Raw genomic sequence first — 114,489 nt, 5'->3', positions numbered from 1 at the left:
TTTGATTTTTTCTATAGAAAAAATTCTGAGACCCTTTGGTTTTTGATTTTTTTTTATAGAAAAAATTCTGAGACCCTTGGGTCTTTGATTTTTTCTATAGAAATCACCCAGACCCAGGAGTTTTGTTTATTAATTATATGCGCCTGTCATCCATATTGTTATTGGTTGTCACTTTTGTTTTTGTTGTTGTTTTTTTTTTTCAATGACTGATTTATGTAAAAAACCCCTTCCATTGTGGCATAGATGTGCGTACCCTATATGGCTTTTGTTATTGGGTTATGAGTTTGTTGGTCTATTTTTTTCGATTTTTTTATAATTGTTATTTTTGTTGTTGTTGTTGTTGTATTCAAACTCATTAAAGGTTGATGGCCTTTAGTTTGTGGGTGTCATTACTGTCATTCACATATTCTGTAACAATTAGCCATGGTTAACCAACAAACCATGTCACCCAACCGAACCATTGAACTAACACCCAACCTCTATATTTGTAAACAAACTTTTAATGGACCCCATTACCAAGTTTGGTGGAGGTATGGGGGAATCTAACTGTTGTTGTCGATTTGAATGGGCCATAGAGAATTTATAATTTTTGCAATGTTTATTTTGAGTGTGTATGTACGTGTGTGTGACATACAAAATAATAATAATTATAATTATTTTATTGTGTCATTGGAATTTATAATGGCTAATTATTTTGTATGGGGGTTGACTATTTTTAAAAAATTCGGTAATTTATGATATGATATTTTTCTGTTAGTCACAGCGAGCAAAGATATAAATTTAAATAATTTTTTTTTTTTGGCCCGTTAGAGGTCTATCGAAAATTTATTTTTAAAATATTAAATAATTCCTTTTGGAGCCAATGAAAAAATCACACCACCCCACTCCTGCTAATTAATTCTCCCACAGTATCCCCCTCGCCCCTCGCATAAATCACCATGGCTACAGGTTCTCGGTTCCATTAACTTGACCCTCACTTCATAGTTTAGATATGCCGGGGTGATTGGCTTATGATTGGAATTTTTAAGCTACAGCCGGTGAAGGTAATATCAGCTTATCAAGCAAATAAAGCCACTACAACAACTACTACTATTTTTTATCACTTTAAATATAAATAAATATTTTTTTTTAATATGCTTAGATAATACTATTAAAAAAATTAAAAGAAAAAAATATTAAGCTGACTTATGTCTGTGTGAGTAATAGAAAAATTGTGAGATTTCCACATTTTAAATATCAAAGGTCAGAATGAAAGTTGTATAGCGTTTTTTCCCTATAGAAAAAATTCTGAGGCCCTTGGTTCTCCGATTTTTTTCTATAGAAAAAATTCTGAGACCCTTGGTTCTCCGATTTTTTTCTATAGAAAAAATTCTGAGACCCTTGGTTCTCCGATTTTTTTCTATAGAAAAAATTCTGAGACCCTTGGTTCTCCGATTTTTTCTATAGAAAAAATTCTGAGACCATTAGTTCTCCGATTTTTTCTATAGAAAAAAATCTGAGATCCTTGGTTCTCGACTTTTTTCTATAGAAAAAATTCTGAGACCCTTGGTTCTCCGATTTTTTCTATAAAAAAAAATCTGAGACCCTTGGTTCTCCGATTTTTTCTATAGAAAAAAAATCTGAGACCCTTGGTTCTCCGATTTTTTTATAGAAAAAAATCTGAGACCCTTGGTTCTCTGAGAACCTTGGTTCTCGACTTTTTTCTATAGAAAAAATTCTGAGACCCTTGGTTCTCGTTTTTTTTCTATAGAAAAAAATTCTGAGACCCTTGGTTTCCGTTTTTTTTCTATAGAAAAAAATCTGAGACACTTGGTTCTCGACTTTTTTCTATAGAAAAATTCTGAGACCCTTGTTTCTCCGATTTTTTCTATAGAAAAAATTCTGAGACCCTTGGTTCTCGGTTTTTTTTTCTATAGAAAAAAATCTGAGACCCTTGGTTCTCGGTTTTTTCTATTGAAAAAATTCTGAGAACCTTGGTTCTCGGCTTTTTTTTTAAAAAAAAAATTTTTCGGCTTTTTTTTTTGAAAAAAATGGTCTCGGCCTTTTTTTTTTTTTTTTTGGAAAAAATTCTGAGACCCCTGGTTCTCGGTTTTTATACCCTTCACCACACTGTGGTACAGGGTATTATGTCTTTTTGCATATGTTTGTAACACGCAAAAGGAAACGAGATAGACACATGGTTCCTTTTGAGAATATGCGTAGAATCACTTTTTAAGTCGATTTATGCATGTCCGTCCGTCCGTCTGTCCGGACGGAAAAAATGGTTCTCGGTTTTTTGTGAGACTCTTGGTCCTCGGTTTTTATACCCTTCACCACACTGTGGTACAGGGCAAAAGAAAACGAGATAGACACATGGTTCCTTTTGAGAATATGCATAGAATCACTTTTTAAGTCGATTTATGCATGTCCGTCTGTCCGTCCGTCCATGTATATTTGATAACAAAGTACAGGTCGCATTTGTGATCAGATTTGGATGAAATTTGGCACAGTTCACTTATTTGGCCCAAAGACGAACTCTATTGAAATTGAGAAAAATCGATTCAGATTTAGATATAGCTCCCATATATATTTTCATCCGATATTAGGTAAATAGTACACCAGAGTCCCTATATATCCTTCGATTTGCACGAAATTTGGCACAGCGTACTGTATTAAGCCTAGAACGATGTCTGTGAAATTTCGTGAAAATCGGTTCAGATTTAGATATGGCTCCCATATATATTTTCGTCCGATATTAGGTAAATAGTGCACCAAAATCCCTATATATGTTTCGATTTGCACGAAATTTAGCTCAGCGTAGTGAATTAAGTCTAAAACGATTAAAATCAGTTCAGATTTAGATATAGCTCCCATATATATTTTCATCCGATATTAGGTAAATAGTACACCAAAGTCCCTATATATGCTTCGATTTGCACGAAATTTGGCACAGCGTACTGTATTAAGCCTAGAACGATGTCTGTGAAATTTCGTGAAAATCGGTTGAGATTTAGATATGGCTCCCATATATATTTTCGTCCGATTTAAGGTAAATAGTGCACCAAAATCCCTATATATGTTTCGATTTGCACGAAATTTAGCACAGCGTAGTGAATTAAGCCTAGAACGATGTGTGTTAAATTTCTTGAAAATCGGTTTTGATTTAGATATAGCTCCCATATATATTTTCGTCCGATTTAATGTAAACAGTGCACCAAAATCCCTATATATGTTTCGATTTGCACGAAATTTAGCACAGCGTAGTGAATTAAGCCTAGAACGATGTGTGTTAAATTTCTTGAAAATCGGTTTTGATTTAGATATAGCTCCCATATATATTTTCGTCCGATTTTATGTAAATAGTGCACCTAAGTCCCTATATGTCCTTTGATTTGCACGAAATTTGTCATAACGTACTGAATTAAGCCTAGAATGATGTGTGTTAAATTTCGTGAAAATCGGTTCAGATTTAGATATGGCTCCCATATATATTTTCGTCCGATTTCATGTAAATAGAGCAACTAAGTCCCTATATGTCCTTTGATTTGCACGAAATTTCGCACAGCGTACTGAATGAAGCCTACAATTATGTGTGCTAAGTTTCGTGAAAATCGGTTCAGATTTAGATATAGCTCCCATATATATTTTCGTCCGATTTAATGTAAATGGTGCAACAAAGTTCGAATATATTTTTCGATTTGCACGAAATCTGGCATAGCGTACCTTCGAGGGAACATTGATATACAATTGTAATGATACATATGTACAATATACCCAAAGTGGTGAAGGATATCATATAGTCGGTCCAGTCCGACTTTACTACTTTCCTTACTGGTTTATATTAGTTTCATAATATTTTTATATTTTTATTATTTTTTTTTTTTTTTTTTGTTTAATTTTATTTCTCTTTCTTATATTTTCAGATTTTGCAAATTTCTAATTTTTAAAGAAACAAAAATAAAAATCTCCCTGTAATGAATATAAGGTAACTAGGAAAAAAATTAACTTTAATTGAATTATTTTTTTTTTTAGTTTTTATTAATTTCTTTATTATTGTTATTTATTTTTTGTATATTATTTTGTTATATATATTATTTTTTACTATTATTTTTTACTGATTTTTTAATTGAGTGTACTAACCTTAACCTTCAAAATATTCAAATGCATTATTAAATTTATTTATTATCGTATTCATGTGGCATTTTCAATGTCGAACATAAAAAATGAACAAAATTATAATTCCGTTCACAGTTTTTTTTTTATTTTTAAATATTATTTTATAGAAAATATTTATAAAATTCGTGTATTGTTTATTAATAGAATTTTTTTCACTTTGATTCATATCTAGAGACAGGATGGATTTATTATTTATAGCTTGGCACAGTGTTTGGAGATTAAAACAAATTTTATATGGGACCTATAATAGGCGTAGATTTTTTAAAAACATATTTTTTCAAGGCACCTATTATAGACGTGTTTTTTCATTAATTTAATTTTCATTATAATTTTTTTTTTTTTTTTGTTGCAAAAAAATCATCGAAAAATTGGGTTTTCTTCATTATTTTATTGTTGCCTAAAAGTAGGCAACACTTTTTAAAATTTATGATTTAATTAGCTTTCTTCTAATAATTTAAATTTGTAACCTACCCCAAACACTGTGCTATTTAAAAAAAACTGCATTGCATTCTCTGTGCCCCTCCTTTCCTCCCTTCTCATACTCCCCCTACCCTCTCCCTCCCTATACCTCTCAATCTCTCCGTTCCTTGAATATAAATGAATGCACCAAGTTTATGACCTGATATTTCTTTTTTATCGATTAACTCATTTGATAAAATTTTTTATTGCCAATATTTGTTGTTGTTGGAATTTTTTGTTGTATTTTTATTTTTGTTGTTTTTTTAACTTTTAATTACTCACATCTATTTGTGATGTTATTTATATTGTCGCCTTGTTGGTATTCCGCCGCTTCAAGTGTACTTTTGTGAGCTGATAATACCGAACATCTTCATGCAGTGTTATGGGCAGGGTAGGGTAGTTGAAGTAGAGGGTGGTGATAGGACTACACCTCGCACTTCATTGACAAAAGCTTTTTTTGACGTATTAACAACTAAAGCTTTATTTTTCTCGATGAGTTTGAATTTTTGATTCTATTAGCCAGCCAGCTATCTCCTTTAGCCGAAGAAAGCTAGGCAGAGTAGCTGACTGTAATTGTTGTTGTCTTTTTTCGTATTTTGGCTAGTAAAAGTTCTAACTGAGTTCGGCTAAAAACGTTTACTCTCTCTCTCTCTCTTTCGCCGGCAGGTGTTGTTGTTTTGTCTAGTTATGGCCAGTTTCATTTGTGTTGTGCTTAGGACTAAAACGCGCATTACGACGTTAAGAACATTGGAAGAAAAAAAAACGTGATTACGAATTAATTATTGGAATTTTTTTAAGTAAAGAAAATAGAAAAAATTATATTTGTAATTATATATAAAAAATAATTAAAAAATTGAGAAAATATATGAAAAAAATATTAAAAATAAAAAAATGTTTTTTATAAATTAAATAAAAATTATAAATAAAATAAAATATAAATTATTAAAAAAAATTTAAGTAAATAAAATAGAAAAATACTATTAAAAAAATGAAAATTTAGAAAAAATATTTTTTTATTAAATAAACAATAAGTAAACAAATTAAAAAAATATATCAAAAGTAAAAATATTTTTTTGTAAATTAAAAAAAAATTAAAAAAAATAAGAAAAAATTATAAAAAATTAAAAACTAAACAACAATTAAACTTAACCAAATATTTCAAATAAAACCAGTAAGGAAAGTAGTAAAGTCGGACTAGGCCGACTATATGATACCCTTCACCACTTTTGGTATATTCTACATTGGTATCCTAATAATTTCATGTCAATGTCGGAAGGAGCATTGAGATGAAATTGAAGGAATTTAAATAGATGATATGAACCTATTTTCAAAATACTTAACGCACATCGTTCCAGACTTAATTCAGTACGCTATGCCGAATTTTGTGCAAATCGAAGGATGTATAGGGACTTTGATGCACCTCTTACATAATATCGGACGAAACTATATACGGGAGCTATATCTAAATCTGGACCGATGTTCACGAAACTTGGCAGACATCGCTCTAGGCTCAATTCAGTACGTTACGTCAAATTTCGTTCAAATCAAAAGATAAATAGGGACTTTGGTGCACCATTTACCTTAAATCGGACGAAAATATATATGGGAGCTATATCTAAATCTTAATCGATTTTCATTCCAGACTCAATTCAGTATGCTGTACCAAATTTCGTGCAAATCGAACAATATATAGGTTCAATGGTGCACCATTTACGTAAAATCGGACGAAAATATGTATGGGAGCTATATATAAATCTGAACCGATTTTCAAGAAATTTAACACACATCGTAATAGACTTAATTCAGTACGCTATGCCAATTTTCGTGCAAATCGAAAGATATATAGGGACTTTGGTGCACCATTTACATAAAATCAAACGAATATATATATATATATATATATCGAAATCTGAACCGATTTTTCCAAAACTCACTACTCATCATCGGTACCCTATACCAAAGTTCGTGCAAATCGAATTTGGTGCACCATTTACATAAAATCGGACGAAAGTATATATGGGAGGTATATCAAAATCTGAACCGATTTTTCCCAATTTTAATAGGGTTCGTCCTTGGGCCAAATAAGTGACTTGTGCCAAATTGCATCCACATCGGATTATAAATGCGACCTGTATTTTGTTTACAATTTAACATCTACAGACGGATGGACGGACGGACGGACATGCATAGATCGACTCAGAAAGTGATTCTATGCATATTCTCAAAAGGAACCATGTGTCTATCTAGTTTCCTTTTGCCTGTTACAAACATATGCACAAAGACATAATACCCTGTACCACAGTGTGGTGAAGGGTATAAAAAGGGGGTTATATGGGGAATACCCTAAAAACGGGACGAATATTAATAATTTTGGTGGGGAGATTTGTTACCATATACGACTAAAAAATACCGAATTGCAGCAAATTCGGTTGAAAAACGCACTCAAGAACCCCAAAATACCGAAATTTGGTGGTACCCTTATATGGGGGCTACACGAAAAAAAGGGACTTATATCTATAATTTTTTGTGGAGAGATTTGAAACCTATTAAGAACTCAAAATACTAAATCACAGCAAAGTCGGTGGAAAAATACGATTAAATCCTCCAAAATACTGAAAATTAGGAGGTACCGTAATATGGGGGCTACCAGAAAAAGTGGGCCTATATTTATAATTTTTTGTGGAGACATTGAGTACCCAATAAGAACCCAATGTACCAAATTTCAGCGAATCCGGTTGAAAAGCGCACTCAAAAACCCCAAAACACCGGGAGCTATGCCTAAACGTGGACCGATATATCCCATCTTCGAACTTGACCTGCCTGCAGACAAAAGACAACCCTATCCAAAATTTCAGCACCCTATCTCTATTCCTTCAGAAGATTGCGTCATTACAACAGACGTACGGATGGACAGAGGGAAGGACATGGATAGATCGTCTTAGAATTTTACCCTGATCAAGAATATATATACATTATACGGTCGGAAATGAATATTTCGATGAGTTACAAACGGAAGGACAAAATTAATATACCCTCCATACTATTGTGGAGGGTATAATAAAAATCAGTAAGCGTAGTAGTACAGTCGTACCGGGGGCCCAACATTTGATACCACCTGCACATCTACGTAAAATAAAAATATATATATTTTTTTGAAATAACCCTTTATGAGGATTTATTTGACATATATGCAAAGGAATCGACAATTAAAACCCACTGGGTTAACGACATCCGGTTAAATGTAAACGTACCCTATTATAGGTCCCTAAAAATATTTTTTAATAAATCCACGCCTATTATAGGTCCCTAAAAATATTTTTTAATAAATCCACGCCTATTATAGGTCCCTAAAAATATTTTTTAATAAATCCACGCCTATTACGGGTACCTAAAAATAATTTTTAAAAAAATCCCTAAAAATATTTTTTTAACAAATCCACACCAATTTTGGGTCCTTAAAAATATTTTTACGGGTGCCTAAAAAGAATTTTTAAAAAATCCGTGTCTAGTATGGGTGCCAAAAAATATTTTCTTTCAATTTATTGCCTACTTTTGGGTACACCACGATAATCAACAGCTGATTGAATTTCATTGTTTACATTTCGATTTTTTTTTTCTTTTTTGAAACTACCACCCTTATTTCGTCTCTCAATCGACCGTAAGATTATCGAATTAAAACCCTAATCGTCTTAGAACAAAGAACTTGAAATGATTCCTTATAAAATAAACTAAATAAAAACATAATATTGAGAATAAAAAATAGGTCAGAATGTATCATGTGTCCGCGTGTAAGAAATTGAATTTGAAAATAAAAATACCTTAAGGGCAACACATTTTTAAAGCAACGATTTAAGAATTTGTAGCAGAAATAAAAAATCTGGGAAAGTAGTCTTTTTAATATTTTCTTGATTTTATATTAAAATAAAATATAATTTTTCTTTAAAATTAAAAATAGCTTGTGTGTTTAAAATTCTAAAAGTTTCCTTTTTCTATACATTTTTTGCTTCAATATTTAAATTAAAAATAATTTGTATTAGAAATTCTAAAAACGTACCTTACTTACCCTCCTTTCCATAATTTTTTAACATCATCCTAAAACTATGCACCACATTTTTTTAAAAATTATTAGCATCACATGTTTTGCCAATATAAAAATAATCAAAAAAATCCCATTCATGTTAACATTCAAATCACAGCAATCCTCAGCCATTGTCGTAGAGAATTTAATTGGAATTTCATTGAAATTTGTCATAATTTGTTGTTGTGATTCAATTTTTGTTTTTGTTGTTGTTTTTTTTTTGCGTGTCAAATACTCCGGGGATTTGTCATTCTCATGTGTGGTGGGGATATTTAATCGATAGACAAGTACTTGACAGCAGTATTATACTAAAAACAGCAGCAACAACAACAACAACAACAAAAATTGGTGTCTTTTTTTTTTTTTGCTGCTGCTTTTGCTGTGGCAATTATTGTACAAATATACAATACTTGAATGCGAGTTTGATAGCAAAAAAAAAAGAAGAAAAAAACAATTACAACAAAAATAAAAAAACAGCAAAAGTAACAACAAATTTTCTAATGTAAACACACTTCATTCAAATACGGGGCTATTAATTGTACTTTTCCAGTCATTGATGCAGCTGTTACGACCTATATTTGTGTTTTATTTTTTTTTAATTTTTTTTTGTGGGGCGGAATAAGGGCTTAAAGTGGTTACGTTTAAATTTCTTGGAATAGAATTTTCTTTTATGAAATTATTTAATATTTTTAGAAGGGTATTAGAAGTAAATCTGGCGCCGAGATTTTGTATCGGGTAGTACATTTTTCAAAAATATTTTTTTTTAAAAATCCACCCCTAGTGGTATAACTTAAAAATATTTTTTTAAATCTACCCCTTGTGGTATACCTTAAAAATATTTTTTAAAAAATCCACCTCTTGTGGTATACCTTAAAAATATTTTTTAAATTTAATATTTTTTTTAAAAAAAAAATATTTTTTAAATTTGATTTTTTTTTTTTTTGAAAAAAAATTATTTTTAATTTTTTTATATTTTTTTCAAATAACTCCATTTAATTTCAATTTCAAATATCTATCAAATTTTCCAATAATAGCCTAAGGAATTCCTCTTTGTAATAATTATCACATACATTTATTAATATTATATGTATGACTAAAATAGACGCCACAAATATTTTTTGCAGTGATTGACAGTTGTCTAAAAGAAAAAAAAATAGATAATTTCAACACAGACCATACCGATCTGGACGTGACTAAATTTGTACATGTCGTTTAATTTTTTTCGTTTCTTCTTCTACTGTGTTTATATTTCATATCAAAAACTCAAGATAGCAAATGTGAAAACATAAATACAGTCATTAAATAGCAATAAATAACAAGTACACACAATTATCATTATAAGAGAGGTGTCAGGGCGGGAGGGGGAGGTGAAGAAGTTTACTTAAAAAAATAAATTGAAGAAGACTATGTATAAGATATTTTTTGAAAATTATTTAAAAACTCCACGCCAATTTTAGGTGCCTTAAAAAAATATTTTTAAAAAATCCACGCCTATTATAGGTGCGTAAAAATATTGTTTTAAACCAGCAAGGAAAGCAGTAAAGTCGGACTGGGCCGACTATATGATATCCTTCACCACTTTGGGTATATTACACATATGTATCCTTACAATTGCATGTCAATGTTCCCACGAAGGAACATACTCATGTCTTTCTGCAATCTATGATAAATTTAATTTCATTCGGGCAGATTTAGAGTCGTCTCCGTACCATGAGACACTTTTATCGAAAACGATTTATAGCAAAATGGATACATGCTACTCGGTACGCCACACTGTTAAAAATTTAATTTCAATCAAACACCCCTTCGAAATACATATGCAGGCTATTGATACGTTGTGCAAAATTTCGTGTTAATCGGACAAACATTAAGAGTTTGGTGCACCATTTATATAAAAGCGGACAAAATATATATAGGAGCTATATCTAAATCTGAACCGATTTTCAAGAAACTTTATACACATCATTCTAGACCTAATTCATTGCGCTGTGCCAAATTTCGTGCAAATCGAAAGATATATAGGCACTTTGGTGCCCCTTTTACATTAAGTCGGACGAAAATATATATGGGAGCTATATCTAAATCCGAACCGATTTTCACAAAACTTTGCACACATCATTCTAGACCTAAATCATTAGGCTTTGCCAAATTTTGTGAAAATCGAAAGATATATAGGGACTTTGGTACACCATATACCTTAAATCGGGCGAAACTATATATGGGAGCTATATCTAAATCTGAACCGATTTTCACGAAACTTAACACACATCATTCTAGACCTAATTCATCGCGCTGTGCCAAATTTCGTGCAAATCGAAAGATATGTAGGGACTTTGGTTCATCACTTACATAAAATCGGACGAAACTATATATGGGAACTATATCTAAATCTGAACCGATTTTAATAAAAATTAGCACACATCATTCCAGACTCAATTCAGTACGCTATGGCGAATTTCGTGCAAATCGACAAATATATAAGGTCTCTGGTGCACCAATTATCTAAAATCGGTCGAAACTATATATGGGAGCTATATCTAAATCTGAACCGATTTTCACCAATTTCAATAGGGTTCGCCCTTGCACCAAATAATTGACCTTTACCAAATTTTGTTCCATTCGGATCATAAATGCGACCTGTACTTTGTATACAACTTAACATCTACAGACGGACGGACATGCATAAATCGACTTACAAAGTGATTCTATGCATATTATCAAAAGGAACTATGTGTCCATATCGTTTCCTTTTGCCTGTTACAAACATATGCACAAAGACATAATACCCTATACCACAGAGTGGTGAGGGGCATAAAAATCCGCGAATTTTGGTATGGATGTTTTTTTAATCTACAAAAAAACTGTGAGCGGAGCAGTATAGTCGGACGGGGCCGACCATACGATACCCTACACAACTACCACGAACTCTAACTATCTGAGGATGTTTATTCCGAGTCTGAGTAATATTTCGTGATACTTGCCCCCTCTTGCCCGATTAGAGGTCAACAACACCTCTTCCTTACTTTTTCGAATATTCAGTACAGTCCTTCTAATTACTTGTCCAGATTACCTTCACGGTGGGTTGTGTAGTGATTTTCGGATTATATATATTAAAAATTATATATATTATATTAAAAAAAATTATGTTTTCGGTCCATTTCATCCCAAATCGTAGGCGTTGTTCTTGACCATAATCGGAACTTCATGAAAAATTTTAAAGCCATCAGCGCGATATGTCCCACTCTAATATGGTAATGGAATACAAATTTTGTAATTTTTCACACAAAAGTCGGGGTCCATTTGCACCGCTAAATATTGACCGATCTTTATGAAAACAGGCATGCTTATTCTTTAGCCCGATCCCGTTTTCCATGTGCGTTGCGTTGTTTGGGCCATAATTGCGGCCTCTGGAGCGAGCAGAAAAACGGACAAAAATTAAGTATTTGGTCCATTTTATCCCCTAAATATTTACCGATCTTTTCCAAAAACAATAGGGGTTTTCATTGACCAGAACCCATTCCACATGTAAAATTTCGTGAAGATTGGTCCATAACTGTGGCCTGTGTCGTGTTTACAAATGGACGGACGGACGGACACATATGTCTAGATCGATTCAGCTATCGAGATATGACGATCGGTATAATTAAAGATGGGTCTAGGACCAATATTTCGCGGCGTTACAAACTCTTGGGGCTGCACAAAGCTATAATACCCTGACAACATAGTTGTGTAGGGTATAAATATTGTTTTTCAAATATGTTGTAGAAATGTGTACCCAATCCTGGCCCGATGTACCTTCAAATATTGTTGTCATTTTGTCTAAAAATCTGTCCCATCAACCTGTCACCTCTTTATACCCTTCACCGCACTGTGGTACAGGGTATTATGTCTTTGTGCATATGTTTGTAACAGGCAAAAATAATTGAGATAGACCCATGGTTCCTTTTGAGAATATGCATAGAATCACTTTCTAAGTCGATTTATGCATGTCCGTCCGTCCGTCTGTCTGTCTGTCCATGTTAAATTGTAAACAAAGTACAGGTCGCATTTATGATCCGAATTGGATGAAATTTGGCATAGGTCACTTATTCGGCCCAAGGACGAACCCTATTGAAATTGGGAAAAATCGGTTCAGATTTAGATATAGCTCCCATATATATATTTAACCGATTTAATGTAAACGGTCCCTATATATCTTTCGATTTGCACGAAATTTGGTACAGGCTAATCATTTAGGTCTATATTGATGTCTGCCAATTTTCGTGAAAATCGGTCCAGATTTAGATATAGCTCCCTTATATAGTTTCGTCCGATTTCATGTTAATGGTGCCCCAAAGTCCCTATATATCCTTCGATTTGCACGAAATTTGGCATAACGTACTTAATTGAGCCCAGAATGATGTCTGCCAAGTTTCGAGAAAATCGGTCCAGATTTAGATATAGCTCCCATATATAGTTTCGTCCGCTTTCATATAAATGGTGCCCCAAAGTCCCTATATATCTTTTGATTTGCACGAAATTTGGCATAACGTACTGAATTAAGCCTAGAGTGATGTCTGCCACGTTTCGTGAAAATCGGTCCAGATTTAGATATAGCTCCCATATATATTTCGTCCGATTTCATGTAAATGGTGCCCCAAAATCTTTATATATCTTTCGATTTGCACGAAGTTTGGCATAACGTATTGAATTAATGTCTGCCAAGTTTCGTGAAAATCGGTGCACCAATGTCGCTATATATCCTTCGATTTGCACGAAATTTGGCATAACGTATTGAATTGAGCCTAGAGTGATGTCTGCCAAGTTTCGAGAAAATCGGTCCAGACTTCTATATAGCTCCCACATATAGTTTCGTCCGATTTCATGTAAATGGTGCACCAAAGTCGCTATATATCTTTCGATTTGCACGAAATTTGGCATAACGTACTGAATTGAGCCTAGAGTGATGTCTGCGTTGTTTCGTGAAAATCGGTCCAGATTTAGATATAGCTCCCTTTTATTATAGATTGATTTTAAGTAATTGACGCACCAAGAACCAATAGGAACAAAACGTTCTGAAATTAGTATAACCTATCCTGTCACTAGTTTGTTTGAAATCGCTTAATATTTGGATAGAGCTTCCATATATATTTTCGCCCGATTTCAAGTAAATTGGGCATCAAACTCCTCATGTTAGTCAGATTGACATCAAATTTTGCACAACGTACAAAATTGAGCATAGAATTACATAGTTGCGTTTTCTAGAAGTACAGACATAGCCCAACGGATGACATATTTATATTTGTTTGAAGTCGATTTACATACTTTATGGATAGATCTAGGTAGATTCACATTTAGATAAATATCTCATATATTATTTCATCCAATTTCATCTTAATAGTCCTATTTAAATACCCATAGTGGTTAAGGTTATCATATAGTCGGCGCCGTCCGACTTCACTACTTTCCTTACTGGTTTTAATCTGCGCCATTGGTATGCGTCGAATTAAAAAAATTCAAATATCCATGCCTTGTGGATATTTTGAAAAATCAACGTCTTCTTTTTGTTGAAATGTGTACCCTAACCTGACCCCATGTAGCTTCAAATATTGTTTTCATTTTGTCTAAAAATCTCCCATCAACCTGTCACCTCTTTTTTGTTTGTAAATGAAAGAAATTAAATTTGAAAAAAAAAAACGCAAAATATTATTTTTTCCCCCGAAGATAATATTGGACGATGACGACGATGTTCTACTATAGTACTTATCATCTTGGGCCATTTATTTACCTCAATTCTCCAGATAAGATTATTAATCAACAACGTTTTTTATAATTTTTTTAACTTATCTTCTTCTTTCGTTATCTTTACAGAAATCTGCAAAATTTATTTAGTTGAGCTGAAAGTGTGAAACGGAAAACGCCGTTTGGTCTGAGTAATACAGCCAAGGACACCAGATTATACGAAATTGAAATTCAAAGTCCGCACAAAAATGTTACAACCAATCTAGAACTAAAAACGAGAACTATTTTAGGAAGAATATTTTTTGGAAAAGAAAAAGCAACAACGAACTGCACAAAATCGTAACTTTAGAATTTTTTCTCCTCCCTCTCGGTCTAAAACAATTAAAAAAAAAACAAAATGAGTAAATCCGGCTTTTCCACCCTCAATCGTTGGTTGGGCCGCAAAAACAAGGGTAAGTATTGGATGACATAGCATCTCAGATTTTTTTCCTAATTTTTCTTCTTCCGCCTCTTCCAGAAAAATCCATGCCAAATGGCAAACTCTCCAAATCTAGCACAAATCTATCCATCTCCACAACAAATATCAATGAAACTAGTCAACTGGAATATAATCGGATAACACCGTTGCCAGCTGCCACCACAAATGCTCCTTTCGAGCAAACGTTTCGCATAACCGTCTTGCTGCCCAAAGATCAGTTGTATGTGGCACGGTTGGGTGCCCGGGTACCTCTAAGTAAACTATTGGATTTGGTGTGCGATAATAAATTGCTGGATCCACAAAAATATGAATTTCGTAATCCAGGTAAGAAATTCCGAACTTTAAGAAATACTTAAAAATTGTATACATAAAAATCCGACGAAAATATATATAGGAGCTATATCTAGATCTGAACCGATTTTCACGAAATTTAACACACATATTTCTAGACTAAATTCAGTACACTATGCCAAATTTCGTGTAAATCGAAATATATATAGGTATTTTGGGGCCCCGTTTACCTTAAATCGGACGAAAATATATATGGGAGCTATTTATAAATCTGACCCGATTTTCACGAAACTTGGCACACGTCGTTTTGGACTCAATTTAGTATCCTATACCAAATTTCGTGCAAATTGAGTGATATATACGGACTATGGTCCACCATTTACAAAAAATCGGGCAAAACTATATACGGGAGCTATATCTAAATCTGAACCGATTTTCTCGAAACTTGGCACACGTCATTCTGAACCTAATTCAATAACCTACCCCAAATTTCGTGCAAATCGAAAGATACATATGGACTTTGGTGCCCGTTTACCTTAAATCGAACGAAAATATATATGTGAGATATATCCAAATCTGACCCGATTTTCTCGAAACTTGACACACGCCATTGTAAAGTTAATTCAGTACCCTATTCTAAATTTCGTGAAAATCGAAAGATATATAGGGACCTTGGTGCCCCGATTACCTAAAATCGGACGAAAATATATTTGGAAGCTATATCTAAATCTGAGCCGATTTTCAGGAAACTTAACACACACCATTCTAGACCTAATTCATTACGCTGTGCCAAATTTCGTGCAAATCGATAGAAATATTGGGACTTTGGTGCACTATTTGCATTAAATCGGACGAAAATATATATGGGAGCTATATCTAAATCTGAACCGATTTTCTGGAAACTTACCACACATCATTCTAGACCTAATTGGGTACGCTGTGCCAAATTTCGTGCACATCGAGAGATATATAGGGACTTTGGTGCCCCATATACCTTAAATCGGGCAAAACTATATATGGGATCTATATCTAAATCTGAACCGATTTTCACGAAACTTAACACACATCATTTTGGACCTAATTCAGTACCCTATCCCAAATTTCGTGCAAATCGAAAGATAAATAGGGACTTTGGTGCCGAGTTTACCTTAAATCGGACGAAAATATATATGGGAGATATTTCTAAATCTGAACCGATTTTCAGGAAACTTAGCACACATCATTCTGGTCCTAATTTAGTACCCTATCCCTAATTTCGTGCAAATCGAAATATATATAGGTACTTTTGTACACCATTAGCATTAAATCGGACGAAAATATATATGGGAGCTATATCTCAATCTCAACCGATTTTCACGAAACTTAACACCCATCATTCTAGACCTAATTCATTACCCTATGCCAAATTTCGTGCTAATCAAAAGATATATAGGGACTTTGGTGCACCATTTGCCTTAAATCGGACGAAAATATATATGGGAGCTACATCTAAATCTCAACCGATTTTCTTCAATTTCAATAGGGTTCGCCCTTGGACCAAATAAGTGACTTGTGCCAAATTTCATCCAAATCGGTTCATAAATGCGACCAGTACTTTGTTTACAATTTAACATCTACAGACAGATAGACGGACGGACGGACATGCGTATATCGAATTCGAAAGTGATTCTATGCATATTCTCCAAAGGAACCATGTGTCTATCTCGTTTCATTTTGCCTGTTACAAACATATATACAAAGACCCCTTACCACAGTGTAGTGAAGGGTATAAAAATCCACGCCTGATGATAGTCTTTGAAAAGTTAGTTTTAAAAAATTTAAGCCTAGAGGTAGGTCTTGATTTTTTAATTCACACCCTATGTTATGCCTTAATTTTTTAATTTATTATTCCTATTATCTAATCTCTCTTTTCTATCTCTTTCCCCTATTTTCAGTTGATGCTAGTCAAGTCTACAGCTGCGATCTGACCATTGGCGCTGTTGGCCTTTCCGAAATCCGCCTGTGTCACAAATCCGAGTCATACGATAATAATAACTTCAACAGCGAGGAGATTATGAAGCTGCAGCGCACCAATATCATACGTGAATCGTTGTCCTCCTCCGAATTTAGTGGTCGCAACTCGAAGCATACAACAAAAACAACTAGTCCATATAGTTCGACAAATTCACTGAACTCAATGGATTCATCGGGTGTGCATAGCACAAGGGGACCGACGGCACCAACAATGTCCCGTAGCGCACAACAAACAAAAGTCGCCGCACCGCCACGTAAAAAACGTGCCGCACCCAAACCACCCAGTCAGGCGGCCATACCGGAAAAGAGTCCATTGATTATGGAGCAGAATCAGCCACTAAATGGAGAACGGAAATCTTTGTCTGGCAAAGATTTTTCCGTTTCGACACCAAATTTAAGTCCCAACGGAAATGCCGCTATGTCCCTGGGTCACAGTGATATAAATGGTAATAAATTTAATGGACATGTGAGTGAGGAAAAGGTCCTGGAGGAGGAGGAGGAGCACACCTCCAATGGTTATGCCGAAGACACGGTCCTTTATGCCCAGGTCCAAAAGAAAAATGCCTTGAATTTGAATTTAAATGTTGAAAGTGCACCTGCTTCCAGCACACCCTCTCCCTTAACGGCTACCCCTAATGGAAACCATAATCAATTCCCCGAGCCCTCACCCCGTAAAAAGGTGGTCCCCCTGCCTCAGAAAAAGAAACCGGCAGCACCTGCGGCCCCTCCTTCCAGAGATTCTATGGATGAGGATAATGAATCGTTGGCTTCCAGTAATGTTACCTCGGAACCACCCACTACCCCAGTGCCTAAACCAGCTGAGCGGGCAATAAGCAGGGAGGATCTAACCCTTGATTTGCCAAAGCCACAACCACGTATTACCACCTCCACCACGATGTTGAATACCCCCGATGAAGAAGTGATCGGCAGCAGCAAACCTCCCCGGCTGGGTAATAATGTATCGAAGGTTATGCTGAATCGTACCCCCACCCCTGAGCCCCGTTCGCTGTCCTGTGAACCACCCGATATGGATGTTTGCTATGAAACCCATTTGGAAAATTTAAAACGGCCCATTGAAGATGATAATGTCTCGAAGCAGGCCGATTCGGGTATTGGCGAACCAATACCCTCACCCATACCCGATAGCCTACCCTCAGAGGTGTCACATTTAGATGTCAAATCGAATTTTGAATCCTCTTCCGATGATGATGATATGGTGAAGGTCTACAATTTTAAATTGGGTAAGACTTTGGTGAAGCCACTCAATGAGACCAAGACCCTGGAGGAATTGACGCTGATAAATGCTGCCGGAAGTCAAGATGAGACAGATAGTGAGTTACTGACACCCCTCACGCAGGTGCCATGTTCGGCCACACCCTCGGAGACATCGTCATGGAATTTTGCCATACCCATATCACCGCCACCAAATTTTGCCGATGGCAAACTGGCTGAGGAGGTAACTCCGGAGCAGGAAAATCCCATAACACCAAAGATTGTGGAGCGCCCGGTATTGAATTTTGAAATATTGAAGAGAAAGGATGAGGAGGAAGAAGAAGAAGAGGAGGGAATGAAAATGAAATCGGAAGATTTACCCAGTCCCATCTCAACCCCCTTGGATAATATTTTGGGTGAACTAACAGCTATTATACAGGATAAGGCCTTGGATACGCTGATCAAGAAACCCGAAGAGGTTAAGGAAATTGAATCGGCCAAACCGAATACCCTGAGTAATTTTAGTATCTCAGCTGGTGGGAACATGAGCAGGACAGCCAAAGAAGTGCAACAACCACCCGACAGCCCTGATTCCCCCACAAATGCTCCCGATGAGGAGAAACTCTACCGCAAGCGTAACAGTGTCACCAGCCTTAAGCAGAGACGTTCTGTAAATCGTTCAGATTCATTTCACAGCACCGCCATGGCCTCTTCCAGCTCCTCGGGGTTGGAGAATAACGGTGCGGGTCATAATCTGAACAAGCGAACCTCTTCCCAAATATCCTTGGATCAAATTTCCGGTAATCTAAATCGTCGACGTTCCTCCAGTGAGCTAAGCATTGGCGAATCACCCTCCCTGCAGAGTCTGGAGGTCATGAAGACCATTTTGAATTCACGTAAAAATAGTTTGGCCCAAGAGCAAGAGCCGGAGGAAACCATGGAGGTTTCTACGCGCCGGCCATCAGAGGAATTGAAATTTGCCAGCCTGGAATTGAAAACAAAAATTGCCGCGGAAGAAAAATCCGCGGAGCAGGAAAAAGAAAAGCAGAAACAACTGTGGCAGACCTCGAAGTCGGTGGAGGAAAATTCCCAGGCCCCAGTGGAGGAGGTCAAATTAGAACCAACCCCCTCCTCGGGGGAGACCAAAGCACCCAAAGAACTACCCAAAGTCTATCGCTACTCCGGCCCGCCCAGCATTAATTTTGCCACATGGAGTGAACGGCCCAAGGCCCAGGTGGCCATTAAAAATGAGGGTGACTATATATTCGGTGGCAAAACGAATGAAAATAAAACCATGCCACGTAGCCAAAAACAACAACAACAGGAGGTGGAGAAAGAGGAGGAGGAGGTCTCCAACAAATTCGATACCATACAACGTATGGGTATCCCCGAACAGGAGTTTAAGGTACCCATTTTAGTGAAACCCTTACCCGATGTTATTGTTGATCGGAATGAGGTTATGGCGAAATTGAAGGCCACAAATGAAATGGCAGCCTCGGCTAACCCTGCTACCAAGCCACCCACACCCACCAAGCCACCGACACCAACCAAAAACTTCAGCATCATCGCAAACGGCACCCCGACCCCCACACCCACCACCAGCAGCAGTTCGGTTGGTTTAAAAGTAAATCTACAAAGGCCCACAGTGGAATCGGTGCTGCGGCCACAAACCCAAACCATTGTTAATACAGCCAGCCTGCCAAGGCAGAATAATAAACGTTTTACCACACCCAATCCCTCCACCACTCCCTCTCCCATTATCCCCGGGCCCCAATTGCTGCGATCCACCTCAACCAAACGGGAGGACAGGGAAACTAAATCCATGATTGTGGTAAATGGTGGCAGTCCCATTACCCCAGGGCCCCAATTGCTGCGATCCACCTCCATCAAGCGTGAAGAAAAGGAATCACAAGAAACCACCACCAACCCTGCACCCTTTGGTCAAAACACCCTACGGCGCACTGGGTTCAAAGAGAAAATCCTGGCCCAAGAGGAACAGAAGAAGCAACAGGAAGAAGAGGAGAAAGTCATAAAAATTAGCAGCTCTGCCACCAAACCTCCTCTAAGTGCCAAATTACATTTAAATTTACAAAAGTCAACATCCATCACGGTTACCAATGGAGGAGGAGAAGGCAGCGGAAGCAGCAGTGTGGCCACTACACCCACTCTAAAACCCAAACCTCAGACACCAAAAACCGCACCCGTGTTATCAACAACAACACCACCACCTCCCATTGTGGCCTCCAAGCCACCCATACCCCCACCCATGTTAATGAGTGTCAATTTGAAGCCGGTGACCGCGGTGAGGTCCCCCCTACCAGCTGATCATCCCCGAGATCAATTAATGGCAGCCATAAGGAATTTCAAAAGAGATGATTTGAAAAAATCGTAAAGAGATTTTTTTTCCAAAAGAGCACAAAAAGGAAGTAAATGGAACAAAAAGCTTTCAAGAGAGAATGAAACAAAGAAATGGAATTAGGTAGAACATGGAGGGAGAGCAGAGAGAGGAAAGATAGAGAGAGAAGAAAAAAAGTGAGCTCCTTACCAAGGGAGCTGCCTCCAAAAAATAGATACAGTGTACCTTATAGTTGTCTATATACTACAATAGCAAAAAAATAATTGTCAAAAATCGACCAAATTTGGGGTAAAAAACGCCAAAATTTCAAAATTGCCTAAAATTCGACCAAATTTTTGTGTAAAAAATACAAAAAAATTTTCGACCAAATATTAGATAAGAAAATATAAATCCCCAAAAAATCGACCAAATTTTTGGTAAACTTTTTTTACCCAAAAAAATCTACAAAATTTTGGATACAAAAAATCGCCAAAATTTAAAAATGGCCTTAAAATTCGACCAAATCGATTAAATGTAGGGTACAAAAATCCCCAAAAATAAAAAAATCAACCAAATTGTTGGTAACATTTTTTTATATATTTTTTTACCCAAAAAAATCGACAAAATTGTAGAAAAAAATTGCCAAAATTTACAAATGGCCAAATTGTTGGTAAAAAATTTTATATTTTTTATCCAAAAAATCTGCCACATTTGGGGTAAAAAATTTTAAATTGCGAAAAATAAAAAAGGCCAAAAATCGAGCAAATTTTTGGCAAAAAAAATTATATTTTCTTTTTTACCAAAAATTCGTAATTTTTTTTTTAATTTTTGGTAAAAAAATTGATATTTTTTTATCCAAAAAATCTTCCGCATTTGGGGTAAAACATTTTTTATTGCAAAAACAAGGCCAAAAAATCGACCAAATTTTTGGTCAAAAAAATTGCCCAAAAAATCGACCAATTTTTTGGGCAATTTTTTTTTTTTTATTTTCATTTTTAACTGAATTAGCAATAAATTATTCTTAAAAATAGAACAAGAAAAAATTTCCAAAAAAAAAATAAAATCGACCAAATTTGGGTAAAAAAATCACCAAAATTAAACAAATTACCCAAAAATCGACCAAATTTTGGGCAAACATTTTTTTATTTCCATTTTTAACTGCAATAGCAATAAATCGTTCTTAAAAATAGAACAAACCAAAATCTCCAAAAATAAAAAAATACCAAATTTTGGCTAAAAACATTTAAAATACCCACAAATAAAAAAAAAATGGTCAAAAACATCGACTAAATTTTGGGCAAAAAATTTTTTATTTTCATTTTTAACTGCAATAGTAATAAAATATTTTTCAAAATAGAAGAAACAAAAATTTCCAAAAATATAAAGTGACCAAATTTTGGGTAAAAAATAAAAATTCACAAAAAAAAATCGGCCAAAATTAGGTTTTGATTTTTATTTTCTTTTTTATTGCATCATCAATAAATTATTCTGAAAAATAGAAAAAAAATACAAAAATAAAAAAATTACCAAAAAATAAAACCGACCAAATTTTTGGGTAAAAAAATAAAAACCCCCAAAAATAAAAAAATGGCAAAAATACATTTTCATTATTCTTACAAATAATACAAACTAAACTCTCCAAGACTTAAAAAAATTTACCAAATTTTGGGTACAAAAATTAAAAATCCCCAAAAATGAAAATAATGGTCAAAAACATCAACACCAAATTTTTGGCAACCATTTTTTATTTTCGTTTTTACTGCAATAGCAATAAAGTAGTCTTAAAAAATAGAACAAACAGAAATCTCCAGAGAAAAAATATTGCAACATCAATAAATTATTCTGAAAAATAGAAAAAAAAAACAAAAATTTCCAAAAATAAAAAACCGACCAAATTTTTGGGTAAAAAATAAAAACCCCTACAAATAAAAAAAATGGCAAAAAATCGACCAACTTTTGGCAACACATTTTCATTATTCTTACAAATAATATAATCTAAACTCTCCAAAAATAAAAAAAAATGTACCAAATTTTGGGTACAAAAATTAAAAATCCCCAAAAATATTCAAAAAATGGTCAAAAACATCAAGCAAATTTTTGGCAGCCATTTTTTTATTTTCGTTTATACTGCAATAGCAATAAATTAGTCTTAAAAATAGAACAAACAAAAATCTCCAAAAATAAAAAAATCGACCAAATTTGGTGTAAAAAATAAAAATCCTCCAAAAATAAAAAAATTACCAAAAAATCTATCAAAATTTGGGTTCGTTTTTTTTTATTTTTTCTGAAAAATAGAAAAACCAAATATTTCCAAAAATAAAAAAATTACCAAAAAAATCGACCAAATTTTGGGTAAAAAATACCCAAAAATCGAGCAAATGTTGGCAAAAGGTCCTTAAAAATATTTAAAAAAAAATCCATCCATATTATAGGACCCTTAAAAAATATTTTTAATAATATTTTTTAACGGTCCTATATAAGGGTGAATTTTTTTAATATTTTTAAGGACCTTTTGCCAACATTTGCTCGATTTTTGGGTATTTTTTACTCAAAATTTTGCTCGATGTTTTGGTAATTTTTTTATTTTTTGAAATTTTTATTTTGTTTTTATTTTTCAGAAGAAATAAGAAGTTTGGTCGATTTTTAAATTTTTGGAGATTTTATTTGTTCTATTTTTTTAAGACTAATTTATTGCTATTGCAGTAAAAAAATTGACAAATATTGCTCGATTTTTGGGTAATTTTTAATTTAAAGGTTTCTTACAAAATATTAAAAAAAAAAACCTTTTTTTAAATCCCCAACTATGAAAAGGCTCTTAAAAACATTTTTAAAAAATCCACACCTATTAAAGGCCTCTTGAAAAATATTTTTAAAAAATCCACGCTTTATAAATGACCCCAAATTTTGGTCGATTTTGTTAAACAATTTTGAATTTTCCCTTACTCTCCGTATCTCTCGCTCTCTTTCTCTCCATGAAGTTTGGTTCCATTCTGAAGGTTTTAAATTTTTTTCAGAAAAAATATGCACATACAAACCTAATATAAAAGCGTATTAAAATCACAATACTTCTTTGAAGAGCTTGAAGCGTTAACTGGCTGGCTTGGCTTGCTTAGCTTATTGTTAGCTTTGTTTTAAAATGTCTATATATCAATTTTTGTTTTTTTTTTTAATTATTATTTTTATTATATTTTTATTATATTGTTTAGTTTTTTTAGTTATAATTATTTTCTTTATAGGTCTATTAATTTTTTTTGTCATTTAGTTAAAAAACAAAAACTTTCTAGTGAAACTTGGTTCTAAACCAATGCTTAACGCACGCGTCTATTTGTTATATAAAGAAATATAAATAAAACATAAAAAAAACTCCCCAAATTTACTTAAGTCACAAAAAATACTTATAAAATTATTTAATTTATAAAAAAAAATGTTTTAGAAAAAATAAATAAAAATACTAAAAATATATATTCTTATGTAAAAAAATAAAACTTCAAATCCCTCCTTCCCCTTTTTCCACTACACAAAAAAGGTACTGGTCTTCTTCTTTATATAGTTTTTAATACTACTATTATTTAACTACAAACAAAAACGATTTTAATTATTTTTTTCCAATGAAGGGGGGACCTTCCCCTTCATTGGCCCTCTAACTTAAATGAAAAAAAAGATTTGTTTTAAATATTTTCTTTTTTTGTTAATAAGTGTAAATTATATAAATATGTTAAAAATTAATTAATTATTTTTTGAAGTTATATATTTTATTTTTATTTTCTTTGTTTTTATTATTATTTTTTAATATTAAACAAATATAATTATTATTGTTTATATGTTTATTTTATTATTATATACATACACGTACGTACATAAATTTTATATATATATTAAATAATGATATTGTTTAAAAAATAATTAATTTAATTATTATATCGTTAATGAATTGTATGATTTTTTATTATTTTTAAATAAAAATGTATTATAAATAAAGTTTTTAAAGAAATTAAAAAATAAAAAAAAAATATTTTTTTATTTAAGGGTTTATAAAAAAAAATACTAAATCCACTGCTATTTTGTGGTCTCGAAAAATTTATTTTGGATCCAAAAAAAAAATTTAAAACCAATGAGCGGAGCAGTATAGTCGGATGGGGCCGACCACGGAACTCTAACTTTCTGTGGATTTTTATTCCGAGCCTTGGCAATATTTCGAGATATTTGCTCCCTCGTGCCCGATTAGAGATCAACAGGACCCCCTTCTTTACACTGACATATATTCCGAATATTACTAATATTCTAATTACTTCTCCATATTCCCTTCACCGTGGGCTGTGTTTTGATGTTCGGCTTATAATTGTGGCCTATAGATTGAATCGAAAAAAAAACACAAAAAATTAAGATTTCATCCCAAAATTATTATCTGATCATCACCGAAAATTATAGTCGTTGTTCTTGACCTTAACTAAAACCTCATGGACGATTTCAAAGAGATCAGCGCTATATTTTCGCCCTCTAGTCTGATAATGGGTTACTAAATAATATATGAATACGTAAGCACCTGTAAATATTGAAATGTAACTCCCGCATCTGAGTACATACGACAATATAATTAGTATCAATTTAAAGGTCAACCACTCCTCTTGGATATATTATCAATTTCTCGGCTCTATGTCATTCAGGAGTAAATATATACCCTATAGAATACAAATTTTGTAATTTTTCACAGAAAAGTCAGGGTCCATTTGACACGCTAAATATTGACCGATCTTTATCAGAACAGACATGCTTATTCTTTGACCCAATTCTCTTCTCCATGTAAAATTTCGCGATAATTGAGCCCTAATTGCGACCTCTGAAGCGACCAGAAAAAACTGCCAAAAATTAAGTATTTGGTCCATTTCATCCCCTAAATATTAACCGATCTTTACAAAAAACAAAAGGCGTCTTCATTGGGCAGAACCCATCCTACATGCAAAATTTCGTGAAAATTGGCAAATAACTGTGGCCTGTATCGTGTTTCAAAATTATAATGGACAGACGGGCGGATCGTCTCAGCTAGTCGAGATATGACGATCGGCATGCTTAAAGGTAGGACCAATATTTCGCGACGTTTCAAACTATTCACGAATCTTACCTCACATCATTCTAGACTCAATTCATTACGCTGTGGAAAATTTCGGGCAAATCTAAAGATATATAGGGACTTTGGTGCACCATTTACATAAAATCTGACAAAACTATATATGGGAGCTATATCTAAATCTGAACCGATTTTTACGAAACTTAACACACATCATTCCAGCCTTAATTCAGTACGCTGTGCCAAATTTCGTGCAAATCAAAAGCTATATGGGGACTTTGGTGCACTATTTACATGAAATCGGAAGAAACTATATATGGGAGCTATATCTAAATCTGAACCGATTTTGACGAAACTTAGTACACATCATTCCAGACTTATTTTAGTACGCTGTGCCAAATTTCGTGCAAATCGAAAGATATACAGGGACTTTTGTACACCATCTACCTTAAATCGGACGAATATTTATATGGGAGCTATATCTAAATCTGAACCGATTTTCAGGAAACTTAACACACATCACACTAGACCCAATTCAGTACCCTATGCCAAATTTCGTGCAAATCGAAATACATATATATGGACTTTGGAGCCCCATTTACCTAAAATCGGACGAAAATATATATAGGAGCTATATCTAAATCTGAAACGATTTTCATGAAATTCAACACACATCATTCTGCGCTTAATTAAGTACGCTCTGCGAAATTTCGTGCAAATAGAAAGCTATATGGGGACTTTGTTGCACTATTTACATGAAATCGGTAGAAACTATATATGGGAGCTATATCTAAATCTGAACCAATTTTCAGGAAACTTAGCATACATCATTATAGGCTTAATACAGTACGCTGTGCCAAACTTCGTGCAAATCGAAAGATATATAAGGACTTTGGTGCACCATTTGCATTAAACCGGAAGAATACATATATAGGAACTATATCTACATCTAAACCGATTTTTGAGAAACGTAACACACATCATTCTAGACCCAAATCATTAGGTTCTGCCAAATTTCGTGCAAATTGAAAAATATATAGGGACTTTAGTACACCATATACCTTAAATCGGACGAAAATATCTATGGGAGCTATATCTAAATCTGAACCGATTTTTACGAAACTGGACAGACATCACTTTAGACTCAATTCAGTATGTTATGCCAAATTTCGTGCAAATCGAAGATTTTATATGGCGACTTCGGTTCTCTATTTACCAAAAATCTGACGAATATATATATGGGAGCTATATCGAAATCTGATCCGATTTTCAGAAAATTTAACACACATCATTCTAGGCTTAATTCAGTACTATGTACCAAATTTCGTGCAAATCGCACAATATGAAGGGACTTTGGTACACCATTTACCTTAAATCGGACGAGAATATATATGGGAACTATATCTAAATCTGAACTGATTTTCTTCAATTTCAGTAGGGTTCATCCTTGGGCCAAAAAGGTGACTTGTGCCAAATGCGATTTGTACTTTGTTTACAATTTAACATCTACAAACCGGACGGACGGACTGACGGACATGCATAAATCGACTTAGTAAGTGATTCTATGCATATTCTCAAAAGGAACAATGTGTCAATCTCGTTTCCTTTAGCTTGTTACAAACATATGCACAAAGCCATAATTCCCTGTACCACAGTGTGGTAAAGAGTATAAAAAAGCGGTTATATGGGGACTACCCCAAAGAGGGGGCGAACATTAATAATTTTCGTTAGGGAGATTTGTTACCATATACGACTTCAAAATACCAAATTACAGCGAATTCGGTTGAAAAACGCGTTCAAGAACCTCAAAATACCTCAAAAAGGGGGTAAACTTATATGGGGGCTACCAGAAAAAATGGACCTATATTTATCATTTTTAGTGGAAAGATTTGGTACCTATTAAGGACTCATAATACTAAATTACAGCCAATACTGAAAATTGGGGGTATTCTTGTAGGTGAGCTATGCCTAAACGTGGACCGATAAAACGCATCTTCGAACTTGACTTGCGTGCAGACAAAAGACGACTATATACAAAAATTTTGGCGATCTATCTCAATCTCCGTGAGTTGTGTTGTGATGTTCGGCTTATAATTTGGCCTAAAGAAAGCTATACAATACAAATTTTTTTCATTTTTCACACAAAGTCAGGGACTAAATATTGACCGATCTTTATCAAAACAGGCATTTCAAGCCTATTATAGGTCTCCAAAAAATATGTTTAAGAAATCCACGCCTATTATAGGTCTCCAAAAAATATGTTTAAGAAATCCACGCCTATTATAGGTCTCCAAAAAATATGTTTAAGAAATCCACGCCTATTATAGGTCTCCAAAAAATATGTTTAAGAAATCCACGCCTATTATAGGTCTCCAAAAAATACGTTTAAGAAATCCACGCCTATTATAGGTCTCCAAAAAATATGTTTAAGAAATCCACGCCTATTATAGGTCTCCAAAAAATATGTTTAAGAAATCCACGCCTATTATAGGTCTCCAAAAAATATGTTTAAGAAATCCACGCCTATTATAGGTCTCCAAAAAATATGTTTAAGAAATCCACGCCTATTATAGGTCTCCAAAAAATATGTTTAAGAAATCCACGCCTATTATAGGTCTCCAAAAAATATGTTTAAGAAATCCACGCCTATTATAGGTCTCCAAAAAATATGTTTAAGAAATCCACGCCTATTATAGGTCTCCAAAAAATATGTTTAAGAAATCCACGCCTATTATAGGTCTCCAAAAAATATGTTTAAGAAATCCACGCCTTATTTGGACCTCCAAAAAATATGTTTAAGAAATCCACGCCTTATTTGGACCTCCAAAAAATATGTTTAAGAAATCCACGCCTATTATAGGTCTCCAAAAAATATGTTTAAGAAATCCACGCCTATTATAGGTCTCCAAAAAATATGTTTAAGAAATCCACGCCCATTATAGGTCTCCAAAAAATATGTTTAAGAAATCCACGCCTATTATAGGTCTCCAAAAAATATGTTTAAGAAATCCACGCCTATTATAGGTCTCCAAAAAATATGTTTAAGAAATCCACGCCTATTATAGGTCTCCAAAAAATATGTTTAAGAAATCCACGCCTATTATAGGTCTCCAAAAAATATGTTTAAGAAATCCACGCCCATTATAGGTCTCCAAAAAATATGTTTAAGAAATCCACGCCTATTATAGGTCTCCAAAAAATATGTTTAAGAAATCCACGCCTATTATAGGTCTCCAAAAAATATGTTTAAGAAATCCACGCCTATTATAGGTCTCCAAAAAATATGTTTAAGAAATCCACGCCTATTATAGGTCTCCAAAAAATATGTTTAAGAAATCCACGCCTATTATAGGTCTCCAAAAAATATGTTTAAGAAATCCACGCCTATTGTAGGTCTCCAAAAAATATGTTTAAGAAATCCACGCCTATTATAGGTCTCCAAAAAATATGTTTAAGAAATCCACGCCTATTATAGGTCTCCTAAAAATATTAAAAAATTTCGCCTCTTGTAGGTCCCCCAACAAATATTAAAAAAGAAATCCACGCTGGTTGTCTAAAAAAGCGTTTTTAAAAAATCTCCACCTATTATAAGTCCCAAAAAAAAAAATATTTAATCACAGCTATAATAGGTCCCTAAAAAATATATTTAAAAAAAAATTAAGAAAATGATTTAATTTTATTTTAGAACAAAGATGTTTTTTTCTGATCTTTGAATCAAATATTATTAATTGTTTTAATGAAGTGGTGTGTGGGTGAGGGAGTCCTCAACTTCGTTGTTGAAAAAAAACATTTGTTAACTCTTCGATAAGATAAAAAACCCAATTGCAATTGTATGAAATAATATGATAGTAGGGCCGGTCGATTGTACAGTGAGCCCTATTCATTAATTGTTTTTATTTTTTGAAATTATTATAATTAAAAATAATATATATAAAAATCAGATGCTTTATTTTTGTTTATTTTCTATAAAAAAAAAATATTAAAAAAAAGTATTTTAATTTTTTACAAATTTTTTTCGGGTTCTACTGTTACTGCGAAACCAACTACTGATAAGAAACCAATTTCTCCCCCATATGTCATTGCTATATTTTACCTTATAGGTATCATCATAGCCAAATCAATTATTTGATAATAAAAAAATAACATTCAGTTTGCGAACAACAACGAGCCGGAAAAGCTGCCAATATTTTTTTTTTTTGGGTGCAAAAAAAAATTTTTTGGAAAAAAACAAAAAATGGAATCTTCTCCCAAAAATTCAATTTCACAACGTCCCAAAATCGAAGATGTTCTCAAACCCCCAAAACAAATAATTGTAAATGTGGATAATGCCACCTTGCCAAGGACAAAAAGAAAATTCTCCAATGGCAATGGAACGATGGGCGGGACAACAAATACCCCTCCAAACAATGGACAGCAGCAACAACAACAACAATTATTTCAACGATGGCGTAGTTTTACTACAAGAGAAAAAAATAAAAAATTGGAAATTGCCTCCGCAGGCCGCATGGGTCTAAGGCCAAATGGTTTAAGCGAACTGCTGGCCAAGGAGGAGAAAGAAAAGGAATTGGTGCTTAAAATGAATGGCAACAAAAATCCAAATAAGAATAACACCCGAAATGGTGGTGGTATTTTTAAGGCCATGCCAGTTAAAGTTGTGGAACAGGAACGCAGAGGAGATAAAAGTAATGGAATTTTCAAAGCCTTACCAGTTATGGCCGTGGAGGATGATAAAAAACAAATTTCCCACCAAACTACACCAACCACAAAGAATTCCGATGAAGAAATACAAAAAGCGCTTAGCATACTTTTAGGTGCAGTCAAACAACCCACTGAACAGAATCCACAAATTGCCACAGTGACAAACAACACTGAGGGTATCAGCAACAACAATTCAACTTTGCAATTACAATTGCCCAGCTCTGCCTCAGTTATTGTTATTACCATAAACAACAACAATAATGGTGGTGGGGGTGAAATGGAAAATTCAAAATCGATTCAAGCAACCACGTCAGATTTGAAAGAAAATGGAAGAAATTCTTCGGAAACTCCAGTTTATAAACAATTAACCCCTTTTCAAAGGGAATTGGTCCAAGAGGTGAAATCCTTCAAAATGGAGAACCTAAAACCAGAAAAATATAAGCAAGTCTACTGAAGGGGGTAGGGGAAGATTGTGATTAAATTTTATTTAAATAAAAACAATTTTTCAAATTAACAAAAAATATGTTTTCCTCCGGTTGCTGGGATATGCTCGCGAGAGTAGGACTCATCACTGAAAATTTATATTGAAGTGACCGAGAGTGAAAAGATGTAGTTTTAGTTTTCAAATTCAGAATACTTCGCTTTATTTAGAAACTTAAACTGATACTCAAAGTCTGCAACGTCTGGCTCTGTTCTGCTACTGCTCCGGAAGAAGGAATTGCTGGTTGTGGCGTTCCGTATTAAGCTTCGATGCTTTTCAACGTTTAAACACTATTCTATAAAGGCCCACGAAGGCACTTTATTTCGACTTTTAGTTATTAAATAAAGGCCCACGAATGCTTTTTATTTCGTTTAGTTTAAAATCACCTTTCTTTGGATTAAGGCTTACGACGGCTCTTCATTTATATATATTCAAAATTATACTCATTTTCCGTATACATAAATTTATAAATTCTGCAACGTCTGTCTTTTTTGCTACTGCTCCGGTACGGTGTTGGTAAGGAATTGCTGGTTGTGGCGATCCGGATTAGGCTTTGGTCCCTGATGCTGATTTCGATATAAGCTTCGACACTTTCCAAGGTTTAAACACGTTTCTATAAAGGCCCACGACGGCTGTTTATTTCGGTTTGCTTAAAATAACTTTTCTTTGGATAAAAGCCGACGACGACTCTTTATTTCGGTTTGCTTAAAATCACTTTTCTTTAAATAAAGGCCCACACGGCTCTTTGTTTCGGGCTGCTTAAAATCAAATTTCTTTGGATAAAGGCCCACGACGGCTCTTTATATTGATTTGCCTACAATCACTTTTCTTTGGATAAAGGTCCACGGCGGCTCTTTATTTCGGTTTGTTTAAAATCACTTTTCTTTGGATAAAGGCTCACTACCGGTTTTATTTCGGTTTGTTGAAAATCACTTTTCTTTGGATAAGGGCACACGATAGATCTTCATTTCGGTTTGCTTAAAATCACTTTTCTTTGGGATAAAGGCCGACGACGTATTTTTTGTACGGTATGCTTAAAATTACTTTACTTTGGATAAAGGCCACGATGGCTCTTTATTCCGGTTTACTTAAAATAATTTTTTTGGGAGAAAGTCTCTCGACGGCTCTTTATTTCGGTTTGGTTAAAATCACATTTCATTGGATAAAGGCCCACGACGGCTCTTTGTTTCGGGTTGCTTAAAATCACTTGTCATTGGAAAAAGGCTCACGACGGTTCTTTAGTTTGCTTAAAATCACATTTTTGGATAAAAGCCCACGGCGGCTCTTAATTTCGGTTTATTTAAAATCACTTTTCTTTGGATAAAGGCTCACGACGTCTCCTAATTTCGGTTAGCTTAAAATTACTTTTCTTTGGATAAGGACCCACGATAGATCGTCATTTCGATTTGCTTAAAATCACTTTTTTTGGATAAAGGCCCACGATGTTTCTTTATTTCGATTTGTTTAAAATCACTTTTCTTTGGATAAAGTCTCACGTCTGCTCTTTATATCGACGCCTCCGAACCATAGTATGCTGAGTCGACTTAGCATGTTTTAAAGTTCTTTACGTTTTTAGATACTACGATCCTTAATTTAAATTCTCTGAAATTTTGGTAATCATCGGCCAATTCAAACCAAAATTATAAACAAAAATGTACTTAGCATGGCACGTATGATTTAAGAAACTTCCATACTTTGAGAGCTTCTGCTGAAAAACTCACTTTTCAGACTTAGCATACTATTCTTCGGAGGCGTCGATATCGGTTTGGTTAGAAAAATTTTTCTTTGGAAAAAGGCTCACAACGGCTTTTTATTTCCGTTTGCTTAAAATCACTTTTCTTTGGATAAAGGCCCACGATGGCTCTTTGTTTCGGGTTGCTTTAAATCACTTTTGTTTGTATAAAAGCTCACGACGGCTCCAATATTGTACACTCACCGTTACCTTCTTCTTTCTCCGCTGTTGATTTCTCTTCCCAGCCCGGCTTGTCTCTCTCACTTTTCTACACTCGGTCGCGAATTCCTGGATGCTTTCAGTCGACTTCCCGACGTCAAACATCTGCTGCCGCGCTGCCAAGCACGTGACATCTCTGCTAAACGGGAACTTGTTTACGAACATGGTGTTAATGTTAACGGGAACATAACGTTTACATCTTCATTAGAATTTACTTTTCAACTAAACATGTTGGGCACAACTGTACTACTCTATTTTGTTCAAATCATCAATTAGTAAATTTGGTTATCAATAAAATATTTAACTATTCTGATTATTACTATTATCGGAAATTCTAAATAAACTGAAAAACAAACAGTATTTTTTAAAAATTAAAAAAAAACAAATTTATTTTTTTAACTTTGTTTCTGGTATGGAAAAGAGGGAGTGGGCGATTTGCATCCTTACATTTTATAAAGTGATGATTGTAGTGTATATGCTTGGTTCTTGAATGATGAGCCCCAAACTCAGCCGTTCAAATGACTCTTGAATTATTCTTTCTTCGGAATTCCCTTTTAATATTTTCTAAAACTTCGCCAGTATATAGTATAGGCTTCTGTCATCGTACAAATCCCTTTAAAGGTTTCCATTGTCGAAAGAAGGCTTGTATCATCCAAAAAAGTCTTTTAAAGACTTGTATCGTCGAAAAAGGTCTTTAAGTGCTTCTATCGTCGAAAAAGGTCTTAAAAGGCTTCTATCGTCTAAAAAAGGCCTTTGAAGGCTTCTATCGTCTAAAAAGGCATTTAAAGATATTGGTTGTATAAAAAAGGCCTATAAAAGTTTCTGTCATAGAAAAAGGTCTTTAAAGGCTTCGATTGTCTAAAAAGGCCTTAAGAGGCTTCTACCGCTCTGTACTACAGCTGCCAGGAAACGAAACATGAATATTACTGCGGATTTTTGGTTAATTGGAGAAGAAAATACCTCATCTCCAGATTCACTCCAGTAGATGAACGAATTGCTATTCTCCATATAAAAGCGAAGTTTTTCTACATCAGTCTTGATTGCACCCATGCTCCGACGGAAGATAAGGATAAACAGACCAAAGACATATTTAACGAGTGCCTAGAAACATTATATGTCCGTTACCCTGGCCATGACATTAAAATTCATGGTATTTAGCAGCACCAGATTCAATCATCTCGATATACACAAGGCCATCTTGCTTTCTGCCGATCAAACAATGAGAAATCAAATTGATCATGTTGTGATAGGCGGAATGTATTCATCCAGGTTTTCAGGTGTTCAATCGATCCGTGGAGCGAATATCGATTCGGACCATAACCTTGTAACAGCCAAGATTCGCGCGCGTCTTAATGTAGCAGCAAAGATGCCATCTAACACAAGACGGAAGGTCGACGTCGAAATGCTGCAAACACAACAAGTAGCAGAAACCTACTGCGCTCAACTTACCCACTTGCTTGACGATAGCACTCCTTGTCCCGATAATAACAAAGAGCAATGAATTGCCCACTCTCTACAAACTTCAACAAAAGCAACACCTGGATACCAAAGACCACCATCAAGAAATCCATGGTACGATCAAGAGTGACGTAATGCTACTGAGGTGATAAACGCAGCGTATAGGGTAGGCATGCTTACCCATATACGCTACCGTAACTGACGATCGATTGGTAAACACATTTTCTCTTTATTTCTCTTTACGCCAGTCGTTTTTAATGTGAATTCTCAGTTACGCTCGCACACGCTTGCTCTCAATTTAATTTTGCCCAACACTGGTATAGGGCAACCCTGCAGACAGCAGCAACACGTAATGCGAGAGAGAATTATCGGTAGAAAAGGAGAGGTGAGAAACGTATTTTCAAAAAAAAGAAGACGGAAGAACAAATGAACAGTAGTCAGAATAAAGTACTGAAATTTTACCAAAGAGTAAAACATCAAACCGAAGGCTTTGGTGCAGGCACAACCTCCCGAAGAGATGCGAGAGAGAGAGAGTTATCGGGAGAAAAGAAGAGAAACGTATTTTCAGAAAATAGAAGAAGAAAGAACAAACAAAACGGTAGCTAATCGAGATGAACAGTAGTCAGAATAAAGTACGGAAATTTTACCAACGAGTAAAACACCAAACCGAAGACTTTGGTGCAGGTACATCCTCCTGTAGAGATGAAAATGGTAACCTGGTGATAGATAGCGTGTTGAGGATCTGGAAGGAGCATTTTGCTAAGCTTCTGGTATCAAATACTGAGGGTGAAGAAGATGCCTCAGAACACTCATGCACAAAAAAGTACGATAGCGGTGATTTCCAAAACACGTTTTCTCTTTGTCTCTCTTTGCGTCAGTCATTTTTGTTGATTATCTCTCAGTAACGCTCTCACGCACATACTCTTAATTTAGTTCTGTTCAACACTGCCTCAGAACCAATAAGAGATGACGTCCGAATATCAATAAATCGGCTGAAGAGTAACAACGCAGCAAGAGCCCGTGGGTTACCAGCCGAACTATTCAAGACCGTTGGCCAGATGCTGGTTAGGTGCATCCATCAGTTGATTAATATAATGTAGCTAGAGGATTGCATGCCCAATTATTGGAACCCCAGCATGCTGTGTCCCGTGCACAATAAAGGAGACAAGGCATTATGTACCAACTATAGAGGTATAAGTCTCCTTCCAATTGCATATAAAGTGCTATCCAGCGTGTGAACGATTGAAGCCAATGGTCAATGACATTATTGGACCATACCAATTCGGCTTCAGACCTGGAAAATCCACCATTGACCAGATTTTCGCACTGCGCCAAATCCTGGAAAAGACACACGAAAAACACATCGACACATTCCACCTATTCGTCGACTATAAAGCCGCATTCGACAGCCCTATCCGTTCAGAGGTGTTTAAAGTAATATCTGCGTTCGGCAAAATTAATACGGCTATGCAGGATAACTTTAACTGACACAAGATCAGCAGTTAAAGTCGGAAAGGACCTCTCGGAGCGCTTTAATACAGAACGAGAATTCAGACAAGGTGACAGTTTATCGTGTGATCTTTTAAAGATCCTGCTGGGATAGGTCATACGAGATATAAAGGTGAACAGAAATGGCTCTCTGTACACCAAACAACACATGTTACTCGCCAATGCCGCTGATGTCGACACTATTGGTCGACCATTGAGAGTGGTAACAGCCATTCTTGAACTAATTGAGAAGGAGTCTGCCAAAGTGGTCTGGCAGTAAATAGAGAGAAGAACAAGCTGATGGTTTCAATGCGTAAGACGTCCACTAGACTCGGGCTAATTGTCGAACTTGAGAACTACAACTTTGACGTAGTGAACGATTTTATATACCTTGGTACCGCCATAAATAAAACTAATGACATCAGTTTTGAAATTCGGAGAAGGACAGTGGTGGCCAACCGATGGTCTAAATAAGTAATTTAGAAACAAGGTCAGCCAGATGAAACTCACACCGTCTACAAGACTCTGACACTACCCGTGCTGGTGTGTGGATCTGCAGCATGGGAACTTGCGCAAGTAGATGAGGCAGCTCTTTGAGTGTTTTAAAGATATATTCCCCGAAAGATCTATGGGCCGATCTACGTCGACGGTGAATATAGCCGTCGAATGAACCATGAGTTATACAGAAGTTTGTTTTAAATCATGTTTGTAATCGTTTATTTTATTAAAGAAAATAAATGTAATTTTTGCGATTGCGATTCTATCGCTTGGAACGTATCATCATCTCCGCTGATTTCAAAGTGTATTTCCAGCCATTCCATGTGCCCCAGAAGATACCATATACATTGTCAACCGGTTGATAATACGAATGGAGGTCACTAAAATTCACAAAAAATTATATAAATTAAAAAATTTCCTCTCTCCATCTCCATGTTCTGCCCTCTTCCACCTACCACATAGATTGCACCGAACGCCACCAACCACCACCCCGCTCCACGGGGAAGCTACCATCATTATTATCCTTGGTAATAAATGGTGCACCGGCATGTGCTCTCAACGAATCACCCGCGTCTCCACTATAGCTACCCAATTCGGTAATGGCATAACGTTTCAATTCACTTCCCACCCGGAATATATCATATTTGGCATAACGTGTTTGATTTTGATAATCACGCAGAATGACCAACAATTCCTGGGTGGCACCATAATTCGTCAGGGCATGCAGGCGTTCGAGGCCTATGAAAAATTCACCATTTGGATTTCCGAAACCATTTTTATAATTTTCCCAGCCAAGGTCAAAGGCCACCGAACCATCCAGGCGACGGGATATTGTTGTCCATTCACGATGTTGATTAAGGGAAAGTATATCAGGAGTTTCTTCAAAGGAATATGGTTTTGGGGCGGTGTTTTCCAAAATTTTCAAACTGAGGTTATGTTGCAGGTTTTGTCTATCTTCTAATTTGGAATAGCTGGAAGGAATTGAACAATACAACAACAACAACAAATTAAAGAATATATGGACAATAATTTGGAGTTGATTTTACCCTTGTTTGACTCCTTCAAGACCCTGTTCGAGGGATTTCTGGGCTTCGGCAGTAATATTTTCAAGGGTGCCAGCAATTCGATCTTCCTGCACAATTAATCTGCAAAAAAATAAAAATTGAAAAATTAATTAAAAAAAATCATGTCCAGATCGGACGGAAATATATATAGGAGCTATATATAAATCTGACCGGATTTTCTCGAAACTTGGCACACGTCATTCTGGACCTAATTCAGTACCATATGCCAAATTTCGTGCAAATCGAAAGACATATAGTGTTTTTGGTGCACCATTTACATGGAATCGGACGAAACTATATACGGGAGCTATATCTAAATCTGAACCGATTTTCACGAAACTTAGCACATATCATTGTGGACCTAATTCAGTACCATATGCCAAATTTCGTGCAAATCGAAAGTTATATAGGGACTTCGGGGCACCATTTACCTTAAATCGGACGAAAATATATATGGGAGCCATATCTAAATCTGAACCGATTTTCTCGAAACTTAGCACACATCATTCTACTTTCAATTCAGTACCCTACGCCAAATTTCGTGCAAATCGAAAGATATGTAGGCACTTTGGTGCACCATTTACATAGAATCGGACGAAACTATATACGGGAGCTATATCTAAATCTGAACCGATTTTCACGAAACTTAGCATAGATCATTCTGGACCTAATTCAGTACCTTATGCCGAATTTCGTGCAAATCGAATGTTATATAGGGACTTCGGGGCACCATTTACATAAAATCGGACGAAAATAAATATGGGAGCTATATCTACAACTAAACCGATTTTAACGAAACTTTGCACACAGGGTATAAAAATCCACGCCTATTATAGGTACCTTAAAAAATATTCTTAAAAAATCCTCCTTACCTTTGACCCAATTCCTCCAAACCCTTTTCCATATATTCTTTAGAATCCATCCTCAAGGAATCCATTAAATGGGCAATGCGAACTTCTTGTTCGGCTAGTCTGGAAAAATAAAAAAAATAAATATTTTGAAAAAAAAATGTTTCAACCTCTCTAAGATTTTTGGGTTACCTCTGTTGCAGAACATCCAATGTCTGATCCACAGATTGTTGGGTCCTTTGAGTCAGTGATTCGATTAATGTGCCTATTTGCTCCTCTTGCTGATCCTGTCTTCTATTCATGTCATCGAAACCCTTTTCCAGAAATTGTTGGGCATTCGAAGAAGTATTCTCAACGTGTTGCAGGACACGTTCCTCGCCCAGCTCTTGTCTAAAAAAATATATATTTTACTTTTAATTGAGGAAAAAAATACAGAGGACTTTAGGGTCTAACCTTTGTCTTAGTTCTTCTAAATGTGTTTCCATATATTTTTGGGATTCCTTGGAAATTGAATTGATTAGTGCAGTGAATCGGTCTTCCTGATCATTGAGCCTGGAACCGTAAATTATTTGAAAGGATATTTGATGCTTAATTTTTTTCCATGCCTTACCTTTTTTGTATTTGTTCCTGGGTTTCCTCAATCGTTTGTTTGCCATTCAAGGCTATGGATTCTATTAGTTTTCCAATTTTCTCCTCTTGAAGATCCTGTCTATGGGGAGAGAGGATTTTCAAACCGTAAGGATTCGTTATAAAAGTGGTTACAATATCTTACCTTTCTTGTAATTCCTTGAAACCATTTTCCAGATAAACTTTGGTTTCGGCAGACATATTATCCACGAATGCTATAAAACGATCCTCGTCCTGCTCATATCTAATGGAAAATTTAAATAAATAAAATATTAAATTTGATTTTTATATTTCAAATTTTATTTAATTACTTTCGTTTTAGATTATTGATACTGTTCTCCATCACTTTATTGGTCTCCTCTTTGAAGTTTTCCAACATTGTGGCCACATTGGATTCCTGGTCATTTTGTCTAAAAATAAAAAAAAAATATTTTTAAAAAATATTAAAATATTTTTAAACAAGTAGGAAAGTAGTAAAGTCGGACTGGGCCGACTATATGATACCCTTTCGTGCCAATCGTACAAACATCAGGAGTTTTGTGCACCATTTACATAAAATCGGACGAAAATATATATGGGGGCTATATCTAAATCTGAAACGATTTTCACGAAACTTAACACACATCATTCTAAACCTAATTCATTACACTATGCCGAATTTCGTGCAAATCGAGAGGTATTTAGGGACTTTAGTGCACCATTTACCTTAAATCGGACGAAAATATATATGGGAGCTATATCTAAATCTGAACCGATTTTCACGAAACTTAACACACATCATTCTAGACCTAATTCATTACACTATGCCGAATTTCGTGCAAATCGAGACGTATTTAGGGACTTTAGTGCACCATTTACCTTAAATCGGACGAAGATATATATGGGAGCTATATCTAAATATGAACCGATTTTTACGAAACTTAACACACATCATTCTGGTCCTAATTCAGTACCATATGCCAAATTTCGTCGATATCGAAAGATATTAAGGGACCTTGATAGACCATTTACCTTAAATCGACGAAAATATATATGAGTGCTATATATAAATCTGACCCGATTTTCTCGAAACTTAGCACACATCATTCTAGGCTTATTTCAGTACGCTGTGCAAAATTTTGTGCAAATCGAAGAATATATATGGTCTTTGGTGCACCATTTACATAAAATCGGACAAAACTATATATAGGAGCTATATCGAAATCTGACCCGATTTTCTCGAAATTTGGCACACGTCATTCTAGACTCAATTGAGTACGCCATGCAAAATTTCGCGATATCGAGAGATATATGGGGACTTTGGTGCTCCATTTAATTAAAATCGGGCAAAACTATGTGTGAGAGCTATATCTAAATCTTAATCGATTTTGCTCGAAACTTAGCACTTATCATTCAGGACTTAATACAGTACTTTATGCCAAATTTCGTGCAAATCGAAATATATATTGGGACTTTGGCGCCCCATTTACCTTAAATCGGACGAAAATATATATGGGATCTATATCTAAATCTGAACCGATTTTCTCGAAACTTGACACACATCATTCCAGACACAATTCAGTACACTATGCAAAATTTCGTGCAAATCGAATGATATATAGAGACGTTGGTGCAGCATTTACGTTAAACCGGACGAAAATATATATGGGAGCTATATCTATATCTCAACCGATTTTCACGAAACTTTGCACACATCATGCTAGACTCAATTCAGTTCGTTGTGCCAAATTTTGTGCAAATCGAGAAGTATATGGGGACTGTGATGCATCATTTACATAAAATCGGACGAAAATATACATAGGAGCAATATCGAAATCTGAACCGATTTTCATGAAATTTAACACACATCGTTCTAGACTTAATTCATTATGCTATGCCAAATTTCGTGCAAATCGAAATATATATAGGGACTTTGGCGCCCGATTTACCTTAAATCGGACGAAAATTTCTATAGGAGCTATATCTACAGCTGACCCGATCTTCTCGAAACTTGACACATATCATTCTAGAGTTAATTCAGTACACTATGCAAAATGTCGTGCAAATCGAATGATATATAGGGGCTTTGGTGCACCATTTACATAAAATCGGACGAAAATATATATGGGAGCTATACCTAAATCTGAACCGATTTTCACGAAACTTGACAGACATCATTCTAGGCTCAATGCAGTACGTTGTGCCAAATTTCATGCAAATCAAAAGATATGTAGGGACTTTGATGCACCATTTACATAAAATCGGACGAAAATATATATGGGAGCTATATCTAAATCTAAACCGATTTTCTTCAATTTCAACAGGGTTCGTCCTTGGGCCAAATGAATGAACTGTGCCAAATTTCATCCAATTCGAATCAAAAATGCGACCTGTACTTTGTTTACAATTTAACATCTACCGACGGACGGACATGCATAAATCTACGCCTATTATAGCGACCTAAAAAAATAATTTTAAAAAATCCGCGCCTGTTAGAGGTCCTTAAAAATTAATTTTAAAAAATTCACACCAATTTTGCGTGCCTAAAAAATTAATTATAAACCAGTGAGCGGAGCAGTATAGTCGAACGGGGCCGACCATATGATACCCTACAAAACTTCTGCGAAAAGCTAACTTTCTGTGGTTCTATATTCTGAGCATGGAAAATATTTGGCTATATTTGCACCCTCTTCACCGACTATAGGTCAACAAATATTACTAATATTCAACAAATATTACTATTCTAAATCCTTTTCCAGATTCCCTTCACCGTGAGTTGCATTGTGGTGTTCGGCTTTCAATTGTGGCCTATAGATCGATTCGAAAAAAACACAAAAAATAAGTTCTAGGTCCACTTCATCTCAATACTATTATCTGATCATCACCGAAAATTATGGGCATTGTCCTTGACCATACCTAGAGCCTCATGGAAAATTTCAAAGCAATCTGCGCTATATTTCCGACCTCTTGTAAGGTAATAGGTTACTGAATAATATCCGAATACGTAAGCACCTGTAAATATTTATGAGTAATTCCCACATCCGAGTACATACGACAATGTAATCGGTATCAATTTAAAGGCCAACCACTCCTCTTGGATTTACTCTCAACTTATCGGATCTGGTTATTCTTTGGCCCGATCGCCTTCTCCATGTAAATATTCGTGATATTTGGACCATAATTGCGGGCTCTGGACCGGTACATTAGGCAAAAATAAAGTTTTTGGTCCATTTCATCTTTACCAAACAATAGGGGTCTTTATTGATCAGAACCCATCCTACATGCAAAATTTCGTGAATATTGGCCCATAACTGTGGCCTGTATCGTGATTACATATAATAATGGACAGACGGACGGACACACATGTCTAGATCGACTCAGCTAGTCGAGATATGACGATTCGCGGCGTTACAAACTCTTGGGGCTGCACAAAGCTATAATACCCTGACAACATAGTTGTGTAGGGTATAAAAATCCATGCCTTTTTTCATTTTTTTTTAATTCGAGTACCTACCTCTCTCTCAGCTCTGCAATATTTTCCCGCAACACCGACGTCTCATTCAGCAATATATTTATTTTGGCATAGAGAACACTCCACAGACCGGCATTATTGTGCTCCGGAACTGGATCCTAATTTAATATATTTGTATTTCAAATTTTTTTTTTCAAATTTTATTGTTGTTATTTTTTTTATTTTCACACACTCACATCATTTACGCCAATTGTCAAATGGCTTTCGACTAAATTTATGGCTGTCCAAGCGATAACCAGCAGAAAAAGAATTTTCATTTTCTATTTCTGGTGTCGGACTTCTTTACCCGAATAAAGTTTGGTAGCTACTAATCAAGGTTGGAGGCGAATGATAGCTTTTTATATATTTAGCCAAATGGCCAAGTGATAAGCAGCAGGAGCGGGAAATTTGGGTGATAAGGGTAGAGGTGGTGAAAGGGGGATGGAAACGTTGTGGATAAATATATTTGGAATTATTACTTCAAGACCCTACTAGGTGGTCCTCGCCTTGATTTTATTAAGGGAAATATTTATTTATTTTTGTTTTGTTTTAGAAATTTTTTTGCAAAGCCGCTAACTTCGTTAGTGTTTGAAATACATTTTCAAATCTAAGAAAACATCTCGCAATATAAATTAAATGTGTTTAATTTTTGTTGGTTCGTACCAGACACATACAAAATATTATCAGGCATTGAAAATTTTGGTATAGGTTAAGATAGCTGAACATGATGTCAACAACACAACAAATCATGACGGTTCTAATTAGATCATTGCGAAAAATATTATTTGAAAAACTAAAAAAAAATTGGCAAGTATCGAGGGTCGTTGCGGAAATTAGTTTAAAAAATCACACACTTTATAGGTCCATAAAAAATTCATTTAAAAAAATCCACGCTACTTGGGTGACCTTATTAATAGATCTTGGCATAGATCGTTGTCTCAGTCTGTTAAGTTAGCTCTCTAACAAGAAAATGCAGGGACTTAAATTTGGTCTTCAATCCAGAAAAGTCAAACACGATATGCTTTGCCAAAAATAGTATCAAACGGGTTACCTTAAATATAGAGGGTATAGAGATACAGCAGGTGAAAAAGTTAAGATTCCTGGGAAGAATCATTACAAATTCCCTAACGGCAAGAGATCATCATGAGCACATAAGTGAAGAGCTAAAGGGTAGACCGAATTTACTTAAATGTTTGACGACGGTGAGAAAATGGCCATGAACACGTACAAGAGTTCTATAAGAGCGAATGTTGAGCATGACAGGACGACAACGGCCAATGCGCCGGCGTATATCAATAAAAATATCGAGCGCCTACAGAATAAGATGATCAGAAGATCGTTGGGAGTTACGACCACTTCACTGATTCATGTGAGGCATGTCCCCCAAATATCGAGCTATGGTCCTAACAGCCAACGAAATTATTAGAAATGTATACAGCAATGAGAGATTATATGAGATAGTAGCGGATAACCCACGAGTTAAATCCAGTTATAGTGCAATATTTTACGAGTTTGACGACATCTTCCAAAAGATCAGAATAAGTTCATATAAATATCAGGACAAATTGACGATCAGAACAAATCTTTTACCCTCTACGAAGCAGAATGCTCCTCTTGATGTAATACATGCCATATATAAATGTGAGATGGAATACTATAGATGTAATGGCTTCACCATTTTTGCCAGTGATGCTTCGGTTGGACGTGAGACCACAGGGTGTGGTGTATACAATGTGTCCAATAAGGACAAGTTTCTCTTTAAGTTGGACATTAAGTCCTCGTCCATGTTCGGCGAACTTTATGCTATTAAAAAGGCGCTTGAAACTGCGACGGAGGAGGTTTATGGCAATCTGATCATCTTTACAGACAGCCTTGCGGCCTGTAAGGCTCTAGGCTCTGACAATTTTCTGGTTGCTGAATGTCACAATTTGGTGAGGAGATCAAATGTGTACAGATGTCATGAGGTTTGGACTCCGAGTCATAAAGGCATACTATTTAATGAAGTTGTGGATTTTTTGGCAAAGCAAACGGTGGATGCAGGTGCACCAATTGTGACATATCTGACCCCGAAGGAGGCGATAAAACAGATAGAAAGGAGAGTACAGGACATGTGGAATGAAGAATTTCAGACAGTTTCCTTGACCAAAAGGCAGATTCTTTTTTCAATTCTCTGCCGATGTGTATAGCAAATTGTGGTATTGCAAAATCAATTTCAGCCCGGATGATACAAAATTAATTAACAGGCTCATGACAGGACTTTCGTATTGTAAAGTCGATCTACATCGTTTAGGTGTCAATGATTCTTGGCAATACGATTTATACGGTGTTCCTGAATACGTGGAGCACTGCATTTTTATATGCCCTAGATGTAATCAATTAAGAATCGCAACCTTTTTTCGCAACATAATAATCTTATGACAATCCTGAAATCCACTGAGGAAGAGCTATTCGAGATATTAATTCCCTTCATCAAAGAGGCGAAAATTCATCTGTGATCATCATCCTGGTACCTATCCCATCTCAAACTGTGATATTAGTTTAAGTTTTTAACTGCTTTTGGATCAATAACTAATTGATGACTTTTTGTCCCTCTTTTCTATTTAGTACCTATCTTCAGCACCCTTGAAGGCGCCTAGAGGTCTTGGAGAATCAACCTTGTGTGACCAAGAAGCAGTTTTAGTTCCGGAAATTCTTCGTCTGCGGTTTGCAGTTTTTGTCACTACCATGGCACAATGAATAGGTAGTCCATTTAGCGCAGCTGATGTCTTGATTAACTGTCAAAGTGGGTAATTTATACTTGTATTTGATGTGCAGTGTTGCCAACCATTTGAAATATTATATGTAAAAATGGAGACAAAAACAAAGGTTTTTGTTGTGATACATTACCTTATTATTGCATCATGGTCACTACATACACCTTATGCACTTGGACATTTCTCAACCGGGAGGTCGTAGGTCGGATAAAGTTTGACAACCCACAAATCGACGCCTATTTTTTGTTGAATCGCACCTTGGGTTCCTAAAAAATTATTTTCATGGCTTCTATAATTAAAATAAAATTTCCCAACTAAATAATTGTTTTAAAAATATATTTATCATTTATAATCTTATTTTTAAAATTTATATTGGTCATAAAAATCACGCGGATTACCTTTTTTTGTTTACAAATCCCAAATCAAATCTGTGCAAATAATTCCTTATCTCAATGCCCTGATTATACGTTGCGAAAAATTCTGGTAATTTTTGAAAATTTAAAAAAAAAACGATAATAGTTATAATTTATAATGGGGTTGAAAACTAATAAAAAATATTTTTATAAAAAATATATATTTTTAATATAAAAAATACATTTTTTATATAAAAAGTATTGAATTAAACAAATGTAATTGAATTAATAAAATGAAAAATTATTTTCCAATTAGTTTTTAATTAAATTAATTTTTGTTTTATTTTTTAAGTAGCTGGTACCCTTAAAGATTGATAAGAAACTAATCACAAGTCTGCAATTAATTTGTACCACTCACAAATTGGATCATAAATCCAAACAAAGCGATTATCAATTTTTGGACACTTGACAAATACGAACAACAACACCAACAATCAAACAAATCAATTTTTCGCCAACAAATGGGTTTTGGGGACGCACGACAAACAATATAAGTCCAAAATCGCCAACATCATCATCAGCAACATCATCGGTTAAAAAATAATTTTGTGATGTAGAGGTTAGAAATATTTGGATCATGTTTTTGTTGTTTGTTTTTTTCCAAGAAAGTTATTAGAAATTCTATAGAAATTTGGTATTTCGTATCAGGTGAGACACCGACCGAACAAGAAAACACCAAGGAATTATTTCACTTCTTTTTTTTATCAACCTCTCTACCTCTAGCACTGATGTCAGCCAAGCGCCGCCGAGTAATGATATCAGCCACCGACCGAGCAACCGAAAAAAATTGGTGATCATATTTAATAATTTTTGTTGTTCTTAAGTTTTCTGCCAATAATTTATTATCGTCGATATAAATATCATAGAATATTTGATATTATTTGTTAGTACCATTTTGATTTTGAAACGTGAAACATATCCCAAACAGGTGTCGGGAGAGACACGCAGCAAGAAAGAAAGGAAGTGAGAGAGCACGCCATGAAACTGCTGGGCATTTTGCTTGTTTTATGTGTGGCACAAAGGGCCTTTGGCGAAGATAATTCGGATTTGTCGGTGAGTTTGAAATGGAAAAAACAACGATTTAAAAAAAAAGTTTTCAGACACCAACAACAGGCGGGGATTTTCAAAATTAATATAAATATAATAGGCGTGGATTTTTTTAATTAAATTTTAGGGACCTACAATAGGCGTGGATTTTTTCAAATTATTTTTTAGGAAGCTATAATAGGCGTGGATATTTATACCCTACACAACTATGTGGTCAGGGTATTATAGCTTTGTGCAGCGCCAAGAGTTTGTAACGCCGCGAAATATTGGCCCACCTTTAAGTATATTGATCGTCATATCTCGACTAGCTAAGTCGATCTAGACATGTGTGTCCGCCCGTCTGTCCATTATAATTTGTAAACACGATACAGGCCACAGTTACGGACCAATCTTCACGAAATTTTGCATGTAGGATGGATTGTGGCCAATGAAGACCCCTATTGTTTTTGGTAAATATCGATTAATATTTCGGGGATGAAATGAACCAAAAACTTCTTTGTATGATTTTCTGGTCGCTCCAGAGGCCGCAATTATGGCCCAAACTTAGCGAATTTTTACATTGAGAAGGGGATCGGGCCAAAGAATAAGCATGCCTGTTTTGATAAAGATCGGTCAATATTTAGCGGGCCAAATGGACCCTGACTTTTGTGTAAAAAACGACAAAATTTGTATTCTATAGTGTATATATTTACTCCTGAAGGACATAGGCCCGAGAAGTTGATAGCGATAGTGTATCCAAGAGGAGTAGTTGATCTTTAAATTGATACGAAATATATTGTCGTATGTCCGCGGATGTGGGAGTTACACCTAAATATTTACAGGTGCTTACGTATTGAGATATTATATAGTAATCCATTACAACACTAGAGGGCGGAAATATAGCGCTGATCACTTTGAAATGTTCCATGAGGATCTAGGTATGGTCAATGACGACGCCTACAATTTTCGGTGATGACCAGATAATTATTTTGGGATGAAGTAGACCGAACACTTAATTGTTTGTGTTTTTTTTTCGAGTCGACTTATAGGCCACAATTATAAGCCGAACATCACAACTCACAGCGAAGGGAATATGGACAAGTAATTATGAGGACTGTACTGAATATTAGTAATATTCGGAAACTATGTCAGTGTAAGGAAGAGATGCTGTTGACTTCTAATCTGGCAAGAGGTGGCAACTATCACGAAATATTGCTCAGACTTGGAATGGAATCGGCCCGGTCCGACTATACTGATCCGCTCGCTGGTTTTCAATTATTTTTTACATCCCCAAAATAAGTGTGTATTTTCATACCCTTCAATACACTGTGGTACAGGGTATTATGTCTTTGTGCATATGTTTGTAACAGGCAAAAGGAAACGAGATTGACACATGGTTCCTTTTGAGAATATGCATAGAATCACTTTTTAAGCATATTTCTGAGTCGATTTACGCATTTCCGTCCGTCCGTCCATCCATGTTAAATTGTAAACAAAGTACAGGTCGCACTTATGATTGGAACTGAATGAAATTCGGCATAGGCCACTTATTTGGCCCAAGGACGAACCCTATCGAAATTGGGAAAAATCGGTTCAGATTTAGATATAGCTCCCATATAAAGTTTTATCCGATTTTATGTAAATGGGGCTCTGAAGTATATATCTTTCGATTTGCACGAAATTTGGCATAGTTTCGTGAAAATCGGTTAAGATTTAGTTATATCTCCAATATATAGTTTCGTCCGATTTAAGGTAAATAGGGCACCAAAGTTCCTATATATGTTTCGATTTGCGCGAAATTTGGCATATAGTACTAAAAAAGGTCTAGAAAGATGTTTGTTAAGTTTCGTGAAAATCGGTTCAGATTTAGATATATCACTCATATATATTTTCGTCCGATTTAAGATATATAGGGCACCAAAGTCCCTATATATCTTTCGATTTGCACGAAATTTTGCATAGTGTACTGAATTGAGTCTAAAATGAAGTGTGCCAAGTTTCGAGAAAATCGGTTCAGATTTAGATATAGCTCCCATATATATTTTCGTCCGATTTAGGGTAAATGGTGCCCCAAAGTCCCTATATATCTTTCGATTTGCACGAAATTTGGCACCGCGTACTGAATTAAGCATTGAATGATGCGTACCAAGTTTCGATTAAATCGGTTCAGATTTAGATATAGCTCCCATTTATAGATTCGTTCGATTTAATGTAAATGGTGCACCAAATTCCCAATATACCTTTCGATTTGCACGAAATTTGGCATAGGATACTGAATTGAGTCTAGAACGAAGTGTGCTAAGCTTCGTGACAATCGGTTCAGATTTAAATATAGTTCCCATATATATTTTCGTCAGTTTCGTGGAAATCGGTTCAAATTTAGATATAGCTCCCATATATAGTTTCGTCCGATTAAAGGTAAATGGTGCACCATAGGTCTTATATATCTTTCGATTTGCCCGAAATTTTGCTCAGCGTACTGAATTAAGCATAGAATTATGTTTGCTAAGTTTTACAAAAATCGGTTCAGATTTGAATAAAGCTCCCATATATATTTTCGTCCGATTTTGTGTAGATGGAGCATCAAAGACCCTATGTAACTTTCGATTTGCACGAAATTTAACATAGCGTACTGAATTAAGTCTAGAATGATGTGTGCAAAGTTTCCTGAAAATCGGTTCAGATTAATATATAGCTTCCATATATATTGTGTCATATAATCGGCCCAGTCCGACTTAACTACTTTCCTCACTGGTTTTAATCATTTTGTCAATTAATTTTTCTTAAATTAATTTTTTTTAAATTAATTTTAAAAAAAATTATTTTTTAATGAATTTATTTAAAATTAATTTTTATACCCTTCACCACTCTGTGGTACAGGCTATTATGTCTTTGTGCATATGTTTGTAACCGGCAAAAGGAAACGAGATAGACACATGGTTCCTTTTGAGAATATGCATAGAATCACTTTCTGAGTCGATTTATGCATGTCCGTCCGTCTGTCCGTCCGTCCGTCCGTCTGTAGATGTTAAATTGTAAACAAAGTACAGGTCGCATTTATGATCCGATTTGAATGAAATTTGGCACAGGTCACTTATTTGGCCCAAGGACGAACCCTATTGAAATTGGGAAAAATCGGTTCAGATTTAGATATAGCTCCCATATATAGTTTCGTCCGATTTAAGGTAAATGGGGCACCAACGTACCTATATATCTTTCGATTTGCACGAAATTTGACATAGAGTACTGAATTAGGCCCAGAATGATGTATGGCAAGTTTCGAGAAAATCGGTTCAGATTTAGATATAGCTCCCATATATAGTTTTGTTCGATTTTATGTAAATGGTACACCAAAGCCCCTATATATCATTCGATTTGCACGAAATTTGGCGTAGGGTTTTGATCAGTTCAGATTTAGGACATAGCTCCCATATATAGTTTTGTTCAATTTTATGTAAATGGTGCACCAAAGTCCCTATATATCTTTCGATTTGCACGAAGTTTGGCATAACGTACTGAATTTAGTCTAGAATGAATGTCTGCCAAGTTTCGAGAAAACCGGTCCAGATTTCTATATAGCTCCCATATATAGTTTCGTCCGATTTCATGTAAATGGTTCACCAAAGTCTCTATATATCTTTCGATTTGCACGAAGTTTGGCATAACGTACTGAATTGAGCCTAGAATGATGTTTGCCAAGTTTCATGAAAATCGACCCAGATTTAGATATAGCTCCCATATATAGTTTCGTCCGATTTCATGTAAATGGTGCACCAAAGTCCCTATATATGTTTCTATTTGCAAGAAATTTGACTAAGCGTACTGAATTGAGTCCAGAATGAAGTGTGCTTAGTTTCGAGAAAATCGGTTATATATTTATATATAGCGCCCATATATATTTTCGTCCGATTTAAGGTAAATGGGGCACCAAAGTCCCAAAGCACGAAATTTTGCATAGTATCCTGAATTGTGTCTAGAATGATGTGTGTCAAATTTCGAGAAGATCAGTTCAGATTTAGGACATAGCTCCCATATATAGTTTCGTCCGATTTCATGTAAATGGTTCACCAAAGTCTCTATATATCTTTCGATTTGCACGAAGTTTGGCATAACGTACTGAAAATCGGTCCAGATTTAGATATAGTTCCATTTTATTATAGATTGATTATAAGTAATTGACGCAGCAAGGATCCAATAAGCTGATAGGAACACAACGTTCTGAAATTAGTATAACCTAACCTGTGATAAGTTTGTTTGAAATCGCTTAATATTTGAATAGAGCTTCCATACATATTTTCGCCCGATTTCAAGTAAAATGGGCATCAAACTCCTCAGGTTAGTCAGATTGACATCAAAGTTTGCACAACTTAAAAAATTGAACATAGAATTACGTAGTTGCGTTTTCTAGAAGTACAGACATAGCCCAACGGATGATCTATTTATATTTGTTTGAAGTCGATTTACATACTTTATGGATAGATCTAGGTAGATTCACATTTAGATAAATATCACATATTTTATTTCATCAATTTTTAATAGTCTTGTTTAATATACCCATAGTGGTGAAGGGTATCATATAGTCGGCCCCGTCCGACTTTACTACTTTCCTTACTGGTTTTTATTTGTTTTAATTATTTATTTCAGGATCCCGTTGCCTTCGACAATGATGAGGTCCTGTGGCATGTCCTTTACACCAAATTGAATTTGATTATGAATGTCACGGATACTATGAGTGATACCGTAATGGAATTGCAAAATAAGTATGTACCCAACCTCACATTTCCATTTCCAAATCCATTTCAATAAATAAAATAATGAATATTTTCAGACAACGTGAACAGGAAGATCGTACAATGCAATTGATAGAAAAACTAAATACCGATGCCAAACAATATATGGATGAACAGTTTAAGGAATTGTCGGAAAGGTAAACAAATTAAAAATATATTTGGAAAAAATTACGGTCCTATTCGTGCTTTGAAAAATATTTTTAAAAAAAATCTACGTTTGAAAATTTGTTTTTTTAATAGCCATAAAAATATTGGGTTTTTACAAATATTATTTTAATCTAAACCGCTTTGGTCAATGAAAAAAATAATTTTTTTAAAAGTCCACATACATGTTGGGCCTTGGAAAATATATATATTTTTTTAAATCCACGCTTGGTCCACGTTGGGTCTTTGAAAAAAATATTTTTTTAAGAATCCACTACTATGTTGGGTCTGTAAAAATATGTTTTTAAATCCACTTCTATGTTGGGTCTTTGAAAAAATATTTTTAAAAAATCCCCGACAATATTGGGTCTTTGAAAAAAATATATATTTTTTAAATCTAACATCTGTTTGGCATATAGAAAATAATTTTTAACAAAATCTACGTCTTATTCTTTTTTTCAAAAAATATCTTTTTTTTAATCTAGTTCTTATTTTAACTTCAAAAAATATTTTATTAAAAATCTACACCCTATTCGGCTATGGAAATCAATTACTAAATATTTTACAAATTATAAAGCATACTTTTAGGCATGTTTTATAAATTCTTAATTTATGGTAAAAATTTTAAAAATTTCTTTCTTTATTCCCCTTTTCAGACAATACCAACAAGAAACCAAACTAACCCATCTTGTGGAAAAAATCGATGAATATTTTTCGGAAACCAATAAAAGATTTGATGACCTCACCTCCCGCCAAGATAACCAGGAAAATCTAATTGTGAGCATTTCCAATCAAACCCAAGCCTGGACGACAGTGATGCGTCGTCAAGATGGCTCTGTGGATTTCTATCGTAAATGGGCGGAATATAAATCGGGTTTTGGCAATCCGCCAAATGGTGAATTCTTTATTGGTTTGGATAATCTCCATCGTATGACCTCCCGAGAGCCTATGGAGCTATTGGTTGTAATGCATGAATGGGGTGGCGATATGGTCCATGCCCATTACGATCTGTTTCGCATTGGTGGCGAATATGACAAATATGCCATTAAGGTATTGGGTAATTATAGCGGTGATGCTGGTGATGGTTTGGGATATCATTTGGGTATGCCATTTTCAACCTACGATCAGGATAACGATGAATCGACGAGGAATTGTGCCAGCTATTTTCGGGGTGCATGGTGGTTTAAGTCGTGTTATTCGAGGTAAGAGGGAGGAATATTTTTTTAATTTCAATTTTTATAATAATTCTGGAATTTGTTTTTTTTTTTCTATAGCCATTTGTGTGGTCCTTATCGTTTTGAGGCCAATGCCAATCAGGCCGGTGTCAGCTGGGATAAATGGAAGGTGGACTATTCATTCCGATTTGCCGAAATGAAAATTAGACCAAAATTAGTCTGGTCACCTTCTAATAATATCACAGAATCGGAAATGGAAAAGAAAAAATTATTTTAAAATTTGAAAAATAAAATAAATTATAAATAAAAATTATCGAAAATAAAAAAAAAACTTTAAAAAATTAATGCCTTGGTTTGGATATTGAAAAAATAATTTAAAAAAAATCTAATTCCTACGATTTTTTTAAATCTCCGCCTTGTTGTTTGTTTGTCACGATCAAAATAATCATTAATTCCAATAATTTTGATTGTTGGTGTTTTTTTTTTCTTCTTTCATATTTATTTTAGCCATTCCGAAGGCCCATCATGAAGATTAGATCTTTCCTTTACACAATAAACTTTCAATTCAAATAATTTCCACTAAAAATTAATAAAAGACAAAATATACAAATTAAATTTTGTTGTCGGCAATATTTAATTTCGCTTTGGACAATAGACCAGTATCGCCCATATCCTCATTGTAGCCGGGACGATATTTCATGCCAGGGGCCTAAGAAAAAAAAAGAAACAAAGAAAAAATTAAATCTCCACTTTTGTAAAACCTATTCTCCCACTCACATTAAACCAAATATCACGCCATTTCTTGCCACTGTCGGGATCACGCAACAACTCGGGTACATCGAAACGTGGCACATTAAAGTAGTTCATCAAATCGGGTTTACCCGATGTATATTGGATACGGGCCTCACCCCATTCCGATTCATTGTGGAAACGCCAATCTTTCATTTTCTTTTCGGCTGGATCGAAATCGAAATTCTCGAAATCGATACGTTCGATATCTTCAACAACAACTTCAGTTTCGCCACCGGCTGTCCAATCGTAAATCAAGAGCTCAGCATGAGTGGCAATATCCTTGAGGTATTGTTGTTTGTAGATGTTCTCCATGTCGCGCAAATAGGCATCGGTGAAGACGGGCGATTTAACTTCGTAGTCGTTGTTGCGGGCCTTGATGCGTTGCTATGAAAAAATAGAAAGGAAACAAAAAATGGTTAATTAAAATATTTGAAATAAATATAAAAAATTAGAGGTGCATTTTTATCGAATTTCTAATGTTTCGGATATACATTTATATACAACCTATGCAAAAACCTGCACCGATGTTTTTCAATTATTTGGAAAGAGCTTTTATATACCTTGAGAACCATAAAGACTTAATTAGAACCAAATCGGTTGTAATTTTTAACCAAAATCCGTAAATAATATGGTTCTTCTATAAGAGACCTATACACAAAACCTGCACCGATATTGTCAATTTTTTGTAAAGAGCTTTTCTATACCTCCAGAACCCTTAAAACGTAATTATAGCCAAATCGGTGGGAATTTGTAACCAAAATCCCCAAATAAGGTGATTTCGCTATAAGGGACCTATATACAAAACACTGCACACATTTTGTCATTTTTTTTGGAAAGAGCTTTCATATACCTTGAGAACCCTAAAAACGTATTTACAACCATGTCTGCTGGTATTTTTAACCAAAGTCCGCAAATAAGGTGGTTCCGCAGACAAAGGCCTTTTGTATCCCTTGCAATGGGTTTTTGTATTCGTTGAGATCCCTAAAAACTTAATTACAGCCAAATCGGTAGGAATTTCGAACCATAATCAGAAAATAAGTAGGTACCGCTATATGGGATATATACCAAAATCTGTAGCGATATTGATAATTTTTTTTCCAAAGAGCTTTTCTATACTTTGGGGAGCCCTTAAAAATTAATTCGGGCCAAATCGGTTGTAATTTTTAACCAAAATCCGCAAATAAGGCGGTACTTCCTTCTGGGGCCTATACCAAAATCTGCAGCGATATTAATAATTTTTTGCAGGTAGCTTTCATATACCCTTAGAACCCATTATACTAAATTACCGACAAAACGTTTACAATTTTTATCCAAAATTCTGTAATATGAAAGTAGATCTATATGGGGCCTATGTCATAATCTGCAACGATTTTGAAAATTTTTTGCACAGATATTGTATATACCCTGAGGACACTTTATATTAAATTACAGCTAAATCGATTGAAAAAGTGCGGTCAAAACCATCAAATAGGTTGGTACCGCTATGGGAGGGCTATGCCAAAATCTGCACCGAATTTTATAATTTTTCGCATAGAGGTTTTTTACGACCTGAGAAATTTTTATACTAAATTGTAGCCAAATCGATTAAAAAGTGTGGTCAAATTTATCAAATAAGTTGGTATCGCTATGAGTGGGCTATGCCAAAATCTGCATCGATTTTTATAATTTTTTGCATGAGAAACTTTTATACTAAATTGTAGCCAAATCGATGGAAAATGTGGTAAAAATTCTCAAATAAGTTGGTATCGCTATGAGTGGGCTATGCCAAAATCTGCATCGATTTTTATAATTTTTTGCATAGAGGTTCTGTACGACCTGTGTATCCTCAATACCAATTTACAGCCAAATGGATTGAAAAATGTGTTCAAAATCATGAAAAAAGTTGGTACCGCTATGGGATGGCTATGCCAAAATCTGCATCGATTTTTATAACTTTTCGCATAGAGGTTTTCTACGACCTGAGAATCCATTACACCAAATTGTAGCCACATCGCTTGAAATTTTTAGTCAAAACCCTCAATTTATGTGGAACTGCTATGTGGGACCTATGTCTAGGGGACCACCAATGTTGAAAATTTATTATAAGAAGTTTACCAGGCGTGGAGAACCCCTAATACTAAATTTTAGCTCGATCGGATGAAAAATGTGGTCAAGCCCCCTCGATTTATGTGGTAAGGTTATATGGAAGCTATGGCAAATCATGGACCTAATGTCATAATTTATGGTAAAAATGTTTTATACCCTCTGAGGACCTCTGATATTAAATTATCGACAAATTGGTTGACAAATTCAGAATAATATTCTGATCCGACGAAAGGGGCTAATGGGAGATATTGCAAAGCCTTTACCGATATTGACAATTTTTTGCATAGAGCTTTTGTATACCCTAAGAACCTCCAATACCCAATAATAGCCACATCGGATGAAAAATTAGTTCAAACACCTTAATTCATATGTTACGCTAATGTAGAACTTATGGTAAAATGTGAACTAATTTCCGAAAATTATAAAAAGGTGCTTTTCTATCCATAAAGAACCAGCTAATTGCGAAAAAAATGGCAAATTGTTCAAATCAAGTAGTATCAGTACATGGGGTCTAAATCCGAAAATCGGAAAAAGTTTTGCGGGATTTGGGTTACAGCTCGGCTGTCGTGACAATCGATATGCCGTTATAAACTATGCCATTTCGATGACGATTTCGACTGTAATTTTTGATTTTACTATTTCCTATCAATTACTTTTTTCATTCCCCTTAGAATTTCGCCCAAGATATCTACTCTATAACAACAAAAAATTATTTCCTTTTAACATTTATAGTTGAATTTTCTATTACAATTTACTCACCTTAACAGCATCCACGGGCAAATCCAAATAGATAACCAAATGAGGTTTCAATAGCTCCGTAATGGTATTACCTCTCAATTCATAGTATACCGAACGAGCACCCTTCGAGACATAACCATGTTTGTACATTGTCTCCAAGAATACAAAATCGGAATAACAACTGCGATCCAATACCACACCCTGGCCGGTCGACAACAAATGTGCCAATGCATCAACATATTGTTCAAAACGCAATTGATACATTAGAATTTGGAAAGTTGGTGTTAGGCGATGATTGGGTTCCTTGCAGAAATTAACCAAATCAAAGGAACGGCATGATTCGGGCAATTGAGGATCCAACTGACGTAAATCATAACCATATGAATTAATGTAGAACATATCCATATTGGCTTCGGGCACATAGAGCATTTCCAATTCATCGGCTAGCTCTTTGGCAAATTTACTTTTACCCGCTGCAATGGGACCTTCAACACAAATGATTTTGGAATTTTCATTCAAACGTTTTGTGGTCTTGTCGAGCATGGCCTGGAATACGCCATATTCTTTTTCCTTGTAGGGATAGGGTTTGTGTTGGACAACACGGGGACCACCGCGCATTGTTTTGCCCGAAATGAAACGTTGCTGGGTCACGGCAGCCGGCAGGGCGGGAGCATTGCGTGAGCAAAGGCGTATCAGGCCTACTCTGAAAACGGCAGTCATCTGTAAGACAAAACAATAAAAATTTATTAAAAATTGTTGTTATTGTTTATTATCAAATATAATTTATCCTCATTTTTATATTTGCAATAAATATTCCCAAGCACAGGCTGTTACATCACACACTTGCAGCCCTGCTTACTCCAGTGCAAATCAAATGTTAGGGCAATGATTTTGCTTCAATCAAAACAAATTGTGTTTAGTTGTGGTCTTTTTCATGCTTAATCCCACCAATAATTGTATTAACTTTTATTTTTTAATTTATTTTGTTAAAAATCTTCCTAAACTCACTTTTCTGAGGGAAAATGCTCTTCAATTTTGGATGACAGATATCGATTCCACTGACAGCAGCCGCCGTTGTCAAAGTGTTGTTGGTGTTTTTGTTAGCAGTGTGTCAGCTGTTGTCAATGGCACACAGTCAACAGGGTTGTATGCAAAGAGTAGCATGGTTGTTGGCTGATGTTAATGGGAGACAGCGAAAGAGAAAGAGTTGCCATGCTTTGCCAATGAGACTCTTGTTGTTTATTGAAAAAATAAGTAATAAAAGGAAAATTGTATATTTTATTAATAAAATATAATAAAAATTTATTAAATACAGAAATACAGAATCTTTTTCGTTTATAAATTTCTAATAAAATCAGATTTAAATTGTATTTTTCACAGAGAAAACATTTGGCTTGGCATTGGCTCTCTTCCAGGCATTTGAATTTAATTATTTTTAAAAAATTAGGCAAATATTAGTAAAATTTTATTAAAATAGTATAGAATATAGCCCAAATTTTAATGTTTGATAATAAAATATTAATAAAGTGTTATAAAAACTTTATATTGTAAATTGAGAATATATTTGTTTATGATTGCCTTATTCTCTGTTGTTTATTAAAATAAGAAATAAATGTTATTTTTTTGAATTTTATTAATAAAACTTTATAAAAAATGATTGTAGAGAACATCCCCTTTCTTATTATTTGTTAATAATTTTTGATTAAAATTTATTCAGACAATGTTTTAATTGAAAAAACATTTGAGTTACCATTTGCTCTCTTTAGGGTCTATTAATTTAATTATTTTTAATAAAAATAAAGCAAATTATGAAAAGTATTATTAAAATTATAAGGATTATATGGTCTTTTTCACTCTTTGATATTAGGTTCTTTATAAAATATGATAAAAATTATATTTTTTATATTGAGAAAATAATATTTGCTCAAGATTGCATTTGTCATAGAAACTCTTTGTTTCTCTGTTGCTTATTAAAATAAGAAATAAATGTTATTTTTAGTATTTTTTTAATAAAATGTTATAAATAATTGTTGAATATAATGTTAAAAAAATATTTCGTTCATAAATCTTCTAATATACAGGTTAAAAAATTAGTTTTAATAGAGAAAACGTTTGAGTTACCATTGAAAAACAATGCATTTTCTCTTAGTTCCGTTTGCAAATAAATTAAAAAATAAATAATTAAAAAATAACAGTATTTACTATAAATTTGAATAGAAATAAAACAGTATATTTGATTTCCTACCACCATAGCAAATACTTTTTTAATATAGTTGTTCAAAAGTTGTATTTTTTGTATAATAAATATTTAACTGCAGGAAGAGAAATAAAACAATGAAATATTATTTGAAAATAATAATGAGTAACAATTTCAATAAAAATAATAGTTAATATTAATCCCTATTCATTCTTTGGTAATAAATTCTTTAAAAAATTTGATAAAATTGTAGTTTTTACAAACTATTTCAAGGCGGTAATAAGAAAAGAGAGTCAAAGTCAGTTCTCAGTTCTTTGTGTAGCTTGCAAAGAAAATAAATTATTTTATAAAAAATAACACTACTTATTATAAAATTTAAGAGATATAAAGTAGTATATTTGATTCCCTATCCCTTTTTGCTAATTTTTCTTAAAAAACTTGTTAAAACCCCGTATTTTTAGTTAAATAAATATTTAACATCAGGAACAGAGATAAGAGAGCCCTTATTGACATTGTGTGGCTGTTGTAAATTAAAATATTATTAAGAAATAATAACAATTATTAAATAAATAAATAATAATAATGAAGAATATTAGATTCACTTTCGTCTGTGATATACAATTATTGAATTATTGTTAAAAGTTGTATTTTACTTTAGAACATATTTGTTTGGCGGGAAAGACATAAAGATGCAATGCACTGTCTGTCTTAAATTAAAGATGAAGATAGATATTCTTTTGAAATATCAAGTATTATAATGAAATTTCTTAAAAATAATGAAGAATAGGAAATTCACTATCCTTTTTGAGGTATACATTTTAATATTATAAGCCAAAATTGTATTTTTATTTAAAATATAGTTTCCTGTCGGAATAGATAAAAAGAGTCGCTGTTGATATGCTGTGGCTGTTGTAAATAAAAAAAATATTATTCACAAATAATAACAATTATTAAATAAATTAATAATAATAATGAAGAATATTAGATTCACTTTCGTCTGTGATATAAAATTATTGAATTATGGTCAAAATTGTATTTTACATTAGAACATATTTATTTGGCAGGAAAGACATAAGAGAGGCAATGCCGACTCTGCCTGGCTGTTTTAAATTAAAGATATTCTTTTGAAATATCAAGTATTATGATAAAATTTGATAAAAATAATGACAAATAGAAAATTTACTATCCCTCTTGATATATAATTTTTAATATTATCAGCCAAAATTGTATTTTTATTTAGAAATATATTTTCCTGTCGGAATAGATAAAGAAAGCCGCTATTGACATTGTGTGGCTGTTATAAATTAAAATATTATTAAGAAATAATAAAAATTATTAAAAAATTAATAAAAATAATGAAGAATATTACATTCATTTTCGTCTCTTATATAAGCTTATTGAAATTATTGTTAAAAATTGTATTTTACTGTAGAAAATATTTATTTATAGGGAAAGACATAAAGAGGCAATGCACTGTCTGTCTTAAGTTAAAGATATTCTTTTGAAATATCAAGTATTATAATAAAATGACGTAAAAATAATGAAGAATAGAAAATTCTCTATCCCTTTTGATATATAATTTTTAATATTATAAGCCAAAATTGTATTTTTATTTAGAAATATATTTCCCTGTCGGAAGCTCACAGAGTTAAGGTCGATGCCTGTGGCGGTTTTATATTAAAATATTATAATAAATAATAGAAGTTATTAAAAACAATTTATAACAACAATGAACAATATTACATTCACTTATATAAATTTTTTGAAATTATTGCCAAAAATTGTATTATACTTTAGAAAATCTTTATTTGGTGGGAAAGAGATAAGAGAGTCAATGTCAACTTTTTAAAATTAAAATATTCTTTAATAATAAAAATAAAAATTATAAACGTTCCCTTATTTATTTTATAACCTAAAAATGTGTTCTTTTTTAGAAAATAATTGCCTGCCGGAAGAGAAGTAAGAGAGTCAACGCCTCCACTGGTAGAATGCTTTAAATTAAAATATTATAAAAAGTAAAAATAAAAAATATAATAGAATAGTCACAACATTGTACAATATAGTAGTTCTTCTATTCAATTTGTTATTAATTTTTAATATAATTGTCAAAAAATGTGTTTTTATTAGAAAAATAATTGCCTACTGTAAGAGAAGTAAGAGAGTCAATATAGACTCCGGCTTGCTTGTTTTAAATTGAAATGTTATTAAAAATTAATAATAAATATAATTGAATATTAGCAAAATTATGCAGTTTCTTACCTTCTGCCCTCCTTGGTATATAATTTTTAATATTTTAACCTAAAATTGATTATTATATTGTTTTTATTTAGAAACATTTTTTGTTTGGCTGAAAAGAGATACGAGAGCCACTGTTGGTCTGCTTTAAATTACAATATTACTAAAAATAACAATAAATATAATAAAATGGTAACGAAATTATGCAAAATATTTGTTCCTCTTTCCCTTTTAATATTTAATTTTTAATATAATAGCCAAAAACCGTGTTTTTTATTTAGAAAATATTTGCCTGCTGGAAGAGATGTAAGAGAGAGTCGATATAGACGCCGGCTGGCTCCTTTAAATTAAAATATTGTTAAAAATTAGCAATAAATATAATAGAATAGTATTTAATTTTTTAATATTAAAGCCTAAAATTGTGTTTTTATTTAGAAAATATTTTGTTTTCCATTAAAGAGATAAGAGAGTCAATGTTGCCACCGTGGGTCTGTTTTAAATTACAATATTATTAAAAATTAACAATAAATATAGTAAAATAATAGCAAAATAGTGAAATATATTTCTTCCTCTATCCATTTTGATATTAAAATTTTAATATAATAGAAAAGGAATGTGTTTTCTATTAAGAAAATATTTGCCCGACAAAAGAGAATTAAGAGACAGTAATATAGACACCGGCTGGCTGCTTTAAATTATAATTTTATGATAAAATAACAATAACTGTAATTGAATATTAGTAAAATTTTGGAATATATTTGTTCTTCTATCTTCTTTGTTATTAAAATGTTAATATAATAGCCAAAGAATGTGTTTTGTATTAAGAAACGATTTGCCTGTCAAAGAGACGTAAGAGAGAGAGAGAGAGAGAGTAATATAGACACCGGCTGGCTACTTTAAATTAAAATATTATTAAAAAATAACAATAAATACAATTAAATATTAGTAAAATTATGCAAAATATGCGTTCCTCTATCCTCTTTATTATTAAAATTATAATATTATAGCCAAAAATGTGCTTGAGTTGAGAAAATATTTGCCTGTCAAAAGGGAAGTAAGATAGAGTGATATAGACCCCAGCTGGCTGCTTTAAATTAAAATATTATTAAAACTTAACAATACAATCAATAGAATAATAAATAAATTATGTAGTTTATTTGTTTATCAACACCTTTTGTTATTAAATTTTTAAAATTATTGTCAAGGAAGATGTTTTTATTTAGAACATTTTTTGTTTGGCGGGAAAGAGATAAGAGAGCCAATATCGATCCTTTGTGTCAATTTTAAATTAAAATATTATTATGAAATGACAATAATTATAATAGATTTTTAATAATATTATACAGTATATTTTACCCTCTTCCCCCTTTGTTATTATTTTTGTAATATTAAAGCCTAAATTTGTGTTTTTAATTAGAAAATAGTTTATTTGGCGGGAAAGAGTTAAGAGAGTCAATTTTGACACTGTGTGCCTCGCTTTAAATTAAAATATCTTTAGAAATTAACAAGGATTTTAATAAAATTTGATAGAAATCATAAAGTATATTCGATTACTCATCCTTTTTGCTTATAAATTTCTAATAAAATCGATTTAACTATTATTTTTTTTAATAGAGAAAAAAATCTTTATTCCCATTGCTTTGCGTTGGCTCTCTTTGTGCCTGTTATAAAGAAAGCATCGAAATATTAGGAAAATACGAATATTTATTATGAAATTTAAAAAAAAAAATAATAATCTATAATTGCTATCCTTCCCCTGATACTACAAAATTATTAAAAAATTGGCATAAAACATTATTTTTTATTGAGAAACAATTTGGCATACCAAGAGAGAAATAAGAGAGAACCATTGTCAACTCCCTTTGCGGCTATTGTAAAGGAATTTTATTGGAATAAAAATACAGTTCTTATTAGAAAAATCATAGAAAGTGCTGAAAAGGAAAATGATTGAAAAAAGAACAAATATTATTGGAACCAGTAAGGAAAGTAGTAAAGTCGGACGGGGCCGACTATATGATACCCTTCATCACTTTGAGTATATTCAACAGATGAATCCTAACAGAAGTCGCATTTTTAAAGGACCAGTAAAATGAAATTGGAACCATAAACACGTCATTCTGCAACCGATACTAAATTGTTCATTTGGTCAGATATAGAAGCTATATCTAAATCTGAACCGATTTCAGGAAACTTAACACACATCATTCTAGAACTAATTTGTTACGCTGTGCCAAATTTCGTGCAAATCGAAAGATATATAGGGACTTTGATGCACCATTTACATTAAATCTGACGAAAGTATATGTGGGAGCTATATATAAATCTGAACCGATTTTCAGGCAACTTTACACACATCATTCTAGACCTAATTTGCTACGCTGTGCCAAATTTCGTGCTTAAATCGACTCAAAAAGTGATTCTATGCATATTCTCAAAAGGAGCCATGGGTCTATCTCGATTATTTTTGCATGTTACAAACATATGCACAAAAACATAATACCCTGTACCAGAAAAAAGAATTTGGTTCAAGAACCTCAAAACCTGGGGGCTACCAGAAAAAATTGACCAATATTTATAATTTATAGTGGAGAGATGTGCTACCTAATAAGAACTCGACGTACTAAATTACAGTCAATTTGGTCGAAAAATCCGATCAGAACCCCCAAAATACCAAAAATTTTGGGGTACCGTTATATGTGTACTACCAGAAAAACTGGACCTATATTTATAATTTTTAGTGGAGTAATTTGGTACCCAATAAGAACCCAATGTACAAAATTTCAGCGAATTTAGTTATAAAACGAGCCCAAAAACCCGAAAATACCGAAAATTGGGGGTGCCCTAATATGGGGGCTTTCCGAAAAAATGGACCTTTATTTATAATGTTTGGTAGGGAGATTTGCTACCCAATAAGAACACAAAGTACCAAATTTCAGTGAATTCGGTCGAAAAATGCGATCAAAACCCCCAAAATACCGAAAATTGGGGGTAATCTTATATGGGGGCTATCCGAAAAAATGGACCTTTATTTATAATTTTTGGTAGGGAGATTTGCTACCCAATAAGAACTCAATGTACAACATTTCAGCGAATTCAGTTAAAAAACGCGCTCAAGAACCTCAAAATACCGAAAATTTGGGGGTACCCTTATATGGGGGCTATGCGGAAAAATGGACCGTTATTTATAGTTTTTGGTAGGGAGATTTGCTACCCAATAAGAACACAAAGTACCAAATTTCAGCGAATTCGGTCGGAAAATGCGATCAAAACCCCCAAAATACCGAAAATTGGGGGTAATCTTATATGGGGGCTATCCGAAAAAATGGACCTTTATTTATAATTTTTGGTAGAGAGATTTGCTACCCAATAAGAACTCAAAGTACCAAATTTCAGCGAATTCAGTTAAAAAACGCGCTCAAGAACCTCAAAATACCGAAAATTTTGGGGTACCCTTATATGGGAGCTATGCCTAAACGTGGACCGATTTTCTCCAATTTCAATAGGGTTCGTCCTTGGGCCAATTAAGTGACCTGTGCCAAATTTCATCCAAATCGGATCATAAATGCGACCTGTACTTTGTTAACAAAAATACATGGACGGACGGACGGACAGACGGACGGACGGACAGACGGACGGACAGACGGACATGCATAAATCGACTCAGAAAGTGATTCTATGCATATTCTCAAAAGGAACCATGGGTCTATCTCGATTATTTTTGCCTGTTACAAACATATGCACAAAGACATAATACCCTGTACCACAGTGTGGTGAAGGGTATAAAAATTATTGACGTACGTTAAATCCCCTAACCCTGGTGCAGATGCCCCGTAAGATTCATAATGTCAGCCACATATATTTAGAAGGTATACAATTTTCTTAAATTAAAGCATACTTTCAGGCGTATTTAACATCAAATAAAATGATTTGTTCTTATAGCATCCCTACTGCCTTTGACACAATGGGCTGAGGTGACGGAAGTTGACAAAGTGAGACTCTGGTTGTATTGAATGATAATTTGTTGTTTTTGTTGTGAGACTTAGGTCAGGTTTCGGATCGTAGACTATTCTGAGGAGGAAACGTAAATTATTTAATTTTGTTGTTGTTGTTTTTTTTTTAAACAAAAAATATGAATCATAACTTATGAAATTATTTTCTTTACACTTCATTGCACCCATAAGAGAAAAAATATTTTTTCTTATTTATTTACTGGTCCTAAAAAATAACAAAATGTAAATATTTTCTTGCAGCAGCCGCAAACGAAGTTCAATGATATTATGAACAGAAAAAAATTCCAAACAGATAACAACGTCAAAGAAAATATATGTTAATAAAACGAATATTGATATTGATTTATTTTAATGGTATAAAAACCTTGGGAGATTTGTCTAGGTATTCAGTACATTGCCGATATTTGAGGAATAATTTTGGGGAAAAATTTTTAATTTCATCAAAATGAAGGTTTTTGGATTTCTAGCAGTAATTCTTGCCTTGGCAGTTAGCTGCCAGGGTTATAGTTTTTTAATACCACCCAGTAAGTTGTGAAAAGAAAAATTTTTTTGGAGGACCTGAAGGAGAAATCTTTCACATAATTTTTTTCTCTTCTCTCCCCCCTCTCTCTCTAGAACAAAATATGCCTGGCGTTTGTATGTATCATGGTGTAATGCTAAAGCGCGGTGATAATAACATGATGAACTCATGCCAAAATTTACGCTGTAATGAAGATGGTTCGATATTGGTGCAAGGGTAAGGCAGCAGGGTATTTTCGAAAGAAAAAATTTTTCAAAAAAAAAAAGAAAATTAAAACAAAAAAATTAAAAAAAATTAAAAAAGAAAAATTAAAAAAAAATCTTTCAAAACATTTATTTTACAAAATAAAAAAACATCAAAAATTAAAAAAATAATCAAAAATTTAGTATTCAAAAAAAAAAAAAAAATCAAAATTTGTAAAAATATTTTGTCTCATTCCAGCTGTGGCCATTATAATATGCGTGATTGTCGTATTTTGGATCCGATGAATTTACACAAACCCTATCCGGATTGTTGCCGTATGAATTTCCTGTGTACCATGCCAAATGGTGAGGTAGTTAATCGTGAGGTGCACCCTTTGGAGACGGGGGTATATGCTTAAACAATAAAAATAATTTGGAATATAAAAATTAAAATAAATTATAAATAAATATATATGGGAGCTATATATAAATCTGAATCTATTTTCACGAAACTAAAAACACATCATTCTACACTCAATTCAGTACACTATGCCAAATTTCGTGGAAATCGAAAGATATATAGGGACTTTGGTTAACCATTTACCTAGATCGGACGAAAATATATATGGGAGCTATATATAAACCTGACCCGATTTTCTCGAAACTTGGCACACATCATTCTAACTCAATTCTGTAGGCTATGCCAAATTTCGGGACTTTGGTGCAACATTTACATAAAATCTGACGAAAATATATATGGGAGCTATATATAAATCTGAACCGATTTTCTCGAAACTTCGCTCACGTCATTATAGACTTATTTGAGTACGCTATACAAAATTTCTAGCAAATCGAAAGATATATAGGGACTTGTGTACAACATTTACATTAAATCGGACGAAAATATATATGGGAGCTATATCTAAATCTGAACCGATTTTCAAGAAACTCAGCACACATCATTCTAGTCTCAATTCAGTACGCTATGCCAAATTTCGTGGAAATCGAAAGATATATAGGGCTTTGGCTAACCATTTACCTTAAATCGGACGAAAATATATATGGGAGCTATATCTAAATCTGAACCGATTTTCACGAAGCTCAGCACACATCATTCTAGACTCAATTCAGTACGCTATTACAAATTTCGTGCAAATCCAAGGATATATAGGGACTTTGGTACACCATTTACATAAAATCGGACGAAACTATATATGGGAGCTATATCTAAATCTGGACCGATTTTCAGGAATTTTAACACACATCACTCTAGACCTAATTCCGTATGCTCTGATAAATTTCGTGCAAATCGAAAGACATATAAGGACGTTTGTGCACCATTTACATAAAATCGGGCGAAACTATATATGGGAGCTATATCTAAACCTGGACTGATTTTCATGAAACTTGACAGGCATCAGTCTAGGTTCAATTCAGTACGTTATGCTAAATTTCGTGGAAATCGAATGATATATACGGACTTTGGTGCACCATTTACATAATATCGGCCAAACTATATATGGGAGCTATATCTAAATCTGAACCGATTTTCAGGAAACTTAACACACATCATTCTGGACCCAATTCATTACGGTGAGCCGAATTTGGTGCAAATCGAAAGATATTTAGGAACTTCGGTGCGCCACTTACATTAAATCGGACGAAAATATATATGGGAGCTATATCTAAATCTGAACCGATTTTCACGAAACTTTGCACACATCATTCTTGACATAATTTAGTACGCTGTGCTAAATTGCGGGCAAATCGAAGGATATATAGGGACTTTGGTGCACCTTTCGGACGAACATATATATGGGAGCTATATCTAAATCTGAACCGATTTTCTTGAATTTCAATAGGGTTCGTCCTTGGGCCAAATAAGTGAGCTGTGCCAAATTTAATCCAAATCGGATCAGAAATGCGACCTGTACCTTGTTCACAATTTAACATCTACAGACGGACAGACGGATGGACGGACTGACGGACATGCATAAATCGTCTCAGAAAGTGATTATATGCATATTCTCAAAAGGAACCATGTGTCTATCTCGTTTCCTTTTGCCGGTTACAAACATATGCACAAAGACTAATACCCTGTACCACAGAGTGGTGAAGGGTATAAAAATCCAAGCCTAAGGATATTCTTTGAATTTTTTAAATATACACGCCTTGGTCTAGGCATTGAAAAATTTATTTATTTTTTTTTCAATTTATTTTCCAATTCAATATTTTGCTTTTATTTTCATTTCGACAAATTTCAGCGAATAATTTAGACCCTTCCATTCTTTCCAGGTAACACCATCCTCAGTATCATGGTCTTCATCTTTATAGGGACCATTTAAATCGCTAAAAATTGAAAAAAATTATTTAAATTTCAAAATACCAAAAAAATTCCTCCCCAAATCTTCCAAAATCCCTACCTTAGAGCACACGTTTTAAACCACCAGGCACTTTTATAAAGTTCAGCACAATTGGTCTCATCATCTTCATCATTGTCGCTATCGAAGGTGGAGAATTTCTGACCCATATAATAGTCCATGCCATCACCTGCCGTGCCACTATAATCACCCAATTCGATAATGGCATATTTCCCCTCCTCTCCCGAAATTCGAAAATTATTGTAATGGGCATAACGGGTATCATTTTCCCAATCTTTCAAAATTATCAGCAGCTCATGAGGCTTCTCCGAGGTTAGTTGGTGTAATTTTTCAAGCCCCATAAAGAATTCACCCCTTTCGGAAGTGCCGAATCCCATACGATATTCAGTCCAGTTTCGATAGAAATCTTCCGTACCATCCTGACGTCTTTGTATGGTGGTCCAATTGGCATACTGCAGTTCTGCCATTTGGGCTAGTTGAGCATTTGATCTGAAAGGAAATGGGGGAGTTAAAGAACACACACACAAATTTTGTCTCTTCTTCTTTTTCCATTAACTAACCTTTTCTCAAGTTCATCAATTCTGAAAAAAGAAAATTTTCAACAAATTAGTGAACAAATTTGGATTCTAAAAATAGATATACCCACTTCTTTTCCAAAATGTCTAGATGATCCCGCACACCTTTTGTTTTCTTCAAAAGGCGTTCTAACTTGTCCTGAATCAATTCCAAGGGATCCTGAGGATAATAAAATATTTAAATTTAAATAGAAAATTTTATTTCTAGATTTTGAAAATTTATTTTTTTAAATTATTTTGAATTTTTTTGAAACATTTTTTTTCAAAATTTTATTTTTTTTTCCAAGATTTTATATATTTTTTCATGATGTCCACTTACCGAATCCTCATTCCCCGATTGTTTTCGACATAAACCATGTCCCACAAAATATAGTATCCCTATTACGAGGTAAATAATTTTCATTATTTTTACGATTAGTTTCAAGCTGCACAACAAGTTTTGAACTGAAATTCAGAAATTCCAAATGCCTGCAACCATATTGGATTTTTTCTTCCGATTGCAAAAAAAAATAATAATTAAATTTCTTATCAGGGTTACGACCAAAGGTCAAAACAGTGATATGATTCTATAATCCACACCTATTTGTAGGTTATGAACAATTAAATCGATCTTTAAAATACTATTAAATATATTTGTATGTATATATGTTTATAATCCCTTATCATTATTAATAAATAATTATAAAATTTAAAAAAAAAATATAAAATTCAGTCAATCGTTAGCTATCTCTCACGGAAGATGAAACATTTTTGGTTGGTAATTCTTGTCGGGTTTCCGACGATCTACGGTACTAAAGTGGATCATTATGGGGTAAATATAAAACGATTTTTTTGGAAAAAATATTTTCAAATTTGTTGTTCCAGATTTCTCCCGATGAAGAGGATATGATTGCTGTGTGGAAAATCTTATTCTCAAAACTTGATGCCCTTTCTAGAGACAATGAAAAACTACGCCTGCAGTTGGGAAATCTAGAAAATCGTATCGAATCATTGGAACATTCCAGTAAAGCACCACAAAATGCCTGGATCAGCATTCTGCGGCGTCAAGATGGTTCGGAGAATTTTTATCGCAACTGGTCGGAATACAAAAGGGGTTTTGGCAATGCCGCACATGGAGAATTTTTCATTGGTCTCGACAGGCTGCATGCGCTGACCAATAACTCAACTCAGGAATTGTTGATAATTCTCAAAGATTGGAATGATGAGATGCGTTATGCCTTCTATGATTATTTTAAGATTGGCAGTGAAAAGGAGTTCTACAGCCTTAAATTGCTCGGAGCATATAGTGGTGATGCTGGAGATGCTTTGCGCGTACATCAGGGCAGAAATTTCTCAACATATGATCAATGGAATGATACTGGTAGTAATTGTGCCACACGCTGGAAGGGGGCATGGTGGTATGCCGTGTGTTATGAAAGGTATTTTTTGTGGAAAATATTTTCCATATTTTGTGTGGAAGATGATGAAAATAATTGCCATTTCTTTTTGTCTAGCCATCTAACTGGTGTCTATAGACCTTCGGATAATTTCACACAACCGGGTGTGGGTTGGCTGAAATGGAAATCTGAATATTCTCTGAAATATGCTGAAATGAAAATACGTTTGAAAATATTTTGAAGAAGAAAAAAAAATGATTATAAATATAAGCACTTAAAAATATTACTCAATAAATAATATTAATTTTAAACCAGTGAGTGGAGCAGGGGCCGACCATATGACACCCTACACAACTTCCACGAAAATCTAACTTTCTGTGGTTATATATTCTGAGCATGAATATTTCGCTATATTTGCACCCTCTTGACCGACTAGAGATCAACAAACATTTCTAATATTCAGTACAGCCCTTCTAATTACTTGTCCAGATTCCCTTCACCGTGGGTTGTGTTATGATGTTCGGCTTTCAATTGTGACCTATAGATCGACCCGAAAAACACAAAAAATGCTATTTTCGGTCCACCTCATCCCAATATTATTATCTGATCATCACCGAAAAATATAGGCGTTGTTCTTGAACATAACTGGATCCTCATGGAAAATTTCAAAGCGATCCGCGCTATATTTCCGCCCTCTAATGTGGTAATGGGTTAGTAAATAATATCTGAATACGTAAGTACCTGTAAATATTTAAGTGTTACTCTTACATCCGACTACATCCGACTACATACGACAACATATTTGGTATCAACCACTCCTCTTGGATATACTATCAACTTCTTGGGTCTATGTCCTTCAGGAGTAAATATATACGCCATAGAATACATAGTTTGTCATTTTTCACACAAAAGTCAGGGTCCATTTAAACCGCTAAATAATGACCGATCTTTATCAAACCAGGCATGCATATTCTCTGTCCCAATCCTGTTCTCCAAATTCGGTTCATATTTGCGGCCTTTAGAGCGACCAGAAAAATCGACAAAAATTAAATATTTGGTCCATATCATCCCCTAACTATTAACCGATCTTTACCAAAAACAATAGGGGTCTTCATGGGCCAAAACCCTTCCTACATGCAAAATTTCGTTAAGATCGGTCCATAACTGTGGTCTGTATCGTGTTTACAAATTATAATGGACAGACGGACGGAGGGACGGACAGGCATACATGTCTATATCGACTCAGCTAGTCTAGATAAGACGATCGGTATACTTAATGGTGGGTCTAGGACCAATATTTCGCGGCGTTACAAACTGTTGGGGCTGCACAAAGCTATAATACCCTGACAACATAGTTGTGTAGGGTATAAAAATCAACCCCTAAAGATATACCCGATTAATTAATTTTTAAATAATCGACGCCTAAAGACATACCCGAAATATGAATCTAAAAAACGACGCCTAAAGATATATCCGAAAAATGAATTGAAAAAAAACGACGACTAAAGATATACCCGAAAAATGAATTTTAAAAAAATCCACGCCTATTTTTTTAATATCCACCCCTAGACGTGTATATAAAAATAATTTTTAAAAAAATCGACGCCTTGGTGTAGACCCTTAAAAATAATTTTTATACCCTTCACCACTCTGTGGTACAGGGCATTATGCCTTTGGGCATATGTTTGTAATAGGTCAAAGGAAACGAGATAGACACATGGTTCCTTTTGAGAACATGCATAGAATCACTTTCTAAGTCGATTTATGCATGTTCGACCATCCGTCCGTCTGTCTGTTTGTCCATGTTAAATTGTAAACAAAGAATAGATCGCTTTTATGATATTCGGCATAGGTCACTTATTTGACCCAAGGACGAACCATACTGAAATTGGGAAAAATCGGTTTAGATTTAGATATAGCTCCCATATATATATATTCCCCCGATTTAATGTAAGCGGTCCCTATATATCTTTCGATTTGCACAAAATTTGGCACAGCGTACTGATTAAAGTCTAGAATGATGTGTGTTAAGTTCAAGAACGATGTGTGCTAGTTTTCGTGATAATCGGTTCAGATTTAGATATAGCTCCCATATATATTTTCGTCCGATTTAAGGTAAATGGTTCATCAAAGTTCTTAAATATCCTTCGATTTGAACGAAATTTGGCGTAGCGTACTGAATAAAGTCGAGAATGATGTGTGTTAAGTTTCTTGAAAATTGCTTCAGATTCAGATATAGCTTCCATATATATTTTCGTCCGATTTAAGGTAAATGGTGTAACAATGTCCCTACATATCTTTCGATTTGCACGAAATTTGACATAGTGTACTGAATTAGGTCTAGAATGATGTTTGTTAGATATAGCTCCCATATATATTTTCGTCCGATTTCATGTAAATGGTGCACCAAAGTCCCTTGATATCTTTCGATTTGCACGAAATTTGGCATAGCGTACTGAATTAGGTTAGAATGATTTGAAAATCGGTTTAGATTCAGATATAGCTTCCATATATATTTTCGTCCGATTTGAGGTAAATGCTGCAGCAAAGTCGCTAAATATCTTTCGATTTGCACGAATTTTGGCATGGGGTACTGAATTAGGTCTAGAATGATGTGTGCCAAGTTTTGTGAAAATCGGTTCAGATTTAGATATAGCTCCCATATATATTTTCGTCCGATTTAAGGTAAATGGTGTACCAAAATCCCAATATATCTTTCGATTTGCACGAAATTTGGCATAGCGTACTGAATAAAGTCGAGAATGATGTGTGTTAAGTTTCTTGAAAATCGCTTCAGATTCAGATATAGCTTCCATATATATTTTCGTCCGATTTATGGTAAATGATATACCAGAGTCACTATATATCTTTCGATTTGTATGAAATTTTGCATGTGGTACTGCATTATGTCTAGAATGATGTGTGTTAAGTTTTCTGAAAATCGGTTCGGGTTTTGATATAGCTCCCATATATATTTTCGTCCGATTTAAGTTAACTGGTGTAGCAAAGTCCCTATATATCTTTCGATTTGAACGAAATTTTGCATGGGGTACTCATTTAGGTCTAGAATGTTGTGTGCCAAGTTTCGAGAAAATCGGCTCAAATTTATATACAGTTCCTATATATATTTTCCTCCGATTTGAGGTAAATGGTATACCATAGTCCCTATATATCTTTCGATTTGCACGAATTTTTGCATGGGGTACTGAATTAGGTCCAGAATGATGTGTGTTAAGTTTCTTGAAAATCGGTTTAGATTCAGATATAGCTCCCATATATATTTTCGTCCGATTTGAGGTAAATAGAGCACCAAAGTTCCTACATATCTCTCGATTTGCACGAAATTTGGCATAGCGTACTGAATTAAGTATAGAATGACGGTTGCTAAGTTTCGTGAAGATCGGTTCAGATTTAGATATAGTTCCCATATATATTTTCGTCCGATTTAAGGTAAATGCTGCAGCAAAGTCCCTAAATATATTTCGATATGCACGAAATTTTGCATAGGGTACTCATTTAGGTCTACAATGATGTGTGTTAAGTTGGTGAAAATCGGTTCAAATTTATATATAGCTCCCATATATATTTTCGTCCGATATAAGGTAAATGGTGTAGCAAAGCCCCTATATATCTTTCGATTTGCACGAAATTTTGCATGGGATACTGAATTAGAATGATGTGTGTTAAGTTTCAGGAAATTCGCTTCAGTTTTAGATATAGCTCCCATATATATTTTCGTCCGATTTAATGTAAATTGTACACCAAAGTTCCTATATATCTTTCAATTTCCACAAAATTTTGCATGGGGTACTGAATTAGGTCTAGAATGACGTTGTTAAGTTCCATGAAAATCAGTTCAGATTTAGACATAGCTCCCATGTATATTTTCGTCCGATTTAATGTAAATAGTGCACCAAAGTCCCTATATATCTTTCGATTTGAACGAAATTTAGCATGGGTTACTGAATTAGGTCTAGAAGGATGAGTGTTAAATTTCGTGAAAATCGGTTGAGATTTAGATATAGCTCCCATATATATTTTCGTCCGATTTAATGTAAATGGTATACCAAAGTCCCTATATATCTTTCGATTTGTACGAAATTTTGCATGGGGTACTCATTTAGGTCTGGAATGACGTGTGCCAAGTTTCGTGAAAATCGGATCAGATTTAAATATGGCTCCCATATATATTTCCGTCCGATTTAATGTAAATTGTACACCAAAGTTCCTATATATCTTTCAATTTCCACAAAATTTAGCATGGGGTACTGAATTAGGTATAGAATGACGTGTGTTAAGTTTCATGAAAATCAGTTCAGATTTAGACATAGCTCCCATATATATTTTCGTCCGATTTAATGTAAATAGTGCACCAAAGTCCCTATATATCTTTCGATTTGAACGAAATTTAGCATGGGGTACTGAATTAGGTCTAGAATGATGTGTGTTAAGTTTCGGTTCAGATTTAGATATAGCTACCATATATATTTTCGTCTGATTTAAGGTAACTGGTGTAGCAAAGTTCCTATATAACATTCGATTTGCACGAAATTTAAATTTCAGATTTAGATATATATTGTTGTCCGATTTCACACAAATTTTTGCATAACGTAGTGAAGTTAGTATAACCTAGAAGTTAGATATAAATTCTGCACCAAACTCCCCAGGTGGGTCCGATTGGCACAAAATTTTGCACAACGTACGGAAGATACTATAACATAACGTGTGGCTAGTTTTGTTGAAATCGGTTCAAATTTAGATATATAACTCCTAGATATACTTTCGTCTGATTTTAGTTAAATGGTACACCAAAGACCCAACGATAGGCCGATTGACACAAAATTTTGCACTTTTTATACCCTTCACCACACTGTGGTACAGGGTATTATGTCTTTGTGCATATGTTTGTAACAGGCAAAAGGAAACGAGATAGACCCATGGTTCCTTTTGAGAATATGCATAGAATCACTTTTTAAGTCGATTTATGCATGTCCGTCTGTCTGTCTGTCCATGTATTTTTGTGAACAAAATACAGGTCGCATTTATGATCCGATTTGAATGAAATTTGGCATAGGTCACTTATTCGGCCCAAGGACGAACCCTATTGAAATTGGGAAAAATCGGTTCAGATTTAGATATAGCTCCCATATATATATTTAACCGATTTAATGTAAACGGTCCCTATATATCCTTCTATTTGCACGAAATTTGGTACAGCCTAATCATTTAGGTCTAGAATGATGCCTGTCAAATTTCGTGAAAATCGGTCCAGATTTAGATATAGCTCCCATATATAGTTTCGTCCGATTTCATGTAAATGGTGCCCCAAAGTCCCTATATATCCTTCGATTTGCACAAAATTTGGCATAACGTACTGAATTAAGCCTAGAGTGATGTATGCCAAGTTTCAAGAAAATCGGTCCAGATTTAGATATAGCTCCCATATATAGTTTCGTCCGATTTCATGTAAATGGTGCCCCAAAGTCCCTATATATCTTTCGATTTGCACGAAATTTGGCATAACGTACTGAATTGAGCCTAGAATGATGCCTGCCAAGTTTCGTGATGCCTGCCAAGTTTCGTGAAAATCGGTCCAGATTTAGATATAGCTCCCATATATAGTTTCGTCCGATTTCATGTAAATGGTGCACCAAAGTCCCTATATATCTTTCGATTTGCACGAAATTTGGCATAACGTACTGAATTAAGCCTAGAGTGATGTCTGCCAAGTTTCAAGAAAATCGGTCCAGATTTAGATATAGCTCCCATATATAGTTTTGACCGATTTCATATAAATGGTGCCCCAAAGTCCCTATATATCATTCGATTTGCACGAAATTTGGCAAAACGTACTGAATTGAGCCTAGAATGATGCCTGCCAAGTTTCGTGAAAATCGGTCCAGATTTAGATATAGCTCCCATATATAGTTTCGTCCGATTTCATGTAAATGGTGCCCCAAGGTCCCTATATATCCTTCGATTTGCACGAAATTTGGCATAACGTACTGAATTGAGCCTAGAGTGATGTCTGCCTTATAGATTGATTTTAAGTAATTTACGCACCTGTGACAAGTGTGTTTGAAATCGCATAATATTTGGATAGAGCTTCCATATATATTTTCGCCCGATTTCAAGTAAATTGGGCATCAAACTCCTCATGTTAGTCAGATTGACATCAAATTTTGCACAACGTACAAAATTGAGCATAGAATTACGTAGTTGCGTTTTCTAGAAGTACAGGCATAGCCCAACGGATGACCTATTTATATTTGTTTGAAGTCGATTTACATACTTTATGGACAGATCTAGGTAGATTCACATTTAGATAAATATCACATATTATATTTCATCCAATTTCATGTTAATTGTCCTGTTTAATATACCCATAGTGGTGAAGGGTATCATATAGTCGGTCCCGTTCGATTTTACTACTTTCCTGACTGGTTAAAAAAGTTACGCCAAAAAATATTTTTTTTAATTATTTCCAACCTTAAATTTATTTACAAATAATTAAAACCTAAAAAAGAATACATAATAAATAAATTAATTAAATTTTAAAAGTATTTATATAATAACGGGATTAAATTTAATTTAAATTTTTAGAATTAAAAAAAAGTATATATTTTATTACAATGGAATAAATTTTAATCCACATCCATTAGCTTAAAATAATTTAATTAAATACGAACTGGAAGAGGATATTAAAATTTTTGTTTTGTCGAATTTATTTATTTTTACCTATTTTAGTTAAATTATTTTTGTCGTTGTTTTTGTTATTGTTTTGTTTTTATTACTATGATAACTAATGATGAGTTTGCTGTTTTTTGTTTTTTTTTTGTTTGGAATTATTTTTATGTAAAATAATTGAGCAGCGTACATTTGACAGTTGTACAATCCGGCAGTGAGGTGAATAAGTAGCATGACAATTTATAATCGTAGATAAATTCACACGTGGGGAAACTATGAAAAAAAAAACAAACACACACATACGGACACACAAAATTAAAAATAGTATACAGTGAGCGCCATAATTGACTACCTACCTTATTGTAAAAAACCAAGTACACTTGAAGTTGCACAGAATGCCATAGGGCTTTTTCAGTTGTTCCTTTTTATTGACAATGGTATTTTGGAGATTATAGCCATCGTAGCGACGCCAGCAGTGATTTAAATCTCCTAAAGAAACCAAAAACAAAAAAATCAATAAAAACCAGTGAGCGGAGCAGTATAGTCGGACGGGGCCGACCATATGATACCCTACACAACTACCACGAAAAGCATACTTTCGGTGGTTCTATATTCTGAGCCTGAGCAATATTTCGTGATATTTGCACCCATTTTATCGATTATAGGTCAACAACTCGTCTTTCTAAGTCTTACATATTTTCCAAAATGTTTTTTCTTGAAGTGAATTTTTACGCCGTACAATAAAAAATTGGTCACTTTAGGTTTTGGTTGATTTGACCCCCGTAAAATTTACCGATCATTATCTAAACAGCCGCTCTAAGTATTTGGTCAGATCCCCTTCACCTTGTAAAATATGTGATGTTCTGTATATAAAAATTGCCTCTAGAGCGACTAGAAAATCTAACAAAATTAACGTTTTCGGTTCATTGCACCCCCTGAATGAAATCTAAACTTCACCGAAAACTATAAGCGTCGTCCTTGACCATAATCAGAACTTCATGTACAATTTCAAAGCGATCAGCACGACACATTGTCACCTTTACTTAATTACGTATAACTCCCGCATCGAAGTACATATAGCCATATAATTGGTATCAATTTGAAGGTCAACAACTCATCTTGGACATATTATCACCATCTGTAGTATATTACCTTCAGGAGCAAGTATATACGCCCCAGAATAAAAATTTTATAATTTTTCACACAAAATGGACCCTGACCATTTGACCCGCTAAACATTGACCGACCTTTATCAAAACACGCATGCTTATTCTTAGGCCCGATCCCCTTCTCCATGTAAAATTTCACGATGTTCGGACCATAACTGCGGCCTCTGGAGCGATCAGAAAACCCGACAAAAATTTAGTATTTGGTCCATTTCATCCCCTAAATATAAACCGATCTTTATCAAAAACAATAGGGGTCTTCATTGGCCAGAACCCATCCTACATGGAAAATTTCGTGAAGATTGGTCCATAACTGTGGCCTGTATAGTGTTTACAAATTATAATGGACAGACGGACGGACGGACGGACGGACACACATGTCTAGATCGACTCAGCTAGTCGAGATATGACGATCGGTATACTTAAAGGTGGGTCTAGGACCAATATTTCGCGGCGTTACAAACTCTTGGGGCTGCACAAAGCTATAATACCCTGACAACATAGTTGTGTAGGGTATAACCAGTGAGGAAAGTAGTAAAATCGGGCGAAAACATATATGGGTGCTATATCTAAATCTGAATCGATTTTCTCGAAACTTGGCAGACATCACTCTAGGCTCAATTCAGTACGTTATGCCAAATTTCGTGCAAATCGAAAGGTATATAGGGACTTTGGTTTACCATTTACCTAAAATCGGACGGAAATATATATGGGAGCTACATCTAAATATGAACCTATTTTCATGAAATTTATCACACATATTTTTAGAATTAATTCAGTAGGCTCTGCAAAATTTAGTACAAATCGAAGTATATATAGGGACTTTGGTGCACTATATACCTAAAATCGGACGAAAAAATATATGGGAGCTATATATAAATCTGAACCGATTTTCACGAAACTTTGCAGACATCACTTTAGGCTCAATTAAGTACGTTATGGCAAATTTCGTGCAAATCGAAAGATATATAGAGACTTTGGTGCACCTTTTACATTAAATCGGACGAAAATATATATGGGAGCTATATCTAAATCTGAACCAATTTTCTCGAAACTAACCACTCATCATTCTAGGCTCAATTCAGTACCTTATGCCACATTTCGTGCAAATCGAAGGATATATAGGGACTTTGGTGCACTATTTACCTAAAATCGGACGAAAATATATATGGGAACTATATCTAAATTTGAACCGATTTACACGAAATGTAACACACATCGTTGTGGACCGAGTTTAGTACACTATGCCAAATTTCGTGCAAATCGAAAGATATATAGGGATTTTGGTGCACCATTTACATTAATTCGGACGAAGATATATATGGGAGCTATATCTAAATCTGAACCGATTTTCACGAAACTTAGCAGACATCATTCTAGGCTTAATTCAGTACGCTGTGCCAAATTTCGTGCAAATCGAAGGATATATAGGGACTTCGGTGTACCATTCGGTCGAATTTATATATGGGAGCTATAACTAAATCTGAACCGCTTTTTCCCAATTTCAATAGGGTTCATCCTTGGGCGAAATAAATTAGCTGTGCCAAATTTCATCGAATTTGGATTATAAATGAGACCTGTACTTTGTTTACAATTTAACGCCAACAGACGGTCAGACGAACTTACGGGTTAGACCCTAAAAATAATTTGTAAAATATCCACGCCTTGGGTTAGACCCTAAAAAAATAATTTTTAAAAGCCTGAGGATACTGTTTAAAAAATAAATTTTAAAAATCCACGCCTGATTATATGTCCAGACAATTAATTTAAAAAATTCCGCCTTTGTCTTTAACTTGAGGTCTATTTGAGAAAAATTCCAAAACTCACGTTTTATATGTCCGCCACGTTCACTGTGATGATAATCCCGACCCTCGAGCGGGCTACCATGTCCATTTGTGGCCTCAACACCAAAACTGCTGCCGCTGCTGCTGCCCACACCTCCTGGACTGTTGCGGGAACCTAATAGGCGGCCAATTCCACCACCATAAAACAGGAAATACCACAGAATTGCCGAGCTTACAACAAAAATTAGTGTCATTAATCTCGCCATTATAAATTTTAGCTATGCAGAAAAAAACCCAATAAATTTTCACAGACACACACACACACTCAGACCCAGAGAGTGGTTCGCGTTAGGTGGTAAATTGCTTTCAAGAGGCTTTTCCTTCTTTAAGCCTATCGAAGCTGTCTTCTTCGTTTCACTTCACGATTTAAAACAAAAAAATTGCGCGATTTTCTAAATATCGTCGTGAGCAGATAGTGTTTAAGCCCAACGATAGATGTCCCCGAACTGAAAACCTGATCATGATGGTTGGGAAAAAAAAAATTCATCCATGTGCAGCAGATCATCACAGCAATAAAAACGGCGACGAAAGAGAGCGAGAGTGAGAATTACCGTTTGGGTGATTTCGATTTAAATATCGGATACCCAACAGCCTAGTTGGTGTTCGTCATCGTGTTGGTGATGCTGCCGTTGCGACTAACATTTCATTTGGTCACAGGGGTTGTTGTAACCCAAACGAGATTTTATGAATGGGTTGGCTGGCTAGCTGTCTGTCTGTTATGAATGAATGTTTGTCGCTGATGACAGGCCGATCATCAGCCTCAGCGTTGATGATGATAAATATTAAACTTGATTTTGTGTTTCATCATTTGTTTCAATTGTAGTGGAAAAGGGAAAATAGAATTGGGGTGTGGACAGTGGGTTTCAGAGGCTTTCAAAATATTTTTTTTAATCCCCGCCTTAGGTTAGACCCTAAAAAATAATGTTTAAAAAATCCACGCCTAAGGTTAGACCCTAAAAAATAATGTTTAAAAAATCCACGCCTTAGGTTAGACCCTAAAAAATAATATTTAAAAAATCCACGCCTTAGGTTAGACCCTAAAAAATAATATTTAAAAAATCCACGCCTTAGGTTAGACCGTAAAAAATAATTTTTAAAAAATTCACGCCTGAAGATATGCTCCAAAAAATAAAATGCTTCAAAATTTTACATTTTTGCTCTACAATGCAAACATATTTTATTTGTTTCATTGTTTTAAGAGCAGGGAGGTGGGGTGAAGAAGGGGGGGGGGGGGTCAGCTGACACCCCCACCATTTGCCACTGAACCAAAAATAACCAAAAAAAAAAGAGTAACAAAATGAAATTATGCGAATGTCAGTTATTTGTTTGATTAACTTTAATTAAATAAAAATGTACATACACATACATACAAACTAACGCACACACACACACTCTCTCAAACATTCACAATTTTTTTGCCATCGTTTACATTGATGCGGTGCTAATGTTAGTTTTCAGCTTTTCATCATCAGCATCGTCATCAGCACCTCCAGAATAGCTGCTGCAGCAGCAGAATTTCGTCCTATCTGGGTGAGGGTCGTACACATTTGTTGTGTTGTTTATTGTTGTAGTCTCAATATTTTTGTTTTTCGTATTTTTTTGCTGTCCAATTTTAAATCCATTATTGCGGGTTTTTATTTTTAGGATTTCATGCGAAAAAAGTTCACTGTGTTTTTTTCTCACTCTGCCATTCAAGTGCAAGAGAATAAATACAAAACTGAACATGATGAGCAGTTGAAATAAATAATCGAAAAAAATGGCAAAAGAAATGACACATAAATGCAAGAACAACTTCAACAAATGGGAAAGTGGGTTAACACTTGGAAAAACAGAAAACAAATATCTTGGATTATATACCAAAGTGCGGAGTTTTCAAAAAAAAAAAAAAAAAAAAAAGAAGTCTACCCTAAGGCGTGAATTTTTGAAAAAATATATTTTTTAAAGTCTACCCTGAAGCGTGGATTTTCTATTTTTTTTTTTAAGTCTACCCTGAGGCGTGGATCTTTTGAAATCTAACGTGGATTTTTTAAAAATTATTTTTTAGGGTTTACTCCAAGGCGTGGCTTGGTTTTTGAAGTCTGTACTAAGGCGTAGATTTCTCAAAAATATTTTTTGAAAATTTTTTTATTAAAAAAAAATATTTTCTGGCATAGCTCAATGCGTGGATTTTTCAAAATATTTTTTCCTACATATCTCAAGGCGTAGACTTTTTACAATTATTTTTCTTGCATACCTCAAGGCGTGCATTTTTCAAAATATTTTTTCCTGCATATCCCAAGGCGTGGATATTTAAAATATTTTTTGTGGAATTTTTAAAATTAAGTTTTCGTTACCTATCCTCATGCGTGGATTTTTTAAAATTATATTTTCAATTTTTTAATGCCTATCTTCAGGCGTGGATCTTTTTAAATTAATTTTTCAATTTTTTAATGCCTATCCTCAGGCGTGGATTTTTTAAAAATAATTTTTCAATGCCTATCCTCAGGCGTGGTTTTTTTAAAAAAAATTTATTCTTTAATTTTTTAATGCCTATCCTCAGGCGTGGATTTTTTATAATTATTTTTTTTTTCAATTTTTTAATGCCTATCCTCAGGCGTGGATTTTTTAAAATTATTTTTTTTTTCAATTTTTTAATGCCTATCCTCAGGCGTGGATTTTTTTAAATTATTTTTTCAATTTTTTAATGCCTATCCTCAGGCGTGGATTTTTTAAAATTATTTTTTTTTCAATTTTTTAATGCCTATCCTCAGGCGTGGATTTTTTAAAATTATTTTTTTTTCAATTTTTTAATGCCTATCCTCAGGCGTGGATTTTTTAAAATTATTTTTTCAATTTTTGAATGCCTATCCTCAGGCATGTCCGTCCGTCTGTAGATGTTAAATTGTAAACAAAGTACAGGTCGCATTTATGATCCGAATTGGATGAAATTTGGCACAATCCACTTATTTGGCCCAAGGACGAACCCTATTGAAATTGAAAAGAAAAACGGATCAGATTCAGATACAGTTTCCGTATATATTTTCGTCCGATATAGGCACCAAAGTCCCTATATATCCTTCGATTTGCACGAAATTTGGCATAGTGTATTGAATTAAGTCTAGAAATATGTGTGCTAAGTATCATGAAAATCGGTTCAGATTTAGATATAGCTCTCATATATAGTTTCGCCCGATTTAAAGTAAATGGTGCACCAAAGTCCCTATATATCTTTCGATTTGCACGAAATTTGGCATAACGTACTGAATTGAGCTTAGAATTATGTCTGCCAAGTTTCGAGAAAATCGATCCAGATTTAGATATAGCTCCCATATATAGTTTCGTCCGATTTCATGTAAAGGGTTCGCCAAAGTTCTCTTGATTTGCACAAAATTTGACATAGCGCACTGAATTAAGTCTAGAATGGTGTATTCTAAGTTTCATAAAAATCGGTTTAGATTTAGATATAGCTCCCATATATATTTTCGTCCGATTTAAAGTAAATGGTGCACCAAAGTCCCTATATATCTTTCGATTTGCACGAAATTTGGCATAACGTACTGAATTGAGCCTAGAATTATGTCTGCCAAGTTTCGAGAAAATCGATCCAGATTTAGATATAGCTCCCATATATAGTTTCGTCCGATTTCATGTAAATGGTTCGCCAAAGTTCCTATATATCTTTCGATTTGCACGAAATTTGGCATAGAGTACTAAATTAGGTCCAGAGTGCTGTGTGTTAAGTTTTGTGCAAATCGGTTCAAATTTAGATATAGCTCACATATTTAGTTTCGTCCGATTTAAGATACATAGTGCACTAAAGTCCCTATATATCTTCAATTTCCACAAAATTTGGCACAGGGCACTGAATTCAGTCTATAGTGATGTGTGTTAAGTTTCGTGAAACACGGTTCAGAATTACATATAGCTCCCATATATAGTTTCGTCCGATTTAAGGTAAACGGCATAGCGTACTGAATTGAGCCTAGAGTGACATCTGTTAAGTTTTGTGAAAATCGGTGCAGACTTAGGTATAGGTTCCATATGTATTTTCGTCCGATTTAAGGTAAATGGTGCACCAAAGTCCCTATATATCCTTCGATTTGCACGAAATTTGTCATAGCGTACTGAATTAAGCCTAGAACTATGTGTGTTAAATTTCGTGAAAATAGATTCAGATTTCGATATAGCTCCCATATATATTTTCGTCCGATTTTATATTTCTATATTTCTTTCGATTTGCACGTACGGAATTAAGTCTAGAATTATGTGTGTTTAGTTTCGTGAAAATCGGTTCATATTTAGATATAGCTCCCATATATACTTTTTGAAAATATTTTTTTGTCAATATTCCTCATTCATTCTCATTCCCATCATAAATTGCAATTTCCACACCAAGTGACATTGTTCCCATCAAGGCCATTTTGGGTAAAGTTCAAAACTCGCTGATTTGTATGTGACTGATTGAACCAGGTCATTAGCACGTGAGAATTGGAATAAATGCATGCATGACTGTTTTATTTCAAATTACAGTGTATGGGTGTGTGTGCACCAAGGGACCCCAAAATGAATTTTTGTTGTTTGGAAATTTGTTTTTTTATTTATTTAACAAATATTCATATAAACAATTGGCTTATAAACTTAAAATAATAACAAAAATAAAATAGTCATTTTTAATTTATAAATATTTTATAAAAAAAAACACTTTGCCGAATATAATTGACCATTATCCAGAATTGAAAAAACTGAAAGTCTCATTGCAATGAACCTCATAGCAATCTGGCAAAACTGTAAAATGGCGGGATAAACGTAAATCGAATATAAACTCACAATAGGGAAATCTGAAAAAAATAAACGAAAAAAAAATGATGATAAGAGGTCTTTAGGGTTCTTCAATAAAAATGGTAAAACAAAATCGCCGGAAGCCAGAAAAAAATTTGTATGAAAAAATAATAATCTCCCTCCAATGGCGCCCAATTTTTTTTGCAATAAAAATCAACCCAAAAAATATTTTTTGGTATTAATAACTTACACTGGATGAAACCACAGAAAACATTGATATGTGCAGAGAATGCCAAAGGGCCGTTTAAATTCACCATCAGGCGTTTGAATTGAACCGGAATTATGCCTTTTCCAACACTGGGATGTCCATCCTGTGGCCATAATTCGTGATTGGATTGCATGGGGTAATGGTGTGTGTGTATGGGTGTGTCATGTGTGTGTGTGGTAATTGGTGTGGTCCAATTGAAATGGATTTCAGCAAACGAAGCAGTTATTCAAAGGATCACAGAGGGATTAAGAGCGGGGTGGAGTTATTGGCAGCACAATCAAGCCAAGAATATTTTGTTGTTGTAGTTGTTCGAGGATTCATGTAAAAAATAAAAAGATAAAAATTGAAATTAAAAAAAAAACAATATTTACATTAAATCAGACAAAAATATATATAGGAGCTACATCTAAATCTGAACCGATTTTCACGAAACTTAACACACAGCATTCTAGACCTAATTCATTACACTGTGCCAAATTTCGTGCAAATCGAAAGATATATTGGGACTTTAGAGCCCCATTTACCCTAAATCGGACGAAGATATATATGGGAGCTATGTCTAAATCTGAACCGATTTTCACGAAACTTAGGACACGTCATCCTAGCTTTATTAATTTTAGACCTAATTCCTTACGCTATGCCAAATTTCGTTCAAATCGATAGATATATAGGAACTTTGGTGCCCCATTTACCTTAAATCGTACGAAAATATATATTGGAGCTATATATAAAAATGACCCGATTTTCTCGAAACTTAACACACATCATTCTAGACTTAATTCATTACGCTGTGCCAAATTTCGTGCAAATCGAATGATATTAAGGGTCTTTGGTGCAGGATTTACTTTAAATCGGACGAAAATATATATGGGAGCTATATCTAAATCTGAACCGATTTTCAGGAAACTTAACACACATCATTCCAGACATAATTCATTACGTTGTGCAAAATTAGGTGCAAATCGAAAGATATATAGGGTCTTTGGTACACCATTTACCTTAAATCGGACGAAAATATATATGGGAGCTATATCTAAATCTGAACCGATTTTCACGAAACTTGGCAGACATCACTCTAGGCTCAATTCAGTACGTCATGGCAAATTTCGTGCAAATCGAAAGATTTACAGGGCCTTTGGTGCACCATTTACCTAAAATCGGGCGAAATTATATATGGGAGCTCTTACTAAATCTGAACCGATTTTCACGAAACTTAGCACACGTCATTTTAGACCCACTTCAGTACGCTATGCCAAAATTCGGGCAAATTGAGTGATTTTCAGGAACTTTTGTGCACCATTTACCTGAAATCGGACGAAAATATATATGGGAGCTATATCTGAACCGATTTTCTCCAATTTCAGTGGGGTTCGACCTTGGGCCAAATAAGTGCACTTTTGCCAAATTTCATCCAAATCGGATCATAAATGCCTCCTGTACTTTGTTCACAAAAATACATGGACGGACAGACAGGCGGACGGACGGACATGCGTAAATCGACTTAGAAAGTGATTCTATGCATATTCTCAAAAGGAACCATGGGTCTATCTAGATTCCTTTTGCCTGTTACAAACACATGCACAAATACATAATACCCTTTACCACAGTGTGGTGAAGTGTATAAAAATGGGTTGAGGCATTGGGTTAGTTGCCCACACTCGGAAAACCGAACCTACTATGAAAAAGCAAAGAAAAAGAAAACCAAACCCAACTAATGTTGACGACCCCCTCAAACGTATAAAGGACCACGATCTGCACTTGGAATGTGCGCACGTTGTACAGGACAGGCGCAGTTCTCGCTTTGGCGGATGTACTCAAGAAGTACAAAGCCCGATATTATTGCCTTACAGGAAATGCGATGGAAAGGGACTGGGCGTAAGTAAATCAGACGATTACGCACTGTATTATAGCTGCCATGAAACGAGACGTGAATTTAGCTGCGGATTTATGGTTAACAGGAGAATAAAATACCTCGTCTCCACGTTTCACTCCAGTAGATGAGCGAATTGCTATAATCCGCATAAAAGCGAAGTTCTTCTATATCAGTCTTATTTGCGCCCATGCTCCAACCGAAGATAAAGATGAACAGACCAATGACATATTTTACGAGCGCCTAGAAACAGCATATGATGATCGCTGTACTGGCCATGACATTAAAATTCTGCTAGGAGATTTGAATGCAAAAATCGGAAGGGAAAATATCTTTGGCCTCGCCGTCGGAAAATTCAGCCTTCATGAAGAAACATCCGACAACGGCATGATGTTGATTGACTTCGCGACAGCAAAAAACATGGTAGTTAGCAGCACCAGATTCAAGCATCTAGATATACACAAGGCCACCTGGATTTCTCCCGATCAAACAACGAGAAATCAAATCGATCATGTTGTGATAGAAGGAAAGCATTCATCCAGTATTTAGACTTTCGATTGATCCGTGGAGCGAATATCGATTCGGATCATTACCTTGTAGCAGCCAAGGTTTGCACTCGTCTTAATGTTGCAGCAAAGGTGAGATGTAACACAACACGGAAACTCGACGTCGAAAAGCTGCAAACACAATAGGTAGCCGACGCCTACTCCGCTCAACTTACCCACCTGCTGGACGAAATCACTTCTTGTCCCGATAATAGTATAAAAGCACAATGGCAAAGAAAAACTACCACCAAGAAACGAATGGAGTGTCGTAATGCTACTGAAGAGAAAAATGCAGCCTATAGGGCAACCTTGCAGACAGTAGCGACACGTAATGTGATGGAGAATTATCGGGAGAAAAGGAGAGAGAGAGAGAGAGAGAGAGAGGAGAAACGTGTTCTCAAAAAAAGAAGAAAGATCATTTTGAGAAACGTCGGATATCAAATAGTAGCGGTAAAGAGGATACCCCAGAACCAATAGAGTGTATACCACCTAGCCAAGATGAAGTCAGAATAGCAATCAATCGAGATGTACAGGAGACAGAATGAAATCTGGAAATTATACCAACGAGTAAAACACCAAACCGAAGGCACATCCTCCTGTAAAGATGAAGATGGAAACCTGGTGACAGATACACAGCGTGTTGAGGATCTGGAAGGAGCATTTTGAAAAAAATTGTGGTATCAAATAGTGGCGTTGAAGAAGATACCACAGAACCAATAAGAGATGATGGTATAGAGTGAATACCACCTAGCCAAGATGAGGTCATAAAAGCAATTAATCGTCTCAAGAACAATAAAGCGCCAAATCCAGGAAAAGACCCACGAAGACACATCGACACATACCACCTATTTGTCGACTATAAAGCCGCATTCGACAGCCCTATCCGTTCAGAGGTGTGTAAAGCCATGTCTACGTTCGGCATTCCTGCAAAATTAATACGGCTATGCAGGATAACTTTAAATGGCACAAGATCAACAGTTAAAGTCGGAAAGGACCTATCGGAGCCCTTCAATATCGAATGCGAGGATTCAGACAAGATGACAGTTTGTCGTGTGACCTGTTCAACATCCTGCTGGAAAAGGTCATACGAGATGCAAAGGCAAACAGAAATGGCATCTACACCGATGACATCGATATAATGGGTGGAACATTGCGAGCGGTAACAGCCACCTTTGAACAAATTGAGAAGGAGTCTGCCAAAGTGGGTCTGACAGTAAACGGCAAGAAGACCAAGCTGATGGTATCAACGCGCAAGACATCCAGTAGACTCGGACCAACTGTGGAACTTGAGAACTACAGCTTCGAATTAGTTAAAGATTGGATATACCTTGGTACCGCCATAAATAAAACGAATGACATTAGTTGGACCTCTGGGAGCCCTTCAATATCGAATGCGAGGATTCAGACAAGGTGACAGTTTGCCGTGTGACCTGTTCAACATCCTGCTGGATAAGGTCATACGAGACGCAAAGGTGAACAGAAATGGCACTCTGTACACCAAACAAGGCATGTTAATCATCTACACCGATGACATCGATATAAAGGGTCGAACACTGAGAGCGGTAACAGCCACCTTTGAACAAATTGAGAAAGAGTCTGCCAATGTGGGTCTGGCAGTAAACGGCAAGAAGACCAAGTCAAGCAAGATGGTATCAACGCGCAAGACGTCCTGTAGACTCGGACCAACTGTGGAACTTGAGAACTACAGCTTCGAGGTAGTTAACGATTTTGTATACCTTGGTACCGCCATAAATAAAACTAATGTCATCAGTTTTGAAATTCGGAGAAGGATTGTGATGGCCAACAGATGCCACTATGGTCTAAGTAAGCAGTTTAGAAATAAGGTCACTTCCCGCCAGACCGAACTTACACTTTTCAAGACGCTGGTACTACCCGTGCTGTTATATGGATCTGAAGCATGGCTACTTGCGCAAGCAGATGAGACAGTTCTTGGGGTGTTTGAAAGAAAAATTCTCCGAAAGATCTACAGGCCGATCTCTGTGTCGACGGTGGATATCGGCGTCGAATGAACCATGAATTGCACCAGCTATTCTCGGACATCGACATTGTTAGACGTATTGAGCTGCAGCGACTACGTTGGCTAGGTCATGTTGTGAGAATGGATGAAGAGGCCTCAGCCCAGAAGGCATATAAAAGCGAACCAGCTGATGGTTCACGCAGAAGTGGAAGGCCACGAATACGATGGAAAGATCAAGTCGAAGACAACATTACCGGAAATGCTCTTTCAAATTGGAAAAACTGCGCAAAAGACCGACGCGTCTGGAAATCTTTTTTAACGAAAGTTCTGTCACAAGAAAGCTAAGTAAGTAAATCCGCACCTATTTTTGCTACTTGAAAAAATAATTTTTAAAAAATGTACGCCTCATTTGCTACAGGAAAAATATTTTGAAAAAATTCACTCTTGGATGGGCTATTCAAAACATAAATTTAAAAATATCCACGCCAAAATGTAGGCAATGAATAATAAGAAACCCTAGGGGTCTCCTGAGCGTATGAGCAGCGCCGTTACTTATACGCCACCCCAATGTAATTAACTTAAATCCCTGATATCCTTGCTTATAGGCAAGGAAACTTATAATTTTTGTTGTTTTTAATTTTCTCTCATTCTCCGCTTTTTTTCTTCCTTTCTATACATACCCGCCTCCGTAAAATTGTCCATTAATAGTGGCGCAAAAACAAAACAAATTATAAACAATTTCCACATATATTTTTTATGCAGTCCTGCCATTTTCGCACTGGCAATCGATTTATGAAATTCATATCACGACAGCGACCAACGTGAACACACACTATAACCGATCATTTGATTTGTCAATCTGTCACTATGGCGATGACTGTGGTGGGAAAACGATATGCCGACAAAAATTGATTTAATTTTTTTTCCCTGAATTTTCCGAATTTCCGCGAACCAAACTGCCAAATGTCGTTATGCGTAGCAGGGTCTGGATTGAACTACATGATAATGGTGGGACTGGCACTGTGTAAGTGTATCATCGTCATTCACATTCCAGTGGATGGATGGATAGACGGATGAATGGCTGGCGCTGGACAGATGTCGGTATAAATGGCAGCTCACTGATAGCAGATCTGATGGCATATTTTGATATTTGCCTTTACACTTTTTTCCATCATTGCTTTTATTTGTTTGTGTATTTATTTACGTATTCGGTTCGGTTATTTTTTTTTTTATTTTCGCTTCTGCGTCTTTTCTGCCTTGTCAGGCTAATGAAATAAAAAGAAAACAAGATTTGTGGCACATTCTTGACACACACTCCGACGCACATGGGAAATTTCATCAGGCTGGGAGATTGGGTAGCTCTTATGCGACAGCATAAATTGTCTCCAATTGATTGTAATTGTCGGGCTTAATGTGATTATCGTGATCTTTTGTTGTTCTTCACCAATCTACGAATTTTTCCAGATGTGGCTGGAGGGGATTCCATGGTGAGTGAGAGGTATCCCACAAGGTGGATACCCTACAAATTTGGAAAATTAAATTAAAAAAAACCATGCCTAAGGGTTGGCTTTGAAAAAAAAATCTTAAAAAATCCATGCCTAAAGGTAGGCTTTGAAAAAGTTATTTTAAAAAATCCATGCCTAAGGATAGGCTTTGAAAAATTAATTTTAAAAAATCCCTGCCTAAAGGTAGGCTTAAAAAAATTAATTTTAAAAAATCCATGCCTAAGTGTAGGCTTTAAAAAATTAATTTTAAAAATCCATGCCTAAGTGTAGGCTTTGAAAATTTAATTTTAAAAAATCCATGCCTAAGGGTAGGCTTTGAAAAATTAATTTTAAAAAATCCATGCCTAAGTGTAGGCTTTGAAAAATTAATTTTAAAAAATCCATGCCTAAGGGTAGCTTTGAAAATTTGAAATAATTTTAAAAAATCCATGCCAAAGGGTAGGCTTTGAAAAATTAATTTTAAAAAATCCATGCCTAAGGGTAGGCTTTGAAAAATTAATTTTAAAAAATCCATGCCTAAGGGTAGGCTTTGAAAAATTAATTTTAAAAAATCCTCGCCTATTTTAGCCCCTTAAATATATTAGAAAATTTATCCAAGCCTATATTTAAGGTGGTTATTTATCGGGTTTCCTTGTCCCTATTTTATATCCTTCACCACACTGTGGTACAGGGTATTATGTCTTTGTGCATATGTTTGTAACAGGCAAAAATAAACGAGATCGACCCATAGCTCCTTTTGAGAATATGCATAAGCTGACTTTTTGAGTCGATTTATGCATGTCCGACCGTCCGTCCGTCCATTCTAAATTGTAAACAAAGTATAGGTCGTATTTATGATCCGAATTGGATGAAATATGGCACAGCTCATTTGTTTGGCCCAAGGACGAACCCTATCGAAATTCAAGAAAATCGGGTCAGATTTAGATATAGCTCCCATATATATTTTCGTTCGATTTAATGTAATTGGTGCACAAAGGACCCTATATATCTTTCGATTTGCACGAAATTTGGCATAGCGTACTGAATTAAGTCTAGAATGATGTGTGTTAAGTTTCGTGAAAATCGGTTCAGATTTAGATATAGCTCTCATATATATTTTCATCCGATTTAAGGTAAATGGTGTACCAATGTCCCTATATATCTTTCGATTTGCACGAAATTTGGCATAGCGTACTGAATTAAGTCTAGAATGATGTGTGTTAAGTTTCGTGAAAATCGGTTCAGATTTAGACATAGGTTCCTTATATAGTTTCGCCCGATTTTAGGTAAATAGTCCACTAAAGTCCCTAAATATCTTTCGATTTGCACGAAATTTGGCACATCGTAATGAATATGGTCTAGAGTGATGTGTGTTAAGTTCGTGATAATCGGTTCAGATTTAGATATAGCTCCCATATATACGTTCGTCCGATTAAAGGTAAATTGTGTACCAAAGTCCCTATATATCATTCGATTTTCACGAAATTTGGCATAGAGTACTGAATTAAGTCTAGAATAATGTGTGCAAAGTTTCGTGAAAATCGGTTCTGATTTATATATAGCTCCCATATATATTTTCATCCGATTTTATGTAAATAGTGAACCAAAGTCCCTATATATCTTTCGATTTGCTCGGAATTTGGCATAGGGGACTGAATTAGGTCCAGAATGATGTGTGTAAAGTTTCGTGAAAATCGTTTCAGATTTAGATATAGCTCCCATAGATATTTTCGTCCGATTTAAGGTAAATGGTGTCTCAAAGCCCCTATATATCTTTCGATTTGCAAGAAATTTGGCAAAGCGTACTGAATTAAGTCTAGAATGATGTGTGCAAAGTTTCATGAAAATCGGTTCAGATTTAGATATAGCTCCCATATATATTTTCATCCGATTTTATGTAAATAGTGCACTTTTTTCTTTCGATTTGGACGAAATTTGGCATAGCGTACTGAATTAATTAAGTTTCATGAAAATCGGCTCAGATTTAGATATAGCTCCCATATATAGTTTCGCCCGATTTAAGGAAATTGGTGCACCAAAGACCCTATATATCTTTCGATTTGCACGAAATTTGGCATAGCGTACTGAATTGAGTCTATAAAAATGTGTGCTAAGTTTCGTGAAAATCGGTTCAGATTTAGATATAGCTCCTATATATAGTTTCGCCCGATTTTAGGTAAATGGTGCACCAAAGGCTATATATTTCTTACCATTTACAAGAAATTTGGCATATCGTACTGAATTAAGTCCAGAATGATGTGTGCCAAGTTCCGAGAAAATCGGTTCAGATTTAGATATAGCTCCGATATACATTTTCATCCGATGTAAGGTAATTGGTGCACCAAAGACCCTATATATCTTTCGATTTGCACGAAATTTAGCATAGAGTACTGAATTAAGTCTAGAATGATGTGTGCAAAGTTTCGTGAAAATCGGTTCAGATTTAGATATAGCTCCCATATATATTTTCATCCGATTTTAGGTAATTGGTGTACCAAAGTCTCTGAAAATCATTCGATTTGCACGAAATTTGTCATAGCTATGCCGATTGCCACAACATACTGAAGTAATATTAATTAGTCTCTGGCAAGTTTCCCTGAAATCGGTTCAGATATAGGTATATAAAAAAACTCGACGTCTCTTATGATACATATGTAGAATATACCCAAAGTGGTGAAGGGTATCATATAGTCGGCCCAGTCCGACTTTACAACTTTCCTTACTGGTATTATTTCTTTATTTTCCGTAGTTTTTTTGTTTTTCTTTTATTACCCCTTGATTCTCCTTTTGTCTGACACATTTCATTATGACAACAGTTCAAGTTGTTATTTTCATGTCAGTCACTGGGTCGTCGTCAGCGTCGTCAGTAATGTAAATCTCAATTTTTTTTATCATGATTATTCACAATTGTTCAAGTGTAGCTCAACACCTTTGATGGGACATAAAAAATTCTTTTGTTAAACGGTTGATTCGTTGTCATTCCATACAATTCCAGAAATAAATTTTTTTGTAATGAAACCAAAAAAAGATGAAGAAGAAGAAAGAGGGAAGAACCAAAATAAATTGCGTCTCAATCATGATATGGCTTAAAAGTATAAAAGGTGGATGGTTGGAAAGAGAGCGAACTTCAATGGCGATTTTTTAGAGGTTAATGTAAAAACGGGTATTTTTTTATTAATAGTTTTGAAAAGAGGAAATTACCCTATAAATGTCCAATTAATATTTTCAAAATTTTGTCCTTTTATTCAGAAGATTTGACCCTGTGCGAAGTTATGAGCTCTCCAGGAGAATACGAAAAAATCAAATTTTAATAGAAATTTGGGTAATCGGCTTCCTTTGCCCATAACTCGGGCAGTTAGGAGGCTACACCAACAAACTTTACCTCAATATGATGGTAGTGTTGTGCACTTCTACAATTACCTAATTTTATTTAAACATACCGCGGATATCCGAAGTTATGGCCTCAAGAAACTCAATGCGGAAAAATACCAATAATTTATTAATTTTGGGTTATTGACTTCAGTGGACCCCATTTCGGTCAATTTTTCAGCTATATTCATCTTACTTACGACACAGTAATGACAAAGGGACCTGCTTCCAAAGTTAGATTATTTCGTGAAGATACATCGATCACATTCGAAGTTATGACCCTAAGAATTCCATTGCAAGACAAATTCCAAATATTTTGCTAATTTGGGTATTTGTCATCGCTGGGTCATATCTCCGGTAGTTCAGGAGATACATCCCTCAATTTACATAAGTGTAGAGATTATGTATTCGGTTTTCAAAATTATGTCGTTTCATTTAATTGCACCGAATAGTTCCGAAGTTATGGGCTCCGGAATCCCATTGCAGAAAAATATTAAATATTTTGCTAATTTGGGTATTTGTCTTCGCTGGATCATATCTCCGGTAGTTCGGGAGATACATCCCTCAATTTACATCAGTGTAGAGGTGATGTATTCAGTTTCAAAATTATGTCGTTTCATTTAAATGCACCGACAATTTCGAAATAATGGCCTCTGGAATCCAAATGCGGAAAAATTCTAAATATTTTGCTAATTTGGGTATTTGTCTTCGCTGGGTCATATCTCCGGTAATTCAGGAGATACATCCCTCAATTTACATCAGTGTAGAGATTATATATTCAGTTTTCAAAATTATATGGTTTCAATTAAATGTACCAAATACTTTCGAAGTTATGGCCCCACGGAACTCATTGCAGAAAAAAGCAAATATTTAGCTAATATGGGTTTTTGTCTTCACTGAATCATATCTCCGGCAGTTCGTGAGATATACCGCCAATTTACATCATAGTAGAGATTATGTATTCCGTTTTCAAAATTATGTAGTTTCAAATTAATCCACCAAACACTTCTGATGTTATGACCTCACGGAAATTTAGGAAATTGTGTTGACTGGGTCATATCTTATAAATTTACTTTAGTATAGAGGCAAAATATTCAGCTTTTAAACCTATGCCGCTTTGTTAAAACGATCAAAATACCTCCGATGTTACGGACTCGAGGAACTCATGGCAGAAGAAATCTCACGATGTTGCAAATTTGGGTAATAGTGTTCACAGGGTCATATCTTATAAAATTCGGGAGATACAACAACAAATTTTGCTCTAGTACAGAGGTAAGGCATTCAGTTTTCTACATAATGTCGTTTCAATTAAATGCACCGAATACTTCCGAAGTTATGACCCTAAGAGTCCTATTGCGGAAAAATATCAAATATTTAGCAAATTTGGGTATTTGTGTTCCCTGGTTCATATCTCAGATAGTTCTCGATATATATCGATAAATCTATACCAGTACAGAGTTAAGTGGTCGTAGACTCATAAACTGGGCGTTTTATCAAAATACTACGGACCCGTCCGATGTTATGCCTTCAAGATGTCCATAACGCAAAAATACTAAATATTCTGCAAATTTGGATTTTCATGTTCGCTGGGTGATATCTCGGGCAGATTTCGAGATATATCTATAAATTCATACCAGTATGCAGGTATGGGATTGTAGATTCAGAATCTGGTTGTTTCCCTAAAATACTTCGAACCTATCCGAAAATATTGTCTCTAAAAACCAATTACGGAAAATAACCAACTATTTTGGAAATTTGGTTAGTCATGTTTATGGGTCATATCTCAGATAGTTCTCAAGATACATTGACAAATCTGTACCAGGACAGAGATATGATTATGGTTTGTGAATTCAGAATCACTTCATTTCGTTAAAATTCTCCAAACCCGTCCAAAGTTATGGTTATGACAAACCAATTACGGAAAAACACCAAATATGTTGTAAATTTGGTTATTCATATTCGATGGTTCATATCTTGGATATTTCCCGGTATATGTACTGACAAATCTACATCGGTACAGATATATGAGACCGTAGATTCAGAATCTGTTCATTTCATTAATATACCACTAGCCCCTTCGAAGTTATGGCATCTAGAGGTCCATTACGAAAAAATACCAAATACTTAGCAAATTTGGGGGTACATGTTCAATGGTTCATATATCGGATAGTTAGTGGGATACATCGACAAATCTATACTAGTGTAGAGATATGGGGTTGAAGACTTAGAATCTGTTCGGTTCATTAATATACTACGAACCACTTCGAAGTTAGGGCTTCTAGAGATCCATTACGGAAAAATACGAAATACTTAGCAAAGTCTGGTAATCATGTTCAATGGTTCATATCTCGAATAGTTAGTGGGATACATCGGCAAATTTATACTTGTGTAGAGATATGAGGCCGTAGATTCAGAATCTGTTCGGTTCATTAATATACTACAAACCACTTCGAAGTTATGGCTTCTAGAGATCCATTACGGAAAAATCCCAAATACTTTGCAAATTCTGGTATTCATGTTCACTGGTTCATATCTCGGATAGAGATATGAGGTCATGGATTCTCAATCAGGTTGTTTCATTAATATATTCCAAGCCCGCCTGAAGTTATGGTCTCTAGAGTCGCATTACGAAAAAATACCAAATATTTTGTAAATTTAGGTATTCGTGTTCATTGGGTCATATCTCGGATAGTTCTCGAGATATATCAATAAATCTGTACTAGGACAGAGATATGAGTTTGTGTATTATAATCTGGCCGTTCCATTAATATACTCAAAGCCCGCCTCATGTTATGGCCTCTAGAAACTCATTACGAAAAAATACCAAATATTTTGTAAATTTGGGTATTCACGTTCATTGGGTCATATTTCGGATAGTTCTCGAAATCGACAACGCGACTTCAGTGTAAAGATATGAGGTCATGGATTCCGAATCATGTCTTTTCATTAAAATACTCCGAACCTGTCAGCTGTTATGGCTTATCGAAACTCATTACGAAAAAATTCTAAATATTTTGTAAATTTGGGTATTCATGTTCACTGGTTCATATATCGGATAGTTTGTGGGATATATCGTCAAATCTATACTAGTGTAGAGATATGAGGTCATGGATTCAGAATCAGATCATTTCATTAAAATACTCCGAACCATTCCGATGTTACGGCCTCTCGAAGCTCATTACGCAAAAATACCGAATATTTTTTGAATTTGAGTATTGAAGTTCTTTGTGTCATATCTTGGATAGATCTGGAGATACATCGATAAATTTGTACCAGGATAGATATATGAGTTTGTGGATTCGTAATATGGTCGTTCCATTAATATATTCTAAGCCCTCCCAAAGTTATGGCCTCTCGAATCCCATTACGCAAAAATACCAACTATTTTGTAAATTTGGGTATTCATGTTCTCAGGGCCATGTCTCGGCTAACTCCTGAGATATACCACGAAAAATTTATACCTATATAAAAGTAAATTAATGTGCTTTCAAAATCCAAACACTTTCTTTATATACTACCAAAATATCTGAAGTTATGGGCCCGAGAAACACAGTGCGGAAGAATATTTATATTACACAAATTTGGGTATTATAGTTCGATGGGTCATATTTCTGGTATTTTTTGACATATATGAAAAATATTTACATCAGTGAGTAGATATAATCTTCCGCTTTAATATTCATGCAGGTTCATAAAGATATACAGAACATTTCCGAAGTTATGACCTCCAGATTAGCATTACGCAAAAATTTTGGAAATTTTATAATTTTGGGTAATTGGCTTCAGTTATCCATAGCTTGGGTAGTTCGAGGGATATTACCAAAAATATTACTTTATTAGAAATGTAGGATAACCTACGTTCATAATTAAGTCATTTCATCAAGATCGAATGATCTCGTATGAAGTTATGGCCTCCAGATTAGCAATACGCTAAATTACTTTAAATTGTATAAATTTGGGTAAATGGTTTCCGGTCTCCATAGATCAGGTAGTTCGTGAGATATATCAAAAAGCATTACTTTGTTGAAAAGATTGGATAATTTACGTTCATTATCAACTCTTTTTTTATCAAGATCCACCGTTCCGGTATGAAGTTAGAGCCTTCAGAATATCATTACGAAAAAATAGTTAAACTTTCATAAATTTTGGGTAATTGGCTTCAGTTCTTCATATCTAGGGTAGTTAGTCGGATATATCCAAACTCAATAATTTTTGGACTGTACAATCTACTTTTGAAGTCAGGACTGTACAATCTACTTTTGAAGTCAAGTCGTTTCATCAAGATCAAGCGATCAGTTACGAAGTTATGGCCTCCAGAATACCATTACGCAAAAATACTTAAAATGTTATAAATTTGGGTAATTGGCTTCAGTTCTCCATATCTCGTGTAGTTAGTGAGATATATCAAAAAACTCTAATTTATTGAGAAGATGGGACAATCTACTTTCGGATTCAAGTCGTTTTATCAATAGATTCCGAACACATACGAAGTTATGCCGCCCGAAAGGACTGTACGCAATAATAGAAAAAAATATGCAAATTTTTGTACATGTATTCACTGGAGCATATCTTGACTATTTGATGAGGTACATTAAAGAACCGTATATCAGTGTAAAGGGGAAAATATCGTCTATGAAAATATAGTACACATTATCAAGATCCGCATATCCGATATGAAGTTATGATCTCCAGAATACCATTACTCAGACATACTTAAAATTTTATAAATTTGGGTAATTGATTTCCGTTGTCCACAACTCGGGTAGTAAGGTGGATATATACAAGAATATTACTGCTTTGGATAGAGAGGATACTGTACATTCATAATCAAGTCGTTTCATCTAAATACATCGATTACACACGAAGTTATGCCGCCCGAAATGACTGTGCGCAAGAATAGCAAATAGCATGCAAATTGCGGTATATGTATTCACTGGATCATATCTTGGCTATTTGATGAGGTACATTAAAGTACCGTACATCAGAGTAAAGAGGGAAGTCTCGTCTTTATGTTATGTTTATGTTACATTTTATCAAGATCCACTTATCCGATATGAAGTTATGACCTCCAGAATACCATTACGCAAAAATACTTAACATTTTATAAATTTGGGTAATTGGCTTCCGTTCTCCATAGCTCGGGTAGTTCGTGAGATATAGTAGAAATTCATTACTTTTTTGGAAAGATGAAATCATCTACGTTCACAATCAAGACGTTTTATCAAAATACACCGATTACATACGAAGTTCTACCGCCCGAAGAGACTATGCGCAAGAATAGCCAAATATATACCAATTTCGGTACGGGTGTTCATTGAGTCATATCATGGGTATTTGATGAGGTACATTAAAGAACCGTATATCAGAGTAAAGAGGATAGTCTCGTCTTTCAATTTATATTACATTTTATCAAGATCAATCTCTCCGATATGTAGTTCTGACCTCCAGAATACCATTACGCAAAAATACTTAACATTTTATAAATTTGGGTAATTGGCCTCAGTTCTCCATAGCTTGGGTAGTTAGTGAGATATTTACAAAATATTACTTTTTTTTGGGAAGATAGAGTAATCTACGTTCATATTCAAGTCGTTTCATCGAAATACACTGATTACACACGAAGTTATGCCACCCGAAAGACCTGTGCTCCAGAATAGCAAAAAATATGCAAATTTTGGTATGTGTGTTTATTAGGTCATATCTTGGGTATTTGATGGGGTACATTAAAGTACCGTATATCAAAGTAAAGAGGATGGTCTCATCTATTAAAATATATAGCATTTTATTTTGATACCCTTTTATCTTTTCGAGGTGTGGCCTCATGAAATTGAACTTTCCCCATATATATTTTTAGAGCTTGCTATAAAAATATATAGAACGATTTTACTATCATAATAAATATTTATTGCAAATAGCCAGCATACCTTAACCCTTTCTATTACCGAGCAAATGTAACAACTTTCCCTTTTTATTCCATCCCTTCCAGCTATCGGAATTTCCCCCCCTTCCCCTCTATAGTTAGGATAACAAGGCTTATAAAAATAGTTTATCTGTATGATTTGCCATTCAATATCTATTTTTTATGATTGACCGGATAAACTTTTACTGCGGTATTTATAAATTACTACATATAACCAAACTCACACACACACACACATTCGCATACAATGCAATTAATTTCTACATACACGCTCACATATGCATAGCCCTTGGCAATAGAAGAATACATTCATGGTCGAATTTTAATCAACATAAAATCGATTTTCATAACTATGCAAAATAGTTAAGCCTGTGGCAAAACAATTATAACTACAACAACTACAATTAGAACCCAAACCATTACAACTACAATTAGAACCCAAACTGCAGCGAGTAATGGAATTTTTGGAATTCAGTTTGAGGCTATAATTTACATGGTAATTGGATAGCAGCATCAATTCTTTGGATAAATGGATGGATGATGATTGGAAAGGGTTTATTTGTGGTTACCACTACAAATTTTCTTTGAGTGTAGTTTAAATTTTTTTTTTGTTTGTTTAACAAACAATTACACTTTTGTTTTTTTTTTCTCTCAAACCTTTGATTAGGCTAAATTACAAAGCATCTGAACTCACACATAAATTGTGAGCGAAATCTGAAAAATGATAGCAGAATTCTAATAGCAGCACCCAAGTGCAGCGATTTTGTACCCAAAAGACCTTTGGAAATAGAATAGAGTGTTCGCGGCATTGGAAAAATAATTTTAAAAAATCCACGCCTGAGGATAGTCTTTGAAAATTTTATTTTAAAAAATCCACGTCTGAGGATAGTCTTTGAAATTTTTATTTTAAAAAATCCACGCCTGAGGATAGTCTTTGAAAATTTTATTTTAAAAAATCCACGCCCTTCTAAAGTCCTTTAAAATTTTATTTTAAAGAATCCACGCCTTTCTAAAGTCCTTTAAAATTTTATTTTAAAAAATCCACGCCTTAGTCTTTGAAAAAAAAAAATCCACGCCTGAGGATAGTCTTTAAAAAAATAAATTTAAAAAATCCACGCCTGAGGATAGTCTTTGAAAATTGTATTTTAAAAAACCCACGCCTGAGGATAGTCTTTGAAAAGTTTATTTTTAAAAATCCACGCCTGAGGATAGGCTGTGAAAATTATATTTTAAAAAATCCACGCCTTGGGATAGTCTTTGAAAATTTTATTTTAAAAAATCCACGCCTTGGGATAGTCTTTGAAAATTTTATTTTAAAAAATCCACGCCTTGGGATAGTCTTTGAAAATTTTATTTTAAAAAATCCACGCCTGGGCCTCTTGTTACAGAACGGTTGTTCAATAAGCCGAGCTTAAAAAAGATTTCCAAGTCGGTCTTGTGCGCATTTCCGCCAATTGGAAAGACCACGTTCCAAGATGTTATTTTCTATTTGGTCTTTCCATCTGATTCGTGGCCTTCCCCTTCTACGGGAACCATCAGTAGGCTCGCTTTTATATGTCTTTTGAGCTTTTTATGGCCTAGCCATCGTAGTCGCTGCAGCTCAATACGACTGACTATGTCAATGTCCGCGTATAAATTGTAAAGCTCGTGGTTCATTCGACGCCGATATTCAACATCGACGCAGATCGGGCCGTAGAGAATTTTTCTTTCATACACCCCAAAAGCTGCCTCATCTGCTTGCGCAAGTACCCATGCTTCAGATCCATATACCAGCACGGGTAGTATCAGCGTCTTGTAAAGTGTGAGTTTGGTCTGGCGGGAGGTGGCCTTGTCTCTAAACTGGTTACTTAGAACATAGTAGCATCTATTGGCCATCACAATCCAATACGACTGACTATGTCGATGTCCGCGTATAAATTGTAAAGCTCGTGGTTCATTCGAGATCGGCCCGTAGATCTTTCGCTAATTTTTTCTTTCAAACACCCCAAGAGCTGCCTCATCTGCTTGCGCAAGTACTCATGCTTCAGATCCATATGACAGCACGGGTAGTATCAGCGTTTTGTAAAGTGTGAGTTTGGCCTGGCGGAAGGTGGCCTTGTTTCTAAACTGCTTACTTAGACCATAGTAGCATCTGTTGGCCAACACAATCCATCTCCGTATTTCGAAACTGATGTAATTCGTTTTATTTATGGCGGTACCAAGGTATATCAAATTTTTGACTACCTCGAAGCTGAAGTTCTCAAGTTCCAGAGTTGATCCGAGTCTACTGGACGTCATGCGCGTTGATACCATCGTGGTCTTCATGTCGTTTACTGCCAGACCCTCTTTGGCAGGCTCCTTCTCAATTTGTTGAAAGGTGGCTGTTACCGCTCGCAATGTTCGACCCATTATATCGATGTCATCGGCGTAGACGATTAACATGCCTTGTTTGGTGTACAGAGTGACATTTCTGTTCACCTTTGTGTCGCGTATGGCCTTTTCCAGCAGGATGTTAAAAAGATCACACGACAATCCTTCACCTTGTCTGAATCCTCGTTCGGTATTAACGGGCTCCGATAGGTCCTTTCCGACTTTAACTGCTGCCTTTGTGCCACTTAAAGTTATCCTGCATAGCCGTCTAAATTTTGCAGGAATGTCGAACGTAGACATGGCTTTAAACACCTCTGAACGGATTGGGCTGTCAAATGCGGCTTTATAGTCTACGAATAGGTGGTATGTGTCGATGTGTTTTTCGTGGGTCTTTTCCAGAATTTGTCGCAGAGTGAAAATCTGGTCAATGGTGGATTTGCCAGGTCTGAAGCCGCATTGGTATGGTTCAATAATGTCATTGACCATTGGCTTCAGTCGTTCACACAGCACATTGGATAACATTTTATATGCGGTGGGAAGAATGCTAATTCCTCTATAGTCGGCACATATCTCTCTGTCTTGTCTCCTTTTTTGTGCACGGGACACAGAATGCTGAGGTTCTAATCATTGGGCATGCATTCCTCTAGCCAAATTGTACTAATCATCTGGTGCATGCTCCTGACCAGCATCTGACCACCAGCCTGAATAGTTCAGCTGGTAACCCGTCGGCTCCTGCTGTTTTATTGTTCTTCAGCCGATTAATTGCTTTTATGACCTCATCTTGGCTAGGTGGTATACACTCTATACCATCATCTCTTATTGGTTCTGGGGTATCTTCTTCACCGCCACTATTTGATACCAGAAGCTTTTCAATATGCTCCTTCCAGATCCTCAGAACGCTGTCTGTATCTCTCACCAGGTTTCCTTCTTCATCTCTACAGGAGGATTTGCCTGCACCAAAACCTTCGGTTTGGTGTTTTGGTAAAATTTCCGGACTTCATTCTGATTCCTGTACATCTCGATTTGCTCACGCTCAAGTTTTTATTGTTCATTCTTCTTTTTTTCTGAAAACACGTTTCTCCTCTCTCCTTTTCTCCCGATAATTCTCCATGGCATTACGTGTTGCTACTGTCTACAGGGTTGTCCTAAACGCTGCATTTTTCTCTTCAGTAGCATTACGACACTCCTGATCGTACCATGGGTTTCTTGGTGGTGGTTTTTGGTACCCAAGTGTTGCTTTTGCTGCAGTTTGTAGGGAGTGGGAAATTCTCTGCCATTGTGCTTCTATACTATTATCGGGACAAGAATTGCTTTCGTCGAGCAGGTGGGTAAGTTGAGCAAAGTAGGCCTCGGCTACCTGTTGTGTTTGCAGCTTTTCGACGTCGAGTTTCCGTGTTGTATTAGATCGCACCTTTGTTGCAACATTAAGACGGGTGCGAACCTTGGCTGCTACAAGGTAGTGGTTCGAATCGTTATTCGCTCCTCGGATCGATCGAACATCTGATACACTGGATGAATGCCTTCCGTCTATCACGACACTATAAATTTGATTTCTCGTTGCTTGATCAGGAGAAATCCAAGTGGCCTTGTGTATATCGAGATGCGTGAACCTGGTGCTGCGAACTACAAATGTTTTTTGCTGCCGCGAAGTCAATCAACCTCATGCCGTTGTCGGATGTTTCTTCATGAAGGCTGAATTTTCCAACGGCGGGGCCAAAGATATTTTCTCTTCCGATTTTTGCATTAAAATCTCCTAGCAGAAATTTAATGTCTTGGTCAGGACAGCGATCATCATATGCTGTTTCTAGGCGCTCGTAAAATATATATTCGGCCTACTCATCTTTGTCTTCGGTCGGAGCATGGGCGCAAATAAGACTGACGGTAGAAGAACTTCGCTTCTATGCGGATTATAGCAATTCGCTTATCTACTGGAGTGAATCTGGAGGCGAGGTCTTTTATTCTCCTGTTAACCATAAATCCGCATTCAAATTCATGTCTCGTTTCATGGCAGCTATAATACAGGGCGTAATCATCTGATTTACTTACTTGCCTTTCCATCGCATTTCCTGTAAGGCAATAATATCGGCTTTGTCTAATACACTTGAGTACATCCGCCAAAGCGAAAACTGCGCCTGTTCTGTACAAGGTGCGCACATTCCAAGTGCGGATTCGTGCAGATCGTGTTCCTTTATACGTATGCGGGGGTCATCAACATTAAGGGGGTTTGGTTTTCGTTTTCTTTGCTTTTTCATAGTAGGTTCGGTTTTCCGAGTGTGGGCAACTAACCCGACGCCTCAACCCATTTTTTTATAGTTGTTATGGGTGAACTTGAGGCACATATTAGCTCACTATTTCAACGGGTGATGAAAAGAGCTATCCCAGGTGACACCGCGGGGAGGTCAGTGTCCACAATTGAGTTGAAAGAGGCACCAAGATAAGCCTGGACTTCGCCATGTTAAAGCCAATCCGATCCGTTGCTTGGAATCTATCATCTCCTACGTCTAAGGCTATGCATTAAAAAAGAATAAAAAATTCCACACATTTTGCATACCACCCTATTAAATAATTTACACCTTTGCCGTTCTGAGAAATATTTCAAGAGTATGCGAATAATTTCTTGGAATTTTGTGATTTGTTTATGGTCGGAATTTTTTGTGCTTCTCATGATTGTGATTTATTTGTTTACAAATCAATGAGCATGTAAATGAGAGGAGACCATTCAAGGTCATATCAAATTTACTAACCATGGACTTGGGTGCGTATGACTAGTGTCAACATGTATACGCACCCAGTATTTGGCAATTATTTTTACGGGTTGCTTGCAATATTTTTAATTTTTTCGAAGTAAAATCGTTTCTCCCCTCTTCTTTTCTACCGATAATTCTCCATCACGTGTTGCTACTGTCTGCAGGGTTGCCCTATATGCTGCGTTTTTCACATCAGTAGCATTACGACACTCCTGATCGTCCCATGGCTTCCTTGGTGGTGGTTTTTGGTACTCGTGCAATTTTTTTTCCTCGAGTGTAACCTGTCACATTGTAAATTGTGTGAATGACTGTCAGTCACTCGCACACATACACACACTGAGAAAGCGTTGAAGCACCCAAACCCACTTGAATTTCTATGCGGTTTATTCGAAAAATATTTGTTCGCTAGTTAGTGAGTGGCCTCATAAACACTAAGCGGAATAACTGACTATTGTTTCAAAGTTTCTGTTTTTTTGATCGTGCGGAATTTTCGAAATATCGTGGAAAAAATGTTAAAACATCTATTCATCTTAAGTGTGGTCATAGCCTATTGTTATGGTTTCGGACAATTTCATATGAAAAAATATACTCCGCCTGTGGATTCGGATGAAGAAGCCACCAATAGTGTGCTAAGTAAGGCAGAGAGATTTCTGGAATCGTGGACTCGAATTATTTGTTTCAATTTATTTAGGAACCTATCGCCGCTGCCTGTGGGAACAATCGAAATCATTGCCACGCCGCCTGGTGCTGTTGAGTTTGTGCCAAAATTTATTTTGTGAAAATAATCATGTTGTAGCCAGATCCAGGTCTCTTTTTGTAGTCGAAAAGATGGCTAGACCCAACGAGTAGATATAGTTTCCAATTTAAAAAACAAAAAACCAAAACAAAATTCAAGTAGTTGCATGAAAAAAAAATATTCGATGTCGAAGTTGGAAAAATTGGGATTGGAAATGTGAGAAAAAATCGCAAGAAATTATCGTGGTACTCCTATGCGTATGAGTGGTGACAACACGTATACAACAAGGAGGTCTGATTGAAGAATTCATCTTTTAAAGGCTAAGCTCAGGCGTGGATTTTTTCAAATTAATTTTTCAATACCCCAACCCAGGTCTGGATTTGTTAAAATTAATTTTTCAATACCCCAACCAAGGCGTTAAAGACTATCCTTAGGCGTGGATATTTTAAAACTAAATTTTTCCAACTTCGTCATCCGAGAATTTGCCTATTTCCAGAATTTTTTATTAATTCCTATTTTTTTATTATTTTTTCCTTGTTGTTGAAAAAATCCGCACAGCTGCCTGGATATTTTACCCGACCAATGTGAACAGGGCGATGAGGAGGAGTTAATGTATAAACCCTTCCCGGATTGTTGCCCCGTCTACTGCAACCTGAAGCGCCGCATGCAACGTTTGAAGACCATGCACTTTCGTCATCGCCTGCTATTGGATCTACAGCGCCAGCAGGCAGCAGGAGGAACCAACCTACTGCTAAATGAATATGGCTTGGATAGTATATAGAATAGCTTCCGAGCAACTTATTTATTCAAAAACTCCAATATAAAGGACATCCTGAAGTTGTTTTCCTTCTTTTTCCAATAAAATTAAACTTCACATTCGATTAGCGTAAATGTCATATAAGGATCGTAGCACTTATCCTTTGTATTCCTTTCGCTTGCACAGCGTGTACCTCAATAAAGTTTGTCGTGTTGCTTTTGTTGTATTTATACACTGATTGCTATTAAATGCGTTTTTCATTTTGCCAAGGCAAAAGGGAAGGGAAAGGATAAAAACGACTATCAAGTGTCGGGCTAAAGGTAAGCTGTGTAAGTTCCTTACTTTCGCATATCCTTTTTATGCATTTTTAACTGAAGCCATACACCCACCTGCATGCTTGAGTTTTGCTGCACTTGGCGGTAGGTTGCTGGGGAAGTCAAGGAGCCGAAACCAGGAGCGTAGCAAAGGGGGATTGGAAACATATATCTAAATCTGAACCGAAACTTATCACACATCATTCTAGGCTCAATCCAGTGCGCTATGCCAAATTTCGTGCATATCGAAAGATATTTAGGGACTTTGGTGTACCATATACACAAAATAGGACGAAAATATATATGGGAGCTATATCTAAATCTGACTCGATTTTCACGAAACCCGGCAGACATCACTCTAGGCTCAATTCAGTACGCTGTGCCAAATTTCGTCCAAATCGAAAGATATATAGGGACTTTGGCATACCATTTACCTTAAATCGGACGAATATATATATGGGAGCTATATCTAAATCTGACCCGATTTTCACGAAACATCACTCTAGCCTAATTTCAGTACCTTATGTCAAATTTCGTGCAAATCGAAGGATATATAGGGACTTTGGTGCATCATTTACCTAAAATCGGACGAATATATATATGGGAGCTATATATAAATCTGAACCCATTTTCAGGAAATTTAACACCCATCATTCTAGACATAATTCAGGACACTATGGCAAATTTCGTGCAAATCGAAAGATATATAGGGTCTTTGGTGCACCATTTACATTAAATCGGACGAAAGTATATGTGGGAGCTATATCTAAATTTGAACCGATTTTTACGAAACTTAGCGCACATCATTCTAGACTCAATTCAGTACCCTATGCCAAATTTCGTCCAAATCGAAAGATATATAGTGACTTTGGTGCACCATTTACCTTAAATCGGATGAAAATGTATATGGGGGCTATATCTAAGTCTGGACAGATTTTCACGAAACTTGGCAGACATCGATCTAGGCTCAATTCAGTACGTTATGTCAAATTTCGTCCAAATCGAAAGATATGTATGGACATTGGTGCCCCATATGCACAAAATCGGACGAAAATATATATGGGAGCTATACCTAAATCGGAGCCGATTTTCTCGAAGATTAACACACATTATTCTACCCTTAATTCAGTATGCTGTGCCAAATTTTGTGCAAATCGAATGATATATAGGGCCTTTGGTGCACCATTTACATAAAATCGGACGAAACTATATGTGAAAGCTATATCTAAATCTGGACCAATTTTCACAAAACTTAGCACACTTCATTCTAGACTCAATTCAGTACGCTGTGTCAAATTTCGTGCAAATCGAAGGATATATAGGGACTTTGATGCACCATGTACTTTAAATCGGACGAAACTATATATAGGAGCTATATCTAAATCTAAACCGATTTTCACGAAACTTAGCAAACTTTATTCTAGACTCAATTCAGTACGCTGTGCAAAAATTTCGTGCAAATCGAAAGATTTGTAGGGACTTTGGTGTCCAATTTACCTTAAATCGGACGAAAATATATATGGGAGCTATATCTAAATCTGAACCGATTTTCACGAAACTTGGTAGACATCACTCTAGGCTCAATTCAATATGTTACGCCAAATTTCGTGCAAATCGAAGGATATATAGGGACTTTGGTGCACCATTAACCCTAAATCGGATGAAAATATATATGGGTGCTATATCGAAATCTGAACCGATTTGCTCGAAACTTGGCAGACATAATTCTAGGCTCAATTCATTACGCTATACCAAATTTCGTGCAAATCGAATGATATATAAGGACTTTGGGCACCATTTACCTTAAATCGGAGGAAAATATATACGGGACCTATATCTAAATCTGAACCGATTTTTAGGAAACTTAACACACATCATTCTAGACTCAATTCATGCCAAATTTCGTGCAAATCAAGAGATATATAGGGACCTTGGTACACCATATACATAAAATCGGACGAAATTATATATGGGAGCTATACGTAAATCTGAACCGATTTTCTCGAAACTTAGCGCACATCATTCTAGACTCAATTCGGTACGATATGCGAAATTTCGTGCAAATTGAGAGATATTTAGGGACTTTGGGGCACCATTTACATGAAATCGGACGAAACTATATATGGGAGCTATATCTAAATCTGGACCGATTTTCTCGAAACTTGGCAGACATCACTCTAGGCTTAATTCAGTACAATATGCCAAATTTCATGCAAATCGAAGGATATATAGGGTCTCTGGTGCACCATTTACATTAAATCGGACGAAAATATATATGGGAGCTATACCTAAATCTGAACCGATTTTCTCGAAACTTAACACACATTATTCTACCCTTAATTCAGTAAGTTATGCTAAATTTCGTGCAAATCGAAGAATATATAGGGTCTTTGGTGCCCCTTTTACATTAAATCGGACGAAAATTTATATGGGAGCTATATCTAAATCTGAACCGATTTTCACGAAACTTGGCATACGTCACTCTAGGGTCAATTCAGCGCGCTATGCCAAATTTCGTCCAAATCGAAAGATATATAGTGACTTTGGTGCACCATTTACCTTAAATCGGATGAAAATGTATATGGGGGCTATATCTAAGTCTGGACCGATTTTCACGAAACTTAGCAGACATCGATCTAGACTCAATTCAGTACGTTATGTCAAATTTCGTGCAAATCGAAAGATATGTAGGGACATTGGTGCCCCACATGCACAAAATCGGACGAAAATATATATGGGAGCTATACCTAAATCGGAACCGATTTTCTCGAAGATTAACACACATTATTCTACCCTTAATTCAGTATGCTGTGCCAAATTTTGTGCAAATCGAAAGATAAATAGGGTCTTTGGTGCACCATTTACATAAAATCGGAAAAAAACTATATATGGGAGCTATATGTAAATCTGAGCAGATTTTCACGAAACTTAGCACACATCATTCTATACTCAATTCAGTACGCTATGCCAAATTTCGTGCAAATCGAATGATATATAGGGATTTTGGTGCATCATTTACCGTAAATCGGACGAATATATATGTGGGAGCTATATCTAAATTTTAACCGATGTTTACGAAACTTAGCGCACATCATACTAGCCTAATTTCAGGCGAAAGATATGTAGGGACATTGGTGCCCCATATGCACAAAATCGGACGAAAATATATATGGGAGCTATACCTAACTCGGAACCGATTTTCTCGAAGATTAACGCACATTATTCTACCCTTAATTCAGTATGCTGTGCCAAATTTTGTGCAAATCGAAAGATAAATAGGGTCTTTGGTGCACCATTTACATAAAATCGGACAAAACTTTATATGGGAGCTATATGTAAATCTGAGCAGATTTTCACGAAACTTAGTACACATCATTCTATACTCAATTCAGTACGCTATGCCAAATTTCGTGCAAATCGAGAGATGTGTAGGGACTTTGGTGCCCTATTTACCTTAAATCGGACGAATATATATATATATATATATATATATATATATGGGAGTTATATCTAAATCTGAACCGATTTTCACAAGACTTAGCACACATCATTCTAGACTCAGTTCAGTACGCTATGTCAAGTCTCGTGCAAATCGAAGTTTTTTCAGGGTATTTGGTGCACCACATACATAAAATCGGATAAAAATATATATGGGGCTATACCTAAATCTGAACCGATTTTCTCGAAACTTCGCATACTTCATTCCAGACTCAATTCAGTACGCTGTGTCAAATTTCGTGCAAATCGAAAGATATCTGGGGACTTCGGTGCACCATTAACCTTAAATCGGACGAAAAAGTATATGGGAGCTATATCTAAATCTGAACTGATTTTCACGAAACTTGGCACACTTCATTCCAGACTCAATTCAGTACGCTGTGTCAAATTTCGTGCAAATCGAAAGATAAATAGGGACTTTGATGCACCGTTTGTCTTAAATCGGAAGAAACTATATATGGGAGCTATATCTAAATCTGAACTCATTTTCACGAAACTTAAAAGTCATCATTCTAGACCCAGTTCAGCACGCTGTGCCAAATTTCGTGCAAACCGAAAGATATAAAGGGACTTTGGTACACCATTTACATCAAATCGGACAAAAATATATATGGGAACTGTATCTAAATCTGAACCGATATTCACGAAACTTAGCACACACCAGTGTCGACCTAATTTAGTACCCTACGCAAAATTTCGTGCTAATCGAAAGATATATAGGGTCATTGGTGCACCAGTTACATTAAATCGGACGAAAATATATATGGGAGATATATCTAAATCTGAACCGATTTTCTCGAAACTTGGCATACATCACTCCAGGCTCAATTTAGAACTCTATGCCATATTTCGTGCAAATCGGAAGACATATAGGGGCTTTGGTGCCCAATTTACCTTAAATTGGACAAAACTATATATGGGAGCTATATTTAAATCTGAACCGATTTTCGTGAATTTCTATATGGTTTGTCCTTGGGCCAAATAAGTGTCTTGTGTTAAATTTCATCCAAATCGGATCATAAATGCGACCTGTACTTTGCTTACAATTTAACATGGACAGGCGGACAGACGGACAGACGGACGGGCGGACATGCGTAAATCGACTTAGAAAGTGATTCTATGCATATTGTCAAAAGGAACCATGTGCCTATCTCGTTTCCTGTTGCCTGTTACAAACATATGCACAAAGACATAATACCCTGTACCACAATATGGTGAAGGGCATAAAAATCCATGCCTTGGCTGGATTTCAAAAAATTTCCACGTCCTTGTTATATCCTTGGAAAAATATTTTTTCTCCTCCTTCTCCCTATTTGCTTTTTATCACATTTTAATAAGAGCAACAACAAAAATGAATATTTTTAAGGAAGGATAACAACATTTACCCACTCATCTTTTGATTGTTATTTAAGTGGAATGTTCGCTGTGTGCAGAACACTTCTACCAAAGTTGCCTTGCAACTAAATGGAAAGAAAATCGTTTTGTAGAGGTGAAAGGTAAAGCTGTCATCTGTCGGTTGCCTTTTACCGGGGATATAAGTTGATCGATTTAAATATTCTCCAAAAGAAGGATATTAACTTTAATTTTGCCTGTTTTACCATTATTATAAGCTCAATGGGTGGAAGAAAAAGATGCTCCGGTTTCTAAAGGAAGGAGGGATCACGGTAAAGCAATCAGTTGCCATTTATTTCACTCTCAGCTCGAATTAAGTGGTTTTGTTTAAGGGAGCGTATACATAATGACGTTATGTATACGCCATTAAGTTGGTATGGTGGCGTATACATAGTACCATTACTTATCCTCGAAAAAATTATATTATAATTTGTTTTTAAACATCTTATTTTTACATTCAATATTTATTTGAAAATATACAATATCTCTTTTAATAAATAAAAAATATTAAAACATAAAACCTACTACATTTTTTACAACATAATTACAAACTAATGGAGTTTCTGTTTTTTGTTTTGCTTCTTCTTAGGGTGGCCTAGGGAAACTATGTTGAATTTTCACTTTTCACATTATTGCCCTCAAGGGCATCCTTTTCAATGTAGTATGAGGAGCCATCAGGATTTTTGCATTTGTATACCAATTTACAGCACTCGGGGTAGGGTTTTTCGGGATTGATGCGTTCGCCACGATTGCAGTTTTGGATCCATAATTTGCCGCAGCTAGAAGAAGGAAAAAAGGAAAATACATTTTTAATTATTATTGGAAAGGGATTTTTTTTAATTAATTTTTCAATGCCTAAAAATAGGCGTAGGGTTTTATACCCTTCACCACACTGTGGTACAGGGTATTATGGCTTAGTGCATATGTTTGTAACAGGCAATAGGAAACGAGATAGACACATGGTTCCTTTTGGGAATATGCATAGAATTACTTTCTGTGTCGATTTATACATGTCCGTCAGTCCGTCCGTCCGTCTGTCCCTTTGTAGATGTTAAATTGTAAACAAGGTACAGGCCGCATTTTTGAACCGATTTAGATGAAATTTGGCACAAGTCACTTATTTGACCCAAGGACGAACCCCGTTGAAATTCAAGAAAATTGCTTCAGATTTAGGTATAGCTCTCATATATTTTTTCATCCGATTTAGGGTATATGGTGCACCAAAGACCCTATATATTCTTCGATTTGCACGAAATATGGCATAGCGTACTGAAATAAGTCTAGAATGATGTGTGCTAAGTTTCGTGAAAATCAGTTGAGATTTATATGTAGCTCACACATATATATCTTCGTCCGAATTTATGTAAATGGTGCACCAAAGTCCCAATATATGCTTCGATTTGCACGAAATTTGGCATAGCTTACTGAATTAAGTCTAGAATGATGTGTGCAAAGTTTCGTGAAAAAGGGTCAGATTTAGATATAGCTCCCATATAGATTTTCGTCCGATTTAAGGTAAATGGTGCTCCAAAGTCCTTAAATATCTTTCGATATGCACGAAATTAGGCACAGCGCACCGTATTGAGCCTAGAATGATGTGTGCTAAGTTTCGTGAAAATCGGTTCAGATTTAGATACAGCTCCCATATATATCTTGGTCCAAGTTTAGGTAAATGGTGCACCAAAGTCCTTATGTAGCATTCGATTTACACGAAATTTGGCATAGGATACTGAATTGAATGACGTGTGCCAAGTTTTGAGAAAATCGGGTCAGATTTATATATAACTTCCATATATATTTTCGTTCGATTTAATGTAAACGGGGCACCAATGTCCCTATATAATGCATCGAAATATATATTTGCTTCATAATTTGACCTAAAATGCACTTATTTTGAGTTTAACATGCAGTATAACAGTTTTCTGATATTGTTATACTCGCAAAAAGTGCAAAAAAATGTAGTGGGATTTTCGATTTTCAACTTAATACTATCAAAATACGATTTTGGGTGCAGTATAGCAGTTTTCTGAAACTGTTATACTCTAGAAATATTCCAAAAATGTAATTATTCTTTCGATTATTGTTGTAAATTGATCAAAATGCAACTTTTGCTGCAGTATAACAGTTTTCCTAAACTGTTATACTCGAAAGTTTCGAATGTTGTGCAAATTTTTGCCTCATATTTTTGACTTAAAATTAGCACAACAATAAATTGTAAATAATAAAGTGTGTGTGTTTTTGTTGTTGTTTCAAACTGAAAACAACGCTGCACCATATCAGCTAGTATTCTGCGAAATAAGTTCAATTCTTATCAGTAGTCTGCAAAGTGCATTCAAATATGCATGTATTGAAAATGAAATTATTTCAAAATTAAAAAATGAAACAGGGGATTTTTTTAGTCAGCTTTAAATTTATCAAAATATTTTTTCTACATTTCCCCCTTCCCATTTGACCCCTACAAACTTACCCCTCCACCAGCACCGAACCATCCTCGTTGCATGTCAAACGCTGACATGGCACCGGACCAGGCTGTTGTCCTAATTCCAGTTTATCGCCACGATATGTACAATTGCCATCCTCGCCTGTAAATTCCAATCCGCAAAAAATTCCAGAAACAAGAAAAACAAAACAAACAAATTCGTTAGCATTTTTTCTCTTCTTCTTCTTCTTTTCCAAAATTCTAGAAAATTGTTTTTTGCTGAATTTTCCAAAGCACACACACACACAAACAAATACCTGGTGGTATCAGCATCTGATAGGCTTCCGTCTCAATGCTGATTAGGGAAAATATAACGGCATATGTGACAAGCAGACACAAATAGCTTGAAATTTGTTTTTCCACAGACATGTTTTTTTTCTTAATTTTCCACCGAAATAGAATGAGACACGCGAAGGAGACACACAAAAAGAGGAGGGGTAGGCGAAAAAATACTTTTTTGAATAATTTTTCCTTTAGCGGAATGGGGTAGACACAGAAAACAAAAGACTTTTCACAGCAAATATTA

The 114,489-nt window shown here is 35.0% G+C and overlaps 11 protein-coding genes across 11 annotated transcripts; 5 read left to right on the top strand and 6 right to left on the bottom strand.

The window, feature by feature from the left end:
• Positions 1 to 14,791: 14,791 nt before the first annotated feature.
• LOC133334820 (proteoglycan 4-like) lies at positions 14,792 to 20,799 on the top strand. Its single transcript, XM_061543135.1, has 3 exons — positions 14,792 to 14,865; positions 14,931 to 15,215; positions 17,117 to 20,799. Exons 1-3 carry the CDS (start codon positions 14,811 to 14,813, stop codon positions 20,797 to 20,799), a joined length of 4,023 nt encoding a protein of 1,340 aa, XP_061399119.1. The 5' UTR covers positions 14,792 to 14,810.
• Positions 20,800 to 36,643: 15,844 nt separating this feature from the next.
• LOC133334819 (angiopoietin-related protein 2-like) lies at positions 36,644 to 42,688 on the bottom strand. The gene is made up of 11 exons (XM_061543134.1): positions 42,608 to 42,688; positions 42,414 to 42,529; positions 39,232 to 39,330; positions 39,066 to 39,164; positions 38,904 to 39,002; positions 38,747 to 38,845; positions 38,486 to 38,683; positions 38,318 to 38,416; positions 37,428 to 37,526; positions 36,837 to 37,352; positions 36,644 to 36,761 (listed from the first exon to the last, which is right to left on the bottom strand). Exons 1-11 carry the CDS (start codon positions 42,686 to 42,688, stop codon positions 36,644 to 36,646), a joined length of 1,623 nt encoding a protein of 540 aa, XP_061399118.1.
• A 3,866-nt stretch (positions 42,689 to 46,554) lies between these two features.
• On the top strand, positions 46,555 to 52,988 carry LOC133334817 (fibrinogen-like protein A). Its single transcript, XM_061543133.1, has 5 exons — positions 46,555 to 46,629; positions 51,247 to 51,362; positions 51,431 to 51,529; positions 52,193 to 52,738; positions 52,811 to 52,988. Exons 1-5 carry the CDS (start codon positions 46,555 to 46,557, stop codon positions 52,986 to 52,988), a joined length of 1,014 nt encoding a protein of 337 aa, XP_061399117.1.
• A 301-nt stretch (positions 52,989 to 53,289) lies between these two features.
• LOC133334812 (NADH dehydrogenase [ubiquinone] 1 alpha subcomplex subunit 10, mitochondrial-like) lies at positions 53,290 to 57,407 on the bottom strand. Its single transcript, XM_061543128.1, has 4 exons — positions 57,335 to 57,407; positions 56,348 to 57,046; positions 53,489 to 53,887; positions 53,290 to 53,420 (listed from the first exon to the last, which is right to left on the bottom strand). The coding sequence occupies exons 2-4, from the start codon at positions 57,044 to 57,046 to the stop codon at positions 53,322 to 53,324; spliced, it is 1,197 nt and encodes a 398-aa protein (XP_061399112.1). The 5' UTR covers positions 57,335 to 57,407; the 3' UTR covers positions 53,290 to 53,321.
• A 7,806-nt stretch (positions 57,408 to 65,213) lies between these two features.
• LOC133334816 (uncharacterized) lies at positions 65,214 to 65,902 on the top strand. The gene is made up of 3 exons (XM_061543132.1): positions 65,214 to 65,292; positions 65,384 to 65,504; positions 65,730 to 65,902. The coding sequence occupies exons 1-3, from the start codon at positions 65,214 to 65,216 to the stop codon at positions 65,887 to 65,889; spliced, it is 360 nt and encodes a 119-aa protein (XP_061399116.1). The 3' UTR covers positions 65,890 to 65,902.
• A 1,987-nt stretch (positions 65,903 to 67,889) lies between these two features.
• LOC133334815 (angiopoietin-related protein 6-like) lies at positions 67,890 to 68,829 on the bottom strand. Its single transcript, XM_061543131.1, has 4 exons — positions 68,746 to 68,829; positions 68,498 to 68,586; positions 68,412 to 68,432; positions 67,890 to 68,340 (listed from the first exon to the last, which is right to left on the bottom strand). The coding sequence occupies exons 1-4, from the start codon at positions 68,827 to 68,829 to the stop codon at positions 67,890 to 67,892; spliced, it is 645 nt and encodes a 214-aa protein (XP_061399115.1).
• A 336-nt stretch (positions 68,830 to 69,165) lies between these two features.
• Positions 69,166 to 70,043, top strand: LOC133334814 (ryncolin-4-like). Its single transcript, XM_061543130.1, has 3 exons — positions 69,166 to 69,183; positions 69,291 to 69,844; positions 69,920 to 70,043. Exons 1-3 carry the CDS (start codon positions 69,166 to 69,168, stop codon positions 70,041 to 70,043), a joined length of 696 nt encoding a protein of 231 aa, XP_061399114.1.
• A 6,584-nt stretch (positions 70,044 to 76,627) lies between these two features.
• LOC133334813 (uncharacterized) lies at positions 76,628 to 79,705 on the bottom strand. Its single transcript, XM_061543129.1, has 3 exons — positions 79,483 to 79,705; positions 76,846 to 76,978; positions 76,628 to 76,762 (listed from the first exon to the last, which is right to left on the bottom strand). The coding sequence occupies exons 1-3, from the start codon at positions 79,703 to 79,705 to the stop codon at positions 76,654 to 76,656; spliced, it is 465 nt and encodes a 154-aa protein (XP_061399113.1). The 3' UTR covers positions 76,628 to 76,653.
• Positions 79,706 to 84,200: 4,495 nt separating this feature from the next.
• LOC133334822 (uncharacterized) lies at positions 84,201 to 84,638 on the bottom strand. The gene is made up of 2 exons (XM_061543137.1): positions 84,508 to 84,638; positions 84,201 to 84,316 (listed from the first exon to the last, which is right to left on the bottom strand). The coding sequence occupies exons 1-2, from the start codon at positions 84,636 to 84,638 to the stop codon at positions 84,202 to 84,204; spliced, it is 246 nt and encodes an 81-aa protein (XP_061399121.1). The 3' UTR covers position 84,201.
• A 20,658-nt stretch (positions 84,639 to 105,296) lies between these two features.
• On the top strand, positions 105,297 to 106,306 carry LOC133334821 (uncharacterized protein CG1552-like). The gene is made up of 3 exons (XM_061543136.1): positions 105,297 to 105,420; positions 105,479 to 105,593; positions 106,082 to 106,306. The coding sequence occupies exons 1-3, from the start codon at positions 105,297 to 105,299 to the stop codon at positions 106,302 to 106,304; spliced, it is 462 nt and encodes a 153-aa protein (XP_061399120.1). The 3' UTR covers positions 106,305 to 106,306.
• A 5,782-nt stretch (positions 106,307 to 112,088) lies between these two features.
• On the bottom strand, positions 112,089 to 114,332 carry LOC133334811 (uncharacterized). Its single transcript, XM_061543127.1, has 3 exons — positions 114,221 to 114,332; positions 113,952 to 114,066; positions 112,089 to 112,263 (listed from the first exon to the last, which is right to left on the bottom strand). The coding sequence occupies exons 1-3, from the start codon at positions 114,330 to 114,332 to the stop codon at positions 112,089 to 112,091; spliced, it is 402 nt and encodes a 133-aa protein (XP_061399111.1).
• Positions 114,333 to 114,489: the final 157 nt, after the last annotated feature.

The sequence above is a fragment of the Musca vetustissima genome, unplaced genomic scaffold (genome assembly GCF_032173495.1).
Source record: "Musca vetustissima isolate MV318-11 ecotype Yass unplaced genomic scaffold, APGP_CSIRO_Mvet_v1 utg67558, whole genome shotgun sequence".
NCBI lineage: Eukaryota > Metazoa > Arthropoda > Insecta > Diptera > Muscidae > Musca > Musca vetustissima.
The sequence above is the reverse complement of the archived record's forward strand: the minus strand, read 5'-3'. Positions and strand labels throughout refer to the sequence as shown.

Excerpts from the sequence above, each read along its gene's own strand:
- LOC133334820 (XM_061543135.1), top strand. The coding sequence starts at position 14,811 with ATGAGTAAATCCGGCTTTTCCACCCTCAATCGTTGGTTGGGCCGCAAA. Across the intron at positions 14,866-14,930 it reads GTTGGGCCGCAAAAACAAGG|AAAAATCCATGCCAAATGGC; the intron begins GTAAGTATTGGA and ends CGCCTCTTCCAG. Across the intron at positions 15,216-17,116 it reads ATATGAATTTCGTAATCCAG|TTGATGCTAGTCAAGTCTAC; the intron begins GTAAGAAATTCC and ends CCCTATTTTCAG.
- LOC133334819 (XM_061543134.1), bottom strand. The coding sequence starts at position 42,688 with ATGAAAATTCTTTTTCTGCTGGTTATCGCTTGGACAGCCATAAATTTA. Across the intron at positions 38,846-38,903 it reads CAGGAACAAATACAAAAAAG|GCTCAATGATCAGGAAGACC; the intron begins GTAAGGCATGGA and ends TTACGGTTCCAG. Across the intron at positions 37,527-38,317 it reads TTGGAGGAATTGGGTCAAAG|ATTAATTGTGCAGGAAGATC; the intron begins GTAAGGAGGATT and ends ATTTTTTTGCAG.
- LOC133334817 (XM_061543133.1), top strand. The coding sequence starts at position 46,555 with ATGAAACTGCTGGGCATTTTGCTTGTTTTATGTGTGGCACAAAGGGCC. Across the intron at positions 46,630-51,246 it reads AAGATAATTCGGATTTGTCG|GATCCCGTTGCCTTCGACAA; the intron begins GTGAGTTTGAAA and ends TATTTATTTCAG. Across the intron at positions 52,739-52,810 it reads TTTAAGTCGTGTTATTCGAG|CCATTTGTGTGGTCCTTATC; the intron begins GTAAGAGGGAGG and ends TTTTTTCTATAG.
- LOC133334812 (XM_061543128.1), bottom strand. The coding sequence starts at position 57,046 with ATGACTGCCGTTTTCAGAGTAGGCCTGATACGCCTTTGCTCACGCAAT. Across the intron at positions 53,888-56,347 it reads TGCCCGTGGATGCTGTTAAG|CAACGCATCAAGGCCCGCAA; the intron begins GTGAGTAAATTG and ends ATTTTTTCATAG. Across the intron at positions 53,421-53,488 it reads GGCGTGATATTTGGTTTAAT|GCCCCTGGCATGAAATATCG; the intron begins GTGAGTGGGAGA and ends TTTTTTTCTTAG.
- LOC133334816 (XM_061543132.1), top strand. The coding sequence starts at position 65,214 with ATGAAGGTTTTTGGATTTCTAGCAGTAATTCTTGCCTTGGCAGTTAGC. Across the intron at positions 65,293-65,383 it reads TAGTTTTTTAATACCACCCA|AACAAAATATGCCTGGCGTT; the intron begins GTAAGTTGTGAA and ends CTCTCTCTCTAG. Across the intron at positions 65,505-65,729 it reads GGTTCGATATTGGTGCAAGG|CTGTGGCCATTATAATATGC; the intron begins GTAAGGCAGCAG and ends GTCTCATTCCAG.
- LOC133334815 (XM_061543131.1), bottom strand. The coding sequence starts at position 68,829 with ATGAAAATTATTTACCTCGTAATAGGGATACTATATTTTGTGGGACAT. Across the intron at positions 68,587-68,745 it reads AATCGGGGAATGAGGATTCG|GATCCCTTGGAATTGATTCA; the intron begins GTAAGTGGACAT and ends TATTATCCTCAG. Across the intron at positions 68,433-68,497 it reads CTAGACATTTTGGAAAAGAA|AATTGATGAACTTGAGAAAA; the intron begins GTGGGTATATCT and ends TTCTTTTTTCAG.
- LOC133334814 (XM_061543130.1), top strand. Across the intron at positions 69,845-69,919 it reads TATGCCGTGTGTTATGAAAG|CCATCTAACTGGTGTCTATA; the intron begins GTATTTTTTGTG and ends CTTTTTGTCTAG.
- LOC133334813 (XM_061543129.1), bottom strand. The coding sequence starts at position 79,705 with ATGGCGAGATTAATGACACTAATTTTTGTTGTAAGCTCGGCAATTCTG. Across the intron at positions 76,979-79,482 it reads ACGTGGCGGACATATAAAAC|GAGATTTAAATCACTGCTGG; the intron begins GTGAGTTTTGGA and ends TGGTTTCTTTAG. Across the intron at positions 76,763-76,845 it reads ACTTGGTTTTTTACAATAAG|TTTCCCCACGTGTGAATTTA; the intron begins GTAGGTAGTCAA and ends TTTTTTTCATAG.
- LOC133334822 (XM_061543137.1), bottom strand. The coding sequence starts at position 84,638 with ATGGCCACAGGATGGACATCCCAGTGTTGGAAAAGGCATAATTCCGGT. Across the intron at positions 84,317-84,507 it reads TTTCTGTGGTTTCATCCAGT|ATTTCCCTATTGTGAGTTTA; the intron begins GTAAGTTATTAA and ends TATTTTTTTCAG.
- LOC133334821 (XM_061543136.1), top strand. The coding sequence starts at position 105,297 with ATGTTAAAACATCTATTCATCTTAAGTGTGGTCATAGCCTATTGTTAT. Across the intron at positions 105,421-105,478 it reads AGCCACCAATAGTGTGCTAA|GAACCTATCGCCGCTGCCTG; the intron begins GTAAGGCAGAGA and ends CAATTTATTTAG. Across the intron at positions 105,594-106,081 it reads CATGTTGTAGCCAGATCCAG|CTGCCTGGATATTTTACCCG; the intron begins GTCTCTTTTTGT and ends AAATCCGCACAG.
- LOC133334811 (XM_061543127.1), bottom strand. The coding sequence starts at position 114,332 with ATGTCTGTGGAAAAACAAATTTCAAGCTATTTGTGTCTGCTTGTCACA. Across the intron at positions 114,067-114,220 it reads TCAGATGCTGATACCACCAG|GCGAGGATGGCAATTGTACA; the intron begins GTATTTGTTTGT and ends TGGAATTTACAG. Across the intron at positions 112,264-113,951 it reads GGTTCGGTGCTGGTGGAGGG|CTGCGGCAAATTATGGATCC; the intron begins GTAAGTTTGTAG and ends TCCTTCTTCTAG.